Source organism: Hyla sarda, chromosome 2, assembly GCF_029499605.1.
Source record: "Hyla sarda isolate aHylSar1 chromosome 2, aHylSar1.hap1, whole genome shotgun sequence".
NCBI classification, from domain to species: Eukaryota; Metazoa; Chordata; class Amphibia; order Anura; family Hylidae; genus Hyla; species Hyla sarda.
Genome location: NC_079190.1, coordinates 316,156,846 through 316,301,024, shown reverse-complemented (window position 1 = coordinate 316,301,024; position 144,179 = coordinate 316,156,846). Strand labels below are relative to the sequence as shown.

Here is a 144,179-nt window from a genome sequence, read left to right as displayed (position 1 = left end):
GAGGTAGACCGTTCCATAAATTCACAGTCCTCACGGTAAAGAAGGCGTGTCGCCCCTTTAGACTAAACTTTTTCTTCTCCAGACGGAGGGAGTGCCCCCTTGTCCTTTGGGGGGGTTTAACCTGGAACAATGTTTCTCCATATTTTTTGTATGGGCCATTTATATACTTATATACATTTATCATATCCCCTCTTAAACGTCTCTTCTCAAGACTAAACAATTGTAACTCCTTTAATCGCTCCTCATAGCTAAGATGTTCCATGACCCATATTAGTTTAGTCGCGCGTCTCTGCACCCTTTCCAACTCCGCAGTGTCCCTTTTATGGACAGGTGCCCAAAACTGAACAGCATATTCCAGGTGAGGCCGTACCAATGCTTTATAAAGGGGGAGTATTATGTCCCTGTCCCTTGAGTCCATGCCTCTTTTTATACAAGATTGCATAAGTATTGTAATGTATGTACACAGTGACCCCACCAGCAGAATAGTGAGTACAGCTCTGGAGTATAATACAGGATATAACTCAGGATCAGTACAGGATAAGTAATGTAGTGTAAGTACACAGTGACTCCACCAAAAGAATAGTGAGTACAGCTCTGGAGTATAATACAGGATATAACTCAGCATCAGTACAGGATCAGTAATGTAATGTATGTACACAGTGACCTCACCAGCAGAATAGTGAGTACAGCTCTGGAGTGTAATACAGGATATAACTCAGGATCAGTACAGGATAAGTAATGTATGTACACAATGACTCCACCAGCAGAATAGCAAATGCAGCTCTGGAGTATAATACTGGATATAAATAGGGATTTTCCTAGCTACCGTGACGGAAAATCTAAGTTATATGAAGACAGGAGGCGAGTATTTTGCATTTAACCTTTCTTTTTAATGCCCATAGCAGAAAAATTACAGAGAATTTATTTCATTAACATTAGAAAAAATTTCATTAAAACTACAACTCCCAGCAGCCCTTGGAATCCCCTCCCCTGGGACGGAGACCCTATATAAGGGGCTGGCTGGACCTCCTCTTCCTCTTTCTTTCGTGCGAACTTCGGAACAGCGCACGGCATCTTGATACCCCGGATACACTCCGACGGCAAACGAATTCCATCTCCGGAACTAGACGTCAGGGCCAACTGGGCCCCCAGCAACTGTGTTTCAACTGGAACAAAACAGAACAGCTGTCACTCAGGGACTTCTCATACTCTGCTGCGTAGATGCAGGATCCGCTCTTCAATATCCTGAAACGAGAAAACACACCGTAACAGGGTGGGAAGATACTCGCCTCCTGTCTTCATATAACTTAGATTTTCCGTCACGGTAGCTAGGAAAATCCCGATTTATATATCAGACAGGAGGCTCATATCTTGCAAGTTTAAAGCTAAACAAGTTTAATCAGGAAATATGCGAACCTACACGTTCAGAGGACAGACACAGAAACATGTTCCTGTGGCCGAAAATAAAACTGCCTAAATGTCGACTCAGACGACCAATCAGCAGCTAATAAAAGGTCCGAGAGTGAACCCCCTGACGTGACCACCTTAGTGGCCATCGCCCCTCTAGAAGAGTGGGCACCAAAAAGAGAAACGTCAATTCCAGCCAAATCCATGGCTGCCCTCACCCACCTGGCTAAGGTAGCCGAGGTTACCGGGAGATGAGGCTTGACATAGGAAACTAATAATTGATTATGAGCAACAGACCGCAATTGTGCAGTCCGCTCCTCATACCGTTGCAGACATCGCACCACACAAAGGTGCGGATGGTCAGGAAAAAAGGGATAGAAGACTGTTTGAAGTCTCGTCTTAGTTCTGTGAACCACAGAAAACCGTACCCCATTGTCGCCTGGTAACATCCAATGCTTTTACATCCGATACCCTTTTTATGGATACTAAGCATAAAAGGGTTGTAAGTTTAAAAGATAAGTGTTTCAAGGAAAGGACATCATTGTCCTCCCAAGCGGAAAAAAGTTCTAGTACACGGGAGACATCCCAAGTCGACTGGTATCTAGGACGAGGGGGACGTTTAAATTTTACTCCCCGTAAAAGCCTACATACCAGAGGATGTTTACCTACAGGTAACGCGTCTACTGGACAATGATATGCCGATATGGCAGAACGATAGACATTCAGCGAACTATAAGATTTGCCAGACTCAAAAGAGTCCGCTAAATAATTCACTACGACTGAAACAGGTGCTTGAACGGCATCAATTTGCCGTTGATCACACCAACGAACCCACAGGGCCCAGGCAGATCGATATGCCGATCTAGTCCCTGGGGCCCAGGCCAAGGCGAGAAGGTCTCTAGCCAATTGTGAAAGATCGCCACCGGCGTCAGGGATCCCGAAACCAACCACGCTAGGAGTGGAAGATTGCCGTCCAACATGAGAGGGTGACAACCCTTGATCGGGTTCGAGAGAAGTTGAGGTGAGTGGGGAATCTTTTTTTTTTTTTTTTTCTTCTCTGGGGTGACCGCAACTTTCTTGGCTATATATGGCCTGGGACATTCAGCACGCAATTTATTGCGATTCACTCGGTCCAAAGACCGTCTAGTCCAATACTCAATGTATTGCGCTACATGAGGTAATGGCGCCCAATCACCTGAGCGTGGGTGCGTAATTTCATCAGGGTTGAACAATGGTTGGCCCTGAGAGTCTAATATGGCTTCATTTGGCACCTCAGTGCTGGCGACATGCTGGTCCGCCGTGAACCCCGCATCCTCATCATCATCAAAATTGAAGTCTGTGACCTCGGCATTGTCAGACTCGCTGGAAGACTTGTCAGATGTCTCAAATGAGTCCGGCTTAGCCCGCCTGGCAGACTTCTGCCCTTTTTTGTTCTCCTTGGGGCCCAAGGGTCGAGAGAGGTCAGGGAGGTGCGGGGTGCGGCAGGCCGGGTCAGGTCCTGCCTGGGGCACATTATAAACTTCCCCTGCCGGGGAGTCGGATTGCACATTCAAGTGCTTACGTTTGTGAGACACCTTACCCCTAGCGGGGGCATCTGCAGTAGTGGATGGTAGGAGTATATCAGTGCGTGCATTAGCAGCTAAAGCCGCTTGTATGGACTTGTTAATCATGTCCTGGATCTGGACTGTGGACATGAGGTGGGAGGCACCCAGTTCCACAGCCTCACTAGTCAGACCAGTGAGGCCAGACAATGGCATGGCGTTATTATCATTAGCCATAATATGATCTGATAAGACAAGTAAGCTAGTCTATGGAAAATGTCCAGAAAATGACCACTGTACTAAGGGGCTGAAAGCACAGGATTCACACCCTAATTAAGGACAAACAGAATACCGCTATGGAGACCACACTAGACCAAGCTGTTGCTCCTCTCACCGCTCGCTGCAACACTGGCGATGGTGAGAGGAGGAGGGAACAGCAAGCAGAACCCTCAGCCGTAGTATCGCGAGACTACGGCCGAGAGCGCTGTGATAGGACGCGCTGGGTCTCAAAGGCGTGTCGCTGGGAGCGCGTCACTAGGCCGCGCCCCTCCGACGTCAGCAAGCCCGCGAAGCGCGGCGCGCGCGGGAACAAGATAGAAGAAGGCGCTTCTGTGGTAAACTAAAATGGCGCCTGCAAGAACTAAACAATGAGTATAAATACAGCTCGAGATAGGGAAAAGGGAGGAAATCCGAACCCGTTTGAAACGGATAACGGAGGATAGATGTAAGAGCAAGAAAATAAGGAATAGTAAGAATGGTAAGAAAAAATAATAGAAATAATAATAGAAATAAAATAGAAATAATAAGAAAAGATATGTGAAACAAGAAGTTCTCTCAAAGAGACGGGTGAACAGTTGTAAAAACTGCCACCCTAAGAATAAAAATTTGCACAATATGTAAAAACATGAATAAGAAATATAGAAGACAATACTTATCTGCCATGAGCAGAAAGAAAGAGGAGGTCCAGCCAGCCCCTTATATAGGGACTCCGTCCCAGGGGAGGGGATTCCAAGGGCTGCTGGGAGTTGTAGTTTTAATGACATTTTTTCTAATGTTAATGAAATAAATTCTCTGTAATTTTTCTGCTATGGGCATTGAAAAGAAAGGTTTAATGCAAGATATGAGCCTCCTGTCTGATATATAACTCAAGATCAGTACAGGATAAGCAATGTAATGTATGTAAACAGTGATTTCACCCGCAAGATAACAGAGAGGTCTGAAGGAGAACAGAGGGGTCAAGGATGGACAGAGGCGTCTGAAAGAAAACAGAGTGGTCAAGGATGGACAGTGGTGTCTGAAGGAGTACAGAGGGGTCAGGGATGGAAAGAGGGGTCTTGTGATTTACAGAGAGGTCAGGAATGGATAGAGGGGCCTGGAGGAGGACAGAGGGATCAAGGATAGATAGAGGAGTCTGGAGGAGTACAGAGGGGTCAGGGATGGAAAGAGGTGTCTTGTGATTTACAGAGAGGTCAGGAATGGATAGAGGGGCCTGGAGGAGGACAGAGGGATCAAGGATAGATAGAGGAGTCTGGAGGAGTACAGAGGGATCAGGGATGGACAGCGGGATCAGTGATGGACAGGGGGTTATGGTGGAGTACAAAGGGATCAGGGATGGACAAAGGAGCCTGGTGGAGTACAGAGTAGTCATGGATGGATGGAGAACACTGGAGGAGTACAGAAGGGGCAGGGATAGACAGAGGGATTTGAAAGGGAAAGGGGGGGCTTGGGAAAGGGGAACTAAAGGCTCTGGAAGGTACATAGTGTCTGTCATATAAATAGCACTATACGTTTCCTCTATCCCTTCTCTGGCTGCTCCTGTCAAACTATTTAGGGGTTAAACTTGATGGAATAAACAAACCTTACTGATGAGACAGGAGCAGCCAAGGAAGGAATTCTGCTAGGCCCTGATGATGATCTCACCTCACAGCTGAGGTCAGGATGACAAAAGGTAAACTCTTTGAAGGAAGATAATGTAACAGTCATAACTTACAGCCTTGTTGCTTCTTCGGTGGCGGGCTCTGTTGACTCTGTGCTCACTGACAAGAGAGGAGATTAGCCGTCCTCTCTCCCTCACTCACTCTGCTGTACGGTCCACAGCTCTTAAAGGGGTATTCCAGGAAAAAACTTTTTTTTATATATCAACTGGCTCCAGAAAGTTAAACAGATTTGTAAATTACTTCTATTAAATGTCGCATTTAGGAAGCCCCTATGGTGCCAGAACAGCAAAAAAAAAAAAAACACATGGCCTACTATTTTGGAAACTACATCCCTCAAGGAACGTAACAATGGGTATTAACGAGGAGCGCCATTGAGCTTTTGGAGAGAGAATTTGTTTGGAATGGAAGTCAGGGGCCATGTGCATTTACAAAGCCCTCTGTGGTGACAGAACAGTGGACCCCCCACATATGACCCCATTTTGGAAACTACACACCTCACAGAATTTAATAAGGGGTGCCGTGAGCTTCTACACCCCACTGGTGTTTGAAAGATCTTTGGAACATTCCGTGAGGGGTGTAGTTTCCAAAATGGGGTCACATGTTGGGGGGTCCATTGTTCTGGCACTATGGGGGCTTTGTAAACACACGTTGCCTTCAATTCCGGACAAATTTTCTCTCCAAAAACCCAATGACGCTCCTTCTCTTGTGAACATTGTAGTGTAGTGCAGGGTAACACAGCACAGCATTTTAAGGAAAATTTTTTTTTTTTCTTCATTTTCCCATCCAACTTTAATTAAAATTTGACAAAAACATGTGGGGTGTTAAGGCGTAATCTACCCCTTGTTACGTTCCATGAAGGGTGTAGTTTCCAAAATGGGGTCACACGTGGGTATTTATTTTTTTGCCTTTATGTCAGAACCGCTGTCAAATCAGCCACCCCTGTGCAAATCACCAAACTAGGCCTTATGTACATAGTGCGCTCTCATTGCGTTACGAATTTTGGGGGTCTTTTTTTCTTTTACCTCTTGTGAAAATAAAAAGTATAGGGCAACACCAGCATGTTAGTGTAAAATTTTACATTTTTTTACACTAATACGCTGGAGTAGACCCCAACTTTTCCTTTTCTTAAGGGGTAAAAGGAGAAAAAGCCTCCCAAAATTTAAAGTGCAATTTCTTCCGAGTATGGAAATACCCCATATGTGGCCCTAAACTGTTTCCTTGAAATACGACAGGGCTCCAAAGTGAGGACTAAATTATGGATTGCATAGGGGTGGACATAGGGGTATTCTACGACAGTGATTCCCAAACAGGGTGCATCCAGCTGTTGCTAAACTCCGAGCATGCCTGGACAGTCAGTTGCTGTCCGGAAATGTTGGGAGTTGTTGTTTTGCAACAGCTGGAGGCTCCATTTATGGAAACACTGCCGTACGAGACGTTTTCATTTTTATTGGGGGGACCGTGTAAGGGGGTGTATTTTACACTTTATTTTGTATTAGTGTAGTGTAGTGTTTTTAGGGTACATTCGCACTGGCGGTGGTTTACGGTGAGTTTCCCGCTAGGAGTTTGCCGCAGCTCAAACTTGAAGCAGGAAACTCACTCTAAAACCGCCAGTGTACCCTGTACATTCACATGGGGGGCAAACCTTCAGCTGTTGCAAAACTACAACTCCCATCATGCACTGACAGACCATGCATGTTGGGAGTTGTACTTTTGCAACAGCTGGAGGCACACTGGTTGGAAAACCTTGTTAGCTTCTGTTTCCAACCAGTGTGCCTCCAGCTGTTGCAAAACTACAACTCCCAGCAAGTACTGATCGCCGAAGGGCATGCTGGGAGATGTAGTTACAGTGGTCTCTAAACTGTAGCCCTCCAGATGTTGCAAAACTACAAATTCCAGCATGCCCAGACAGCAAACTTCTGTGTGGGCATTCTGAGAGTTGTAGTTTTGCAAGATCTAGAGGGCCACAGTTTAGAGACCACTGCACAGTGATCTTCAAACTGTAGCCATCCAGGTGTTGCAAAACTACAAATCCCAGCATGCCCAAACAGCTGTCTGGGCATGCTGGGAGTTGTAGTTTTGCAACATCTGGAGGGCTACAGTTTAGAGACCACTGTATAGTGGTCTCAAACTGTAGCCCTCCAGATGTTGCTAGGCAACTTACCGGCTTCCGTAGTCTGGACCAGGGAGCCGCATGTCATCGCCGCCCGCTGCCGCTGATCGTCGCCCGCTGCTGCCGGTGTAAGTGATCTCAGGCGCCGGTCACCCACGGTTCCCCTGCTCTGCCCGGATTACCGTGGGTGAGCAGAGCAGGGGAACCGAGCTTTAACCCCACCCCTGATCTGCTATTGGTTGGTCGCTTCTGACCCATCAATAGCAGGGATAGGAGGGGTACGCTCTTCGTCCCCAAGAGGTTAAAGGGGTACTCCGGTGGAAAACTTTTTTTTTTTTTAAATCAACTGATACCAGAAAGTTAAACAGATTTGTAAATTACTTCTATTAAATAAAAAAAAATCTTAATCCTTCCAGTACTTATTATTGGCTGTATACTACAGAGGAAGTTCTTTGTTTTTGGATTTCTTTTCTGTCACGACCACAGTGCTCTCTGCTGACACCTCTGTCCATGTCAGGAACTGTCCAGAGCAGGAGGAAATCCCCATAGCAGACATATGCTGCTCTGGACAGTTCCTAAAATGGACAGAGGTGTCAGCAGAGAGCACTGTGGTCAGATAGAAAAGAAATCCAAAAAGAACTTCCTCTGTAGTATACAGGAAGGGAAAAAAAAAGTTTTCCACCGGAGTGCCCCTTCAAAGTAAGGACAATACAGAGGGAAAAGATAAAACACAACTGCCATTAAAGTTTTTTTTTTTTTCCGTGAATAACCATTTGAGTCCACACGTGCATAATACAGATCCCACTATTATCCTCCTCCTCCACATAATACAGACCCAGAACCACCCCCATATACATAATACAGACTCCATGATTACCCTCCCTTGAATAATAAAGATCCCAGTATTACCCTCCCCCCTCACCCTCCACATAATACAGACCCCAGAATCACCCTCCCTATGCTATGCTTATTACAGACCCCAGTATTACCCCCCTGCATAATACCCATGCCAGAATCATACCCACTGCACCATGTCTTCTCTGATCAGTCGTTCACTTTTTTTTTTCTCCATCTAACCTGGACTTCCATGAAGAGTTCTCCCAGCTATGACTTGTCTCTGCAGAATCTGACAGACACACATTTTAGGCTCCATTCTCCAGCATCATCCCCACCTCAATACAAACTCCCCATCAATACTGCCCACTTCGTGCCCCCCACACATGCGCACAGCCTCCACACCCCCTTAATGACACCGTTTTTTTTATTTTATTTTTGCACTTTCATTTTTTCCAACTCACCTAAAAGCAATAACGCTTTCAATTTTCCACCTACAGACCCATATGAAGGCTTGATTTTTGCTTCACCAATTGTACTTTGAAATTACATCAATCATTTCACCAACAAATCTACGGTGAAACCAAAAAAATATATTTTTTTGGAGCAAAATTAAAAGAAAAATGTGTTGCAAGCAAATGGGAAACTTTTATTAGGTAGAGGGCTTATTAACATTCACTTTTTTATTTTTTTTAACACATTATTAAACAATTTTTTAGGAGACTATTACATGCCATCTCAAGATTGCATATACTGAACAATGATGTGCATAGCATAGCATTAATTTGTGATAATGGCGCTCCATTAGTGCAGGCTGCCATGGCTTACTACACTATTTGAGCATTGTCAAACCAGATGTCAAAAAGCCAGATGGACCCTCCGCCTGTTCGCTGAACAAGATACCGTGATTTCATCAGCTCCCCGCAGCTAACCGGCAACCTATTTTTACACTTATAGACAATTTTGATTGCAGTATCTAAAGGGTTTATGCTTGACATCACTCTAACCGGTGATGCCTTGCATTAGCCATGGGTTCTGGCTTTGCTGAACTACTGGCTATGAAGTGAGCTCAGCTCCTGAGCGCACTTCATAGTTTGGTAGCAGACATAGGGTGTACATTTACGCTGTGTCCCTAAGGTAATACACATACACAGCCTCATATACAGTTACACGCCCCATATACACATACACGACCCCTATACACATACACAGTCCCATATACACATACACAGCTGCATATACACCTACATGGCCCCATATACACATACATGGCCCCATATACACATACATGGCCACATATACACATACACTGCCCCATATACACATACACTGCCCCATATACACATACACAGATCCCTTTACACATACACAGATCCCTTTACACATACACGACCCCTATACACATTCTCGGCCACATACACAGCCCTATACACACAGCCCCATACACGGCCCCATATACACATACACGGCCCCATATACACATACACTGCCCCATATACACATACACGGCCCCATATACACATACACGGCCCCATATACACATACACAGATCCCTTTACACATACACAGATCCCTTTACACATACACGACCCCTATACACATTCACGGCCCCATACACACATACACAGCCCCATACACAGATACACAGCCCCATACACAGATACACAGCCCCATACACACATACACGGCCCCATATACACATACACGGCCCCATATACACATACACGGCCCCATATACACAGCCCCATATACACATACACAGCCCCATATACACAGACCCCTTTACACATACATGGCCCCATACACACATACACGCCCACATACACACAGCCCCATATAAACACATACACAGATCCCATATACACACATACATAGCCCCATATACACATACACGGCCCCTATATACATTCACAGCCCTTATTTAAGTAAATACCTCATTAGTAGAGGGTACAGCATCTGTCAGTAATTAATTAATTTGGCTGCTGCTCCTCTGTTGCGGCACGGGCAGGAGGAGGGAGGGACACGTCGGCCGACGTCACTGGCCAGCGTCTTCTCCTAATGGCTGCTGGTTATTAAAGTGCCGTGCGCAGGCACGTCTCATACCAGCAACCAGTGCTGTAATTGTTTCACTGGCTGCATCCAGCCTCTGGTGGCCGATCCAGGAGACAGACTGGGCAGGGCTGGGACGAGCCTAGCACCAGCCCCAATAACTAATTTAAATGAATCAAAAAAACATGACAGCAGCCGCCCCCCTCTCTGGCCACTTGAATGCCAGCCAGATGGCAGGTCCACAGATAGCCTGGCCCACCGGGCAAATGCCCGGTGTGCCCGATGGCCAGTCTGGCCCTGGACATTACCACCTCTGCCAGGTATAACCTCTTCTCATTACTGACCAGTCACGGTGTATGAAGCAATAACCATATGTATGTCATAATAAACCATATATTGCTACTAGAGATGAGCGAATCGAAGCTGACGAACCCAAATTCATTACGAATTTCATGAAATATTTGATTTGCAATGAATGCGAATATCGCATTGCAGCGATTCTATAGCGCAAAATGCTTAATTAAACTCCATTTACTGCGGTCCAGGCTCCAGGGCATTTAAAATGGTGGATCAACATGTCAGTACATGGGGGAAGGCAAGGTGGGAAGGGAAGAAGGCGGAATGACCCTGAATCACATGCAGGATGCAGCCTATCAGCAGCCAGCCATCCCTGTGTTGTCACAGCCCTATATATTCTGAAGCATTTTGTGGCTCGTCATATCATTCATTACACTGCATACAGATAGGATGGACATCGCTGTGTGTGTGTTTCACAGAAAAGCTAACTCCAGCAGCGTTTCACATCCTAGTCACATCAGCGTTATGGTGGACAGAGAGCAGTGTTTTTTTTTTCACTGAAAAGGATTTTTACTGCAGCCATAAACCTCCCAGTTACTTTCTTCAGTATTGTATTACAGAGAGGGGCAGATAGCTGTGTGTTGCCTCATACATTTCAACAAGCTGCCTCAACTTCATAAACCTTAGCAGAGGAGGCAGGAATAATTTTTCAGTGCAGTTCTGTGTCTTTTTTCCACAACAAATCATCTGCTGGTTATACTAGTCTGTAGATGATATAATACCCAGCAGTCCATTCCTAATAGTCTTTGACAGAGTGAAATTTTGTATTTAGTACACAGCTTTGTTGTGCATTTTTCTGCCCTCATAAGTGCATACCACATACCTATATCTAGGTAGTGTACTATTTTGTACCTGTTAATCTGTCAAGGGCCTACATACTGTGAAAGGACAGCCAAAAGTAATCACCGGCTGGTGTTTTACTCCAATACGTTTATTGTTACGCCGAGCGCTCCGGGTCCCCGCTCCTCCCCGGAGCGCTCGCTTCACTCTCCCCGCTGCAGCGCCCCGGTCACATCCTCTGACCCGGGGCGCTGCGATTCCGCTGCCAGCCGGGATGCGATTCACGATGCGGGTGGCGCCCGTTCGCGATGCGCACCCCGGCCCCCGTACCTGACTCGCTCTCCGTCTGTTCTGTCCCGGCGCGCGCGGCCCCGCTCCCTAGGGCGCGCGCGCGCCGGGTCTCTGCGATTTAAAGGGCCACTGCGCCGCTGATTGGCGCAGTGGTTCCAATTAGTGTGTTCACCTGTGCACTTCCCTATATCACCTCACTTCCCCTGCACTCCCTTGCCGGATCTTGTTGCCATTGTGCCAGTGAAAGCGTTCCTTGTGTGTTCCTAGCCTGTGTTCCAGACCTTCTGCCGTTGCCCCTGACTACGATCCTTGCTGCCTGCCCCGACCTTCTGCTACGTCCGACCTTGCTTCTGCCTACTCCCTTGTACCGCGCCTATCTTCAGCAGCCAGAGAGGTGAGCCGTTGCTAGTGGATACGACCTGGTCACTACCGCCGCAGCAAGACCATCCCGCTTTGCGGCGGGCTCTGGTGAAAACCAGTAGTGGCTTAGAACCGGTCCACTAGCACGGTCCACGCCAATCCCTCTCTGGCACAGAGGATCCACTACCTGCCAGCCGGCATCGTGACAGTAGATCCGGCCATGGATCCCGCTGAAGTTCCTCTGCCAGTTGTCGCTGACCTCACCACGGTGGTCGCCCAGCAGTCACAACAGATAGCGCAACAAGGCCAACAGCTGTCTCAACTGACCGTTATGCTACAACAGTTACTACCACAGCTTCAGCAGTCATCTCCTCCGCCAGCTCCTGCACCTCCTCCGCAGCGAGTGGCCGCTCCTGGGCTACGCCTATCCTTGCCGGATAAATTTGATGGGGACTCTAAGTTTTGCCGTGGCTTTCTTTCCCAATGTTCCCTGCATCTGGAGATGATGTCGGACCTGTTTCCCACTGAAAGGTCTAAGGTGGCTTTCGTAGTCAGCCTTCTGTCCGGAAAAGCCCTGTCATGGGCCACACCGCTCTGGGACCGCAATGACCCCGTCACTGCCTCTGTACACTCCTTCTTCTCGGAAATCCGAAGTGTCTTTGAGGAACCTGCCCGAGCCTCTTCTGCTGAGACTGCCCTGTTGAACCTGGTCCAGGGTAATTCTTCCGTTGGCGAGTATGCCGTACAATTCCGTACTCTTGCTTCAGAATTGTCCTGGAATAATGAGGCCCTCTGCGCGACCTTCAAAAAAGGCCTATCCAGCAACATTAAAGATGTTCTGGCCGCACGAGAAATTCCTGCTAATCTACATGAACTTATTCACCTAGCCACTCGCATTGACATGCGTTTTTCCGAAAGGCGTCAGGAACTCCGCCAAGATATGGACTCTGTTCGCACGAGGCGTTTCTTCTCCTCGGCTCCTCTCTCCTCTGGTCCCCTGCAATCTGTTCCTGTGCCTCCCGCCGCGGAGGCTATGCAGGTCGACCGGTCTCGTCTGACACCTCAAGAGAGGACACGACGCCGTATGGAGAACCTCTGCCTGTACTGTGCTAGTACCGAACACTTCCTGAGGGATTGTCCTATCCGTCCTCCCCGCCTGGAAAGACGTACGCTGACTCCGCACAAGGGTGAGACAGTCCTTGATGTCTACTCTGCTTCTCCACGTCTTACTGTGCCTGTGCGGATGTCTGCCTCTGCCTTCTCCTTCTCTACTGTGGCCTTCTTGGACTCTGGATCTGCAGGAAATTTTATTTTGGCCTCTCTCGTCAACAGGTTCAACATCCCGGTGACCAGTCTCGCCAGACCCCTCTACATCAATTGTGTAAATAATGAAAGATTGGACTGTACCATACGTTTCCGCACGGAGCCCCTTCTTATGAGCATCGGATCTCATCACGAGAGGATTGAACTTTTGGTCCTCCCCAATTGCACCTCGGAAATTCTCCTTGGACTTCCCTGGCTTCAACTTCATTCCCCAACCCTGGATTGGTCCACTGGGGAGATCAAGAGTTGGGGGTCCTCTTGTTCCAAGAACTGTCTAAAACCGGTTCCCAGTAACCCTTGCCGTAACTCTGTGGTTCCTCCAGTAACCGGTCTCCCTAAGGCCTATATGGACTTCGCGGACGTTTTCTGCAAAAAACAAGCTGAGACTCTACCTCCTCACAGGCCTTATGATTGTCCTATCGACCTCCTCCCGGGCACTACTCCACCCCGGGGCAGAATTTATCCTCTCTCTGCCCCAGAGACTCTTGCCATGTCTGAATACGTCCAGGAGAATCTAAAAAAGGGCTTTATCCGTAAATCCTCCTCTCCTGCCGGAGCCGGATTTTTCTTTGTGTCCAAAAAAGATGGCTCCCTACGTCCTTGCATTGACTACCGCGGTCTTAATAAAATCACGGTTAAGAACCGCTACCCCTTACCCCTCATCTCTGAACTCTTTGATCGCCTCCAAGGTGCCCACATCTTTACTAAATTGGACTTAAGAGGCGCCTATAACCTCATCCGCATCAGAGAGGGGGATGAGTGGAAAACGGCATTTAACACCAGAGATGGACACTTTGAGTATCTGGTCATGCCCTTTGGCCTGTGCAACGCCCCTGCCGTCTTCCAAGACTTTGTCAATGAAATTTTTCGTGATCTGTTATACTCCTGTGTTGTTGTATATCTGGACGATATCCTAATTTTTTCTGCCAATCTAGAAGAACACCGCCAGCATGTCCGTATGGTTCTTCAGAGACTTCGTGACAATCAACTCTATGCCAAAATTGAGAAATGTCTGTTTGAATGCCAATCTCTTCCTTTTCTAGGATATTTGGTCTCTGGCCAGGGACTACAGATGGATCCAGACAAACTCTCTGCCGTCTTAGATTGGCCACGCCCCTCCGGACTCCGTGCTATCCAACGCTTTTTGGGGTTCGCCAATTATTACAGGCAATTTATTCCACATTTTTCTACCATTGTGGCTCCTATCGTGGCTTTAACCAAAAAAAATGCTGATCCCAAGTCCTGGCCTCCTCAAGCAGAAGACGCCTTTAAACGACTCAAGTCTGCCTTTTCTTCGGCTCCCGTCCTCTCCAGACCTGACCCTTCCAAACCCTTCCTATTGGAGGTTGATGCCTCCTCAGTGGGAGCTGGAGCTGTTCTTCTACAAAAAAATTCCTCCGGGCATGCTGCCACTTGTGGTTTTTTCTCTAGGACCTTCTCTCCAGCGGAGAGGAACTACTCCATCGGGGATCGAGAGCTTCTAGCCATTAAATTAGCACTTGAGGAATGGAGGCATCTGCTGGAGGGATCAAGTTTTCCTGTTATTATCTACACCGACCACAAGAACCTCTCCTACCTCCAGTCTGCCCAACGGCTGAATCCTCGCCAGGCCCGGTGGTCTCTGTTTTTTGCCCGATTTAATTTTGAGATTCACTTTCGTCCTGCCGATAAGAACATTAGGGCCGATGCTCTCTCTCGTTCCTCGGATGCCTCAGAAGTTGAACTCTCTCCGCAACACATCATTCCACCTGACTGCCTGATCTCCACTTCTCCTGCCTCCATCAGGCAGACTCCTCCAGGAAAGACCTTTGTTTCTCCACGCCAACGCCTCGGAATCCTCAAATGGGGTCACTCCTCCCATCTCGCAGGTCATGCGGGCATCAAGAAATCTGTGCAACTCATCTCCCGCTTCTATTGGTGGCCGACTCTGGAGACGGATGTTGTGGACTTTGTGCGAGCCTGCACTATCTGTGCCAGGGATAAGACTCCTCGCCAGAAGCCCGCTGGTTTTCTTCATCCTCTGCCTGTCCCCGAACAGCCTTGGTCTCTGATTGGTATGGATTTTATTACTGATTTACCCCCTTCCCGTGGCAACACTGTTATTTGGGTGGTCGTTGATCGATTCTCCAAAATGGCACATTTCATCCCTCTTCCTGGTCTTCCTTCTGCGCCTCAGTTGGCTAAACAATTTTTTGTACACATTTTTCGTCTTCACGGGTTGCCTACGCAGATTGTCTCGGATAGAGGCGTCCAATTCGTGTCTAAATTCTGGAGGGCTCTCTGTAAACAACTCAAGATTAAATTAAATTTTTCTTCTGCATATCATCCCCAGTCCAATGGACAAGTAGAAAGAATTAACCAGATCTTGGGTGATTATTTGCGACATTTTGTTTCCTCCCGCCAGGATGACTGGGCAGATCTCCTCCCATGGGCCGAATTCTCGTATAACTTCAGGGTCTCTGAATCTTCCTCCAAATCCCCATTTTTCGTGGTGTACGGCCGTCACCCTCTTCCCCCCCTCCCTACTCCCTTGCCCTCTGGTCTGCCCGCTGTGGATGAAATTTCTCGTGACCTTTCCATCATATGGAGAGAGACCCAAAATTCTCTCTTACAGGCTTCATCACGCATGAAGAAGTTCGCGGATAAGAAAAGAAGAGCTCCTCCCGTTTTTTCCCCTGGAGACAAGGTATGGCTCTCCGCTAAATATGTCCGCTTCCGTGTCCCTAGCTACAAGTTGGGACCACGCTATCTTGGTCCTTTCAAAATTTTGTGTCAAATTAATCCTGTCTCTTATAAACTTCTTCTTCCTCCTTCTCTTCGTATCCCTAATGCCTTTCACGTCTCTCTTCTCAAACCACTCGTCCTCAACCGTTTTTCTCCCAAATCTGTTCCTCCCACTCCTGTTTCCGGCTCCTCGGACATCTTCTCTGTCAAGGAGATCTTGGCTTCCAAGAAGGTCAGAGGGAAAACTTTTTTTTTGGTGGACTGGGAGGGTTGTGGTCCTGAAGAGAGATCCTGGGAACCTGAGGACAACATCCTAGACAAAAGTCTGCTCCTCAGGTTCTCAGGCTCTAAGAAGAGGGGGAGACCCAAGGGGGGGGGTACTGTTACGCCGAGCGCTCCGGGTCCCCGCTCCTCCCCGGAGCGCTCGCTTCACTCTCCCCGCTGCAGCGCCCCGGTCACATCCTCTGACCCGGGGCGCTGCGATTCCGCTGCCAGCCGGGATGCGATTCACGATGCGGGTGGCGCCCGTTCGCGATGCGCACCCCGGCCCCCGTACCTGACTCGCTCTCCGTCTGTTCTGTCCCGGCGCGCGCGGCCCCGCTCCCTAGGGCGCGCGCGCGCCGGGTCTCTGCGATTTAAAGGGCCACTGCGCCGCTGATTGGCGCAGTGGTTCCAATTAGTGTGTTCACCTGTGCACTTCCCTATATCACCTCACTTCCCCTGCACTCCCTTGCCGGATCTTGTTGCCATTGTGCCAGTGAAAGCGTTCCTTGTGTGTTCCTAGCCTGTGTTCCAGACCTTCTGCCGTTGCCCCTGACTACGATCCTTGCTGCCTGCCCCGACCTTCTGCTACGTCCGACCTTGCTTCTGCCTACTCCCTTGTACCGCGCCTATCTTCAGCAGCCAGAGAGGTGAGCCGTTGCTAGTGGATACGACCTGGTCACTACCGCCGCAGCAAGACCATCCCGCTTTGCGGCGGGCTCTGGTGAAAACCAGTAGTGGCTTAGAACCGGTCCACTAGCACGGTCCACGCCAATCCCTCTCTGGCACAGAGGATCCACTACCTGCCAGCCGGCATCGTGACATTTATTAAGCGTACTGTAGTGCACTTTTCTGCCCTCATAAGTGCATACCACATACCTACATCTAAGTAGTGTACTATTTTAAACCTGTTAATCTGTCAAGGTCCTAGATACTGTGAAAGTCCAGGCAAAACTACTCACCGGTTTGTGTTTTTTACTCAGATACTTTTTTAAGTGTACTGTAGCGCATTTTTCTGCCCTCATAAGTGCATACCACATACGTACAGCTAAGTAGTGTACTATTTTGTATCTGTTAATATGTCAAGGGCCTACATATTGTGAAAGGGGAGCCAAAAGTAAGCACCGGCTGGTGTTTTACTCAAATCATTTTTGAAGTGTACAGTAGCGCATTTTTCTGCCCTCAGAAGTGCATACCACATACCTACATCTAAGTAGTGTGCTATTTTGTACCTGTTAATCTGTCATGGGCCTAGATACTGTGAAAGCCCAGGCAAAAGTAATCACCAGCTGGTGTTACTAAAATAAGTTTTTTTAAGCGTACTGTACCGCATTTTTCTGCCATCATAAGTGCATACCACATACCTACATCTAAGTAGTGTACTATTTTGTACCTGTTAATCTGTCAAGGGCCTACATACTGTGAAAGGACAGCCAAAAGTAATCACCGGCTGGTGTTGTACTTGGATACTTTTTTAGGTGTTCTGTAGTGCATTTTTCTGCCTTCATAAGTGCATACCACATATGTACATCTAAGTAGTGTACTATTTTGTACCTGTTAATCTGTCAAGGGACTAGATACTGTGAAAGTCCATGCAAAAGTACACACCTGCTGCTGTTCTAGACAGGCCTGAATTCATCAGGCAGAGGTCGCAGCAGACTAAGGACGAGTGTCAGCAGGAGTCCCAGCGAGAGGCCTGAGCTCCCGGTATCAGCTACCGGTCGTGTCTCGACCAGCAATCCATCTGCCGTCATCGATTGGTTAACGCGGTCATCCACTTCATCACAAGTGACATCTGATACCCCAATCAACAGTCGGTGGGTTCCTCAGACAACCCTCAGTTGGCATGGCCCGGGAGCAGTCCCTGTCCTCCCATTGCCTCTGTCCTATGCAGTTCCCTCCCCCCACAGAAGTATCTTATGCTGTGGGTTCAGCTCCACTATTCACTGAGGACGATCTAATAGAGGACAGTCAGCAGCTACTGCCCAGCCAACAAGTGGAGTAAACATCCACCTTTCCTCTGCTAGGCGGGCAAGAAGTGATGAGGAGAGTGACGTGGAGGCGTTGTTGCCAGGGTTCAGGGTCCTGAAGCAGACACTGTTGAGGAAGCTGAAGAGGACATCAGTGACGTGCAGACACTTGTTGATGACAATGAAGCCGATCGCAATTGGGAGCTGGGTGCAGAAGATGCTTCATCATCATCAACAGGAGAAGAGAGTTGCAGGTTGTCAGTGAGGCAGCAGCTGAGCCAGCAAGGTGGTAGCATGGTTTCCAGTGAGCATGGTGGCAGAAGTGGAAATTCTGGAGCAAGACGTGCCCGGAGGAGACCACCTGCTTTGCGGCAGCCTACCTTTCCGGGAGGTAGTGGAACAGGGGTTCCTGGAGACGGCGGCAGTAGCATCCAAGTAGTGCGGACTGTTGGTGGTAAAATCAGCTACTCGGCGGTGTGGCAGTTTTTAATCAAGCATCCGGAGGAGGTTCACATAGCCACATGCAAGATATGTCGGCAGAAGGTGAAGCGTCACCAGGATCCCAATGTTGGCACCACCGTCCTGCGTCAACATATGGTTCGCCACCATAAAGCGGCCTGGGAGAACCGTGGCTCCGATGTAGCGGTTCAACCTGCTGCATCACCCAGTGGCATGCCGCTCCCTCTTTCAGCCAGCCAAGGCTCCACCACCTCAGCCGAAGGAAGCTGTGTGTCATACCCTTCTTCTGTCGCTCCAGATGCTCCTGCTCCTCCTACTTTTAGTCAGCCATTCCGCCAACAATCCATCGGCGAAGCCATGTCCAAGAGACAACATTGTGCGCCCACTCATCCAATGGTGCAGAAGCCGAATGTGCTCCTGTCCAAGTTACTGGTGCTGCAGTCCCTCCCTTTTCAAGTGGTGGACTCTGCACCTTTCAGAGAACTGATAGCTTGTGCTGAGCCCAGGTGGAGAGTGCCAGTCCTGCACAATTTTGTGGAAGAGAAGGTAGTCCAGTCCTTGAGCCTGTCGGTGTGTACCAAAGTGCATGGCAGCGCCGATGTCTGGAGCTGTAACTATGGTCAGGGACAATATATGTCCTTTTTTTTTGTGTCTCAAATGAGTAGTCAGGGAATGCCACTATCCTGTTGTTATTATACATAACATTACTCTTCTCTCTCAATGCACGTAGGACCCGCTCCCTATCCCTTTCATTCAATAACTTTATCAGCATCGTTCTGGGTTTATCACCTGGTGGGAGCTGCCGCATCAGGGTCTTGTGAACTCTCTCAATACCGAATGTGGGAGATATTTTCCCCTCTCCACACTCCTCAGCTATTCATTTTTGTAAGAAGCCCACAGGGTCCTTCCCCTCCGGGGGGAAGCCTACCAGCCTTAAATTTCCTCTTCTAGATCTATCTTCCATCTCTATTATTTTCTGGGTTAGGAATTTGTTCTCACTTTGACTTACTTCCACTTTTTTTTTTCAGTATTTGCATTTCATCCTGTAAATCCGATACCGTTTCTTCCATTTCCTTACATCTGTCCCTGAGTTTCCTCATGTCTTCCCTTATTAAAGGGGTACTCCGGTGGCCAATGTGTTTTTTCTGTTTCTACTTACCCTTGCAGGTGAGTTTTCTTCTTATCTCTGGTCTCGTGCTTGCTCTTTGTCTTTTTTTTCCTTTCTTTGCACAATTGTGTCCATGTAGTGTAGCATCTAATTCCGTTTTGCCTTTGCTTCAGAAACTACAGCTCCCAGCATGCCTTGTAGCCTGTCTCCTCTTTCAGAGCACTGCCCAACTTGTTTTGTGTTGCCGTCAAGCCCAATTTGTGGGCTTTTTTTCCCCCTTTACCACTCTCTTTCCCCGTCCTGCTCATAAGTATAGTCCTCCCACCCTCACTGTCAGCTTCTTACCCCACAGTCGCCACATCAGGAATGAATGAATTTCCTGCCGCAGCGCGCTATCCCCACAATGTGACACGCGGGCGCTGCTCTGCTTCCTGTTCCTCCAACCCCCCCCAAGCGAAGTCCCAGCAAGGGTTAACTGTGTGCTGCAGCAGCGCTGTACATTCTCCCCACATCAGGGAATGAATGAATTGCCAGCTGCAGCGTTGTCCCCACATCAGGGAACTAGTCTTATGTGACCCTTCTGCACTCCTCTGCTTCCTGATAACCCGGCCGGCTCCTTACAAGACAGTGCGCTCAGCCTATCACCGGCAGAGGCGGGACATCGCTGCGGACGGTGATTCGCTGACGGCTCTGTGACAGCATGAGGATCGCAGCAGAGGACCGCGAAGTAGCAACGGGGGAACGTTATTACAGATCTCCCTTAACTGTGAGAGAGAACAGAAGCTGATCAGAAGCCCTGGGCCCGCGCTCACAATTCATTCATTCCCCGACGTGGGGAGAATGTACAGCGCTGCTGCGGCTCACAGTTAACCCCCTGCCCCCCAAGCGATGTCCCCGCAAGAGTTATCAGGAAGAAGAGCAGCGCCTGCGGGTCACATAAGACTAGTTGCCTGATGTGGGGACAGCGCTGCGGCTGGCAATTCATTCATTCCCTGATGTGGGGACTGCCGCGGGGGGAATCATGATAACGCTGCGGCTGACATGTTACTAATTCCCCCGCCATGGGGATCGTGTGCCCACGGGAGGAATCATCAAAGCAGAATCCCGCCGCGGGCGCACGGTCCCCATGGCGAGGAAGGGGTTACATGTCAGCCACAGCGCTGATACAGGGTATTCAAGCCGGGCGCAGGGCAGGCTGACAGAGGGAGGAGACATCCATCCTCCCTCAACAATTCAATGAATATTCATTACAGGGGTGTGGAAAAGGGGTAAAACCCTTGTATAAGAAAAAAAAACAGCAGCGCCTGCAGCTCTGACGTCTTTTCCACAACATTGAACAAACACCCTTCCTCATCTTCCTCCAGTACATTTTCCCATACATTTTGCTTTCCATGCTTGTTTCTCCATGTCGGAGTTGGTGATGCCATATATTTATTTATTTTCCCCTTATTTTCTTTTAGCGGGATTGTGGACTTCCTTTTTGGGGCCATTTTTACTGTCTACATATACACCATATATATCCTAAAACTCAATTAACAGGCATGGAATTTGCAGTGTCAAATTATCTTGGATATACAATAGTCCTATACAGGAATTTAGGTGCACTACTGTGGTAGATGTATACAATGACACTGATGTTAAAATTGAGACATTCGCCAGTATATCCTTAGATGAAGGACTCCTGCCTCCCTCGTCCCATTGTATGTGTGCCCAGCCACACTGGAGGTTACTGGGAGCAGGCTGTAAGTCGGGCCTAATGCTGCTGTAATTGCCCACTGGCCGCTGGTTTTGCTTATCATGCACAGGTAGGTTAGTGTTAGGTCCCGTGCCACTTGAGAAACCTTGGCGTTGGTGTGCGGGCTCTGGTATGTCCTTCATCTAAGGATATACTGATGAATGTCTCAATTTTAACATCAATGTTGAGGGATAGCCAATGTCATTGTATACATCTACCACAGTAGTGCACCTACATTCCTGTATTATTCTAATTGTTACACATCCACACCGTCTATCTGGTGTAGGATGTCATTGTGGCACTTGTAGTCTGTTGCAGGCATCCCCCATTGTATGCATTTTTATGCTGGGGATCACCCTTAGCAACAGACCACAAGGGCAGGATCTGCTCCCCCAGTATAGATGCACATCCGCATTTGGGGTTGAGCACCTCCAGCCATTTGAGACCACGTCTTTGACGGAGGAATTGTATTGAAATCCAGTTCCTTGTCTTTCCTTGTACTTGAATGAAGCTATGGTTATGTGATCCCACATGGGATTATATAAGGTTTTAACTTTTAATGTTTAGTATGCCATGTTTAATGGTCCGTGAGACTCGAAATGCATTGGCATTTGCTGTCTGTCTGTATGTTGCCCAAGAAACTGCAAGTTCCCGCTTTTATGCTGTATTCCAAGAGCTGGATTTCTTCTTTTGTCCTGAATGGATCTGCTGGGTTGGAGACGCTGCCGGCCTTTCCGTAATCAGGAGTAGAAGCGGCAGGAGGTGGAAGCTGACTATTCACAGTATTTGGACTTCCTGTTCATTTAGTCCACAAATGTTGGAACAGCCATACCATAATATGTTATCTGAAAAAGGATTGGAAACATCAAACAGAAACATCTTCTACTGCCAGGCCCAGGGATGTGGAATTCCTATCCCCCGACACCCGGGACATGCAGTTCCGGGCGCCGGGCAGGTGAACTTTTCCATCCCTTAGCCCTGCTTCGGGCAAGCAGGGCTGGACCTGACCGGTGGCGCTCAGCAGTCTGTATGAAGCGCTCAGCAGTCTGTATGGAGCGCTCAACAGTCTGTATGGAGCGCTCAACAGTCTGTATGGAGCGCTCAGCAGTCTGTATGGAGCAGCACCCGACACGTGCCCGTTCCGTACTCTGCAGCCCCGGGTGATTTCAGTAGCTGGGGGCCGCCGCTAATAGCCAGCATGCGGCGATCACCGTGGTTGGTTATTAACCCTTTAGATCGCCGCTGTTACTGCTGACAGCGGCGTCTAAAGGGACATGTGAATGCTCCCTGGGCTAGTGGGGTGGATTGCCCCCCCGCAGCGCAATCCCTAGGGGGCAATCGCTAGGGGGCGATCCACTATAGAGGTAGCCGGAGGGCTTACCTCTGCTTCCCTGGTGTCCCGGCTCTGTCATTGATAGAGCCTGGCTGGACTAGGCTCTATCAATGGATCACAGAGCACACAGATCAATGGAGTTCAATAGAACTCTATTAATCTGTATGAGGAATCTAAGGATTCCTCCTAAAACCCTAATAGTGAAAAAAAAAAAAAGTTTTAATAAAAGTCTATAACACGGGGCCACGCCGTGGCCCTTCGTCATATCTGGTCAGGCCCGGCCTCTAACAATGGCTGGGGCCCGTGGCTAACAGCGCGAGGCACTGATCACGGTGCCGTGCGCTAATAACCCTTTAGACGCAGCATTCAAAGTTGAACGCCGCGTCTAAAGTGAAAGTAAACAAATGCCGGTTAGCTCAGGGGGCTGTTTGGGATCGCTGTGGCGAAATCGCGGCTTCCCGAACAGATGTAGGACAGCAGGAGGGTTCCTTACCTTCCTCCTCGCTGTCCGATCGCCGAGTGACTGCTCAGTGCTTGAAATCCAGGCATGAGCAGTCAAGCGGCAGAATCATTAATCAATGGTGTCCTATGAGAAATTATATGTTTAGTATCTTTCACATACCCATAAGTGCATCTGACCAAAGGTTGTAAAAATTGTTCCCCCCACTGACACAAAGATTCAATTAACCCTTTCAGGACAGAGCTAAGTTTTATTTTTGAGGTTTAGTTTTTCCCTTCTTGCCTTCTAATTGACATAACTTTTTTATATTTCCATCTATAGACCCATGTGAGGGCTTGTTTTTTGCTTCATCAATTGTACTTTGCAATGACATCACTGCTTTTACTACCAAATTTACAGTGAGACAAACAACAAATTATTTGTGGGGCAAATTGGACCTTATGAATCTTTGATAATAAGTGAAAGATAGGAGGAATAGGCACCAGCACTGTATAAAAAGTCATATTGCTTCTGTGCCAGAATCGATAATGCTAAACCATCCTCCAGATCCTTCTTAACCACTTAAGGACCAAGGGCGTACAGGTACACCTTTGCACCCTGGTACCTAAGGACCAAGGATGTACCTGTACGCCCATGGGAATTTCGGTCCCCCTCGGACCGGGGTGATTGCTAATAGCGATCAGGAGGCACCCCGCGCAAATGCCCATGTCGGCGATGAATTCACACCTGCGATTTGCGGCGAATCCGGTGATGCGGGTCACGTGTGACCCGCTGACCCGGAGATACATGGTGATCGGGGGTGTAGGATACACCCCCAATCACCCACTGTATCTATGGGGAGGTGGCGGTTTCGTCACCCCCCCAGGATCGCTGCTATTGGTCCGACCAATAGCAGCCGGCAGGGGAGGGGTTATCGGCCCCTTCACGCGGCTCTGCTTGCCCACTGAGTTCATTCAGCTGGCATAGCTGCAAGAAGGAGCCAGGGACCCCCCCCCCCCCTGTGAAGACGGAGCCCCTCACAGAAGAAGACCCCTTGTTAGAGCAGGGACAGAATACAGGTTCCGGGCGCTGCATTTGCGATCTGCGGCGGATTCCGGGTCAATCGGGTCTCCAGTGACCCGATGACCCGGAATTACTGGCTGATCGGGGCCGTCAGAGACGGCCCCGAACAGCCAGAGTCTGCAGGGGTGAGGTGGCACTGGTGCCACCTCACGATCGCCCTGATTCGTCGGCCGGATTACCGGCCGACCAATCAGGGCGCCTGCTGCGGGTGTCACTCCCGCAACCCGCTCCGCCCCTCTTTCAGAGGACGTGAGCGGGTGCGGGAAGACGACCCCCGGTGCTGGGGACCCCGATCCCCGGCGTCCCTGTTGGGATCGGGGCCCCGGGAGCAGCGGCGGAGACGACGAGGGACTGACCTGTGCGGCTGGATCGTTGGAGGTGAGTGACAGCCTCCTGCTGTTGCTTAGCAACAGCTCCCAGCATGCAACAAGGGCATGCTGGGAGCTGTAGTTATGCAACAGCAGGAGGCAGACCACCACAACTCCCAGCATGCCCTTATGGGCATGCTGGGACTTGTAGTTTTGCAACAGCTGGAGGCACATTCTTTCTATGGAAAAGTGTACCTTCAGCTGTTGTGTAACTACAACTCCCAGCTTGCACAAACAGCTCAAGTGCATGCTGGGAGTTGAAGTGGTGCATCTGGTGGTTGCATAACTACAACTCCCAGCATGCCCGTTGGCTGTCGGTGACTGCTGAGAGTTGTAGTTTTGCAACAGCTGAAGGCACACTGAGTTAAGTAGTAAACCAGTGTGTCTCCAGCTGTTGCATAACTACAATCCCCAGCATCCCCAGCCAATGTAGTATGCCTCCGGCTGTTGCATAACTACAAGACCCAGCATGCCCTTCCGCTGTCCGTACATGCTGGGGGTTGTAGCTTTTGCAACAGCTGAAGGCACACTGGTTGCAAAACACTGAGTTTGTTACCAAACTCGGTGTTTCACAACCTGTGTGTCTCCAGCTGTTGCAAAACTACAACTCCCAGCATGCACTGATAGACCGTCCATGCTGGGAGTTGTAGTTTTGCACCAGCTGGATGTTCCCCCCCCCCCCCCAATGTGAATGTACAGGGTACACTCACATGGGCGGAGGATTACAGTAAGTATCTGGCTGCAAGTTTGAGCTGCAGCAAATTTTCTGCCGCTGCTCAAACTGCCAGCGAGAAACTACTGTGAACCCCCGCCCGTGCGACTGTACCCTAAAAACACTACACTACACTAACACAAAATAAAATAAAAAGTAAAAAACACTACATATACACATACCCCTACACAGCCCCCCTCCCCTCCCCAATAAAAATGAAAAACGTCTGGTACGCCACGGTTTCCAGAACGGAGACTCCAGCTGTTGCAAAACAACTACTCCCAGTATTGCCAGATAGCCACTGACTGTCCAGGCATGCTGGGAGTTTTACAACAGCTGGAGGCACCCTGTTTGGGAATCACTGGCATAGAATACCCCTATGTCCACCCCTATGCAAGTCCCTAATTTAGGCCTCAAATGCGCATGGCGCTCTCACTTTGGAGCCCTGTCGTATTTCAAGGCAACAGTTTAGGGACACATATGGGGTATCGCCGTACTCGGGAGAAATTGGGCTTCAAATTTTGGCGGATATTTTCTGCTATTACCCTTTTTAAAAATGTAAAATTTTTGAGAAACCAAGCATTTTAGGTTAAAAAAAAATAATTTTTTTTACATATGCAAAAGTCGTGAAACACCTGTGGGGTATTAAGGTTCACTTTACCCCTTGTTACGTTCCCTGAGGGGTCTAGTTTCCAAAATGGTATGCCATGTGTGTATTTTTGCTGTCCTGGCACCATAGGGGCTTCCTAAATGCGGCATGCCCCCAGAGCAAAATTTGCTTTCAAAAAGCCAAATGTGACTCCTTCTCTTCTGAGACCTGTAGTGCGCCAGCAGAGCAATTTTCACCCCCATTTGGGGTGTTTTCTGAATCGGGAGAAATTGGGCTTCAAATTTTGGGGGGTATTTTCTGCTATTACACTTTTTAAAAATGGAAAATTTTTGGGAAATCAAGCATTTTAGGTAAAAAAAAAATATTTTTTTTACATATGCAAAAGTCGTGAAACACCTGTGGGGTATTAAGGTTCACTTTACCCCTTGTTACGTTCCCTGAGGGGTCTAGTTTCCAAAATGGTATGCCATGTGTGTTTTTTTGCTGTCCTGGCACCATAGGGGCTTCCTAAAGGTGACATGCCCCCCAAAAACCATTTGTCGCTCCTTCCCTTCTGAGCCCTCTACTGCGCCCGCCGAACAATTAACATAGACATATGAGGTATGTGCTTACTCGAGAGAAATTGGGTTTCAAATACAAGTAAAAATTTTCTCCTTTTTACCCCTTGCAAAAATTCAAAAATTGGGTCTACAAGAACATGCGAGTGTAAAAAATGAAGATTTTGAATTTTCTCCTTCACTTTGCTGCTATTCCTGTGAAACACCTAAAGGGTTAATACACTTATTGAATGTCATTTTGAATACTTTCGGGGGTGCAGTTTTTATAATGGGGTCATTTGTGGGGTATTTCTAATATGAAGACCCTTCAAATCCACTTCAAACCTGAACTGGTCCATGAAAAATAGCGAGTTTGAAAATTTTGTGAAAAATTTCAAAATTGCTGCTGAACTTTGAAGCCCTCTGGTGTCTTCCAAAAGTAAAAACTCATAAATTTTATGATGCAAACATAAAGTAGACATATTTTATATGTGAACCAAAAAAAAATTTATTTTGAATATCCATTTTCCTTACAAGCAGAGAGCTTCAAAGTTAGAAAAATGCAAAATTTTCATTTTTTTCATCAAATTTTGGGATTTTTCACCAAGAAAGGATGCAAGTTACCATAAAATTTTACCACTAAGTTAAAGTAGAATATGTCACGAAAAAACAATCTCGGAATCAGAATGATAACTAAAAGCATTCCAGAGTTATTAATGTTTAAAGTGACAGTGGTCAGAATTGCAAAAAACGCTCCGGTCATTAAGGTGAAAAAGGGCTCGGTCCTTAAGGGGTTAAAGTTATATGTTTTTGCCTTCCCCGCCTGTCTTTTTTTTCTACATTTTAAGTCAAAAGTAACTATATTGTGGTCGCTATTACCAAGGCTTTCCCGCACAGTTACATTACCAACCAGCTCTGCGTTGTTGGAAATGATCAGATCCAACAAACTGGCCCATAAAATTATCCTGCAATAAATTTAGGAATTGTCGCCCCTTTGTAGTTTTAGCCAAGCCCGGACCCCAATCTATATCTGGATAGTTAAAATCTCCCATTATTAGCACTGTACCTGCCCGGGCGGCCCTCTCTATTTGTTTATGCAGCCGACCTTCTATCTCTTCAGTGATATTAGGGGGTCTGTAGATTACACCAAGTATTATTTTTTCAGTATTTCCCTCTTTTTGTAATTCTACCCACAATGATTCCACATCCTCAGAATCATCACACACTATGGCATCGTTCACACTGACTTTCATACCACTTCTTACATACAGACAGACTCCACCACCTTTTCTGTTCATTCTATCTTTGCGAAACAATGTAAACCCCTGCAGATTGACAGCCCAGTCATGCGAGGAGTCCAGCCATGTCTCAGTGACCCCAACTATATCAATATGTTCCTCCAGTATCAAGGCCTCAAGCTCCCCCATTTTATTTGCTAGACTTCTGGCATTTGTGAACATACACTTTACATTTCCATCCTTTATGTTCTTGGGGTTAATGGGATTCAAGGGTGTAAGTTTTATTTTCCTATGAAGCCTATTCCTATTAACTATTCTAACCCCTCCCTCCGTTCCACCCCCAGGTACATTTATAATTCCCACCTCTCTATCTACACTATCTTTCCCCTCTTTGCTGTAGGTTCCCTCCCCTCAAGTCCCTAGTTTAAACACTCCTCCACCCTTCTAGCCATCTTCTCCCCAAGCACAGCTGCACCCTCCCCATTGGACATAGCCATGATTTCTATAAAAAGGAAATACAATTTTCTTATGAAGTATATTACAAAGGTTAATGTTTTGCCAAGATAACACAAGTTAAACACATAAAAAGTTTTTGTATCTGACAGTGCCTATTTAAGGTAAAGGGTTACACTGCATCTTTTTAAATAAATAAATAAAAAAACCTCTCCTACTCTATAACATGCTTTTGACAGATCAAACAATGTGAAAGGTTCCTTTTGACTGTCCAGGGATGCAATAATACTAGCAAGTGCTTAAGAAATCAGGTCCTCACAGCAAAACTGTACATAAAAGCTATCACTCCTCCTCCCGTAGGCTTGCATTTCGGGGCGGAGCGTGACGTCACGTGCCGGCGTGACGTGACACGCCGCCCACCCTGTAGTCGCCAGTAATCAGACCCGGAGCGAACACACTCCGGGGACTGATTATAAATGGGGTGCCGCGTGCATGATCACAGGCGTCCCCAGCTGCGGGACTCCCGCGATCAGGTATCTTATCCCCTATCCTTTGGATAGGGGATAAGATGTTTAAGCTTCGGAGAACCCCTTTAAGGACTGAGCCCTTTTTCACCTTAAAGGGGTACTCTGCTCCTGGCATCTTATCCCCTATCCAAAGGATAGGGAATAAGATGTTAGATCGCTGCGGTCCCGCTGCTGGGGACCCCAGGGATCGCCGCTGTGGCACCCCGCTATCATTACTGCACAGAGCGAGTTCGCTCTGTGCGTAATGACGGGCGATACAGGGGATGGAGCAGCGTGACGTCATGGCTCCGCCCCTCATGACATCACGGCCCGTCCCCTTAATGCAAGTCTATGGCAGGGGGCGTGACGACCGCCACGCCCCCTTCCCATAGACTTGTATTGACGGGGCGGGCCGTGACGTCACAAGGGGCGGAGCCGTGACGTAACGATGCTCCGGCCCCTGTATTGCCCATCATTACGTGCAGAGCAATCTCTCTCTGCGCAGTAATGATAGCGGGGTGCTGCAGCGGCGATCCCCGGGGTCCCCAGCAGCGGGACCCCGGCGATCTGACATCTTATCCCCTATCCTTTGGATAGGGGATAAGATGTCTAGGGGCGGAATACCCCTTTAAGGACTGAGCCCTTTTTCGCAATTCTGACCACCGTAGCTTTACGAATTAATAACTCAAACGCTTTTACCGAATATTCTGATTCTGAGATAGTTTTTTCGTGACATATTCTACTTTATTTTGGTGGTAAATTTTCGGCGTTACTTGCATCCTTTTTTGGTGAAAAATCCAAAATTTCATGAAAATTTAGAAAATTAGCATTTTTCTATCTTTGAAGCTCTCTGCTTGTAAGAAAAATGGATATTCCAAATACATTTTATATTGAGGACTTCAAAGTAGAGCAGCAATTTTCTAAAAAGTCATGAAAATTGCTAAATCTGAAGGGACAGATGTTACAGAACTACAACTCCCAGCATGCCTGGGCAGTCTAGGCACACTGAGAGTTGTAGGCACACTGAGAGCTGTAGTTTGGCAACATCTGGAGGGCTACCATTTGGGCACCACTGTAACAGTGGTCTCCAAACTGTGACCCTTGAGATGTTGCAAAACTACAACTCCCAGCATTCCCAGACAGCCTTTGGCTGTCTGGGCATGCTGGGAGTTGCAGTTTGGCCTTCCTAGTGGTTGCCACAGTAAAGATCACTTTACTTTCACTTTCATTCCCCCCCCCCCCCCCCCTACCTGTGCCTGTCTCCAGCGACGATAGGGGGTCCCCACGCATCTTCTCCTCCAGGTACAGGCCTCCATCTTCTCCCCACGTTCCTGACAGCTCCGATCATCCCTATTTTCCGGGTGATCGGGTCACCAGAGACCCGATCAGCCTGGAATAGCAGAAAAAAAAAAAAAAAAAGCATTCCCGGCAGCTCAGTCGGGCTGATTGGTATCAGCTTAGAGGACGGCGGGAGGGCCCTTACCTGCCTCCTCACTGTCCGATGTCTTCTGTGATGCTCCAGCCTTGCTCAGCAGACTGGAGCAATTGAGAGCAGATAAGGCTAGGATACCACTTGGTTTTTTTTCCTACGTTTTTTTCACAGAAAAAAACGCCAGTGCTATTTCCTGCGTCTGACTTTTTTTTGGGGGGTGTTTTTTTCTGGCATTTTTGCATTTGAGTTGAAATTGCATTTTTGGCCCCTTTTTTCAAAATGTTTTAAAGGGGTTATCCACCATAAGGTGATTTTAGTACTTTCCTGGCAGGCAGTAATGGACATGCTTAGGAAGGATCTGCACTTGTCCTGAGGCTAAATTGTGAGATTTGCATAACACTGTGGCTAGCTTTTTGTGAACTTGTATTTCATTTCCTTTGTTTGACTTTTCTTTTTTTTACTACAAATCCCACAATGCCATCTTCCTCCATCCCACACATCAGCCACCCCTCCCATTGAAACATAAATGAGCTGCATCCATTCAAATCAGTGTGGTTTTCAATCAGGGTGCCTCTAGCTGTTGCATTAGTTGCAGACCCATTGAAGCAGACAGGCTCCCTGTCATCAGGTGACTAGTGAGTCAGGTCTCGGCCGCATTGCAAGCTGGGAAAGATCCGAGACAACAGTCATTTTGTATGCATGTAAAAATAAATAGTGAGGTGAAAATCACAGAAGAATTGTCAGAAAACTGTCACACACAGGTACAGACACTATATTATGAACTACACTAACTTTACAGCCCCTGTAGCAGAGTCAAATAAAAAAAAATCCTGGAATACCCCTTTAAGTACCAAAAAAAAAAAAGTGATGCAGTAGGGATGGGAATTTTTTTTTATTTAAGAACATTTTTATTTTTTATAATGAACTTTAAATACATTTTTAATAAAGTGTGTATGTGTGTCACTTATTTTCTCTATTTTTTTTTAGGTAGTACTACTACTCCCAGCATGGAACACACTGCTCCATGATGGGAGTAGTAGTCACCCATAATATAGCAGAGATGCGGAGAGGCTCTATACAGCGCTTACATCTCTGCTCTGTACTCCGGCCAGTGATGTGAATAGAAATTCACATCACTCATTCATATTTTCCACCCAGAGTGGGGATTGGCCGGATGGTGGCAGCCAATCACCGCTCTCTGAGGGAAATATGAATGAGCGATGTTCTATCCATATCACTGGCTGGCCGGAGTACAGAGCAGAGATGCAGAGTGACACAGGCTGTGATCTTTCCTTAACTGCAGGTACTACTACTCCCATCATGGAGCACACTCTGCTCCATGTTGGGAGCTGTAGTACCTGCAGTTAAGGAAAGCGGATGTCACTCCTGACACCCACTGTGATTCTCCTGTATAATGTATAGATGCGGCCGGACGCTCTTCTATGGTCCCCTGCAATGACGTGTTTTATATATATATATATATATATATATATATATATATATATACATCTATTCATATTTCCTGCAGAGAGCTGTGATTGGCTGGAACCATCTGGCCAACCATAGCTCTCTGCGGGAAATATGATAGGTGTATCTATATGGCAGTGCAGGGGACCATAGAAGAGCGGCTGCCGCATATATAAATTGTACAGAAGGATCGCAACGGACCCTGGGTGATCTGTCAATAAGTACAGGTACTACTACTCCCATCATGAAAGTGTGTTCCATGCCGGGAGTAGTAGTACCACCTAAAAAATAAAGAAAAAAAAAGTTAAAAACACACACACACACTACATTTTTATTATTGTCGCTATATTTTTAGTGCCCTGCCGACACACACATATTGATCCTGTTTAAAAATGTATAAAAATTAATTTAGTTAAATACTATTTTTTCCATCAGTAGTGTATCTTTTTTTTTTTTTTTTTTTTAATGGTGCCCTACGAAATTTTATTAAAAACGGTATCTCCATCACTTTTTTGGATCACTAAAGTCCAAAAGAGAATAAAAACCGCCTACAAAAACGCCAAAGTTAAAACCCACATGGCGTTTTTCTTGGCATTTTTTTACTCAAATAGATTTCCCTGTGAGAAAAACGCCATGATTTCAGGGCAAAAAACACCATAGGCTTAACATGCTGCGATTTAGCAAAACCGCGAAGGAGCTGAAAAACTCCAAAAAAGAGTGAAAAAAAGCAAAAAGGATAAAAAAAACGCCAAACTGAAAAACCCCAAGTGGAAAAATAATTTTGCGGCTAAAATTTGGCCACAGCGTTTTTTGGCAGAAAAAACGCCATGCGGCAGAATTGGCGTTTTTCTTGGCGTCTTTCCCAATAAAAAACAAGTGGAATTCCAGCCTAACACAGATTAATGCTATGATATGGCATAGCATTGAACAGTGTATGGGGTCTAAAAAATGGTGTAAAAAAAAGTTAATAAATGTGAATTAACCCCTTCCATACTGAATGTTTAAATCACCTAATCACATACTGTGGCACCTAAAATGTAAAAAGTCAAATCAGGGGGTCCCAATCAGCTGAGAGGACAGGCAGAGGGTCCCTCCCTGCCTCTGTCCTGTCCAGTTGGCGCTCCAGTACTGCAAGAAGCCATGGCAGCCTGGAGCAATGATGCACCGATAACACTAATCTATGCTAGCTTATGGTACAACATTGTTTAGTGGAAGCAGTTAAAAGAAAGCTTGTGAAAGTCCTGTATGAGGACAAAAAAAATAATAAAATAAAAGGTTAATAAATGTGAATTAAGCCTTTCTCTAATAAAAGGTATGAATGACCCCCTTTTTCCATTTAAATATAAATGTATTTGTCCAAACTATTAAAATATAAAATTAATTAAACAGCCCCGATAATGGCGCATACATAAAAAAAATACCCCAAAAAACTGTCAAAAAGTCAAATCAAAACAAAAGTGGTACCGATAAAAACTAAGATCATGGTGCCCAAAAATTAGTCCTCATAATACATATATAAAAATACACGTTATAGGAATCAGAAGAGAACAATTTTAAGCATACTACTTTTCGTACAAAAAGTTATAATTTTTTAATTTTACAAGTAGTAAAACAAGATAAAACCTATATGATTGGAAAACTGAAGCCCCCAAAGGTTACAAAATAGTGTTTGTTTTTTCTATTTCATTAGTTTTTTGTTTCCCCGTAGATTTGGTGATAAAATGATTGATGTCATTATAAAGTACAATTGGTGTTGCAAAAAACTAACCCTTATATGGGTCTGTAAGTGAAAAATTGAAAGTGTTATGGCTATTAGAAGGCAAGGAGAAAAAAATGAAAGTGCACTGAACAAGGATATTTAGAGGTTACAGAAGGTGGCAGGCTACATTCAGGGGCTACAGTGTGTGGCAGGGCTACATTCAGAGGCTACAGTGTGTGGCAGGCTACATTCAGGGGCTACAGTGTGTGGCAGGGCTACATTCAGAGGCTACAGTGTGTGGCAGGCTACATTCAGGGGCTACAGTGTGTGGCAGGCTACATTCAGGGGCTACAGTGTGTGGCAGGGCTACATTCAGAGGCTACAGTGTGTGGCAGGCTACATTCAGGGGCTACAGTGTGTGGCAGGCTACATTCAGGGGCTACAGTGTGTGGCAGGCTACATTCAGGGGCTACAGTGTGTGGCAGGGCTACATTCAGAGGCTACAGTGTGTGGCAGGCTACATTCAGGGGCTACAGTGTGTGGCAGGGCTACATTCAGAGGCTACAGTGTGTGGCAGGGTAATATTCAGATGATTCAGTGTTGGTATTGTTTTTTCAGGGCACAGTGTGTGGCAGGGCTATATTCAGAGGGTACAGTGTGTGGCAGGGCTATATTCAGAGGCTACATTGTGAGGCAGGGTAATATTCAGATGATTCAGTATTGGTATTGTTTTTTCAGGGCACAGTGTGTGGCAGGGCTATATTCAGAGGGTACAGTGTGAGGCATTGTTATATATAGGGTAGGACAAAGTATCTAGCAGGGTTATATTCAAAGGGAATAGTGTTTGGCAGAGTTTTATTCAGGGGGCACAGTATCGGGCAAGGTAAAATAATTTTTTGTCTGAGGATGAGGATCTAATGACAGAAGTGAGGAACCAATGATGTCTGGGTGTCAAACTCTGCAGATGTGAGATGTAGCTGGAAGAAGTCATGGCGGTCTGGAGCAAATTAGGAAAAAAGTATATTTACAGAGAAGACGTCACCTATAAGTCCCATCAGAGCTGTAGTCAGTTGTAAGATCTGCAGTGACGATGAATGACACAACTCCCAGCATACCCATACCAATGATTCCATGATACTGGAAAGCGTAGTTTCACATGGTAAAACCTTCTTTAGCACTTCCCCTTACTTGCCAATTGGTTTGATAAGTGTAGACAAAACAGTTTTCTGTGACGCTACACCATGGGCCAAGTGGGGAGCCTGTTTTGAATCCCACCCCTGGAGAGAGCCTGTAAATATCAATTCTCAGACCACCCCAGCCATGTATAATCATGGGGGCCTCTGGGAAAGTAGGTAAAAACCCTAGGGGGGCTATGAACGTGTATTTTAGAGTTGTTGAGGGCCTAGTTTCCATGAACATTAAGGAATATACAGGGAAAAGAACATCTCCACAGCCCTCCACCGTCATAACAGACAGTAGGGTAAAGTTGGGGAACAAGTTTGTATTGTGTCTGATGTTCAAGGTGTGGTTCAGTTACTGTGTATGTCAGAGGGGTTGTGCGTACATTGGATTTGGGTGTGTAGTACACAGCAGGCATAACAAGCTATGTGACACAATGTGTGAGTATCTCTTCTGTGTAATAGTCGCTTCCACCCACATGTTGCATAACAACCTGCCCCATATTGAGCCCGGGCACATCTGGTGAGGCCATTTGCTTGCCTTGCAGACACTAGGTAAGGAGAATGCACTTGTCCTTCCCACAGGACCTTGTGAAGCTGCTCGGGGCCCCTGTGTCTTCTTCTCCACGTGCACAGGTGACTTTCCGGCGTCTTCCCGAACGTCTATGACTAAACCGATTGGTCATAAACTGATTTTAAGACACAACTAAGGAGCGGCTCGAAATATCCAGGCGTGTCACCCGAACGCCGGCACGCCCTTCACTGCTAGACCTGGACACATTTCTCACTGTCAGAGAGACGCATCTGTACAACCCTAAGAGACTTTGGCGCTCGTCTGTTCCCAGGGATTTCCATAGCCCTGTATACAATCCTCCTGTGCACACCTGCCATGTTGTCCTCACCTTCCCCTCTGAAGACTGCCCTGGCCTCTGAAGTCTTCCTGTGGCAGAATGAGTCTTCCTTAGCCGTCCCTTCGGATAATCGCCTGAGGAGCGGGGCTAGCGGGGACCAGCGTGTGAAGGAGCAAGTCATGATGACAGTAAGGAGGCAGAAGCCCAAGAGCTCGCAGTCTTCCACCCTGAGCCATGGCGCTAGAGGTAAATGCACCCAGGTCTAGGGTAGTGCTCCCCTAACTATGGACCTCCAGATGTTGCAAAACTACAACTCCCTGGCTGCCCGGGCTTGCTGGGCGTTCTAGTTTCGCAACATCTGGAGGTCCACAGTTTGGAGACCACTGTTCTAGGAATTGTAAAAAGTACTGCGTTTTTTGTATGTTACAGCAACAAACTAGGCTGGGTTCACACACAGGGAAAAAAACTGACCAAGGGTATGCTCACACGTACAGTATCTGTAGCTTTTTTTTTTTTTCTATAAAAAATGAAGACGGGATTGTTGATGTGTGTGTTTTAATTTTTTCTAAATAAATTTTATACCCTGTCATTGATAAATAGGTTGGGTTTTGTTTTAAATGTTGGTGAAATTTGGCACAGCTCAAACTGCTCAAAAAATAAACACAAAAAACCCTTGCAACTTTTTTTTTTTTTTTTTAAATATAAGCAATGTGCACGATTCATGCAGTCAGGCTAAGCTTTTTATCAGGGCCTGTATTAGGTTAAAAATGAATTTATTATTGTAAAGCTTCTTTTCAAGTTTTCACATTATGATGCCATGAAATAAATGAGATGTTCAACTAATAATAAATTACACACTGTAAAAAAAATAAAAATAAAAACATTCTACCAATAGCTTCGCAACATTAAAAAAAACGGTATTTAGATGTACACCAACTGTACTTTTGCCGTACGTCTATGGAAACAATACAGTATATTTCACGAGATCATCTTAATGTATACACTGAATCTTTTGGTTTGACAATTGCAATATAAATGCCACATTAAAAGGCTTAAGCAAATGAGGTAGAATTTCCCTGGTTGAACTTGATGGACATATGTCTTTTTTCCACCGTACTAACTATGTAACTATGAGTGTCTGGGTGGAAATGAGGTAGAATAGAGCGTCTGGGTTGAAATGAGGTAGGATAGAGCGTCTGGGTTGAAATGAGGTAGAATAGAGCGTCTGGGTTGAAATGAGGTAGAATAGAGCGTCTGGGTTGAAATGAGGTAGAATAGAGCGTCTGGGTTGAAATGAGGTAGAATAGAGTGTCTGGGTTGAAATGAGGTAGAATAGAGCGTCTGGGTTGAAATGAGGAAGAATAGAGTGTCTGGGTTGAAATGAGGTAGAATAGAGCATCTGCTGAGAATAGGTTGAGGTTTTGTGACCACTCTGATTCGCACCATCATTTTAGTGTACTGATGGGCAGAAATGGGGATCTGAAGTAGCTGCTGTTGTATAGGCAGAAAAACATTGCCATTTTCATTGCAAATAATACTGTTGGTGCATACTATCAAGTTTTTTTGTCCAGCGTTTTTTGGTTGGAAAAAAAACGCCAGTGCAATTTCCTGCATCTGGTGTTTTTTCAGGCTTTTTTCATTTGCGTGGAAATTGCATTTTTGGCCCCTTTGGCGTTTATTTGTTTTGGTACCCAAAATGTTTTGGGTACCAAAAAAAATGCAGTAGTGATGGAAAGAAAATGTATTTAACAAAATTTTTATTTTTTTATAACAAAATGTTAATACATTTTTAATAAAGTGTGTGCTTCACTTTTTTTCCCCTCTCTTTTTAGACATTTTTTAGGTAGTACTACTACTCCCAGCATGGAACACACTGTTCCATGATGGGAGTAGTAGTACATGTACTAATAGACATATCTCCCGATGCGATTGTCCATAATATAGCAGAGACGTGGAGCGGCTCTATACAGCGCTCGCATCTCTGCTCTGTACTCCAGCCAGTGATGTGAATAGAAATTCACATCACTCATTCATATTTTCTGCCCAGAGTGGTGATTGGCTGTATGGTTGCAGCCAATCACTGCTCTGGGAGGGAAATATGAATGATTGATGTTCTATTCATATCGCTGTCCGGAGTATAGTGCAGAGATGCGAGCACAGGAGAAAGCCGCTCCGCATCTCTGCAATATATGGGCTGATCCCAGCAGATGTCAGGAGTGATACCCGCTGTTATCTTTCCTTAACTGCAGGTACTACTACTCCCATCATGGAGCACATGAAGCTGCATGTTGGGAGCAGTAGTACCTGCAGTTAAGTAAAGATCACAGCGAATGTCACTCCTGACTCCAGCTGTGATCCTCCTGTATAATACAGCCAGACGCTCCTCTAGGGTCCCCTGCACTGACATATATATACACCTGTTCATATTTCCTGCAGAGAGCTGTGATTGGCTGGAACCATCTGGCCAATCATAGGTCTCTGCAGGAAATATGAATAGATCACCCGCATCTATACATTATACAGGAGGATTGCAACGGAACACGGGGCGATCTATCAATTAGTACAGGACTACTACTCCCATAATTGAACAGTGTGTTCCATGCTGGGAGTAGTAGTACCACCTAAAAAATTAAGAATAAAAAGTTAAAAACACACACACTACATTTTTATTATTGTCGGCTATATTTTTAGTGCCCTGCCCGCAAACATAAATTGATCCCTGTTTAAAAATTAATTAAAATTTTTATTATAAAAAAGATAAATTTCGTTTAATTTTTTTTCCATCACTACTGTATCTTTTTTATTATTTATTTTTAATGGTACCCTACGAAATTTTATTACATTTGACATCTGGCCGCAGCGTTTTTTGGCCAAAAAAATGCCATGCGGCAGAATTAGCGTTTTTCTTGGCATTTTTCAAAAAAAATAAATGTTTCCATGAAAAACATGTACTGAACCAATAAAAAAAAAAACAAAAAAAAAAAAACATATATGCGGGAAGCTGGTTGTTTGAAGCAGGATATAAAGGAGTTGGCTTCCGCTAACTAACTTTTTGGGAACATACATATTGCACTTTGGCACTACTTTTGAATCTTAAAATTATTCTCATAATATTTATTGATTATGATTTTTTTTTCTTTATTTCTGCTTTCTTAACACTTTAACAAAATCAAACGTAAATGTATATCCTGGTACTTAACGCACCAGGATGTACATTTACATTCAGACTGCTTGCTTCATAGACTGCAGGTCCTGCCTACTTTTAGATGCCATAAACAATACTGATCACGATATCTAAAGCAGTTGCAGCGCTGTATTAAAGGAGAAATACTGTGCTATACTTTTAACTCCTCCTGTGCCCAGGCTGCAAAAATAAAAAACTTTAACTCAACTGCCTACATTCCCCAGTTGCCCCGTTCTTCTGGTGCTGCTCGACTCCCTGCTTCTTAGGCTCGTAACGTCACACTCTGGTCAGCGTATCGCTGGCCGCAGCAATTTATCGCCTTGGCTAGTGATAGGCTGAGTGCACGTAAGGAGCTCGAGCCCCACCATCTACCTATTGCCCGGGCTCCTTACATGGCAGTGCGCTCAGCCTATCACCGGTCGAGGCGGGACATCGCTGCGGCCAGCGATACGCTGACCGCAGTGTGACGTTCCGAGCCTAGGAAGCAGGGAGCCAAGCAGCGCCGGAGGAATGGGACACCGATATCGGTACAACGGGGGGAACATAGGAAGGTGAATTCAAAATTGTTTTGTTTTTTTGCCGCCCGGGCACAGGAGGAGTTAAAAGTTTTGTGCCACGTTTCTCCTTTAACCTTTCGGATCATCTTCGGCACAATTGCGGGGGACTGATTAGTGGAACATGTTTTTTTTAGGCTACATACCATATAGATCAAAAACCAAAGTCTTTTATTTCAGTTGATATAGGCAGGAAAGGGAAAAATGCAGTGGTAACAAATTTACTATATGCAACTTTTCAAAAAGGCGCAAATTTTGAGTGCAAAAATCTTTCAAAAGTCACAAACCGAAGTAACCCTCGATCATACATGGCCTTGCCCAAACCCTGAGATGGAGCTCCACACCATTCCAGTAGTTACTGCTCTGTGCACTTAAATCCATCAGACTGCCTGTCCATGCAGTGCCCCATTCAATGAATGAGCTGACTGGAATGAGCTAGTGGCTCTGGTTGAGTCATTTTCCGATCATATTGGATTTTTTGGCCCATACTAAAAATCACAGCAGACCCATTTTTTTTATTTGTGGGGGTTTGGCATGTGTCTGGCAGGCATATGGCAGCAGGTGGTTTTGAAATTCACCCACCCGATCTGGTTGCCAGAAATTATGGTCTGAATGCATCCTTATAGTCTATTCACACAGCAGAATTTCCGCACCAATTCCGCTTCTGCTTCCTTGGGTGGTTTCTGGCTTGTGCGGATTTTATGCAAAATTGGTATGGAATCCGTGTGGAAATTCAGAAGTGTGAAAGGGAGTGCAGATTCCCCAAAAAGTCTATTGGGCATTCATATGAGTGGAAATTCTGCCATGTGAATAGACCCTTAAGCAATGTTCATACATCGGAATGTCCACAGAAAATATTTGTGCAGACATTCCCCAAACTGCCAGCGCTAGGACCGCACAGGAATTTGTTGTCTCATAGACAGCTATGGATTCCATGCGGAGTCCGCAAAGAGAATGGATGTTTATTATTTCTGCGGATACGGATATGAAATCAGAATTTCAGTGTCAAAAACCTCTGGCATGGAAATTCCGCTGTGTGCACAATGCAGCAGTATCCCGTTTAATTCAACAGGACTCCGCTGCAGTGGAATCTCCGTGCCAAATGACAATGCGGAACCCGGCACGAAAATTCCGACATGTGACCATGGCCTTAGACTTGTTTGCAGCTATTCCACCTTGGAAACCCTGTTCGTGTACCACAGGATGCACAATGCTAGTCCTGATATCACTTTCAAAGTCATTCTGGCTGGGTTTGTGTTTTCCTGTCATAACGTTTTATAATCTTAAAAAAAATCATGGTTAAACATTAACGGTTGCTAACAATGTAATTATGTATATCATTTAGCAGAATTTATCTACTATTGAGATCAAGGGGTACTCCGGTGGAAATTATAATTTTTTTTAAATCATTTGGTGCCAGAAAGTTAAACAGATTTGTAAATTACTTCTATTAAAAAATATTTACCCTTCCAGTACTTTTTAGCAGCTGTATGCTACAGAGGAAATTCTTTTCTTTTTTGTCTTGTCCACAGTGCTCTCTGCTGACACCTCTGTCCATGTCAGGAACTGTCCAGAGCAGGAGAAATTCCCCATAACAACAGCATAGTGGAAAAGGTGGTGGAACAGGGGTGGGGTGAGGGTCGAGTGGAAGGGTTGGTGGTTAATTAATGGGGACCTAGTGGGGGCATTTTGATATTTGCTAGTGGGCCCTTTGAATTCTAGTTACACTGATAAAAGAAAGAGAGATGTCCATTAAGTTCAAAGGAGGGGAAGGGAAGGGGTGTAGGTGGAAGAAGAAACCAAACAAACCTTAGTGTGGCCCAGATAGTTAATTGTATCATTAGCACCTAATGGACACTTAGAATATGTTCATGCCTAGTATTTTTGATTAAAATCAGACTTCCCAGTGTTCCTTTCCAACTTTATGAGCTGGTGTCAATTTCAGCTAAAACATGTGCCCGGGTGCAGGCAAAAGTTCTAGTAAGTCTGGCAGGCTGCAAGGCACTGTCTACTGTGTGGCACAGGCAGCGTAAAAAAACCTCATAAGTTGCGCATGTTTGTGCAGACTGCGATATAAATGTGTATAATATTTTCCTCTTTTCCATTATACTTTTTCCATGTGCCCTTCTGCTCTTAAAATGATAATTTAAAAAGGTGCCCAAAATAAGGTTTGTAATACTGTGTGTGCAGATATCCTTATCGTGTATGATTTCATGGCAAACATAGTGGCTTCCACTGGAAAACTTTTTTTTTTTTTTTTAATAAAATGGTACCAGAAAGTTTAAACGGATACAGTGATCCCTCAACTTACAATGGCCTCAACATACAATAGTTTCAACATACAGTGGTCTTTTCTGGACCATTGTAACTTGAAACCAGACTCAACATACAATGCTATGGAATCTGCGAAACGTGTCAATGGCTGGAAGAACCGACCAATCAGAATGGATATTTCACTGGTAAAACCGGTGTAATCCTAAAGTGCATGCACTGACTGGTGTCTGGTAGCACCCCCTACAGTACAGGGAGGTATTACATGTTCTGTACTCTTTACCTGTGCCAGGGTTAGCTGCTCCTTTGGGCATCAGGTGAGGGCGGCTCCATTTTCCTTTTTTTAGGATACTGCGTGTTCTGTACAGGACCCTGAAGAAGCTTCTTTCCTCTACATAGACCAGTGTTTCCCAAAGAGGGTGCCTCCAGCTGTTGCAAAACTACAACTCCCAGCATGCCGGCATGCTGGGAGTTGTAGTTTTGCAACAGCTGGAGGCACTCTGGTTGGGAAACAATGACATACACAGTGATTTACAGCTCCCAGCAGATCTTTATTACTTTTATGTGTAAGGATTTGCTTTATCTCTATTAGTTATCTACTTAGTTATCTTTAATCCTCACTTTTTCCTACTTTTGGATGACATTTTGTGGCTTGAGAACCAATTACCAGGTTTCTATAGAGTTCTGGTCTCAACATACGATGGTTTCAACATACAATGGTCATCTTGGAACCAATTAATATTGTAACTTGAGGGACCACTGTATGTAAATTACTTCTATTAAAAAATCTTAATCCTTCCAGTACTTATCAGCTGCTGTTATGATCCACGGGAAGTTCTTTCCTTTTTGAATTTCCTTTCTGCCTGACCACAGTGTTCTCTGCTGACACCTCTGTCCATCAGTTGGCATCTGGCATCATTTGATAAAAAAAAAAAAAAATGTGTTCCAGTGGAGTACCCCTTTAAAGAAGGTTTCCAGCCTTGACAACAGATCAGACCCCCAGACCAATGATCCACTATATTACTGTGTTGATGCTACAAACTCTTTCGATTGGGCTATCTATACAGTTAAATTGCCAGCATCTTGATGGATCTTCAATGCTAATCAATAACCGGCTATAGCACCTGCTGTGTGTGTATTAATTCCCAAGCCCACCCATACTTCCCCACGCCATCAGTGATGTAACTGTATGTCATGGGTCGGGACGGGTTTAATGAAAAGAGCACATTAAACCACAGCTTTGTATACAGAGACAGGCAGAAAGATTCATGTCCTTGAGTGTTTAAATCCATGTGACATCAGTAGTGGCATATTAGGATTTCCTAGCAGCATATGAGTACACAGCAGGACCATACCCTTAGTTTGTTTACCTAGGGTTAGGAGGAAGGGGTTGGGAGGAAGGGGTTAGGTTTCTATCTACTATGTATTTCCTAATAATCTGTAATGGGTGGCGGAATAAAAAACATGCTCACATCTGCATTAGTGGCTCTGAACCTGACTCTACCTTGGTAGGAATATAGAACCTAATGGGAATAAAAATGAGAACTCTAAAATGGGAATCACACTGTATGTTGCAGATATGAACAGAGCTTTATCTTTTTCTCTTATTATTGACCATGAAAACGTGAAATCATTTTGTTTTTTTTTCTTTAACAGTTGGTTCAATGTACGAGACCCTGGAAGATTCTTACAACATGAATCGCAACAGTTCAGGCAATCATTATGCAAAATACCAGAGCGGTGGCACATGGGGATATCAGGTATATTAGTGTGAAAGTTATACATTTTGTATAAAAGGTTTTTAAAGAAGCACTCCCACCAACACTGGCCAAATAGTAGAACATATTATGTGAATAGATTTCCTTTGTTTTTTTGTTTGTTTGTTTGTCTACAATTGCCTTTATTGCAATGGACCTCGACTAAATCTCTAGTTTGCAATGAAACCCGCTGAATTTTACATCTAAGTGTATGTGCACATCAAACCTCTTTGCAATTATCTATTACAATAAATAAAAGGTTAACAGCTCCTCTAGGTAAACCCTATTGATATAGATGTTTTTGTTGTAATAGTGGATAGATCTAACTAAATAAAATAACGATAAGAGTAGTGATTTTATATAAACCAGTTCTATGTAGCAGTAATGATGATATATGGTCAAATATAGATAACTTTTCCCATACAACTGTACTTTTTAACTGTTTTACATTTATGTATATTCTACTCTTGAACAACATACATACCACAAGGGTCATATATAGGATGTAATTGTCATCCATACAAATAAATATAACTTTTATAGCTGAAAGCACCTTTATTCATCTTTAATTTATTATTGCATATGGGACATGTACAATCATTAGCCCTGTTTTATTTTATTTATCTATTAAGGCTATCTACCATTATGGCATACATTATTTATATCAGTGGGATTGACCTACCATACAATATCTATATCAGTAGTGTTCTCCTAGAAGGGCTGTAAACCTTTTATTTATTGTGATTTATTCTTTCTTCTCTACACAACCCTTTTACAGCTATTATAAATGTAAGCTACACAAACCCTTTTTATCAATCATGTGGTACAGGCAAGGATCGGAACATAGCTTTCTTAATAAAACATGATATAATGTTAAACATTATATCTCATGCAAAGTCTCATGGATAAAAACTTATCACAGCGCTGGGCTGTGATTGTTTGCTATCTAAGACAGAAATTAGACAATAAGAGAGGCATTATTACCATCTGGTGCACAAAGGTGGGCACCAAACTCTGCAGAGACAAGTCGTGGGTTGGAGAAGATATCATGGCAGTTTGGGCCAAATGGAGAAGTAAAAGAAATATGAACAACTTAGATCAGAGGACATGTCAGTGGAGTTAACTGTACCTTTATAGGAAATATCATGTGTACAGTGAAATTATATCTTGCAGGCAGAGATTGTGAACTCTATATGGGCACTGCATGCTGGTAATATTAGTTATACTTATCTATAGGACAATTCAAAAAATCCCACAGCACTCCAATAGCAGGGTGAAGAAAAAATGCAACATTTCGACTGTCACTACAGTCTTTGTCAAGCTTTTGGTTGCATTTGGTATGAGGAAACAAACACACACTTTTTTCTTCACCCTGATATTGGAGTGCTGTGGGATTTCTGCATTGTCCTAGCTGCTTGCTGCCGCCTGCAACCTGGGCTGCAGATGAGCCCACATATCTTCTATGCGGTTGTGCTGCTTCTAATGCTCCTGCATCTCATATCAGTAAAAGTGTAATAAAAAGTCACATCTACCCAAAAATGGTACTAGCGCAAAATATGAGCCCTCAAGTAGCTCTGTAGCTCCCCATTGTACCAGTCTACTGTAAAATAAAGCCTGCTACCAATTCCAAAATGGTGCATTCCCTGTAGTCATCTCTTCCTCTTTTTTCTGTCCCAATAAATGAAATGCCCCCTCAGCCACTGAATGGACAGACATTTCTTACTTATTGGGTCAAAAAAGAAGAGGCACTGACAGCAGGTAACACAGGTGCCCAGATGTATTCATCTGACTGAGGACAAAAAGAGAGCAACCAATCAATGTTCAGGTTTCATATTTCCAGAGCTTGTTAACATATGAAAGCTGAGCTGTGATTAGTTGCTCTGGGAAAACCAGACAGTATCTGTCCTCATACAGTTTGATAACAGGCTTTTATGTTAGACTGGCACCCATGACATTTAAAATGTTTTTTTTTTTTTGCAATACCCCTTTAACCTGTTGGGGACAGAAGGTGTACAGGTACGCCCTTGCGTCCCGGTACATAAGGACAGAGGGGGTACCTGTATGCCCTCTGTATTTCCAATCACCACTGATCAGCGACAGTTACAGTGCGGCTGTGGTGGCGATCAGATGAGTGCCTGTGGAGGGTCACAGTTTACAGATCATTATACACTGATCTCCAAGCTGGGCACCCCTTGCTGGGATTTGAAGTTTTGCAAGTTCTGGAGGTCCACAGTTTGAGATTAATGTGCAGCGGTCTCAAAACTGTGGTCCTCCAGATCTTGCAAAACTACAACTCCTAGCATGCATGAACAGCCAAACGGCATGCTGGGAGTTATCATTGTGTGCCTCCAGTTGTGGCAGAACTACAACCCCCAGCATGCCCTTCGGCTGTCAGTGCATGCTGGGAGTTGTAGTTTTACAACAGCTGGAGGTTTACACGGGGGTGTACAGTGAGATTTTTAATGCAAGTTTGAGCTGCAGCAAATTTTCCGCCCGTGTGGATGTACCCTAAAAACACTACACCACACAATATAAAGGGTAAAACACTACATATACACACTTAAACAATTACACCCCCACCCCAATAAAAATGAAAAACTTACCATACGGCACTAGGTTTAGCAACAGCTGGAGGCACCCTGTTTGGGAAACACTGCTGTAGGGTATATTTGGTGGCAGAGGCAAGTTTAATGCTTGCATCCGGGTCTACCCCTATGCAAATCCCTAATTTAGGCCTCAAATGCACATGGCACTCTCTCACTCCTGAGCGTATTTCAAGGCAACAGTTTAGTGCCACATATGGGGTATTTCTGTACTTGGGAGAAATTGCGTTAGAAATTTTGGGAGGCTTTTTCTCCTTTTACCCCTTATGAAAAGGAAAAGTTGGGGTCTACACCAGCATGTTATTGTAAAAAAAAAAAAAATGTTTACATTAACATGCTAGTGTTGCCCCTTACTTTTTATTTTCCTTAAAATTTGTAACACAATTTCTCCTGAGTACGGAAATACCCCATATGTGGACGTAAAGTACTCTGCGGGTGCTCAACAGGGCTCAGGAGTGAGAGTGCACCATGTACATTTGAGGCCTAAATTGGTGGTTTGCCCAGGGGTGACAGTTCTGACATAAACACACAAAAAAAACATGTGACCCAATTTTGAAAACTACACTCCTCAAGGAACATAATAAGGGGTGCAGTAAACCTTAACACCCCACAGGTGATGATTTCACTAAAATGCTGGTGTTGCCCCAAATTTTTCATTTTCACCCAGGCTAATTGGAGAAAAAGCCGCCCCAAAATTTTTAACTCTTCTTCTGAGTATGGAAATACCCCATATGTGTACGTAAAGTGCTCTGCGGGCACACTACAATGCTCAGAAGAAAAGCAAAAAAAATTTTGGGAGAGAGAATTTAGTTGGAATTGAAGGCCATGTGCATTTACAAAGCCCCAATGCTGCCAGAACAGTTGACCCAGATAGATTTTGGAAACTACACTGCTCGTGGAATGTAACAAGGGGTGCAGTGAGCATTTACACCCCACAGGTGTTTTAAAAGATTTTTTGAACAGTGGTCCGTGAAAATGAAAAATGTAATATTTCATTTGCACATCCCACTGTTCCAAAGATCTGTCAAATGCCAGTAGGGTGTAAATGCTCACCCCTTATTACCTTCCGTGAGGGGTGTAGTTTCCGAATTGGGGTCACATGTGGGGGGGTCCACTGTTCTAGCAGCATCGGGGCTCTGTAAACTCACATGACCCCCGACTTCCATTCCTGCCAAATTCTCTCTCCAAAAGCCCAATGGCGTTCCGTTGCTTCTGAGCTCTGTAGTGCGCCCACAGGGCACTTTATGTCCACATATGGGGTATTTCCATACTCGGAAGACATGGGGTTACAAATGTGGTGGGGGGCTTTTTCTCCTATTACCCCTTATGTCCCACTTTAACAAAAGTTCGTCCATCACCTGTGGGTTGGTAAGGGTCACTGTACCCCTTGTTAACTTCCTTGAGGGGTGAGTTTCCCTTGAGTTTCCCATGTGCCATTTGTTGTTGTTTTTTTTTTGTTTTGTTTAGTTTTTTTGCTGTTCTGGCACCATGGGGGGCTTCCTAAATGCAACATGCCCCTCCCCCCAAAAAAAACTATGCCAACAAAATCCGCTCTCCAAAAGCCCATTGTCGCTCCTACCCTTCTGTGCCCTCTATTGCACCCACAGAGTACATCCACATATGAATGAGGTATTTCCTTGGGTTTTTTTTTTCTCCTTTTACCCCTTGTAAAAATGAGGGGAAAAAATGGGACTACGAGAATATGTTAGAGTAAAAAATTTAGATTTTGAATTTTCTCCTCCATATTGCAGCTATTCCTGTGAAACATCTAAAGAGTTAAACTTTCGGAATGTCATTTTTAATTCTTTGAGGGGTGCAGTCTTCATAATGATGTCCATTATGTGGGATTTCTAACATAAAGACCCACAAATTCACTTCACTTCAAAACTGAACTGGTCCCAGAAAAATTCCGATTGTGAATTTTTCTTTGGAAAATTGCTGCTAAACTTTGAAGCCCTCTAATGTCTTCAAAAAGTAAAAACATGATTTTATGATGCAAATATAAAGTAGACATATTGTATATGTGAATCAATATATAATTTATTTGGCATATCCATTTTCCTTACAAGCAGAGAGTTTCAAAGTAAAAAAAATGCAAAATGTAAAAATTTTTCATGAAATTTTGGATTTTTTCTCAAGAAAGCATGCAAGTATCAGCAAAAATTTAACACTAACATAAAGTAGAATAAGTCACGAAAAAAAACATTCTCTGAATCAAATTCATAAGTAAAAGCATCCCAGAAATATTAATACATAGGTCAGATTTGCAAAAAATGCTGTCGTCCTTAGGGTCAAAATGGGCTTCATCCCCAAGGGGTTAACCACATGTTTTTTTGTTTTATTTTTCCTTTTTGTCTTCTAAAGACCATAACGCTTTAAATGTTCCACTTACAGACCTATTTAAGGGCATGATTTTTGCACCAACTGTACTTTGTAATGAAATCACCAAATCTACGGCGAAATGAAAAAAAAAATATTTGTGGGAAGAATGGGGTCTTTCGTTTATACGCAGTGCACTTTTCGGTACAAATGACATGTCATGTTATAAAACAAATAATATGCATAAATGGGGACGTATGAGGACTCAAGTGTTTTAGTTATACCATTTTTGTTTTGATGGCTTTTTATAAAAAAAAAATTCTGGTATAAGAAGCGACCAGAAATATACAATTCTTTGCTTTTGGGAATTTTTTTTTTTACGTTTACGCCATTGACCATGTGTTAAATTAACTTAAATCAACTTAAATGTAATAGTTCGGACATTTACGCATGCCCCACTACCACATATTGGGGGGTGATTCAAACTTTTATTAGGGAAGGGGTTAAATCATTTTTATTAACTTTTTTTAAACAATTTGTTCAACATTTTGTAGTCCCGATAGAAGACTATTACCTTCAATCTTCAGAATGCATACTCTGACCAATGCTGCTTCATAGGAGAGCATTGATCAGTTTATCTGTGCTCGTTTGCTACAGCCTGCAGTGGCTGACTGTAGCATAGCAACACTGATCAGGCAGCAGGGAAGGGAGGAGGTAAGAGACTTCCTTCCGTCCTTACAGCTGATCGGGACATCACGATTTCCCCGTGATGGTCCTGATCAGCTCCGCTGAGCTACCATGAACAGATTCCAGCACTTTTAGAAGCCTTTGATCAACTTTGATTGCAGCATCTAAAGGGTTAATTCCGGAAACAGTCATGATCGGCAATGTCTGGGATTAGCCACAGGTCCTGGTTGCTGATAGAAGCTGGGACCATGCGGGTATGATGCAAGCTCAGCTCCTGAGCCCACTTCATACCCCTGCCACTCCGCTGCACCGTTTATAAACGGCATTTTGTGGCAATGGGTAAATACTGCTTTTAAGGTTATGGCTGATAACTGTATGTACAAGTTCAATCTGCTAAGCAATTATATATTTAAGTATTACTGTATATATGGCTATATATATATAGCTATGTACACACATCTCTAGCACAAGACGTGGGTGTGATTTTAAGAGGGTTCATCTATTTTCACTCAATCAATCTTGCACTCACCTTACACTCAGGTTGCAAACTGAGCATAAATCATACTCTATCACAGTCCACCACTTATAGAATATGGGTGATAAGACCAGAGGCACCTAGCGCGGAATGTCCACACTGAAGATACATGCCGTCATTTCACACATATGAATAATCCTTAGGGCGCTAGTACCACTCGTTAATGTGCCGCCTCATAGATGGCAATGCATTTCTGAGCAAAATCCGCAAAAAGAATAGACATGTTGATGCTGGATTTGGGATTTCCCCCATGTGAACAGTGCAGAAGAATCTCATTAATATCAAAGGGGCTCTTCTGCAGCGGAATATTCCTTCAGATTTCCGTGGAGACATTCCTTTGTGTGAACATACCCTTAGGGTCTATTCACAAGGGCAGAATTTCCGCTTGCGGAATTCCGCTTCAAACATAAGCCCAATAGACTTATATGGGATTCCACACTTCAGAATTTTCGCATGCGGAATTTCCACACCAATTCCATACAAAATCCACACAAGCCAGAAACCACCCAAGGAAGCGGAAGCGGAATTGGTGTGGAAATTCTGACCGTGGGAATAGACCCTAACTCTGCTCTTCAGCAATGAAAAAGTTAAACATACTGTAGAAGGAATTACTGAGGAACAAGTCATTCAATCTGAACCCACACCCTGTACAATTTCCTATAGATGCTTCATTGAATCAAGTTTCCATATCTCTGTTTGTCCAGTAAATAACTTTGAACTGGCATAAGGAACTCTTGGGTGATATGAGGGAAGGGGTTACCACAAATATTTTGTTGTCTTAACCACTTAAAAAACCCAGCCCATTTTGGTTGTGAGGACACAACCAATGTACATTTTTGTGTTTCTGTTTTTTTTCTCAAACCTTTTAAGACCCACAAGGGTACATTTACATGGGCCAGTTAACTGCAATTTTCCTTCTAGAGGTTTGAGTTTTCCATAGTGGAATCTCCGCAGCCCAAAATCCGCAGCAGATTACATTGCCCTCAATGGGGTCTTCTGCAGAAATTCCACAGTGGGTAACCCACCCAAGTGAATGTACCCCAGTTCTTTTATTTTACCATCCACAGAGCCGTATAAGGGCTTGTTTTTTGCACAACCAGTTACACTTGTAACGTCTTTCAATTTACTAAAAAGTGTGTGGCGCAACCCAAAAAATATTTTTAGGAAATTTTAAATAAAGTATCAAATTTTTTAAATTTGAGGTGGAGTTCCTTTTTATGAAGTGCACTTTATGGTAAAACTGTCATGTTATCTTTAGTCTGTGGGTCAGTACGATTAAAATGATACCCATGTTTACATGCTTTTCTAATATTGTACTGCTTAAAAACTGTAAACAACATTTAAACTAAATAAGTATTCTTAAAATTTGGGTGTGAATGAGGGTTTTTTTTTTTTTTTTTTTTGAGCCATGATTTATAATTTTTACCTGTACCACTTTTGTGTATATGTGATCACTTTTTATTCCATTTTTTCTGGGATATGATGTGACCAAAATTCTGAAGTTTTTTTGTTTTATACAATTATGCCATTCACCTACCAGATCACTAATGTTATATGCTGTGATCAGTATTGGTTAATGGTGGGCATCTGCATTGGTTAATGGCAGGCATCTGCATGATCGCTGATGTCAGCCATTAGCAGTAAGGTCCTGCGGTTTATGGGTTTATGAAGCAATCGCAGCTCCTGCTGGAGCGCTGTACAGGTGATCGTGGGAGGATTCCATCGGTTGGACCCCCCCCCCATGCAATCAGACTCTTATCACTTATCCTTTGAATATGGGATATATTTTCCTAAACGGTACCTCTTTGATGTATCCCAAAATTGTGCATTTAAAAAAAGAAAACCTTTCCCTGTAAAAACAAGCCCTCCATATGTGACAATTGGACAGAAAAAATAATAAACACCTCAAAAGCAAACGTGTAGTATAATAATAGATAGTCCCGATCGTGTCATCTGTACAGCAGCTCATAGGTTAACATGGGCCAAGGATCTGCCCTGTCGATATGAAGGAACAGAGCTATGCCCCCCTCCCCCCCCCCCCCCGTTGCATCTGAAGGGGGGTTCGTGACGCTCTCCCTGACTCCGCCCAGCATGTCCGGAAACGGATATGACTGCAGACGCCGCTCTCAGTCCCCATGTGCTTTGGCAGCCGGCGGCATTGCACAGTTCCCCTCCACTGCGGGTGCACATACGGAGGACTGGTTGCTTCAACAGTGAGTACCATCCCGCTTCCTAGTGTGTAGGTTTTTCTCTCCTCACTTTCTAGGGCTAATGCGACTTTATCTATTGTTTGCCTTGTTTCTAGGACCTTGTTGTCTTTGCTGGATGGTGCCAGCACGACTGACCTGTACTCCACTAAAGATGCATGATATTGTATATGACTGATACACATGCATGTATAGGTCCAATTTATATATTGGTACTACTGTTTATGAGAATTTTGCTGTGACAGAATTTGGCGGCACTTGTTCTCCATTCTGTATCTCTATACCTGCTTATATATATATATATATATATATATATATATATATGTATATATATATACACCCTTCATCTGCCCCTGAGGAGGCCAAATTAACTAGTGGACCGAGACTGAACTGGTGGTGTGTGTGAGATACTGAACTTTTAGTTATTTATTCATTCTATGGTACCCTACGATCTTTTAACAGTTGGTGTAGGGCAAGACTTTGATTAACATTCGATAAATGCAGTCCTTGTAGTGGACTGTCTATCATTATACCACTTTTTTTAAGGTGTTTACTTTTGAGGTGTTTATTGCTTTTTAAGAAGTACTATTAAAAGTTTTATGCACTCCCCCTCCCCCCACATTAGTTTTGAATATTTTGCTGGGAGATTGCTTGAAACCAGGTGGGTGGATACCTATAAACATATCCATGATCATTTATACAGAAAAACATATCTTTGTCCCTAAGTCCCAAAAGTGGACTTTGCATGGGATTTTCCCACAGTGAACATTTATCACCTATTCCTGGTAATAACTGTATAATTGCTTAGGGCTGAATTGTTGGGTCCCTCGTTATTACAAGAATGGGGGTCCTTAGTTCCACATTCCTCATTATTGCATGACAGTGGTAAAGAGGAGTTTGATTACAGTAGCTTTCAAGCATGCACACTGTCAGTTGTTTTTTTTTTTGTCTATGGAGCTGATAGGAACATCCGGTGGGGCCCATCAGGGATCATACATTTCCTACTTATCCTGTTTATAGGTGATAAATGTTGATAATGTGATAAATGTGTAGATTGTTAAAAAAAAATCCACTGAAGGAGTTTAAAGGTTAGACAGGAAAAAAAACTACTTTTTACACCTGATTTTATATCTTCCTTTGTTTCTTGTCTGTTTTCACAGTTGGTTTCCACAGGAACAGACAGATTGAAAATGTATACCTCCTGCACCTTAGGCAATTTTGTCCACACCCTCATTGGTATTTGATGATAGTTTTTAGAATAGTGAAACATGAAAACTATGATTCAACTGAGCTAAAGTGTAATATATATTTTTTTTCTTTGTTTTTAATACAATACAATAGTTTATAACTACGGTATATACTTGTAAGGCTAGGGGCTATTGAGTTTACACTATAAGTAAACTTAATAGCCCCTAGCCTTACAAGACGATTCATTGTCAAAAAAAAAAAGAGCACACACAGTGTATACAGATTTGCAACCTGACCCAAGCCAGCTCATTTCCAGTGCTATATTGCACTCTTAATCATGCCATGATTAAGGAAGGCTGCAGTACAGCACAGGAAACGCATCCACTTGGGCTGGGGTTTAAAGAGGCACTGTCATTATGAAAAACTTTTTATACTTTCTAGTACTACTGATAAGATGACTTTTTTAAATATACATTTTTTTTGTATTGATTTTCAAATTAAATTAACAACATACAACTAATTAAACAGTCCTAGGGGGACCCTCCCCTCCCGCTCCAAATTGACACTCTCTGGTCATAAGATAAGATATAGAAAGAATCTAAAGAAATAGACCAGGAACTAGAAGTAGACCTCTAGAAGTACGAGAGTAAGGAGTATCCCCACAGAGAACATCAACACCGTAAAACACCACACTGATAGACAAACTCGTTCATTCACACACACTCCAGGAAAGATCCTGGGAGCTCACCATTTAGCCACAAAACTACCCTAAGGCTGGGAGACCCCACGAACTGGAGGATCAGTAGAAACGTGCAGCAACATCCATGGCACCCAGACTTTGTCAAATTTTTGTGGGCATTTCCGACTTTCATACAAGGCATGGTATAAGGGAACATATTTATTCACTAAGGCTATCCACCGGGACAGTGGAGGTGCGGACACATCCTTCCAGGCAATCACGATAACTTTGCGTGCACAAAACAAGAGAACACTAATCAAAATGCACCTATAGCAAACCATTAATAACTCCCAACAAACAGACTTCTGGGATAAAAATAAAGGGGAGCTCCAGATGGTCAGATAAGAATGTCATCATCTCTCTCCTAAAGGGCACTACACAAGAGAAAGTCCACACTGCATGAAAAAAAGTGCCCCTCTCACTCCCACACCTGAAACAAGCCTCTGACCCCGATACCCCCATGCAGCATAATCTAACGGGAGTATAGTACAAACGGAGGATAACCCTGGATTAAATGAGCATATCTCGGGCACTAACCACCGTAGGATAATAAGTTTTAACCACTTCTTTCCACATGTCTACAGAAAGACTAGGAACATCCTCTACCCACTTCAGCCGTGCAAGAGCAAACGGATCCAGACCCACCGACTGCAGCAAAGCATAATTCTGAGTGAGAGGTTTTGCCAGGTCGGTAGTTCCCAGGAGCAGTTTCAAATCATTAAACACGGGGGTAACTTCCAGTGAACCAAACTGTGCAGAGACCGCATGTCGCAGCTGAAGATACCTGAAGTGGGCATCCTGGGGGGCATGAAACCGTTCTCTAAAGTTAGCAAATGAAGGAAGACACAATCATCTCCAAACAAGTGCATGGCGAATTTGAGTCCCTGGGATCTTCAAAATCCATCCGCCTCCAAATCCCGCAGGTGTTCCAAATGAGGGTTACCCCATAGGGGTGCTCTAGGAGACACCACCGGCCGAGGGAAGCGCCCCCGCTAGCGCTGTGAAGGTATTAGAGAGGTCCAGGTCAATCCACCAGGCTGCAGACACCCGTCCGTCCGTCCGTCCCGCTGTTTTCGCGCCTGGAGCAGTGCCTGCCCCAGTCTCGGAAGTTTATTCTGCCAATAGAAGTATCTCAGAGCCCTGTTAAGCTTAACAAAAAAAAAACAAAAACCTGGGAGGGACAATAGGTGACAAATGAAATAGAGGAACTTAGGGAGGAAAATAATTTTGGAAATATTGACCCTACCTGCTAAGGATAAGGATAAAGAATCCCACTCTTGTAAGCACGTAAGCGTATTAACTAGAAGGGGGTCCAAATTTAGGACCATAAACTCAGAGTTATTAGGTGACACCTCCACTCCCAAATACCTAAAGCGCGACACCGCCTGTAGCCCATTAGGCAATGTAGAAGGTAAAACTCCTTCCCGGGACAAGGACATAATAGAGGATTTCGCCCAATTTACTCTCAGACCTGATACCTTCCCGAACCTCTCCAAAAGACTAAACAGAATATCCAGGGAGCCCTCAACATCAGCCAAATAAACCAAAGTGTCGTCTGCATGCAGGGATATCTTTTCAGTCAAGGAGCCTCTAGGGATCCCCTAATAGAGTCAGAGGCATGAACAGCCACCACCAGAGGTTCCATAGCCAAAGCAAGCAGGGAGATAAAGGGCACCCTTGCCTAGTGCCCCTGCCCAGAGGCAAGGAGCATGAAATCTCCAAATTGGTACGTATTCGGGCCCTAGGCTTTTCCTATAGCAAACAAACCCACGCCCTAAAAACAGGTCCAAAGTGGAGGACACGCATGAAGCACCAAATATAGTGCCACTCAACCGAATCAAAGGCCTTATAGACATAAAGGCTAACTACGTAACTAGGGGAAACGTCCTCCTCCACTGCGGAAATGTTAAGCTAAGTCTTTTGACATTGATATCCGTAGCCCTCCCTGGCATAAACCCAGTCTGATCAGGGTGAACTATTGAAGAAATGACCCCCTTAAGCCTGTTTGCCAGCACCTTTGCCAACATTTTTATATCAACATTGAGAAGGGAAATGTAACGATAAGAGTCTGGCAAAATCTGATCCTTTCCAGGCTTGGGGAGAACTATGATTAGAGCCTCTCTCATAGAGTCAGGCAAAGTCCCAGACTCCAGGGCCGTAGCATACAGTTTAAGCAGGATAGGAATAATTTTTCTACATTCACCCTGTACCAGTCCCCCACCGACCCATCAAGCCCCGTAGTCTTCCCAGAGGGCAAATCTTTTATAACCCTTGACACCTCCTCAGCTGTTAAATGGGTCTCAAGACCAGAAGACTGAAGTTAAGTCAATGGGGTAAGGGGCAGCTCCCTAAGGAAGGATTGTATAATATCTGGGGCCACTCCAGAGGAGGAGGAGTATAGGGAACTATAAAAAAGAGTGAAATACCCCATTAATGACCATCGGGCCTGAGCTAAGGGTCCCATCCTGAGTATGTATACAAGGTATGGAAGCTACAGGACAACTCTCCCTTGACAAGTAAGCCAACAGATTACCATTTTTGTCCCCAAATTCAAATATGGCCACCTCCCTTGCCGATCCCTCACCACCACTGCCTCAAGGACTCCTATCTCTAATCGGAGTGCGTGTTCCCGGGCTCCCAATTCCTCCCTCCTGCCCACTACCCTCGCCACATCTGCTCCCTGAACAGTCGCTTTGTAAGCATCCCACTGGATAAGAACATCCAGATGAGAGGCATTATGGGCCCAGTAGTCAGAATGAGTGACCTCCAAGGCAGAGGAAACTGCCTCCGCCTGAAGCCACCCAGGATGGCACCCAGGACTTGAAGCGCCAAACGGATGGCACTGAGGCAGGTAGATTATCCAAGTTGATCTGTACCCCGAGATTGCACTGCAGAGGTCCCGACTGGCAGATGTATTTTGCCAGTTTTAGTTACCGCAATCAACTTTGATCGAGAGATTTAAAGGCTTAATGCTGGTCAATAGCAGGGAGTCCTGGCTGCTGACTGCAGCCATTACTTAACTCTTTGGAGCAATCTACACCCTGCATCCTAAAGGGTAAGCTAGCTACAGGTAACTGTCGCTTTTTTTTTTTTTCAGCGTGACCACAGGTCATCTTTAAAGCAGGAAATTAATTCCATTTAGTGAGAGCTTAAAAGAAAACTGTCACATGTTTTTTCCCACACTATCCACAGGTACTGATGGATAGTGCGGGAGACGCTGATTCCAATGAGCCCTACCTTGCCCGGATCCGCCCGGCCATTCACCTGCAATTTTAGTTTTATTATATGTGGAAATCTTGCTGTAACTGGCACAGGCTGGGCTTCTGCAGCATAACTGGCACTGACGTCAGCTCCGCTTATGAATATTCATCCCCCCCTCCCTCCAGTTCTCCCTCTCTTCGCCACTCCTAACTGGAGGGAGAGGGGATGAATATTCATAAGCGGTGCTGACGTCAGTGCCAGTTAAGCTGCAGAAGCCCCGCCAGTGCCAGTTACAGACAGATTTCCACATATAATAAAACTACAATTGCGGGCGAATCAGCGTCTCCCGCACTATTCATCAGTACCTGGGGATAGTGCGGGAGAAAACATGTGACAGTTTTCCTTTAACCATTTAATTCTGAAAACCTGTTTAATTTTATCAATTACTTTTTATTTGTTACCATTAGAGCTGGGCGGTATGACCAAAAATGTGTATCACGGTATTTTTGTAACTTATGGCGGTTCCACGGTATATAACGGTATTCCTCCCCCCCTCCCCCAAATCATGTGACCCGCAAGCGCTGTTCTGCTCCCCCCCCACCACCACCAAATCATGTTACCCGCCAGCGCTGTTCTGCTCCCCCCCCCCCCCAATTAATTATCAGCCCAGCGGGGTACTACTCACAAATGTCAGGCACTGCCCTCCTCCTATTTGTTGCGGGCCGACACTGGCACTGGAACTCTATACTGTACGCCAGTGGTCTCACGGGCATGCTGGGAGTTGTAGTTTTGCAACAGCTGGAGGTCCGCAGATTTGAGACCACTGGCGTACAGTATAGAGTTCCAGGGCCGGAGTCAGCCCGCAACAACTAGGAGGAGGGCAGTGCTTGACATATGTGAGTAGTACCCCGCTGGGATGATAATTAATTGGGGGGGAGCAGGCGGGTCACGTATGTTTAGTTCCCCGATGTGGGGACAGCGCTGCGCTGGGCTGATAATTCATTCCCAAAGGGGAGGGGCCCAACCGGTATTGCGGTATGGGAAAAATTCATATCGTGCAGCCCAAAAATTTCAGTATTCGGTATGAACCGGTATACCGCCCAGCCCTAGTTACCATTCCTTACTATATTAAATGTATAGTGTACGGTCAAAACAGCCTAAAGTAGGGCAATTTATTAACCCCTTAAGCATGCAGGGCATACCTGTATGCCCTGCGCCCATCCCTTTCTGTGACACAGCCTCAGCTTCTGAGCCCGCGTCATCACCAATCACGGTGATGCCCCGCATTTACCCACTTATACGCCGCAATCAAAATTGATTGCGGTGTCTAATATAACTTTACAAAAAAAAAAAAACAGTCGCGACAGCTCAGTCGAGCTGAACTGGACCACCACAGAAAAACTGCAGTGTCCAAATTAGCTGAGGGGACAGCAGGGGAGCCCTTAAGTGCCTCCGATCAGTAGCTCGATGCTCCAGGAAGCCTCAGCAGCCTGTAGCAATCATAGCACCGATAATACTGATCAATGCTATGCTATGGCATAGCATTGAACAGTGTATGCAATCCAAGGATTGCATGTAATAGTCCCCTGTGGGAACTTAACCCCTTAAGGACGCAGGACATAAATGTACGTCCTGGTGAGGTGGTACTTAACGCACCAGGACGTACATTTACGTCCTAAGCATAACCGCGGGCATCGGAGCGATGCCCGTGTCATGCGCGGCTGATCCCGGCTGCTGATCGCAGCCAGGGACCCGCCGGCAATGGCCGACGCCCGCAATCTCGCGGGCGTCCGCCATTAACCCCTCAGGTGCCGGGATCAATACAGATCCCGGCATCTGCGGCAGTTCGCGATTTAAATGAACGATCGGATCGCCCGCAGCGCTGCTGCGGGGATCCGATCATTCATAACGCCGCACGGAGGTCCCCTCTCCTTCCTCCGTACGGCTCCCGGCATCTCCTGCTCTGGTCTGTGATCGAGCAGACCAGAGCAGGAGATGACCGATAATACTGATCTGTTCTATGTCCTATACATAGAACAGATCAGTATTAGCAATCATGGTATTGCTATGAATAGTCCCCTATGGGGACTATTCAAGTGTAAAAAAAAATGTAAAAAAATGTAAAAGTAAAAGTAAAAAAAAAGTGAAAAATCCCCTCCCCCAATAAAAAAGTAAAACGTCAGTTTTTTCCTATTTTACCCCCAAAAAGCGTAAAAAACATTTTTTATAGACATATTTGGTATCGCCGCGTGTGTAAATGTCCGAACTATTAAAATAAAATGTTAATGATCCCGTACGGTGAACGGCGTGAACGAAAAAAAATTTAAAAAGTCCAAAATTCCTACTTTTTTAATACATTTTATTAAAAAAAAAATTATAAAAAATTTATTAAGTTTTTTATAAGCAAATATGGTATCAAAAAAAAGTACAGATCATGGCGCAAAAAATGAGCCCCCATATCGCCACTTATACGGAAAAATAAAAAAGTTAGAGGTCATCAAAATAAAGGGATTATAAACGTACTAATTTGGTTAAAAAGTTTGTGATTTTTTTTAAGCGCAACAATAATATAAAAGTATATAATAATGGGTATCATTTTAATTGTATTGACCCTCAGAATAAAGAACACACGTCACTTTTACCATAAATTGTACGGCGTGAAAACAAAACCTTCCAAAATTAGCAAAATTGCGTTTTTCGTTTTAATTTCCCCACAAAAATAGTGTTTTTTGGTTGCGCCATACATTTTATGATATAATGAGTGATGTCATTACAAAGGACAACTGGTCGCGCAAAAAACAAGCCCTCATACTAGTCTGTGGATGAAAATATAAAAGAGTTATGATTTTTAGAAGGCGAGGAGGAAAAAATGAAAACGTAAAAATTAAATTGTCTGAGTCCTTAAGGCCAAAATGGGCTGAGTCCTTAAGGGGTTAAAGGGGTATTCCAGGCAAAACCTTTTTTTTTATATATATCAACTGGCTCCGGAAAGTTAAACAGATTTGTAAATTATTTCTATTAAAAAATCTTAATCCTTCCAATAGTTATTAGCTTCTGAAGTTTCTGTCTAACTGCTCGATGATGATGTCACATCCCGAGAGCTGTGCATAATGGGAGAATATCCCCATAGGAACTGCACAGCTCCCGGGACGTGAGTCATCAGAGAGCAGTTAGGCAGAAACTCAACTTCAGAAGCTAATAACTATTGGAAGGATTAAGATTTTTTTAATAGAAGTAATTTACAAATCTGTTTAACTTTCCGGAGCCAGTTGATATATATAAAAAAAAGTTTTGGCCTGGAATACCCCTTTAAAAGTAGAATTATAAAAGTAAAAAAATAAATAAATAAAATAACAGTGAATTAACCCCTTTCCTCATAAGTTTGAATCACCTCCCTTTTCCCATAAAAAAAAATATATATATATATGTGTGTGTGTGTGTGTGTGTGTATATATATATATATATATATATATATATATATATATATGTGTGTGTGTGTAAACAAAAATAAACATAAACATGTGGTATCTCCACGTGTGTAAATGTCTAAACTATAAAAATATAATGTAAGCTAAACAGCACGGTCAATAGCGTATACATAAATACCATATTGCATACTTTGTCTAACCTAAAAAATGTATAAAAAAAATCAAAAAGTCCCATGAAAACAAAAATGATACCGATAAACACTAGAGATCGCAAAAAATGAACCATCCCACATCACTGAATATGGAAAAATAAAAAAGGGATAGGGGTCAAAAGACGACTATTTTAAAGGTACTAAGTTTGGTGCAAAAAATAATTATAAAAATAATTTTTTAACAAAAGTAAAACAAAATTGAACCTATATAAGTTGGGACTGTATCCACCTTTTCCAGCCCACCGGAGCACTTGAAAGCTGTACTTATTTATGCAGGCTAAAGTCAGCAACTGCCGAGCCGAGAAGTTTGTGACGAATCGAATCACTGTATGATCGCTCATCTCTTATTTGGACCTACAGAATAAAGAGAATGTATCATTTTTACAGAAAAAAATTCACTGCGTAGAAACAAAAGCCAGCAACATTTTCAAAATGGCATGTTTTTTTTTATTGTCCCACAGATAATTTTTTTTTTTATTTCACCGTAGATTTTGTGGTGAAATTATTGAGGTCATTACAAAGTAAAATTGATAGCCCAAAACAAACACACTCTCATATAGGTCATAGAAGGTGAGGAGAAAAGAATCCTTAAAGCATTCCTATCATCTCCCCCAAATAATAAAAAAAACTGTTGTGTTTAGTCCCTATATTTCTAATAAAATCCGCTTACATCAATTGCAGTCTGGATTCTCATCTTCTCTCATGCAGGGGGCGTGTCCCTCTTCTGCCCTCACTCTACATGACTAAACTTACGCCCTCACTGTGTCAGCCAATCACTGCAGGCTGCTCTGTAATCCTTTCATCTCTATCTCCTCATCCTCTGATCCTCTTACATATTGTGTGACTGGCTGGTATTTGTGGTCCCCTACACACAATATCTTATGCAATATGAAAGAGGAGCAGAGGATAATGTATATAATCCTCTTCTCCTCTTACATATTGCATAATGGGACTACAGTTCACAGCCAGTCGTGTACTCTGACTGGGAAAGAGCTATAGCCCCAGACACTACCTGTGACAGACGAGCAGCTGCAGCACAGCGCCCGGTGTGAGGTGGAAATTTGCGCCCCGTGCAGACTTGCGCCCGCTCCTCCCCTCTGCTCTCTGAAGATTTCCAAAGCTAGAGCTGGGTAGAGGACAGAGCGAAGGCAGAGCAGGGGGAGAGAGGAGGTAAACATCCCACTCATCTCCCCTCCTCCAGCTCTGCCTTCGGAGGATGCAGGTCTGCATGGGATAAAGGACGTACACAGCTCCCTCATCTATCTCCTCCCTGAGCTCTGTCTGTGTTCACTGAACGGGAGGATGACAAGGTGCACGGGCTGGGGATTTATAGACTGCAGAGGCTGGGGAATAAATCTCGGACAGGGGATGATTTCTATGTGTAAAGGGGGGGGGGCACTCATGAATGACACATGCTGGGAGTTGTAGTCCCTGTTGTGTGTGTGTGTGTGTGTATGCTAGTGTTTCCCACTTGGAGGCACCCTGGTTGGGAAACACTGATGTATTCCCTGTAGAGGTGTGGTTAACTACAACCCCCAGGAGACTTCTGAGAGACAATAGAGGTGTTGGTGAACTACAACATTTAGAAATATATTTATTTTATAGCGATCTATTGAATTGAACAAAAAAAATGTTTGTGATTATTTAAAGGGGTACTCCAGTTGAAAATTTTTTTTTCTAATCACCTGATGCCAGAAAGTTAAATAGATATGTAAATTACTTCTATTTAAAAAATCTTAGGCTAGTTCACATCACGATTTAACCATCCGATTATCGGACCGTAAAATCGTATGAAATCAGATTGCAAAATATCTGTCACGATGCCGGCTGGCAGGTAGTGGATCCTCTGTGCCAGAGAGGGATTGGCGTGGACCGTGCTAGTGGACCGGTTCTAAGCCACTACTGGTTTTCACCAGAGCCCGCCGCAAAGCGGAATGGTCTTGCTGCGGCGGTAGTGACCAGGTCGTATCCACTAGCAACGGCTCACCTCTCTGGCTGCTGAAGATAGGCGCGGTACAAGGGAGTAGGCAGAAGCAAGGTCGGACGTAGCAGAAGGTCGGGGCAGGCAGCAAGGATCGTAGTCAGGGGCAACGGCAGAAGGTCTGGAACACAGGCTAGGAACACACAAGGAACGCTTTCACTGGCACAATGGCAACAAGATCCGGCAAGGGAGTGCAGGGGAAGTGAGGTGATATAGGGAAGTGCACAGGTGAACACACTAATTGGAACCACTGCGCCAATCAGCGGCGCAGTGGCCCTTTAAATCGCAGAGACCCGGCGCGCGCGCGCCCTAGGGAGCGGGGCCGCGCGCGCCGGGACAGAACAGACGGAGAGCGAGTAAGGTACGGGAGCCGGGGTGCGCATCGCGAGCGGGCGCTACCCGCATCGCGAATCGCATCCCGGCTGGCAGCGGAATCGCAGCGCCCCGGGTCAGAGGATGTGACCGGAGCGCTGCAGCGGGGAGAGTGAAGCGAGCGCTCCGGGGAGGAGCGGGGACCCGGAGCGCTCGGCGTAACAGTACCCCCCCCCTTGGGTCTCCCCCTCTTCTTAGAGCCTGAGAACCTGAGGAGCAGACTTTTGTCAAGGATGTTGTCCTCAGGTTCCCAGGATCTCTCTTCAGGACCACAACCCTCCCAGTCCACTAAAAAAAAAGTTTTCCCTCTGACCTTTTTGGAAGCTAAGATCTCTTTGACAGAGAAGATGTCCGAGGAGCCGGAAACAGGAGTGGGAGGAACAGATTTGGGAGAAAAACGGTTGAGGATGAGTGGTTTGAGAAGAGAGACGTGAAAGGCATTAGGGATACGAAGAGAAGGAGGAAGAAGAAGTTTATAAGAGACAGGATTAATTTGACACAAAATTTTGAAAGGACCAAGATAGCGTGGTCCCAACTTGTAGCTAGGGACACGGAAGCGGACATATTTAGCGGAGAGCCATACCTTGTCTCCAGGGGAAAAAACGGGAGGAGCTCTTCTTTTCTTATCCGCGAATTTCTTCATGCGTGATGAAGCCTGTAAGAGAGAATTTTGGGTCTCTCTCCATATGATGGAAAGGTCACGAGAAATTTCATCCACAGCGGGCAGACCAGAGGGCAAGGGAGTAGGGAGGGGGGGAAGAGGGTGACGGCCGTACACCACGAAAAATGGGGATTTGGAGGAAGATTCAGAGACCCTGAAGTTATACGAGAATTCGGCCCATGGGAGGAGATCTGCCCAGTCATCCTGGCGGGAGGAAACAAAATGTCGCAAATAATCACCCAAGATCTGGTTAATTCTTTCTACTTGTCCATTGGACTGGGGATGATATGCAGAAGAAAAATTTAATTTAATCTTGAGTTGTTTACAGAGAGCCCTCCAGAATTTAGACACGAATTGGACACCTCTATCCGAGACAATCTGCGTAGGCAACCCGTGAAGACGAAAAATGTGTACAAAAAATTGTTTAGCCAACTGAGGCGCAGAAGGAAGACCAGGAAGAGGGATGAAATGTGCCATTTTGGAGAATCGATCAACGACCACCCAAATAACAGTGTTGCCACGGGAAGGGGGTAAATCAGTAATAAAATCCATACCAATCAGAGACCAAGGCTGTTCGGGGACAGGCAGAGGATGAAGAAAACCAGCGGGCTTCTGGCGAGGAGTCTTATCCCGGGCACAGATAGTGCAGGCTCGCACAAAGTCCACAACATCCGTCTCCAGAGTCGGCCACCAATAGAAGCGGGAGATGAGTTGCACAGATTTCTTGATGCCCGCATGACCTGCGAGATGGGAGGAGTGACCCCATTTGAGGATTCCGAGGCGTTGGCGTGGAGAAACAAAGGTCTTTCCTGGAGGAGTCTGCCTGATGGAGGCAGGAGAAGTGGAGATCAGGCAGTCAGGTGGAATGATGTGTTGCGGAGAGAGTTCAACTTCTGAGGCATCCGAGGAACGAGAGAGAGCATCGGCCCTAATGTTCTTATCGGCAGGACGAAAGTGAATCTCAAAATTAAATCGGGCAAAGAACAGAGACCACCGAGCCTGGCGAGGATTCAGCCGTTGGGCAGACTGGAGGTAGGAGAGGTTCTTGTGGTCGGTGTAGATAATAACAGGAAAACTTGATCCCTCCAGCAGATGCCTCCATTCCTCAAGTGCTAATTTAATGGCTAGAAGCTCTCGATCCCCGATGGAGTAGTTCCTCTCCGCTGGAGAGAAGGTCCTAGAGAAAAAACCACAAGTGACAGCATGCCCGGAGGAATTTTTTTGTAGAAGAACAGCTCCAGCTCCCACTGAGGAGGCATCAACCTCCAATAGGAAGGGTTTGGAAGGGTCAGGTCTGGAGAGGACGGGAGCCGAAGAAAAGGCAGACTTGAGTCGTTTAAAGGCGTCTTCTGCTTGAGGAGGCCAGGACTTGGGATCAGCATTTTTTTTGGTTAAAGCCACGATAGGAGCCACAATGGTAGAAAAATGTGGAATAAATTGCCTGTAATAATTGGCGAACCCCAAAAAGCGTTGGATAGCACGGAGTCCGGAGGGGCGTGGCCAATCTAAGACGGCAGAGAGTTTGTCTGGATCCATCTGTAGTCCCTGGCCAGAGACCAAATATCCTAGAAAAGGAAGAGATTGGCATTCAAACAGACATTTCTCAATTTTGGCATAGAGTTGATTGTCACGAAGTCTCTGAAGAACCATACGGACATGCTGGCGGTGTTCTTCCAGATTGGCAGAAAAAATCAGGATATCGTCCAGATATACAACAACACAGGAGTATAACAGATCACGAAAAATTTCATTGACAAAGTCTTGGAAGACGGCAGGGGCGTTGCACAGGCCAAAGGGCATGACCAGATACTCAAAGTGTCCATCTCTGGTGTTAAATGCCGTTTTCCACTCATCCCCCTCTCTGATGCGGATGAGGTTATAGGCGCCTCTTAAGTCCAATTTAGTAAAGATGTGGGCACCTTGGAGGCGATCAAAGAGTTCAGAGATGAGGGGTAAGGGGTAGCGGTTCTTAACCGTGATCTTATTAAGACCGCGGTAGTCAATGCAAGGACGTAGGGAGCCATCTTTTTTGGACACAAAGAAAAATCCGGCTCCGGCAGGAGAGGAGGATTTACGGATAAAGCCCTTTTTTAGATTCTCCTGGACGTATTCAGACATGGCAAGAGTCTCTGGGGCAGAGAGAGGATAAATTCTGCCCCGGGGTGGAGTAGTGCCCGGGAGGAGGTCGATAGGACAATCATAAGGCCTGTGAGGAGGTAGAGTCTCAGCTTGTTTTTTGCAGAAAACATCCGCGAAGTCCATATAGGCCTTAGGGAGACCGGTTACTGGAGGAACCACAGAGTTATGGCAAGGGTTACTGGGAACCGGTTTTAGACAGTTCTTGGAACAAGAGGACCCCCAACTCTTGATCTCCCCAGTGGACCAATCCAAGGTTGGGGAATGAAGTTGAAGCCAGGGAAGTCCAAGGAGAATTTCCGAGGTGCAATTGGGGAGGACCAAAAGTTCAATCCTCTCGTGATGAGATCCGATGCTCATAAGAAGGGGCTCCGTGCGGAAACGTATGGTACAGTCCAATCTTTCATTATTTACACAATTGATGTAGAGGGGTCTGGCGAGACTGGTCACCGGGATGTTGAACCTGTTGACGAGAGAGGCCAAAATAAAATTTCCTGCAGATCCAGAGTCCAAGAAGGCCACAGTAGAGAAGGAGAAGGCAGAGGCAGACATCCGCACAGGCACAGTAAGACGTGGAGAAGCAGAGTAGACATCAAGGACTGTCTCACTTTTGTGCGGAGTCAGCGTACGTCTTTCCAGGCGGGGAGGACGGATAGGACAATCCCTCAGGAAGTGTTCGGTACTAGCACAGTACAGGCAGAGGTTCTCCATACGGCGTCGTGTCCTCTCTTGAGGTGTCAGACGAGACCGGTCGACCTGCATAGCCTCCACGGCGGGAGGCACAGGAACAGATTGCAGGGGACCAGAGGAGAGAGGAGCCGAGGAGAAGAAACGCCTCGTGCGAACAGAGTCCATATCTTGGCGGAGTTCCTGACGCCTTTCGGAAAAACGCATGTCAATGCGAGTGGCTAGGTGAATAAGTTCATGTAGATTAGCAGGAATTTCTCGTGCGGCCAGAACATCTTTAATGTTGCTGGATAGGCCTTTTTTGAAGGTCGCGCAGAGGGCCTCATTATTCCAGGACAATTCTGAAGCAAGAGTACGGAATTGTACGGCATACTCGCCAACGGAAGAATTACCCTGGACCAGATTCAACAGGGCAGTCTCAGCAGAAGAGGCTCGGGCAGGTTCCTCAAAGACACTTCGGATTTCCGAGAAGAAGGAGTGTACAGAGGCAGTGACGGGGTCATTGCGGTCCCAGAGCGGTGTGGCCCATGACAGGGCTTTTCCGGACAGAAGGCTGACTACGAAAGCCACCTTAGACCTTTCAGTGGGAAACAGGTCCGACATCATCTCCAGATGCAGGGAACATTGGGAAAGAAAGCCACGGCAAAACTTAGAGTCCCCATCAAATTTATCCGGCAAGGATAGGCGTAGCCCAGGAGCGGCCACTCGCTGCGGAGGAGGTGCAGGAGCTGGCGGAGGAGATGACTGCTGAAGCTGTGGTAGTAACTGTTGTAGCATAACGGTCAGTTGAGACAGCTGTTGGCCTTGTTGCGCTATCTGTTGTGACTGCTGGGCGACCACCGTGGTGAGGTCAGCGACAACTGGCAGAGGAACTTCAGCGGGATCCATGGCCGGATCTACTGTCACGATGCCGGCTGGCAGGTAGTGGATCCTCTGTGCCAGAGAGGGATTGGCGTGGACCGTGCTAGTGGACCGGTTCTAAGCCACTACTGGTTTTCACCAGAGCCCGCCGCAAAGCGGGATGGTCTTGCTGCGGCGGTAGTGACCAGGTCGTATCCACTAGCAACGGCTCACCTCTCTGGCTGCTGAAGATAGGCGCGGTACAAGGGAGTAGGCAGAAGCAAGGTCGGACGTAGCAGAAGGTCGGGGCAGGCAGCAAGGATCGTAGTCAGGGGCAACGGCAGAAGGTCTGGAACACAGGCTAGGAACACACAAGGAACGCTTTCACTGGCACAATGGCAACAAGATCCGGCAAGGGAGTGCAGGGGAAGTGAGGTGATATAGGGAAGTGCACAGGTGAACACACTAATTGGAACCACTGCGCCAATCAGCGGCGCAGTGGCCCTTTAAATCGCAGAGACCCGGCGCGCGCGCGCCCTAGGGAGCGGGGCCGCGCGCGCCGGGACAGAACAGACGGAGAGCGAGTAAGGTACGGGAGCCGGGGTGCGCATCGCGAGCGGGCGCTACCCGCATCGCGAATCGCATCCCGGCTGGCAGCGGAATCGCAGCGCCCCGGGTCAGAGGATGTGACCGGAGCGCTGCAGCGGGGAGAGTGAAGCGAGCGCTCCGGGGAGGAGCGGGGACCCGGAGCGCTCGGCGTAACAATATCGTATATAATCGTATGTAAAGATTTCTTTGCTATCCGATTTTAAAATCGTATCCAAAAATTGTACAGATGAAAACTCCATCCGATTTTCAATAAAAATCTGATCCTGTTTTTAAAATTAATATGTATGCCAATGGCAATAAAGTTTTATATATATTTGAAGTGTATGTGTTTTGAAGTCTACTGCGCATGCGTACAAAAAAAATTGTGTGCAATTAATCTGATAGAATCGCACAGTCACACGATTCCATGCGATATACATAGACATCAATAATGAAAAAAAAAACAGACACTATTTTAATCCGATTTTTAATCTCGTGGAAAAATCGTGCTCAACCACGATTTTACCTCCAATCTTAAATGAATTGATGTCAATGGATACAACTTGGCATGCAGATTTGTACGATTTCAAAGTTAAAAATCATGAGAAGTAGGATGGTAAAATCTTGATGTGAATGCACCCTTAATCCTTCCAGTACTTATCAGCTGTTGTATACTACAGAGGAAGTTGTATAGTGCTTTTAGGTCTGACCACAGTGCTCTCTGTTGTAACCTCTATCCACATCAGGAACTGTCCAGAGCAGGAGAGGTTTGCTATTGGGATTTGATTGTACTCTATACAGTTCCTAAAATGGACAGAGGTGTCATCAGAGAGCACTGTGGTCAGACAGAAAAGCACTATACAACATCCTCTGTAGCATACAGCAGCTGATAAGTACTGGAAGGATTAATATTTTTAAATAGAAGTAATTTTACAAACGTTTTGGCACCAGTTGATTTAAAAAAATGTGTTTTCTTTTTCCAGGGTTAAAGAGGACCAGTGGCCAACCCCAAAAAATGAGGTAGCTTAGAGTACCCTGATCACACACCTTTCTACAGTTTCCTAATGCGCCCTCCTGTTATCAAGATATGTGGGTTTATAGTTTGTCTGACAATACAAGGGAATGTCAGAGGGTCTTGAAATTAATTTTAATAATGGGCGTGATTATCAGGGAATGGGTGGGATTATACTTTCAAAGGGTGTGTATTAGGCATACACGCCCCTTTATGTAAAACATTCAGACTCCCTGACTGTATAACCCCTCCCATCAACTGGTCAATCTCATTACTAAACTCAAGTCCATGCCCATCTGCTGATTCTCTGGGTTGTCAGACACACTAGAACCCTCATATCTCAGGAATGGAAGGGTGTATCAAAAAACTCTAAAAAGCTGTTTAATCAGGGTTCCCGAAGTAATTTAATAACAGTAAAATCAGGAGAGGACCTTGCGCTCATTCCTCCTTTGTCTGTTTTAGTAAATGCTTCCTATGAAATAACCGTTCTGGAACATCTTTTCTTTTAGCTCTGACTGATAGCTCAGTTATTCTATAAATGTGTGATCAACCAATGAAATCTGGTAAGAATGAATAGAAGTATTTTCTAAAACAAGCATGTCAGGAGGGGCCACAGGTCCTTAAATTTAGCAATATATGTTTTTATCAAACTTCTCAAAATCTGCGTTTTTTTTTTTTTTTTTATTTAAATTTTTTTGCTAAAAAAAACTCTGCCTGGAAAAGTAAAAAATACAGCTATTATTATTAATGATATCAGAAGAAGAGAAAAACTTTCATCTTTGCTTTTTCTTCCCTTACTTTTTTGAAGCCTCAGTACAATGGGACTCTGAAGAAGGAGAACAAGCGCTTTAGCTCACAAAGTCAATTTGACAATTGGGGCCGACAACAGTACATATCTTTGGGAAGTCCAGTTAGTCCAGGAAATGATTATGGCCACATACAAACCCTGAAGAGCAGTAGAAGTGAACCTGACCTTACAGGTCCAAATATGAAAGCCACATTGAGACGGCAGAACCTCTATAATGCACAGAACCAGTATGCTCAGCAGCAACGACCTGGAAGGGGAGGTGTCCAGAACTCAAGCTTCTACAGTCATCAAAGTGCACAGCAATGGAAGCAAGCAAGTGTTCCCCCAACGCGTACACCATCTTCCATTTCTGCTACACAACGGCAGCATTTTCACAGCACAATGCAGAGAAATGATGCATGTTATAATCCGAAGCAGGAACACTATGGTGGCATACAGGTACCATCCAGGTTAGTAAGTAAGGATTATCCGCTTCATTGTGACCTGCAGTGATATTTGTCATAAGGTTTCTTTTCCCTTTTTCAATATATTCTACGATTAGACTATGTTCACATAGTGGAATGTCCCACGGAAATGTGCCACACACTAGGACCATGCTAGAAAAGCACTGTCTCATAGTCGTAATCCACAAAAACATAGAACATTTTTTTTTTTTTAATTTTCAAACCCCCGAATCAGGATTTCTGCACCAGATCTTGCTGCTGTGGAAATTCTACCATGTGAACAGAGCCGCAGAATCCCATTGAAATTATAGACATTCTGCTGCATTCATTCTGCCGTGTGAACATGGCCTTAAACTTCCTAAACATTATAAAGGCACAATTGTTAATCTCTATTTCAAAATGTAACCCAATTTAGTTAGATCATTAACTTTAACTATTCTGTGTCACAGCACTAGTTACATTTTTACTACTAATTGTTATTGCAGGATGGACTCCAGAGATGACTTTGATGGAGCTACTATGACCATAGAGCGAGCAGTGGAGCTTCTTGGAGGTCCAAATGATAAATACCAGACATCTGGAGCCAACTACATACAACATACTTGCTATCAAGATGAGAATGCTAAAAGTCTGGTATGTCTTGTACTCAGGTTGACATAGCTAAGCATAGACAACAGATGTATTATTATAATATTATTATACTATTATTATACTAGCCTAATAGACATTGTCAGGGGTGCACTAGCAGTACAATCGGTAATTTCAAATCAGTTGTTTTAAATCAATATACATCACAAATAATTTAGCATTTTTTTTCCACAGGTTAACCAGTACAATGGCATCCAGAAACTAATAAACCTTTTCAAGAGTTCCAATCAAAATGTGCAGCTAGCAGCAGCTGGGGCTTTAAGAAATCTTGTTTTTAAAAACAATGCAAATAAAATTGAAACAAGTCGTCATGGAGGCGTGTCTGAGGCAGTCAATCTGTTGAGAAAGACTCCCAACCAAGAGATTCAAAAGCAAATAACAGGTCAGAAGTGTGCTGTAAGATATACATGCTAGCTTGAGAAATGCATGTTTGAGTTCTAAACTAATATCCAAAAGGGCTTAACCATACTTGTGTATTTTGATCAGTACATTCTCTGTATTTGTAAGTCAAAACAAGATATAGAATATGGCAGAGAAAGGGCTTATTGAAAAGATTTACACTTTTTTTTCTCTCCTTTTTGCTTATTTATACTGTACCACATAAAAAGATTGATACATAAAATGAGGATGCTGGGACTAGGGGAGAATACAGTATGTGTAAATGGGGTAGTGACTGGCTCAATGGTAGGAAACAAAGGGTAGTTATTGGTGAAATGTATTCATATTGGGTCACAATTATTGTTATTACTGGAGCTCTACAGGGGTTAGTATTGTTCCTCTTCTTTTTAAAGCTTATTAATGACATTGTAGATGGCTTACAGAGTAGAATTTCAATATTTGCAGATGATACTATGCTCTGGAAGTAAATCAACACACGAAAAGGCTAAAATATTATGATTATGTGCATGGGCCATGGCAACAAAATGTACACCTATGTGCTTAAAAAAACACTTCGTAAAACTGCCACTGAAAAGGACTTAGGGGTATGGTAGGACCATAAACTCAACTTTAGCAACCCTGCCAGTCAGTTGCTGTCAAGGCAATTAGTCATTGGATGCATCAAAAGAGGCCTAGATGCTCATGACAAGAACATATTTTTGCCTCTGTACAAATTAATACAGACCACACATGGAATATTCTGTTCAATTTTAGGTACCAGTATATGAAGGACGTGGCTGAACTAGAGCAAGTTTTAATTCTGATGATGCTGATGCCTTGCTAATGACCATTAGTAACAACCTGCATATTGAGAAAATAGTCCAATAGACAAAACGTTTGGGGGCCTCAGCGCAAAGAAAAGATGTGTTTTTCTAAAATAATTAATTTTGGATCAAAGAATTATGACCCATAAGTTTCAAAGTACTTCTATACCCTTTGAAGACTTATAAAGCAGAGGGGCTACTTAATGAAAGATCTTGGCAAATGTTGTTTAATCTAACATAGTGGCCACTTCACTCCCTAGTTCAATGTTTACTTGATTAAACTAAATAGTCTTGCCTTCTCCAGGATGCTTTCATGGAAACAATTCTGGAACCAATGCCATTATTAAAAATGACCACAAAGTTTTCTAGTGAGCGCCTCAGCTGTAGATTTGGCAATTCGGTTAGATTTGGCAATTTGTCATCTTAAATTTGGCACTAAATCAGTTTGTCTAATTCATTTTAACGAGCACTATGGCTTAAGCTTGGCTGGGCTATTTCCTGGCCGAAAATAAACTGTGTCCTATTCCTTTTAAGGGGTTTCATGTGTTTGAACAAGAATTGGCTAAAATATTACAAAGTGCTGCTGACAAAAAGAAGGATGTGATGTATGAGGTGGGGAGCAGTGCAGCCCTAACGCAAGCCCAAACCACTGTCCCTACCTACGTCCACCCTAAACAGCGCCACCCAACTGAGCAAAGGTCGCTATACAAGACAAAGTGCAAGCAGGTCAAGAATGGTCAAAAAGTCACGCAAAATGGGGTAGTCAGGTCACAGGCAGAGGTCAGTTAACAGAAACATTTGCAGAAGGGAATGCTAGTGCAGGAAGAAATAACACTTAACACGGGCAGTGTCTTGAGAAACATTGAGGACTTAAATAGCCCTTCTCTAGGAGGTGTGGGCACTGGAGCTGCAGCAAGTTTTCAAGACTTTTAAAGTAGATACATTTATGACATATATGTCATACTATGCACAGATCACTCATGAGGCACCCACTCTGGGGTTTTCTGAACCTGATTCTGAAAATGAAGAATATTGTGGATTGAACACATGTCACCTTGCTATTGCAATTATATCGGTGAAAGAACTATCCCATTTATCAAGAGCAAATTCTGCAAGCTGAAGGAACAATACCCTGTCACCTTACTTGTCTGAGACATAACATCTTACAAGATATTAACAAACAAGATATTGTACCACTGAGTTATTAAGGCCCCTTTCACACTGCCGTTGCTCCCCATTGAGAACAGCCGTTAAAGTGTTTTTTTTTTGTGTGACTTTAATGGCCATTCTTGTGACTGGGAGCAATGGGCAACAAGGGGTCTCAGCAGCCCCCATTTACTATTATGGGGGCCGCCGGGCTTCATTGTTTTTTTTTACGGGAATAGTGGGAGAAAAAGATGGCTCTTGCAGTAATTTTTCTCCCGCTATTCTCCCTGGCTCCCCTGATGCCCGTCACACTGCCGTGTTATAACTGCAGTGTAAAAGTAGCCTTACTCTCTGTTTGTCCATTAGACTTTGGATGGAAAGCTAAAAAAAAAAAAAATGACACAGAAACCCCCAATTTCCATTCTTCAAAATCTAGAGATAAATTAAACTCCTTGATCAGAGAACACAACAACATGAACACCATGCAGAGTACAATATGCATAATGAACAGTGTGGAAAATTCCTCAGCAGAAGGTAACTGAGAGACCGGAGGGCACCTTTTACTAAAATGGTTGACTACAACACAGAAAACAGTGTTACCCAGGGACGAAGGAAGATCAGTCATGAAATTCATTAATACTTGTGTCCAAGGTCAGTTCACTACTGGATACGAATAAAGTTCACCCATGAGACGTGCTCTAGAATAAATGCTGTAATATCCTGATCCAACACTGGCCACCAAAATTCTCAAGCTTAGTATCTTGTTGCTAGCAATTCCTGGATGGCCAGACAAATTTGAACTAGAACATTCTTCTAACAAACAAATTTGAAGTTTACTAGCCACAAAGGAATCTTATGGATTTTAAATTTCACTAGTCAAAACAGAAAAAGATGGTATATCTTAGGTAAGATGGGTTCAGGTTTAGAGTAGGGGAATGGCTGGTGGAGAAACTGCGGGACAAGGCATCAGCCTCAATGTTCTTAGAGCCAGGATGGTAGGTTATTGTAAAGTCAAATTGGGTGAAAAACAAAGCCAAGTGAGCTTGTCAGGGATTGACACACTAAGCTGATTCTAAAAAGGATCAGTGAGTATAAGTGACCTGATGTTGGGTCCCTTCCAGGAAATAATGCCACTCCTCGAAAGCCCGTTTGATCGCTAATATCTTTTTCTTGGAAACTGAGAACTTCCTAGAGAATAAGGCGCAGATCCGTATGGGAGAGGGTTCCTTGAGACCAAACAGTTTCCCCATCCACCTCAGAAGCAGCCTCCACAACAGTAAGGCTAGGTTCACACTACAGAATTTCCGACTGCAATTCCGCTTTGAAATTACAGGCAGAAATTCCGCTTACTAAAATGTATAGTGTAGTGAATGGGTTTCCGTTCACAAATTCACACTTCGGAATTTGTGAAGCGGAATTTGTGAACGGAAAATCCGCTTGAAAATTTCCGCCTGAAGAATGGCGTTGCTCATTCTTCAGGCGGAAATACTCGTGGAACATATTACAGTCTATTTGAGACTGCAGTGTCCACATGGTCCTAGCGCTGACTGATTCAGTCGGCGCTGGCCGCACTCGGAATCTCCGGGCGGAAATTTTCTGCCCGGAGATTCCGCAGTTTGACCCTAGCCTAAAAAGTTGGGTCTGATCAGGTTGTATTAACACTGGATCTTAAGTAAAACATTTCTTTTAAAGCCTCCACAGCTTCAAGTTGCAAATTTAAATAGTCCGTCCCTTTCCTGATCATATGTCAATGGTTTAGCTATTACCAAAAATGTTTTAATGAATCTACAAATATAGTTTGTGAATCCCAGGAAACACTGCACTGTTTTAAGAGAAGAAAGACTGATGAACTACAACCTGGATCTTGGCAGGATTTATACAAAACGCATTTGGAGTCATAATGTACCCTAACAAAGGCATACCCTGTACTCAAAACATTAAAAGTTTTGCAAACAACTGATTCTGGAACTGAAACTTTTCATACACGTACATTAATATGTTGTCTAAGTATCCATGAATCTCCATACAAAAACAAGAAACAGATCGTTTTACAAAGTTTTGGAAAACAGCTGGGGCATTACTGAGGCTGAAGGGCATTACAAGGTGCTTGAAATGCACCACAGGTGTGTTTAATGCCGGTCTCCATTCGTCACCCTCTTGGATGTGAACTAGTTTGTAAACCCTACGCAAATCTATTTCTGTATAAGCCGGAGATCTGGTGTGTTCCATGAGCCAGTGCGGGCTTCTGTGTCTTTTGTGCTTGCTTACACAAATCTAGTTTGGTAAACTAACATTTAACTAGACAAATCAGGGATGAGAGGCAGTGGTTACTGAATTTTACGGTCTGGCTTTGGCTCTTCACTGCCTTTGGCCAGACCACACGTCCTGAGTTTGGTCTCCTGCCTGTCCAGCAGAAGACCAAAGTCTGTGCTTTTGACGGAATGCGGTCTGGACCAGAAGGGAGACCCCTAACGGCCAGATTTATAAGGTTGCTCATCACACCCCCTCCTATAGACATGAATGGAGGGGGCGTGGTGTGACATCATGACCAAGGTCGCCTGAACCTGGTGTTCTGATCGCGGTGGGTCTGGCCACTGGACCCTCCCTGGAGATCAGACATCTTATACTTTGCTTAGGGGATAAGATGTCTAGGGGCGGAGTACCCCCTTAACCCCTTAAGGACTCAGCCCATTTGGGCCTTAAGGACAATTTTATTTTTACGTTTTCGTTTTTTCCTCCTTGCCTTCAAAAAATCATAACTCTTTTATATTTTCACCTACAGACTAGTATGAGGGCTTATTTTTTGCATGACCAGTTGTCCTTTGTAATGCCATCACTCACTTTACCATAAAAGGTATGATGCAACCAAAAAAATACTATTTGTGTGGGTAAATGAAAAAGAAAACCGCAATTTAGCAAATTTTGGAAGGTTTCATTTTCACGCCATACAATCAAAAAAAATCATAACTCTTTAAAATTTTAACCTAAAATTCTATATGATGGCTTATTTTTTGCATCACTAATTCTTATTTGTAATGACATTAGTCATTTTACCCAAAAATCTACAGTGCATCGGGAAAAAATATCAATGTGCGACAAAATTGATGAAAGAACTCTATTTTGTAAGTTTTGGGGGCTTCCGTTTTTACGCAGTACAGTACGCAGTACAAAAATGACACCTTATCTTTACTCTGTAGGTCCATACGGTTAAAATGATACCCTACTTATATACGTTTGATTTTGTATCACTTCAGAAAAAAATCATGAATACATGCAGGAAAATTTATACGTTTAAAATGGTCATCTTCTGACCCCTATAACTTTTTATTTTTCTGTGTTCAGGGCGCTATATGGGCTAATTTTTTGCGCCGTGATCTGAAGTTTTTAGCGGTACCATTTTTGTTTTGATCACTTTTTATTCCATTTTTGTGGTATAAAAAGTGATCAAAAATGCGCTATTTTGGAATTTGGAATTTTTTTGCGCGTACGCCATTGAACGTGCGGTTTAAAAAGCAGTATATTTTTATAATTCGGACATTTCCGCACGCGGCGATACCACATATGTTTATTTTTATTTACACTGTTTTTTTTATTCTTGGAAATGCCGGGTGATTCAAACTTTTATTAGGGGAAGGGATAATTGAAAGGGTTAATGATTTTTTTACACTTTTCTTATGCAATATTATAGCTCCTATAGGGGGCTATAACATTGCATTAACTGATCCTTTACACTGATTGATGCATCTCCATAGGAATGGATCAATCAGTGTTTTCGGCGATTGAATGCTCAAGCCTGGATCTCAGGCTTGAAGCATTCATTCGGCGATCGGACAGCACAGGACAACGTAAGAAGACCTCCTCCTGTGCTACAGCTGTTCGGGATGCCGCGATTATACCGCGGCGATCCCGAACAGCTTCCTGAGCTAGCCGGGCACTTTTACTTTCGGCTCAACTTTGAGCGCGCGGCTAAAGGGTTAATAGCGCGCGGCACCGCGATCAGTGCCGCGCGCTATTAGCGGCGTGTCCCGACTTCAATATGACGCCAGGCCCGCCGCGATATGCTATCGCAGGACCGGGACCCAGGACGTACCCATACGTCCTGGGTCCTTAAGGGGTTAAAATGATACCCATGATAACATACATTCCTATTACTGTTGCGCTTAAAAAAAAATCGCTAACTTTTTAACCAAATTAGTACGTTTAAAATCCCCCTATTTTGAAGACCTATAACTTTTTTTTCTTTTTCCGTGTAAGCGGCGGTATGAGGGCTCATTTTTTGCAACGTGACCTGTACTTTATTGATACCATATTTGCTTATATAAAACTTTGAATACATTTTTTATCAATTTTTTGGGGAATAAAATGTTATAAAAAAAAATCAGCTATTTTGAACTTTTTTAAATTTATTTATTACGTTCACTTTTTCACCATACGGTATCATTAACATTTTATTTTAATAGTTTGGATATTTACGCATGCGGTGATACCAAATATGTATATAACATATATATATATATTTTTTTTTACACTTTTTGGGGGTGAAATAGGGAAAATGGGACAATTTACGTTTTTATTGGGGGAGGGGTTTTTTCACATTTTTTTTACTTTTATTTTTACACTTTAATAGTCCCCATAGGGGACTATTAATAGCAATCATTTGATTGCCAATACTGTTCAGTGCTATGCATAGGACATAGCACTGATCAGTATTATCGGTCATCTTTTGCTCTGGTCTGCTCGATCGCAGACCAGAGCAAAAGACCCGTGGAAGGCAGCAGAGGCAGGTGAGGGGACCTCCGTCTGCCGTTCTGGATGATCGGATCGCTGCTGCAGCGCTGCCGGCGATCCGATCATCCATTTTAGTGACCGCGATGCTACAGACGGCGGACATCCGTGCAATCGCATTGGAATGATTGATGCAGAATCCGTTTTTACGAACTTCTGCTGCAGAATTCCATTAAAGTCAATGGGGCTTGATATCTGCATGCAGATAATAATGTATACAGATTCCGCACAAATTTTGACTGTTCAGTTAAAGTCTATCTTTTTAGACCTGGTTCACACAGCAGTTTCTGCACTGAATTCTGCATGGAATTCTGCATGAAAATTAGGCATGAATTTATAGCCAGTACACTTTCATGGAATTCCACTGTCCCATCCACACAGCAGAATTTCTGTTTCAGATTTTTTACTGCAGGAATTTAATTGAAGTGAATGGGAGACCGCGATGGCAGACCACAATTTTCAGTCAGTGTCAAAAATCTGACGTTCTGAGAAAATGACCAGGTTGTAGTCGCTAGCTGACTACGATTGGGTCTGCACCCCCATAAAGGTTAATGGGTCCGTACATGTACTTGCACAGATACGATTTCAGCCAATTTGAACTTCTGAAATCGTATCTGTGAAGTGGACACTCGTGATGTGAACCCAGCCTAAATATACAGTCTCTGCTTATCCCCCATTCCCACCCCCTAGTTTGTTTGATTTTTTTCTTCTTGGCCTCCAGAGATGACATGTTGATCCATGTGACCACTGCAGCCTATCATTGTCTGTCAATGATCTTACCAATCAAAGCAAAAAACGTATGAACACAGCCGGACTTGCCTGTGCTACTAGCTCCTCAGCATGTCTTGTCCGCTTTCAGGGGATTACTTCTCTAGCACAGAGCACTAGTAAAATGTGGCTCACATCTGACAATGTGGCTGATCGGGGGGGGGGGGGTTGACCACTGGGACGCCCCTGTGGTTTCCTACCCAGCAACCGGCCCTGTGTACAGAGCCGTGATGACCACCGCACAAAACAGTGGTCTACAAGCCCACTCCATGCATTATTATGAAAGTGTCAGAAATACACCAGCAGTTTTTTTTTTTTTTTTTTTGTTTGTTGAATTTATAAATAGTATACTGTTTCTTATACAGGTTTGCTTTGGAATTTGTCCTCTACTGAGCAGCTGAAGGACGAACTAGTTAAAGAAGCCCTTCCTGTGCTGAATGAATGTGTAGTGATGCCATTTGCTGGTGGGACTGATAACTCTATGTCTGGTCAGAAGAGTTCATTGGATCCTGAAATATTCTTCAATGCAACTGGTTGTTTAAGGTAATACATGTAAAAGCAGATTATTTTTTCGTCCTTCTAAAGTTAAACCTTTTATTGGATTTTTTTTTTTTAAACTTATTTGTTTTTCCAGGGAACTTGTATGGGCAATCATTTGAAGCTGATCAGGAGGCTAAGGTGTAGGCCTCTTCCTGCCATGGCAACAGGTCAACTGACCTGAACCCCTATACCAGCAGTATAATGTGCTTCAAATTGACTTTTTTAGATGTCACTGTCAACTTTGACATCGCCATCTAAAGGGTTAATAGCAGCAATCGCATCAGGATCCCCTCCATACACCCTTACTGGCCCCATGCGGATGTAAATGTTGGAGTATGCCCCATGCTGATGTAAATATAGGGGTATTCCAACTTATAACACTTATTACCTATCCACAGAATATTGGATGTGTATTCCTCTTTAAATATAGAAAGTAGAAGAAAAAAACAGGGATATGCGCCCCTAGTGAAGGATGTTTATAGGTGAGATAAAAACAAGTTAAGTTGTAACACTCACCTATTTTCGTTGTGCTGAGAGCACAACATCTGTGATAGCCTTAGGTGATGTCTCAGGTCTGCAGCCACGGTCCTCTGGAGCAAAGGTGATGTCCCAGCAGTGTAAATAACAAGAAAAAGGCAAAAGTTGGGCCGTTGGTGGCCCAACTTTTGCCTTTTTCTTGTTATTTATTCCTCTTTAAAGGAATGCACATGTCACGCCCCGCCCCCGTGACATCACACCCCGTCCTCTCAATGAAAGTCTATGGGAAGGGGGCGTGATGGCTGTCACACCCCCTCCCATAGACTTGCATTGAGGGGCGGGGCGTGACATCACTGATGCGGAGTGTCCCAAGGGGGCAAGTGCGAACACGGAAGCCCGCTCCCAGCATTCGGAACATTTAGTTCCGGAAGGTGGGGAGCAGACTAACCCTTTTAAATTCTTTTTTAGTGTCTTTTTATACAAAACTTTTGACATGTCACAGAGACATCCAAAAAGAATGACAGCATTAAAAGTAGTGCAAAAACCTTGTTTATTCAGTACAAAAGTGCTTCCTAATAATGTACAAAGTGCTTTGTATCGGCCTTAGGATAGGCCTTTATTGCATCAGTGGCCAATTACAACACCATTATGGCCTATGATGAGGCCAAAATGTAACACTTTGCTCTTTATTAGGACTTACTTAGTATGTTTGGAGTGAACAAATGTATTTTTGTGCACTATTTTTTATGCTGTTGGTCTTTCTTTTGGGTGTCGATGCTGGGATATGGGACTATTGGCTGACAGGCTTTGCATCCTTTTCCTTATCCTAGAATGATAGATAGCCATTTTATGCTTTTGGATTGTTTTGATCTTTTTGATTTTTGTTGCAGGGTCAGGTCAAAAGTTTTGATCAGATACAATTCTGTATGCCATAGGCAACTGATGAGCACTTGTTCATTTGCACATGCTATCTGAGTTTATATGTGATATTGATGTACAGTCAGGTCCATAAATATTGGGAAATAAACACAATTCTAACATTTTTGGCTCTATACACCACCACAATGGATTTGAAATGAAACAAACAAGATGTGCTTTAACTACAGATTGTCAGCTTTAATTTGAGGTTATTTACATCCATATCCGGTGAACAGTGTAGTAATTACAACAGTTTGCAAATGTGCCTCCCACTTGTTAAGGGACCAAAAGTAATGCGACAGAATAATAATCAAACTTTTACTTTTTAATACTTGGTTGAAAATCCTTTGCAGTCAATTACAGCCTGAAGTCTGGAACGCATAGACATCACCAGGTGCTGGGTTTCATCCCTGGTGATGCTCTGCCAGGCCTCTACTGCAACTGTCTTCAGTTCCTGCTTCTTCTTGGGGCATTGTCCCTTCAGTTTTGTCTTCAGCAAGTGAAATGCATGCTCAATCGGATTCTGGTCTGGTGATTGACTTGGCCATAGCATAACATTCCACTTCTTTCTCTTAAAAACCTCTTTGGTTGCTTTTGCAGTATGCTTTGGGTCATTATATAAAAAAAAAAAACTAAAAATAGACAATGACGGCTCACTCACACTTGTCACCGATTGCTAAATCCCAGTACCACCTTAAAATACCAATATTTATGCATAAACAGAAAAAGGTGGGGTTAGCCCCTCTAGGCTACACAGTCAGACTTGTCTAGAGATGTTTGGTTATATCTATAGTGGTATATACTACTATTGTATGCGTTTGTGTGCAATATGTTTATGGCGTTACCAAATTATGTAGTAAAATAATAAAATGCAGCAGTATATAATATTTGCCCCTATTGCAATAGTGTTATATCCCCTTTATGGTGCGTATTTATATTCGGAATCGACCGATTATCGGATTGGATGATACTATCGGCCGATATTCACGAATTTGTTAGTTATCGGTATCGGCATCTAACCTTACCGATAATGCGTCTTGCCCGCGACACCTGGGCCCAGAAAACGGTGCTGCTGGCTGCTTTTTTGCATCTCCCACACAGCCACGGCAGTCCTGTAAGAGAACCGCAGTGGCTGCCTGGGAGAGGCGCTTTGAACTCCGGCGTGGAACCCTGCTTGTCCTCAGTGTACAGAGCCCTGCTTGTTCTCAGTGTACAGAGCCCTGCTTGTTCTCAGTGTACAGAGCCCTGCTTGTCCTCAGGTACAGAACCCTGCTTGTCCTCAGTGTACAGAACCCTGCTTGTCCTCAGTGAACAGAACCCTGCTTGTCCTCAGTGTACAGAGCCCTGCTTGTCCTCAGTGCACAGAGCCCTGCTTGTCCTCAGTGCACAGAGCCCTGCATGTCCTCAGTGTACAGAGCCCTGCTTGTCCTCAGTGTACAGGGCCCTGCTTGTCCTCGGTGTACAGGGCCCTGCTTGTCCTCGGTGTACAGAGCCCTGCTTGTCCTCAGTGTACAGAGCCCTGCTTGTCCTCGGTGTACAGAGCCCTGCTTGTCCTCGGTGTACAGGGCCCTGCTTGTCCTCGGTGTACAGAGCCCTGCTTGTCCTCGGTGTACAGAGCCCTTCTTGTCCTCAGTGTACAGAGCCCTGCTTGTCCTCAGTGTACAGAGCCCTGCTTGTCCTCAGTGTACAGAGCCCTGCTTGTCCTCAGTGTACAGAGCCCTGCTTGTCCTCCGTGTACATGGCCCTGCTTTAAAATGCCCCAAAATTAAAATGCATGGAATATTGATATAAGTTATTTGCTATCGGCCTGAAAGTTAACAGGTTATCGGTATCGGCTCTAAAAAATCAATATCGGACTATCCCTAATTTATATATTTCACATACACTTGTGTATGTTTATTTATTACTTATTAAAAATTATAATACAATCCCCTTAGGAAGCCAGGGACCACCTTATAATACAATTTACCAAAACCCAGGGCACTAGGACCGGGGCACAAGATCCCTTATGGGAGGAGCTCCCTTAAAATTTTACTTTTATTGAGTAAATTATAAAACATATAAAGTTACAAAAGGTTAAAAACTTGGTGTCACAGGACCAGAGGTAACCATAAACTGGGCATAAACCCCTTGTGAGCAGTGTTTAGGGAACTGCAGTTTTCCTTATTGCTGGACCACTGTGGCACAATATAAAACCACTAATTTGCCGAAACTAGTAGGGGGGGGGGGGCAAATTAATGGTTTTATATTGGTCTCAACTGTCCATAGGATGTTGTTACAGAACTGTGAAGGCTCTAATGTGGTCTTCCTATTTTTGAGGCTCATCAATGGTTTACACCTTGTGGTGAACCCTCTATATTCACTCTGATGAAATCTTCTCTTGATTGTTGACACGCATACATCAACTCAGTAGGGACTCATTAGGGTTATAGGTTCAACTTGATGGACTCTGGTCTTTTTTTCAACCTTATGAACTATGTAACTAGGATGCCAGTCAGCAGACTTCGTCTGCCGGGTCTCCGGCACCGCCAGCTCGCCCGTTAGCTCGGCCACACTCCGATACCCCACTTTCTGTGGAAGGGTTCGAAGGAGTGATCCTGTGCGCTCAGGAATTCTTTACCAGTCAGCCAGCCTGTTGTCTGCATGATTTGCTGCTACGTCAAGTCAACTACCATACATTTTCCGCTCAGAGAACAGACGTTCAGGTAACCCACTGCCGAGGTGTAGTTCCGAGTGAGTCACCCCATGTTGCTCCATGGGCCTTATACAATGCACCCCATACTGGTCCGCAGGCTTCCCTCCTTTACCAGTTCCCTCTCTACATGTTATACCAATCAGACTGTGTCTGCTTGTTTCCTGTCCCACATACCTCCTTCATCTCTTGCATCTGCGGCAGCAGTTCTGGTGTGTGGCACCATTGGGAGATGGGATGTGGACGTTTCCTACAGGTTCCATGGCCTTTCACAGCAACAGCAGCACTCTCTGTTCCCCTTTCTACATTCAACGTTCAACATTGGCTGCTAGGGGCATGGTTGTGACTCACTGTTGGGTGCTGAGCCTGTCTTCCATGCTTGTTTTCCCCAAAATTTTACATTTTTAAAAAGGGTAATAGCAGAAAATACCCCTAAAAATTTGAAGCCCAATTTCTCCTGATTCAGAAAACACCCCATATGGGGGTGAAAAGTGCTCTGCTGGTGCACTACAGGTCTCGGAAGAGAAGGAGTCACATTTGGCTTTTTGAAAGCAAATTTTGCTCTGGGGGCATGCTGCATTTAGGAAGCCCCTATGGTGCCAGGACAGCAAAAAAAAACCACATGGCATACCATTTTGGAAACTAGACCCCTCGGGGAACGTAACAAGGGGTTAAGTGAACCTTTATACCCCACAGGTGTTTCACGACTTTTGCATATGTAAAAACAAAACATTTTTGCTTGTTTTCCCAAAAATGTAACATTTTTAAAAAGGGTAAAAGCAGAAAATACCCCCCAAAATTTGTAACACAATGTCTCCCGAGTACGGCGATACCTCATATGTGACCCTAAACTGTTGCCTTGAAATACGACAGGGCTCCAAAGTGAGAGCGCCATGCGCATTTGAGGCCTAGATTAGGGACTTGCATAGGGGTGAACATAGGGGAATTCTACGCCAGTGATTCCCAAACAGGGTGCCTCCAGCTGTTGCAAAACTCCCAGCATGCCTGGACAGTCAACGGCTGTCCGACAATACTGGGAGTTGTTGTTTTGCAACAGCTGGAGGCTCCGTTTTGGAAACAGTGGCGTACCAGACGCTTTCATTTTTATTGGGTAGAGGAGGGGGGCTGTGTAGGGGTATGTGTATATGTAGTGTTTTTTACTTTTTATTTTATTTTTTGTGGTAGTGTAGTGTAGTGTTTTTAGGGTACAGTCGCACGGACGGGGATTCACAGTAGTTTCTCGCTGGCAGTTTGAGCTGCGTCAGAAAATTTGCGGCAGCTCAAACTTGCAGCCAGATACTTACTGTAATCCTCCGCCCATGTGAGTGTACCCTGTACATTCACATTGGGGGAGGGACATCCAGCTGTTGCAAAACTACAACTCCCAGCATGCGCTGACAGACTGTACATGCTGAGAGTTTTAGTTTTGCAACAGCTGTAGGCACACTGGTTATGTATCACTGAGTTTGTGACCTAACTCAGTGTTTCACAACCAGTGTGCCTCCAGGTGTTGCAAAACTAAAACTCTCAGCAGTCAATGTACACCATGCACCGTACATGCTGGGAGTTGTAGTTTTGCAACAGCTGGAGGCACACCGGTCGTGAAACACTGAGTTAGGTAAAAAAAAAAACTCTTAAGTTTCACAACCAGTGTGCCTTCAGCTGTTGCAAAACTAAAACTCTCAGCAGTCACCGACAGCCAACGGGCATGCTGGGAGTTGTAGTTATGCAACCAGCAGATGCACCACTACAACTCCCAGCATGCACTTTAGCTGTTTGTGCAAGCTGGGAGTTGTAGTTATACAACAGCTGAAGGTACACTTTTCATAGAAAAAATGTGCCTCCAGCTGTTGCAAAACCATAAGTCCCAGCATGCCCATAAGGGAATGCTGGGAGTTGTGGTGGGCTGCCTCCTGCTGTTGCATAACAACAGCTCCCAGCATGCCCTTTTTGCATGCTGGGAGCTGTTGCTAAGCAACAGCAGGAGGCTGTCACTCACCTCCAATGATCCACACTGCAGGTCAGTCCCTTGTCGTCGTCGCCGCCGCCGCTGCTCCTGGGGCCCCGATCCCAACATTGACGCCGGGGATCGGGGTCCCCAGCACCCGGGGTGCACGTCCCGCACTCGCTCACGTCCTCCGGAAGAGGGGCGGAGCAGGTGCGGGAGTGACACCCGCAGCAGGCGCCCTGATTGGTCGGCCGGTAATCAGGGCGATCGTGAGGTGGCAACAGTGCCACCTCACCCCTGCAGGCTCTGGCTGTCCGGGGCCGTCAGAGATGGCCCCGAACAGCCAGTAATTCCGGGTCACCGGGTCACTGGAGACCCGATTGACCCGGAATCGCCGCAAATCGCTGGACTGAATTGTGCAGCGATCTGCGGCGATCGCCGACATGGGGGGGCATAATGACCCCCCTGGGTGATATGCCGGGATGCCTGCTGAACGATTTCAGCAGGCATCCGGCCACGGTCCCCAACCGGCTAGCGGTGGGGACCGGAATTCCCACGGGCGTATGGATACGCCCTCGGTCCTTAAGGACTCGGGAATGCAGGGCGCCCTATGTCCTGAAGAGGTTAAGCTGGTGTCCGTCTTTCTTTTTTCCAGTGGTTTTCTTGTCTCCACCTTCTGTGTTCGCCTTCTGTCCAGGCGTCCACTGCTCTCCCTAGCATTTTTCTGCCATGTTCTCTTGAATCGGTTGACTCAGGATGGGGTTCTCATGTTGTGCCTGTCTCCATTTTTTTTTTCAACCGGGCTGGCCCCCTGTCTGGTTCTGTGTTCCTTGGAGTTGTTTTCCTACTTCCTTTCAGGAGGGTTCATCTGCCTTCCTAGTCGACCTTTTTCTTGCCTCTCTATGTGACGTAGGTTTAGAGACTCTGCGAAGCACGGTCCCTTCATTTGGTGTCCGAGTCCATCTCCATCTCCATGGACTGCAGCCCTTACAGATGAGTGGGTTCAGTCTCGGGACTGATCCCCTTTCTCTAGTGGTTGTTCTTCCCACCCTAGGGGACTGCTTTGGTATGTCCCATCAGTATAGGTGTCCTCCAATGAAGAGCTACCGAGAAAAGGAGATTGTTTGTACTCACCTTAAAATCTCTTTCTCGTAGCCTTCATTGGGGGACACCGCACCCACCCATTTCTTCATTTTTTGTCCAGATATTCCTTTCAGGTTATTGTTGTTTTTTTTTTTATCCGGGATTCTTTTCTAGGGTCCCTTAGGAAGGCAAAGTTTTATCAACTCAGAGAAGCCCTTATCAATATAAAATGAGATAATGTCCTCAAAAACAAGAATACTGACTCTAAATGGGAGACTTTTAAGAATATTTTAAATTCTCACTGTAAAAGGTACATACCTTTATGGGAATAAAAGGGTCAGGAATAAAAGAAAGCCAATATGGATGAATAAAAATGTTAAGGAGGAAAAAATGACTAAAATAAAGCAGTTAAACTACTAAAACAGAACGGCAGTGAAGAAGCATTAAAAAGCTATAGAGAAAAATTAAAAAAACATAAAAGCTTAAAAAATGGAGACAGAAAGACTCATTGCCAAAGAGAGTAAAACTAACCCCAAATTGTTCTTTAACTACATAAATAACAAAAAGGTTCAAAATTAAAGTGTAAGCCCTTTAAAAAAAATGATGAGGAAGAAATTATAGACTGGGATCAGGAAAAAGCTAATATATTAAACAAATTCTTCTCCACTGTATTCAACCTAGGACCCAGGAAGAAGTACAGTGCCGCCTACAAAAAATCAAAATAGACAAATCACCAGGCCCAGATGGCATTCACCCCTGTGTTGTAAAGGAATTAAGTAATGTAATAGACAGACCCCTATTTTTAAAATTAAGGGACTCTATAGTAACAGGGACTGTTCCCCTGGACTGGCGCATGGCAAATGTGGTACTGATATTTAAAAAGGGGTCAAAAGGTGACCCCGGGAATTATAGACCTGTTAGTTTAACCTCTGTTGTATGTAAATGGTTTGAGGGTTTTCTAAAGGGATGCTATTTTGGAGTATCCTGATAAAAATAAATGTATGACTCCATATCAGCATGGCTTTATGAGGGATCAGTCCTGTCAAACTAACCTGATCAGCTTTTATGAGGAGGTGAGCTCCAGACTGGACCAGGGGGATCCACTGAATGTATTATATCTGGATTTTTCCAAAGCATTTTATTCAGTATCACATAAAAGATTGGTGCATAAAATGAGAAGGATCGGGCTGGGGCAGAATGTGTGTAAGTGGGTACGTAACTGGTTCAGTGATGGGAAACAGAGGGTGGTTATAAATGGTACTTATTCTGATTGGGTGACTGTTACTAGGGGGGTACCACAGTCTTGGGTCCTGTTCTATTTAATATATTTATTAATGACCTTGTAGAGGGGTTGAATAGTAAAGTAGCAATATTTGCAGATGATACTTAAAGGTGTATTCCAGGAAAAAGCTTTTTTTTTTATATCAACTGGCTCCAGAATGTTAAACAGATTTGTAAATTACTTCTATTAAAAAATCTTAATCCTTTCAGTACTTAAGAAGCAAATCCCCATAGCAAACCTCTTCTAAACTGGGCGTTTCCCGAGACAGGTGTCATCAGAGAGGATTTAGACAGAAAAGAAGAACCTTAACTTCAGAAGCTCACAAGTACTGAAAGGATTAAGATTTTTTAATAGAAGTAATTTACAAATCTGTTTAACTTTCTGGAGCCAGTTGATATATATAAAAAAGTTTTTTCCTGGAATACCCCTTTAACTCTGTAAAGCGATAAACACTATAGAGGACAGTACACTGTTACAAATGGATCTGGATAAGTTGCCGGTTTGGGCTTGGAAGTGGCAGATGAGGTTCAACACTGATAAAAGTAGGGTTATGCACATGGGGAAGAATAATCCGGGCTAGGATTATGTCTTAAATGGGAGCACACTTTGGACGGGTGACGTGGAAAAGGACTTAGGAGTCTTAGTTAACAGTAAATTTTGCTTTAGTAACCAGTGTCGGGCAGCTGCTACCAAGGCAAATAAAATCATGGGGTGCATTAATACGGACATAGATGCTCATGACAAGGAAATAATTCTACCGCTGTACAAATCACTAGTCAGACCACACATGGAATATTGTGTAAAGTACTGGGCACCAGTGTACAAGAAAGATATAGTGGAGCTGGAGAGGGTTCAAAGACCGGCAACCAGGGTAATACGAGGAATTGGGAGGAGTACAGTACCCAGAAAGAATTAGGGCTATTTAGTTTAGAAAAAAGAAGGCTTAGGGGCGAACTAATAACTGTGTATAAATATATCAGGGGACCGTACAGAGATCTCTCCCATGATCTATTTATACCCAGGACTGTATCCATAACAAGGGGGCAATCTCTACGTTTAGAGGAATGAAGGTTTCTACACCAGCACAGACGGGGGTTCTTTACTGTAAGAGCAGCAAGACTATGGAACTCTCTGCTAGAGGAGGTGGTCATAGTGAACTCTGTAAAAGAGTTCAAAAGGGGTCTGGATGCATTTTTGGAGAGTAATAACATTGCTGGTTATGTATACTAGATTTATAGGGACAGAACATTGATCCAGGGATTTATTCTGACTGCCATATTTGGAGTCGGGAAGGAATTTTTACCTCTAGTATGAGGAGTTTTTGCCTTCCTCTGGATCAACTCAGTAGGGACTCATTAGGGTTATAGGTCGAACTTGGTGGACTCTGGTCTTTTTTCAACCTTATGAACTATGTTACTATATCTCCTTCGGTCATATTCCTTTGTTGGCTACTACTTTGTGACAAAACTGATTACCTCACTTCCAGTGGGAGGGTATATCCTGCCAGGGAGGAGCCGACTTTTTTTTTTTCTAGTGTCAGCGCATCCTAGTGGCAAGAGCATATACCCATCAGTATAGGTGTCCCCCAATGAAGGTTATGAGAGAGAGATTTTACGGTGAGTACAAAAAAATCTCCTCTTGTCACTCTTTTTCATGTGACCTATTAGGACATAAAGATGGAAACTCATTTATTAGTCAAAGTAAAGAGCTGCTGGAGTCAGTGCAAGATTACATAGTTGTTCATCTATTTGAATGAGCATAATGTAAAACATTTCCTGAAGGTGAAAAAAATGACTGCTCTCCTTTGGCATTATCAACTATTCTGAGAAGATAATATGATCTTGTCTGTATATGGGGTTGTCATGTTGGAAATGCATAATTAGTGTTTAAGGGGGTATATTGCCTTCATCTGCCTTCATTTGACATTGTGACGCTTGTCCACAGCACTTGCCGTCTTATGCATATTCATGCCCTCCCTCCCCATCTCCCTCTCCTCCCCGCTCTGTATGTGACTCCACTGCGCGTATGTCGGCTTACTGCACCTTTACTTACTACACCCTTACTGCAGCTCTGCTCCGCTGGAATGAAGCTGAGCTGAAGCCGCTTCCAGGTGTACACAGGAAGCTGGCACATGCGCAGTGGAGTCACATACAGAGCGGGGAGGAGAGGGAAATGTGGAGGGAGGGCATGAATATGCATAAGCCGGGCAGTGCTGCGGATAAGCGGCGCTGAAGTCACAGTGACAGATGAAGGCAGTAACCCTGCCCGTGCCAGTTAGAAGATGATTTGCATATATTGAAAAATGAAGATAACGGGCGAATGGCTGGGCAGATCCGGGCATGGTAGGCATAGTTACATAGTTACATAGTTAGTACGGTCGAAAAAAGACATATGTCCATCAAGTTCAACCAGGGAATTAAGGGGTAGGGGTGTGGCGCGATATTGGGGAAGGGATGAGATTTTATATTTCTTCATAAGCATTAATCTTATTTTGTTCCAGGAATGTATCTAATCCTGTTTTAAAGCTGTTAATTGTTCCTGCTGTGACCAGTTCCTGAGGTAGACTGTTCCATAAGTTCACAGTTCTCATGGTAAAGAAGGCGTGTCGCCCCTTGAGACTAAACTTTTTCTTCTCCAGACGGAGGGAGTGCCCCCTCGTCCTTTGGGGGGGTTTAACCTGGAACAGTTTTTCTCCATATTTTTTGTATGGGCCATTAATATACTTATATACGTTTATCATATCCCCCCTTAAACGTCTCTTCTCAAGACTAAACAATTGTAACTCCTTTAATCGCTCCTCATAGCTAAGATGTTCCATTCCCCATATTAGTTTAGTCGCGCGTCTCTGCACCCTTTCCAACTCCGCAGTGTCCCTTTTATGGACAGGTGCCCAAAACTGAACAGCATATTCCAGGTAAGGCCGTACCAATGATTTATAAAGGGGGAGTATTATGTCCCTGTCCCTTGAGTCCATGCCTCTTTTGATACATGACAATATCCTGCCGGCTTTGGAAGCAGCAGCCTGACATTGCATGCTATTCTGTAGTCTGTGATCTACAAGTACACCCAGATCCTTCTCTACCAGTGACTCTGCCAGTTTAATCCCCCCTAAGACATACGATGCATGCAGGTTATTAGTACCCAGATGCATAACTTTACATTTATCCACATTGAACCTCATTTGCCAAGTGGATGCCCAGACACTTAGTCTATCCAAGTCATCTTGTAACTTATGCACATCCTCTATAGACTGTACTGTGCTACAAAGCTTGGTGTCATCTGCAAAGATAGAAACAGAGCTGTTAATACCATCCTCTATATCATTAATAAATAAATTAAACAACAGCGGGCCCAGTACAGAACCTTGGGGTACACCACTAATAACCGGGGACCAATCAGAGTACGAATCATTGACCACCACTCTCTGAGTACGATCCATGAGCCAGTGTTCAATCCAGTTACAAACTAAAATTTCCAAACCCAAAGACCTTAACTTACCTGTCAGACGTCTATGAGGGACAGTATCAAATGCTTTAGCAAAATCCAGAAACACTATATCCACAGCCATTCCTCTGTCAAGGCTTCTACTCACCTCTTCATAAAAGCAAATTAGATTGGTTTGACAACTTCTATCCTTAGTAAACCCATGCTGGCTATCACTTATAATACAATTATCCCCTATGTATTCCTGTATGTAATCCCTTATAAGTCCTTCAAACAATTTACCCACAATGCACGTTAAACTTACCGGTCTATAGTTTCCTGGGGAAGACCTAGAGCCCTTTTTGAAGATTGGCACCACATTCGCCTTGCGCCAGTCCCTTTGCACAATACCAGACACCAGAGAATCTCTAAATATCATGAACAGGGGTACAGATATTACTGAACTTACCTCTCTAAGAACTCTTGGGTGTAGTCCATCCGGTCCTGGGGATTTGCTTACATTTATATCACTTAACTTACCTTGTACCATCTCTACATTAAGCCAGTTCAGTACATTACATGATGTGTTACCAGCACTGACCTGGCCAATGTCAGCTCCTTCTTCCATAGTGTATACAGAACTAAAGAACCCATTCAGTAGCTCCGCCTTCTCTTGATCGCCTGTGACAACCTCCCCATTATCATTATTAAGGGGTCCTACATGCTCTGTCCTTGGTTTTTTTGCATTTATATGTCTAAAAAAATATTTAGGATTAGTTTTGCTTTCTTTGGCCACCTGTCTCTCATTTTGAATTTTTGCTGTTTTTATTACATTTTTGCAGATTTTATTAAGCTCTTTGTACTGTTTAAATGTTATAGCTGACCCATCAGATTTGTATTTTTTGAAGGCTATTTTTTTGTTGTTTATTGCTCTTTTAACATCATGTGTCAGCCATGTAGGATTTAGTTTTAATCGTTTATATTTGTTCCCCTTTGGTATATATTTAGCTGTATAGTTATTTAGAGTTGATTTAAAGATGTCCCATTTACCTACTGTATCAGTATTTGACAACACCTCCCCCCAGTCTATGTCCTGTAGTGCAGATCTCAGCCCAGGGAAATTTGCCTTTTTAAAGTTATATGTTTTTGCCTTCCCCGCCTGTCTTTGTTTTCTACATTTTAAGTCAAAAGTAACTATATTGTGGTCGCTATTCCCAAGGTTTTCCCGCACAGTTACATTACCAACCAGCTCTGCGTTGTTGGAAATGATCAGATCCAACAAGGCATCACTTCTTGTTGGGTCCTCCACAAACTGGCCCATAAAATTATCCTGCAATAAATTTAGGAATTGTCGCCCCTTTGTAGTTTTAGCCAACCCCGGACCCCAATCTATATCTGGATAGTTAAAATCTCCCATTATTACCACTGTACCTGCCCGGGCGGCCCTCTCTATTTGTTTATGAAGCTGAACTTCTATCTCTTCAGTGATATTAGGGGGTCTGTAGATTACCCCAAATATTATTTTTTCAGTATTTCCCTCCTTTTGTAATTCTACCCACAGTGATTCCACATCCTCAGAATCATCACACACTATGGCATCGTTCACACTGACTTTCATACCACTTCTTACATACAGACAGACTCCACCACCTTTTCTGTTCATTCTATCCTTGCGAAACAATGTAAACCCCTGCAGATTGACAGCCAAGTCATGCGAGGAGTCCAGCCATGTCTCAGTGACCCCAACTATATCAATATGTTCCTCCAGTATCAAGGCCTCAAGCTCCCCCATTTTATTTGCTAGGCTTCTGGCATTTGTGAACATACACTTTACATTTCCATCCTTTATGTTATTGGGGTTAATGGGATTCAAGGGTGTAAGTTTTATTTTCCTATGAAGCTTATTCCTATTAACTATTCTAACCCCTCCCTCCGCTCCACCCCCAGGTACATTTATAATTCCCACCTCTCTATCTACACTATCTTCCCCCTCTTTGCTGTAGGTTCCCTCCCCCCAAGTCCCTAGTTTAAACACTCCTCCACCCTTCTAGCCATCTTCTCCCCAAGCAAAGCTGCACCCTCCCCATTGAGGTGCAGCCCGTCCCTACGGTAGAGCCGGTAACCGACAGCGAAGTCAGCCCAGTTCTCCATGAACCCAAACCCTTCCTTCCTACACCAGCTTCTGAGCCACTTGTTTACCTCCCTGATCTCCCGCTGCCTCTCTGGTGCGGCTCGTGGTACTGGTAGTATTTCAGAAAAGACTACCTTGGAGGTCCTTGGTGCCAATATGTACCATGACTGCTGGGTCCTCTCCAGCCCCGCCCAACAACCTGTCAACCCGATCCGCGATGTGCCGAACTCGTGCGCCAGGCAGACAACACACTGTTCGGCGATCCCGGTCTTTGTGACAGATTGCCCTGTCTGTCCCCCTAATAATTGAGTCCCCCACCACTAGCATCATATTGATCAGTGTCCCTAGGCATCATCCTAATCAGAGATACTGGCTGGAAGTGCGGGGGGGGGGGGGGGGGGATTAGTGACAGTTTTCCTTTAAGGACACAGTGATTTTTTATTTTTCCACTTTTTTTTTTCTCATCGTCTTCTAATAGCCATAATGCTTTAGATTTTCGGCAGCAATTCTGGACTCCTTTTTTTTTTTTTTTTTTTTTTATGTTTAACCCCTTAATGCAAATAGACGTACATTCACATCCATTTGCGACTCCCGAGGTATGGCGCGTGCTCAGCAGCTGAGCGTGCATAATACCCGGTGGCTGCCCTATGTGCGATGCTTTCTCCCACCTCTTCCAGCGATAACTCCACCCTACTGCAGATAACCTCGCCTCTTCACAGTTGTTCCGAGGAAGAAGAGATACATATCTATAGCAGGCCGAGTTATCAGCCAAAAGCTCTGCTCCCTTCGGCCAATAACTTTGGGGGGTCAGAGTTATCAGCCAGAGCATTGGTGCATTGGTGAAAAAGCACTGCACATATAGTAGCTGTCTCCCTCCATTGCCTCCCTCCGCTTAAGAAGAAATTACCATATTGGCTATAAAATTAATACCTTCGGAATGGCTGCACCGATTTTCTCCCAGTGAGAAAAGTTAGAAACAGGGTCATCTGCACTTTTTCCTTTATATCCAGGTAAGTGTGAGTTACCCTGCTGTCAGTTTCTCTTTAAAGGTCTCTTCTGAAAACTAAACTATTTTAATTCGGCCCTTTTTCCCATATTACCTAAACAAAAACATAATTTTTTTTTTTTTTTTACATGTTGGGGTATCACTGCATGCGTAACAGGCTGAATTATCAAAATGTAATGTTAATGATCCCACGAGGTGAACAGAGTAAATGTACAAAAAAAAATTCAAAGATTGCTTTTTAGTCACATCTAATTCCAAAAAAGTTACAAAAAGCGTATGAAAAGTCACATATATACAATTTTAAACATACTTATATTGTTTAACCCCATAGGGACTCAGCCCATTTTCACCTTAAGGACTCAGCCCTTTTTTGCAATTCTGACCACTGTCACTTTATGCATTAATAACTCTGAGATGCTTTTACTCTGATTCCGAGATAGTTTTTTCGTGACATATTCTACTTTAACGTAGTGGTAAATTTTCCTCATTACTTGCATCCTTTACTGGAGAAAAATGTCATGAAAATTAAGCATTTTTCCAACTTTGAAACTTTCTGCTTGTAAGGAAAATGGACAATTCCAAATTCCAAATAAAGTATATATTGATTCACACATGCAATTTGTCTACTTTATGTTGGCATCATAAAGTGGACATGTTTTTACTTTTTGAAGACATTAGAGGGCTTCAAATTATAGCAGCAATTTTCACAATTTTTGCAAAAAATTCAAAATCTGAATTTTTCAGGGACCAGTTAAGTTTGAAGTGGATTTGAGGGGCCTTTCTGTGGGAAATACCCCATAAATGACCCCATTATAAAAACTGCACCCCTCAAAGTATTCAAAATGACATTCAGAAAGTTTTTTAACCCTTTAGGTGTTTCACAGGAATAGCAGCAAAGTGAAGGAGAAAATTCAAAATCTTCACTTTTTACACTCTGTCCCTGTAGAGCCATTTTTTTTAAAGGAGAGAAATCCACCCTAAAATTTGTAACCCAATTTCTCTCGAGTAAGGAAATACCTCATATGTGAATGTAAAGTGCTCTGTGAGTGCACTAGAGGGCTCAGAAGGGAAGGAGCGACAATGGGATTTTGGATAGTGAATTTTTCTGAAATGGTTTTTGGGGGGCTGTCGCATTTAGGAAGCCCCTATGGTGCCAGACCAGCAAAAAAAAAAAAAACATACTAAGCCTTAACCCCCCACAGGTGTTTGATGAGTATGAAATGAAAAGTATGGGGCAACACCAGCATGTTAGTGTAAAAAATATTTTTTTTTTACACTAACATTCTGGTGTAGACCCCAACTTTACCTTTTCATAAGGGGTAAAAGGAGAAAAAGCCCACCAAAATGTTAGGCAATTTCTCCCGAGTACGGAAATACCCCATATGTGGGGTTGCCTTGAAATACGACAGGGCTCCGAAGTGCGAGAGCGCCATGTGCATTTAAGGCCTAAATTAGGGATTTGCATAGGGAGGGACCCAGATGCAAGAATTACACTTGCCTCCGATACCAAAATTACCCTACGGCAAGTGTTTCCCAAACAGGGTGCCTACAGCTGTTGCAAAACTAACAGCATGCCTGGACAGTCAATGACTGTCCAGCAATACTGTGAGTTGTTGTTTTGCAACAGCTCGAGGCTCCGTTTTGGAAACGGTGCCGTGCCAGACATTTTTCATTTTTATTGGGGGCGGGGGGGGGGGGGGGGGGGGGTGGCGTGTTTTGTGACTGTGTAGGGGTGTATGTATATGTAGTATTTAACTTTTTATTTTGTGTAGTGTAGTGTTTTTAGGTTACATTAACACGGCGCGGGTTTACAGCGAGTTTCCCGCTGGGAGTTTGAGCTGCAGCAGAAAATTTGCTACATCTCAAACTTGCAGCGAGAAACTTACTGCAAGCCGCCGCCCGTGTGAATGTACTCTGTACATTCACATGGGAGGGCAAACCTCCAGCTGTTGCAAAACTACAACTTGCAGCATGCCCTTTGGCTGTCCGTGCATGCTGGGGTTGTAGTTATGCAACAGCTGGAGGAACACTGGTTGCAAAACACTGAGAGTTTGTCACTTAACTTATCGTTTCACAGCCAGTGTGCCTCAAGCTGTTGCAAAACTGCAGCTGCCAGCATGTGTGGTCTGAGTGCATGCTGGGAGTTGTAGTTTGCAACAGCTGGAGGGACACTGGTTGTGAAACACTGATTAAGGTAGCAAACTCAGTGTTTTGCAACCAGTGTGCCTTCAGCTGTTGCGAAAGCTACAACAGGAGGGAGGGAGGAGTGTAGGGCAGGCCAGACAGGTACTTGTAGTGGGGGACTCAATTATTAGGGGGACAGACAGGGTGATCTATCACAAAGACCGGGATCGCCGAACAGTGTGTTGTCTTCCTGGCGCTCGAGTTCTGCACATGGCGGATTGGGTTGACAGGTTGCTGGGCGGGGCTGGAGAGGACCCAGCAGTCATGGTACATATTGGCACCAATGACAAAGTAAGAGGTAGGGGGAGTGTCCTTAAAAATGATTTCAGGGACTTAGGCAAGGACCTCCAAGGTAATATTTTCTGAAATATTACCTGTACCAGGAGCCACACCAGAGAGGCAGTGGGAGATTGGGAAGGTAAACAAGTGGCTCAGAAGCTGGTGTAGGAAGGAGGGGTTTGGGTTCATGGAAAACTTTGCCAACTTCGCTGTCGGATACCGGCTCTACCGTAGGGACGGGCTGCACCTCAATAGTGAGGGTGCATTTGACTTATTTTTTGCGCCTCCAATTCTACTTTGCAGTGACATTAGTAATTTTACCCAAAATTCCACGTCGAAACGGGAAAAAAATCATTGTGCGACAAAATTGAAGAAAAAACACAATTTTTTGTTTCTACGCAGTGCATTTTTCAGTGAAAATGACACCTTATCTTTATTCTGTAGGTCCATATGGTTAAAATAATACCTTAGGTTTGATTTTGTCATACTTCTGGAAAAAATCATAACTACATGCAGAAAAATGTATCTGTTTAAAACCCCTGTACGTTTTTTTTATTTTTCCATGTACGATGGCTTGAGGGCTCCTTTTTTGCGCCGTTATCTGAAGTTTTTATCGGTACCATTTTTGTTTTGATCGGACTTTTTGATCTCTTTTTATAAATTTTTTTAATGGTATAAAAAGTGACCAAAAGTAAGCTATTTTGGACTTTGGAGGTTTTTTTACGTGTACGCCATTTACCGTGCGGTTTAATTAACAATATATTTTTATAGTTATATTTTTATTTACACAGTTTTTTTATGGGAAAAGAGGGGTGATTCAAACTTCTATTAGGGAAGGGGTTAAATCACATATATTAACACTTTTTTTTCACTTTTTTTTTGCAGAGTTATAGTCCCCTATGGGGGCTATAACACTGCACACACTGATCTTTTACACTGATCACTGGCATGCATTAACATGCCATTGATCAGCGTTATCGGCGCTTGACTGCTCCTGCCTGGATCTCAGGCACAGAGCAGTTATTCGCGGAACGGACACCGAGGAGGCAGGTAGTGATCCTCCCGGTGTCCTGTAAGCTGTAAGGGATGCCACAATTTCATCGCGGAGGTCCCGAACAGCCAGACTGAGCTGCCGGGATACTCTGTTTCCCTTCAGACACGGCGGTCAACTTTGATCGCTGCGTCTGAAGGGATAATACAGGGCATCACTGCGATCGGTGATGTCCTGCATTAGCCGCGGGTCCCAGCCGTTGATGGCCGCCGGGACCGACCCGATATGACGCGGGGTCACCGCGTGACCCTGCGTTATAGCGCGGGAGCTGGCACAGGACGTAAATATATGTCCTGCGTCGTTAAGGAGTTAAAGGGGTACTCAGGTGGAAAACCTTTTTTTTTTTTTTTTTTTTTTTTTTTATCAACTGGTGCCAGAAAGTTAAACAGATTTGTAAATTACTTCTATTAAAGGGGTACTCCGCCCCTAGACATCTTATCCCCTATCCAAAGGATAAGGGATAAGATGTCAGATCGCCGCAATGCTGCTGCTGGGGAGCTCCGGGATCCCCGCTGCGGCACCCCGCTATCATTACTGCACAGAGCGAGTTCGCTCTGTGCGTAATGACAGCCGATACAGGGGACGGAGCCGCGTGACGTCATGGATCCGCCCCTCGTGACATCACGGCCCGTCCCCTTAATGCAAGTCTATGGCAGGGGGCGTGACGACCGCCGTGCCCCCTCCCATAGACTTGTATTGAAAGGGGCGGGCCGTGACATCACGAGGGGCGGAGCCGTGACGTAACGATGCTCCGGCCCCTGTATTGCTCGTCATTACGTGCAGAGCGAACTAGCTCTGTGCTGTAATGATAGCACGGTGCTGAAGCTTGGATCCCGGGGCTCCCCAGCAGCGGCACCGCGGCGATCTGACATCTTATCCCCTATCCTTTGGATAGGGGATAAGATGTCTAGGGGCGGAGTACCCCTTTAAAAAATCTTAATCCTTCCAGTACTTATTAGCTGCTGAATACTACAGAGGAAATTATTTTCTTTTTGGAAAACAGTGCTCTCTGCTGGCATCACGACCAGTTTGCTGTCTGGGCATGCTGGGAGTTGTAGTTTTGCAACATCTGGAGGTCCACAGTTTGGAGACCACTGTGCAGTGGTCTCTAAACTATAGCTCTCCAAATGTTGCAAAACTGCAACTCCCAGCAAGCCTAAACAGCAAACAGCTGTCTCTGCATGCTGGGAGTTGTAGTTGCGATCCCTCCAGCTGTTGCATAACTACATCTCCCAGCATGCCTTTCGGCGATCAGTACATGCTGGGAGTTGAAGTTTTGCAACAGCTGGAGGCACACTGGTTGGAAAATACTGAGTTAGGTAACAGAAAACTGAAGGAACCTAACTGAAGGTTTTCCAACCAGTGTACCTCCAGCTGTTGCAAAAGTACAACTCCCAGCATGCACGGTCTGTCAGTACATGCTGGGAGTTGTAGTTTTGAAACAGCTGGAGGTTTGCCCCCCCCATGTGAACGTACAGGGTACATTCACACTGGCGGGTTTACAGTAAGTTTTCTGCTTCAAGTATGAGCTGTGGCAAATTTCGCACCGCAGCGCAAACTCCTAGCGGTAAGTTCACTGTAAACCCGCCAGTGTGAACGTACCCTAAAAACACTACACTACACTAATATAGGGTACACTACACTACACTACACATAATAAAGGGTAAAACACTACATATACACCCCCTTACACTGTCCCCCTAATAAAAAATAAAAAACGTATTGTACGGCAGTGTTTCCAAAAGAGAGCCTCCAGCTGTTGCAAAACAACAACTCCCAGCATTTCCTGACAGCCACTAACTGTCCAGGCATGCTGGGAGTTTAGCAACAGCTGGAGGCACCCTGTTTGGGAATCACTGGAGTAGAAGGCCCCTATGTCCACCCCTGTGCAATCCCTAATTTAGTCTTCAAATGCGCATGGCGCTCTCTCACTTCAGAGCCCTGTCGTATTTCAAGGAAACAGTTTAGTGCCACATATGGGGTATCTCTGTACTCGGGAGAAATTGCACTACTAATTTTGGGGGCTTTTTTTCCTTTTACCCCTTATGAAAAAGAAAAGTTGTGGTCTACACCAGCCTGTTAGTGTAAAAAAAAAATTTTTTTACACTAACATACTGGTGTTGTCCTTTACTTTTTATTTTCACGGGAGGTAAAAGGAAAAAAAGACCCCCAAAATTTGTAACGCAATTTCTCCTGAGTACGGAGATACCCCATATGTGGGCGTAAAATGCTCTGCAGACGCACAACAAGGCTCAGGAGTGAGAGCGCACCATGTACATTTGAGGCCTAAATTGGTGATTTGCACAGGGGTGGCTGATTTTACAGCGGTTCTGACATAAACCCCAAAAAATAAATACCCACATGTGACCCCATTTTGGAAACGACACCCCTCACGGAACGTAACAAGGGGTATAGTGAGCCTGAACACCCCACAGGTGTTTGACAAATTTTCATTAAAGTTGGATGGGAAAATGAGAAAAAAATATTTTTTTCACTAAAATGCTGGTGTCACCCTAAATTTTTCATTTTCACAAGGGAAAAATAAAAAAAGCCCCCCAAAATTTGTAACCCAATTTCTTCTGAGTAAGAGCATACCCCATATGTGGATGTAAAGTGCTCTATGGGTGCACTACAATGCTCAGAAGAGAAGGAGCGCCATTGGGATTTTGAAGAGAAAATTTGTCCGGAATTGAAGGCCACTTGTGTTTACAAAGCCCCCATGGTACCAGAACATTGGACCCCGCCCCCATATGTGACCCCATTTTGGAAACTACACCCCTCATGTAATTTAATAAGCGTTTACGCCCCACAGGTGTCTGACAGATTTTTGGAACAGTGATCCATGAAAATGAAAAATAAAATTTTCCATTTGCACAGCCCACTGTTCCAAAGATCTGCAAATGCTCACTGCACCACTTATTAAATTCTGTGAGCGGTGTAGTTTCCAAAATGGGGTCACATGTGGGGGGGGTCCACTGTTCTGGCACCACGGGGGGCTTTGTAAATGCACATGGCCCCTGACTACCATTCCAAACGAATTCTCTTTCCAAAAGCTCAATGGTGCTCCTCCTCTTCTGAGCATTGTAGTTCGCCCGTAGTGCACTTCAGGTCCACTTATGGGGTACCTCCATACTCAGAAGAGATGGGGTTACAAATTTTGGGGGGTATTTTCTGCTATTAACCATGCAAAAATGTGAAATTTGGGGGGAAACACACATTTTAGTGAAAAAAATATGTATTTTTTTTTACATATGCAAAAGTCGTGAAACACCTGTGAGGTATTAAGGCTCACTTTATTCCTTGTTACGTTCCCCAAGGGGTCTAATTTCCAAAATGGTATGCCATGTGGGTTATTTTTGCTGTTCTGGCACCATAGGGGCTTCCTAAATGCAACATGCCCCCCAAAAACCATTTCTGAAAAACGTACTCTCCAAAATCCCCTTGTCGCTCCTTCGCTTCTGAGCCCTCTACTGCGCCCGCCGAACACTTTACATAGACATATGAGGTATGTGCTTACTCGAGAGAAATTGGGCTAAAAATATAAGTATACATTTTCTCCTTTTACCCCTTGTAAAAATTCAAAAATTGGGTTTACAAGAACATGCGAGTGTAAAAAATAAAGATTGTGAATTTTCTCCTTCACTTTGCTGCTATTCCTGTGAAACACCTAAAGGGTTAAAACACTTACTGATTGTCATTTTGAATACTTTGGGGGGTGTAGTTTTTATAATGGGGTCATTTGTGGGGTATTTCTAATGGGAAGACCCTTAAAATCCACTTCAAACCTGAACTGGTTTCTGAAAAAAAGCGAGGTTCAAAATTTTGTGAAAAATTGGAAAATTGCTGCTGAACTTTGAAGCCCTCTGGTGTCTTCCAAAAGTAAAAACTCATCAATTTTATGATGAAAACATAAAGTAGACATATTGGAAATGTGAATAAACAAAATATATATTTTGAATATCCATTTTCCTTACAAGCAGAAAGCTTCAAAGTTAGAAAAATGCAAAATTTTCAAATTTTTCATCAAATTTTGGGATTTTTCACCAAGAAAGGATGCAAGTTACCACTAAATTTTACCACTATGTTAAAGTAGAATATGTCACGAAAAAACAATCTCGGAATCAGATTGATAACTAAAAGCATTCCAGAGTTATTAATGTTTAAAGTGACAGTGGTCAGATGTGCAAAAAAAACGCTCTGGTCCTAAGGTGTAAAATGGCCTGGTCCTTAAGGGGTTAAGGACCCAGCCCAAATATACCTTAAGGACCTGGCCATTTTTTTAACATCTGACCACTGTCACTTCAAGCATTAATAACTCTGGGATGCTTTTACCTTTCATTCTGATTCCGAGATTGTTTTTTCGTGACATATTCTACTTTTTTGTTAGCGGTAACATTTTGTCGATACTTGTATAATTTCTTGGTGAAAAATTCCAAAATTTGATGAAAAAATTGAAAATTTAGCTTTTTTTTTTTTTACTTTGAAGCTCTCTGCTTATAAGGAAAATGAATATTCCAAATAAATGATATATTGATTCACATATACAATATGTCTACTTTATGTTTGCATCATAAAGTTGACATGTTTTTACTTTTGAAAGACATCAGAGGGCTTCAAAGTTCAGCAGCAATTTTCCAATTTTTCAAAAAATTTTCAAAATCGGATTTTTTCAGGGAACAGTTCTGTTTTGAAGTGGATTTGAGGGGCCTTCTTATTAAAAATACCCCATAAATGACACCATTATAAAAACTGCACCCCTCAAAGTATTCAAAATTACATTCAAAAGGTTTGTTAACCCTTTTGGTGTTTCACAGGAATAGCAGCAAGTTGAAGGAGAAAATTCAAAATCTTCATTTTTTACACTCGCATGTTCTTGTAAACCCAGTTTTTGCATTTTTACAAGGGGTAAAAAGAGAGAAATTTTCTTAAAATGTGTAACCCAATTTCTCTCGAGTAAGGAAATATCTCATATGTGTATGTCAAGTGTTCGGCGGGCGCAGTAGAGGGCTCATAAGGGAAGGAGCGACAGTGGGATTTTGGAGAGTGAGTTTTTCTGAAATGGTTTTTGGGGGGCATGTCACATTTAGGAAGCCCCTATGGTGCCAGAACAGCAAAAAAAACACATGGCATACCATTTTGGAAACTTGAGGAACGTAACAAGGAATAAAGTGAGCCTTAATACCCCACAGGGGTTTTACGACTTTTGCATATGTAAAAAAATATATATATTTTTTTCACTAAAATTTGTGTTTCCCCCCAAATTTCACATTTTTGCAGGGGTTAATAGCAGAAAATACCCCCAAAATTTGTAACCCCATCTCTTCTGAGTATCGAGGTACCCCATTAGTTGACCTGAAGTGCACTATGGGCAAACTACAATGCTCAGAAGAGAAGGAGTCATATTTGGCTTTTTGAGAGCAAATTTTGCTCGGGGAGCATGTTGCATTTAGGAAGCCCCTATGGTGCCAGAACAAGGGTTAATAGCAGAAAATACCCCCCAGAATTTGTAACCCCATCTCTTCTGAGTATGGAGATACCCCATAAGTGGACGTCAAATGCACTGCAGGAGCGCTACAATGCTCAGAAGAGAAGGAGTCACATTTGCTAATTTTGCTGAAATGGGGGGGGGGGGGGGGGCGCATGTCGCATTTACTGCCATAAAAGCAAAAAAAAAATTAAATTTGTAAATACATTTCTTTGGAGAAAGGACATATCTCATATCTGGCCGTAAAATGGATCTCCGGGTGCGCACTGGTCACGGAGGAACAAAAGGGCAGTCAGGGGCCTTGAGCTTCTGCCTATGGAGCCAGAACAGTGGGATATATGGGGTACACTAATAACTAACAAGGGGTACAGTGGGACATAAAAGGATAAAACAGGTTATGTTCCCAGAATGATGACCCAGAGCATAGCCAAAACTAAAAAATATGCCCACCCCAAACCCTATGCTCTGAATCATCATTCTGGGAGCGGGCAGCGCGCATGTTATACGCAGCGGCGTGCATGTAAGAAAAAATGAACGGCGCATGCGCTGGGACCTGTGTGTCAATAACACAGAGTCCCAGCGCTGAATTACAGTCAGTGGGCGTGGCTGGTGGCAGGGGAATCGCGGACCTCGCGCCACGCCTACCCGACTGTCCGTGGCTTTCATAAAAAGCCTTTTTTAGGGTAATAAAAGCCGGGAACTATTAGGTAGAAAGGTTGTTATACAAACCACCTGCACACAGTACACATGCTGTGTGCAGGTTATTGCAGTAAGGCTAGGTTCAGACTACGGAATCTCCTTGCAGAAAATTTCCGCCCGGAGATTCTGAGTGCGGCCAGCGCTGACTGAATCAGTCGGCGCTAGGACCGTGCGGACACTGCAGTCTCCAATAGACTTCAATGTGTTCCGCGCCGATTTCCGCCTGAAGAAAGAGTACCGCCATTCTTCAGGCGGAAATTTCCAAGCGGATTTTCTGTTCACAAATTCCGCTTCACAAAGTGGAAATTTGTGAACGGAAACCCATTCACTACATTATGCATTTTAGCAAGCGGAATTTCCACCTGCAATTTCAAAGCGGAATTGCAGACGGAAATTCCGTAGTATGAACCTAGCCTAAAAGTTCATGACAGTTGCGCTTTAAGTAATTCCCGAGTATAAGTTATAGAAAAATGAAAGGTGTCATTATAAACTAAAATTGATCCCTCAAAAAACAAGCCCTCATATGGGTGTGTAGATAAAAAATAAGTTATGACTATTAAAGGGGCGAGCAGGAAAAAAAACTATAACACTATTTTTATAGTCCCCTTAGGGGACTATTACATGCAATCTTCAGATTACATACACTGTTCAATTCTATGCCATAGCATTGATCAGTGTTATCAGTGCTCCATTGCTCCAGCCTGCCATGGCTGACTGGAGCTTTGGGTTACCGATCGGACGGCGAGGAGGCAGGTCAGAGACCTCCCATCTTCCGCTTAGCTGATCAGGGCACTTTGGTGGTCCCGTTCAGCATCGCTGAGCAGCCGAGAAGTGTTTTTCTTTTATTTTAGATGCTACAATCAACTTTGATATCCAGCATTAGCCACGGGACCACCCCGCTATGACCCGTGCTCAGCTCCTGAGCGTGCGTCATAGAAGGGGAGCGGGACAATGGTGTACAGGTGTAGAAAAGTCAGAGAAACACAAAATTTTTGCAACTTTTTACTAAAAGAATTTTGACTAAAATGACTTTGGTATACACTTTTGGTTTCTCACTTTTCAAGTGGTTGCTGATTGATGAAGTATTTATATGGAAGAAAACTAAAAAATAGGTCTTGAATGAGCGTTGCTGTCTATTTCACACAAAATATTCTTTAGCCACCACTGTAGCAATGGACATTTTGGTTTATTTGGTACATATGTGTCCCCTTATATGTACAAAATTAAGCAAAATGTGGTGGCTAAATAATCTTTTATGTGAAATAGAGAGCAGTGCTTAAGACCCATTTGTTTTCTTCCATATACCTATATTTTATTCCGCACCCTATGCAATGTGGACAGGGTCTTTGAGCAGCACACTGGGGGACATTTATCAAAACCTGTGCAGTTGCTCATAACAGCCAATCAGATTGCTTCTTTTTTTAAAAGGCCTCTGAAAAATAAAACAATTGGTTGCTATGGGAGACTGGTCAACATTTCCTCTACACAGGTTTTAATAAATCTTCTACTGTGTGTATAAATTATAGGCACAACTCTATGAAGAGCTTATCATATAGAACAACCCAATAAGGTTAGTACAGCACAATAGGTGTGGTGACAGGTTAACTTCTTCCTGACATACTACACCAGGGAGCACCCTTGTGTTTGTGTCCCTTTAGTCTGATTTATGAACTGCGACTTGTCTTTAAAAAAAAAAAAAAATCATGGGCGACATTGATCATTGTTTGCTTTGGTAAGCGAGTTCTGTAAGCATTTTTTTTCTTTTGTTTTGCTTATGTGCTACATATTTATCATATTAACACAGGGTTTGATAAATTTTGAGCACATTAGCAAAGCACAAAAGTCTTAGTTGAGACTTTTTTTGCAACTTTGAAAAATTTTGCTTAAGTAAGGGAGTTTTGTACTCCAGGTCAGACCTGGACATGACTTGGGACTTTTTTAAAGTGGTTTGCAACTTTTTTTTTTTTCTACGTGCGACATTTGTGCATCATAAATAATACATGACCACTGCAAAGTGAAAACTGAAAATTTCTTAGGTAAGGCTGTTTGCTAATTTTGCTTACCCACAAAAGTTGCACAAAAAAGTGCTTAGTTGCAACTTTTGTGTGCCTGGAGTAGGCAAAAATATGCTCTAAATACCTTTATTAATGTCCGTCCCCCCATAAGTTTGTCGCAAAAGCCCTCAATTTTTCATGGATCTACCCCAGCCTAATCCTGGCTTGCAAAACTGGCTGTGGAAAGCATTTTTTTAAAAAGTTTAAAAAATTTTGCGCAATGGGGTAAAACTTTGCGGTAATGTTGCAGAGGAGAGGAGGAATCCTACAAAATGGTGTTCTAAAGTGATTTATTGTTGTGTTTGTGTTGTGTATTGTTGTCTACGTGTGCCAAAATTATCAACCGCATGCGATATTATGATAAATATGCCAGACGTAAGCAAAAATCAATGACTCCAAAAAACACTTTCTAAAGGCACAATGATGAATGTCCCTCATCAGTTTTGAAATCATCTTCTGGTAAATTTTTACGTATGCTAGACTGATGTTTTATTGTCTCATTCAGGAATCTTAGCTCTGCAGATGTTGGACGTAAGGCCATGCGCGATATTCCAGGACTAGTGGACTCACTTATACATTATATCCAGCAGTGTGTGGCTGCTAATCGTCCAGATGACAAGGTAGTAATTGCTTCTGTATCACTTAATTCATTCATGAATAATAAGGCCTTTTCCTTAGATCCTTCAATAATTCTGTATACTTGCTTCATTTTAGTCAGTTGAAAACTGTGCCTGCATTTTGCATAATCTGTCTTACCATTTGGACTCAGAAGTGCCCAATAAATATTCCCTATTGAATGAGCAAATGTTGCGTAACCATCAAACAGAAAAGACCTCTACAGGCTGCTTCAGCAACAAGAGTGACAAGATTCAGGTAATTGCAGTTTAATCTGCTTAATGCTATGGATATCTTGTGCCTTAAGAACACATTTCACATGAAAGCACAACATAGAATGAGGTTAGAGCATTGCCCTCTGTCACTGATGTCCCTTTGACACATACACTTCATAGGGTTATTCCAGTATCAGAAACCTGTATTTAAAGATAAAATTAACTCACTAAGGGTGCATTCACACCACGATTCTTCAATACAGTGACTAGATCCGGCTGGGAGATGTGACAACCGGGCACTCCCGTATCCCAGCCGGAGCCGACCGGAGTCAGATAGATACTCCAGTCAGCTCATTTTAGCCTTTTAACCGGTTTTGGGACCGGACTGAAAACCGTGGTTGGGTAGGTGGGAAGATACGTTTTGGGATTTTTTTTCTATATTATAGGAGCCTGACCCAGGTTTATTAAAAACAACATTATCTGGAATACTCTTTAACTTTATTGAAGTTCATCATTTTTTATATCTTTTTTTTCTTTTCTTTCAGAATAATAATTTTGAGTTGCCACTTCCAGAAGAGGATGCAAACCCCAAAGGGTCAGCAGTGTTGTCTCACTCTAATGCTATTAGGACTTACCTGTCTCTGCTAGGACAAAGCAAGAAGGACTCCACGTTGGAGGCTTGTGCCGGAGCTCTACAAAACCTTACTGCTAGTAAAGGACCAGTGAGTATACCAAAGTTAGAACCATTATAAATGTTTTTGGATAATTGTTAAAAAGATGTAAAGTTATAACTTGTATTGTAACAAAAAACATATTTTCTTAACCTCTTGGATAGAGAAGCAGGTGCTGCATGCTATACTACCTGATGTGTATGGTACACTGTCCTAAAGAAAAAATCTTACTGTTTAACCCCTTAAGGACCCAGCCCAAATATACCTTAAGGACCCTGCCATTTTTTGAAAATCTGACCACTGTCACTTCAAGCATTAATAACTCTGGGATGCTTTAACCTTTCATTCTGATTCTGAGATTGTTTTTTCGTGACATATTACTTTATGTTAGTGGTAAAATGTTGTCGATACTTGTATAATTTCTTGGTGAAAAATTCCAAAATTTAGCATTTTTTTTTACTTTGAAGCTCTCTGCTTATAAGGAAAATGGATATTCCAAATAAATTATACATTGATTCACATACACATAATGTCTACTTTATGTTTGCATCATAAAGTTGACATGTTTTTACTTTTGGAAAACATTAGAGGGCTTCAAAGTTCAGCAGCAATTTTCCAATTTTTAACAACATTTTCAAAATCTGAATTTTTCAGGGACCAGTTCAGTTTTGAAGTGGATTTGCAGGGCCTACATATTAGAAATACCCCACAAATGACCCAATTATAAAATCTGCACCCCTCAAAGTATCCAAAATGACATTCAGAAAGTTTGTTAACCCTCTAGGAGAAAAAGCCCCCCAAAATTTGTAACCCAATTTCTCTCAAGTAAGGAAATACCTCATGTTCGGTGGGCGCAGTAGAGGGCTCAGAAGGGAAGGAGCAACAATAAGATTTTGGAGAGTGAATTTTGCTGAAATGGTTTTTGGGGGGCATGTCACATTTAGAAAGCCCCTATGGTGCCAGAACAGCAGAAAACCCCACATGGCATACCATTTTGGAAACTACACCCCCCAAGGCACGTAACAAGGGGTCCAGTTAGCCTTAACACCCCACAGGTGTTTGACAACTTTTCGTTAAAATCGGATGTGTAAATGAAAAAAAAATGTTTTCACTAAAGTGCAGTTTTTCCCCCAAATTTACCATTTTTACAAAGGGTAATGGGAGAATTGCCCCCCAAAATTTGTAATCCCATCTCTTCCGAGTATGGAAATACCCCATGTTAGGAAGTAAAATGCTCTGCGGGCAAACTACAATGCTCAGAAGAGAGGGAGTCACATTTGGCTTTTTGAAAGCAAATTTTGCTGAAATGGTTTTTGGGGGGCATGTCGCATTTAGGAAGCCCCTGTGGTGCCAGAACAGCAAAAAAAAAAACACATGGCATACCATTTTGGAAACTACACCCCTTAAGGAAGGTAACAAGGGGTACAGTGAGCCTTAACTACCCACAGGTGTTTGACGACTTTTTGTTAAAGTTGGATGTCTAAATGAAAAAAAATTTTTTTTTTACTAAAATGCAGTTTTTTCCCAAAATTTAGCATTTTTACAAGGGGTAATAGGAGAAAATGACCCCCAAAATTTGTAACCCCATTTCTTCTGAGTATGGAAATACCCCACGTGTTGACCTCAAGTGCTCTGCTGGCAAACTACAATGCTCAGAAGAGGAGGAGCGCCATTGAGCTTTTGGGAAGAGAATTTGTTTGGAATGATAGTCAGGGGCCATGTGCGTTTACAAAGCCCTTCAGTGGTGCCAGAACAGTGGACCCCCCCACATGTGACCCCATTTTGGAAGCTTCACCCCTCACAGAATTTAATAAGGGGTGCAGTGAGTATTTACACCCCACTGGCGTTTGACAGATCTTTAGAACAGTGGGCTGTGCAAATGAAAAATATAATTTTTCATTTTCACGGACCACTGTTCCAAAAATCTGTCAGACACCTGTGGGGCGTAAATGCTCACTGTACCCCTTATTACGTTACATGAGGGGTGTAGTTTCCAAAATAGGGTCACATGTGGGGGGGGGGGGTCCATTGTTCTGGCACTATGGGGGCTTTGTAAACACACGTGGCCTTCAATTCCGGACAAATTTTCTCTTCAAAATGCCTATGGCGCTCCTTCTGAGCATTATAGTGCGCCATCAGAGCACTTTACATCCACATATGGGGTATGTTCTTACTCAGAAGAAATGGGGTTACAAATTTTTGGGGGATTTTTTCCTATTTACACGTGGCCTTCAATTCCGGACAAATTTTCTCTTCAAAATGCCTATGGCGCTCCTTCTGAGCATTATAGTGCGCCATCAGAGCACTTTACATCCACATATGGGGTATGTTCTTACTCAGAAGAAATGGGGTTACAAATTTTTGGGGGATTTTTTCCTATTTTCCCTAGTGAAAATGAAAAATTTAGAGTAACACCAGCATTTTAGTGAAAAAAAATGTTTTTTTCATTTTCCCATCCAACTTTAATGAAAATTCGTCAAACACCTGCGGGGTCTTAAGGCTCACTATACCCCTTGTCACGTTCCGTGAGGGGTGTAGTTTCCAAAATGGGGTCACATGTGGGTATTTATTTTTTTGCGTTTATGTCTGAACCGCTATAAAATCAGCCACTCCTGTGCAAATCACCAATTTAGGCCTCAAATGTACATAGTGCGCTCTGACTCCTGAGCCATGTTGTGCGCCCACAGAGCATTTTACACCCACATATGGGGTATTTCCGTACTCAGGAGAAATTGTGTTACAATTTTTTTTTCCTTTTACCGCTTGTGAAAATAAAAAGTATGGGGCAACACCAGCATGTTAGTGTAAAAATGTTTATTTTTTTACACTAACAGGCTGGTGTAGCCCCCAACTTTTTCTTTTTAAAAGGGGTAAAAGGAGAAAAAGCCCCCCCAAAATTCTCCCGAGTACAGAAATACCCCATATGTGGCCCTATGTGGGTCCTTGAAATACGACAGGGCTCCGAAGTGAGAGAGCGCCATGCGCATTTGAGGTCTAAATTAGGGATTGCATAGGGGTGGACATAGTGGTATTCTACGCCAGTGATTGCCAAACAGGGTGCCTCCAGCTGTTGCAAAACTCCCAGCATGCCTGGACAGTCAATGGCTGTCCAGAAATGCTGGGAGTTGTTGTTTTGCAACAGCTGGAGGCTCCGTTTTGGAAACACTGCCGTACAAGACGTTTTTCATTTTTATTGGGGGGGGGGGGGCAGTGTAAGGGGGTGTATATGTAGTGTTTTACCCTTTATTATGTGTTAGTGTAGTGTAGTGTAGTGTTTTTATGGTACATTCGCACTGGTTGGTTACAGCGAGATTCCTGCTAGGAGTTTGCGCTGTACCCTGTACGTTCACAATGGGGGGCAAACCTCCAGCTGTTTCAAAACTACAACTCCCAGCATTACTGACAGACCGTGCATGCTGGGAGTTTTCCTTTTGCAACAGCTGGAGGCACACTGGTTGGAAAACCTTCAGTTAGGTTCTGTTACCTAACTCAGTATTTTCCAACCAGTGTGCCTCCAGCTATTGCAAAACTACAACTCCCAGCATGTACTGATCACCGAAGGGCATGCTGGGAGATGTAGTTATGCAACAGCTGGGGTACGCAACTACAACTCCCAGCATGCTGAGACAGCTGTTTGGTGTCTGGGCATGCTGGGATTTGCAGTTTTGCAACATCTGGAGGGCTACAGTTTATAGACCACTGCACAGTGATCGCTAAACTGTGGACCTCCAGATGTTGCAAAACTACAAATCCCAGCATGCCCAGACAGCAAAGAGCTGTTTGGGCATGCTAGGAGTTGTAGTTTTGCAAGATCTGGAGGGATATAGTTTATAGACCATTGTATAATGGTCTCAAACTGTAGCCCTCCAGCTTTTGCAAAACTACATCTTCCAGCATGGCCAAACAGCTGTCTGGGCATGCTGGAAGTTGTAGTTTTGCAACATCTGGAGGGCTAGAGTTTAGAGACCACTTTACAGTGGTCTCAGACTATAGCCCTCCAGATCAACTTGTCAGGTACTTAGGGTCCAGGGAGCAGTCCTCTTTTGCCGCACGACATCCTGCCCGCGCCGACCGTCACCCGCTGCCTCCGGACGGGTAAGTGGACTTCGGCGTTCGGTCCCCTTCGTTTCCCCATTCTGCCCTGCCTATTGTGGGTGGGCAGGACAGGGAGAACGAAAGTTAACCCCCCCCCACCCCCGATCTGCTATTGCCGTCTAGACCACCAATAGCAGGGATAGGAGGGGTGGCACCTCTGCCACCTCACTCCTATCCCTTCAGAAAGATCGTAGGTGTCTTAGACAACCGCGATCCCCCCTTATATTTCGGGTCACCATAGACCCCTTTGACCCGGAATCGGCGCCAATCGCAAGTGTTAATTCACTTGCGATTTGTGCCGATCGCCGACAAGGGGGGGTCTTATGACCCCCTGGGCATTTGCGCTGGGTGCCTGCTGATCGAAAATCCTTAAGTATCAGGATGTCAACGCGTATCCATACGCCCTAGGTCCTTAAGTGGTTAAAGGGGTACTCCGGTGCTTAGACATCTTATCCCCTATCTCATAGGCTTGCATAGAGGGGGGTGGAGCGTGACGTCACATGGGGGAGGAGCCTTGACGTCACATGCTCCGGCCCCGTGATCGACAGTAATCAGACCCGGAGCGACGGGAACTGATTTTAAACGGAGTGCGGCGTGCAAGATCTTGGGGGTCCCTAGCGGCAGGAACCCCGCGATCGGGCATCTTATCCCCTATCCTTTGGATAGGGGATAAGATGTCTAAGCGCCGGAGTACCCCTTTAAACTCAACTTGGATATGTGCTAGCTATAAAATATATAAAAACCTAAACATGAGTTAAAAAAGGGAGTACAATGCATCAGAACAGTGAAATTATATTTGACACTGTTGTTTTAGTCATTTGGAGCATACAGTGGGGATCAAAAGTTTGGGCACCCCAGGTAAAAATTTGTATTAATGTGCATAAGGAAAGATGGAAAAATCTCCAAAAGGCATCAAATTACAGATTAGACATTCTTATAATATGTCAACAAAAGTTAGATTTTATTCCATCATTTACACTTTCAAAATAACAGAAAACAAAAACATGGCATCTGCAAAAGTTTGGGCACCCTGCAGCGTTAATATCTTGTTCTGCCCCATTTGGCAAGTATCACAGCTTTTAAACGCTTTTTGTAGCCAGCCAAGAGTCTTTCAATTCTTGTTTGAGATATCTTTGCCCATTCTTCCTTACAAAAGGCTGTCTGTCACGCACTGCTTTTTTAAGGTCTATCCATAGATTTTCAATTATGTTGAGGTCAAGAGCTTGTGAAGGCCATGGTAAAGCCTTCAGTTTACGCCCCTTGATGTAATCCCCCGTGGATTTCGAGGTGTGTTTAGGATCATTATCCATTTGTAGAAGCCATCCTCTCTTTAACTTCAGGTTTTTCACAGATGGCATCAAGTTAGCATCCAAAATTTGCCAAAATTTTATTAAATCAATTTTTCCTTCTACTCGTGAGATGTTCCCTGTGCCACTGGCTGCAATACAACCTCAAAGCATGATTGATCCACCCCCATACTTAACAGTTGGACAGAGGTTCTTTTTATTAAATTCTCTTCCCCTTCTTCTCCAAATGTACCTTTGCTCATGCCGGCCAAAAAGTTCAATTTTAACCTCATCGGTCCACAGAACTTGTTTCCAAAATGCATCAGGCTTGTCTGTATGTCCATTTGCAAAGTTCAAATGCTGATTATTGTGGTGAGGACGTAGAAGAGGTTTTCTTCTGATGACTCTTCCATGAAGACCATCTTTGTACAAGTATCTCTTTATAGTGGAATAGTGTACCACAACTCCAGTGTCTGCCAGATCTTTCTGGAGGGATTGTGCAGTCAAACGTGGGTTTTGAATTGTTTTTCTCACAATCCTGCAAGCTGTTCTGTCTGATACTTTTCTTGGTCTTCCAGATCTTGCTTTAACTTCCACTGTTCCTGATGACTGCCATTTCTTAATTACATTCCGAACAGAGGATATTGACATCTGAAAACATTTTGCTATCTTCTTATAGCCTTCTCCAGCTTTGTGAGCGTCAACTATTTTCAGTTTCAGATGTCTAGACAACTGCTTAGAAGAACCCATGGTGCTGATTGTTTTGGTAAGGTCAGATGAGTCTGGGAATTTAAAACCTTTGAGATTGACATCACCTGATCTTCCCAGATGATGATTGAGAACAATTTTATAGGATGATTGAGGAAATTTAATAAAAAACTACTTGTCCACGGGACTAAAATGGAGCAAAATCTACTTGTCCCTTATGACGATCCACTTGTCCGGCCAATTTTCGCTTTTACGCTCTCATTTTTTCCTCCTCGCCCTATGATAGCCATAACTACCTACTATAATGATACCTTTTAATTTTTCAATAACATATTCTCTGAACCAAAAAATATATATATATTTGGGGAAGTGAAATTGAAATAGTAAAAGATAATTTTGCAGATTTGGTGGTTTTCTTTTCTGCGCCATTTACCTTGTGGTTGAGATAACATGTTAGTTTTATACTTTAGGCGCCTGATTACAGCGATACCAGATTTGCATGTTTTACTAATTCTGAACGTTTTCTAATTTTTTTAATTGCCATTTTTTAACCCCTGTAGCTTTATTTTTTTTCCGCATACCAGGCTGTATGAGGGCTCATTTTTTGCGCCATAATCTGTTTTTTTGTATCGGTACCATTTTGGTGTTGATCTGACTTTTTAATCGCTTTTTAACTTTTTTTTATGGGATATTATAAAAATTGCAAATCTGTGGTTTGGTATTTTTTTACATTTACCGTACGGGATATATAATGTTATATTTTAATAGGTTGTACAATTACGCACGAAGCGATACCAAATATGTTTATTTTTATTATGTTTGCATGTTTTTGTATAGGAAAAGGGGGTGATATGAACTTTTAACATGGAAGGGGTTAATGCAGCGGTCTTCAAACTGTGGCCCTCCAGATGTTGCAAAACTACAACTCCCAGCATGCCCGGACAGCCAACGGCTGTCTTGGCATGCTGGGAATTGTAGTTTTGTAACATCTGGAGGGGCACAGTTTGAAGACCACTAGGTTAATGTGTCTTTCAAACTTTTATTAAAACTTTTTTATTTTTTTTTACACTTTATTACACTTATGAGGAATCATTAGATTCCTCAGACAGATGAATAGAGTTCTATTGAACTCTATTAATCTGTGTGCTCTGTGATCCATTGATAGAGCCTAGTCCAGCCAGGATCTATCAATGACAGAGCCGGGACAGGAGTAAGCAGAGGTAAGTCCTCCGGCTACCTCCATAGTGGATCGCCCCCCTGCGATCGCGCTGCGGGGGGGCAATCCACCCCACTAGCCCACCAGGGAGCATTCACATGTCCCTTTAGACACCGCTGTCAGCTTTGACAGCGACGATCTAAAGGGTTAATAGCCAGCCGCGGCGATCGCCGCATGCTGGCTATTAGCGGCGGCCCCCGGCTACTGAGAACAGAAGCAGGAATCCCAAGCCCGCTCCATACTCCCCTGTGAGTGCCGCATGCATCTCCCCGTGCAGACGCGCCTCCTCCCCTCAGCTCTCCGAAGCTACAGCTGGGGGAGTGAAGGCAGAGGACACAGGTCTGCACGGGGAGCAAGAAGCCAAGCCCCCTCATCTCCCCCCCGCACGTCTGCAGAGCAGGGGAGAGAAGACAAATACACAGCTTCTTATCTCCCCTGCTCTGCTTCCGAGGATACAGTTTTTTATTGTCGGAGGCGGCAGAGTATGGAGCGGGCAGGAGTCGGGAGTCCGCTCCATACAGACTGCAGATCGCCACCGCACTTGTCAGGTCCGGCCCTGCTTGCCCGAAGGGCAAGGGCTGGACAAATTCACCTGCCCGGCGCCCAAAACTGCTAGTCCCGGGCGTCGGGTGATAGGAATTCCACATCCCTGTAGACTGTTCTTTAAACTCAGTCTATATTGTATAGAAGGCTTGACACCTCTGGAAAATAAACCTTTGTTTTCTCCTGACAGAGAGAGTACCCCTTATCTTTTGAAGTGGTTGTATTTGGAAAAAAATGTCCCCATTTTTTCTGTACGTGCTATTTTTATACTTGAACATCTCTTCTCAAGACTAAACAAATAAAATTTTTGCTCCATGCCCACAAACCATTAGTTTAGTTGCATGTCTCTATACCCTTTCCAACTCTATGATCCAGTGCCCAAAACTTAGCAACCTATTTCAGGTTTTACAGCAGTACATGACAATATCCTGCTAGCCTTAGGAGCAGCTGCTTGACATTGCATGCTGTTCTGTAGTTTATGATCTACAGAAAATCTACAGAAAGAAAACAAATCTTTAATTACCAGTAACATAGTAACAAGAGCTTGGCGGTATGACCAAAAATGTGTATCAAGGTATTTTTGTAAATTATAGCGGTTCCACTGTATCCCCCCCCCCCCCCCCCATCATGTGACCTGTGGGCGCTGCTTCTCTCCTAACCCCACCCCCCCCTTCCACTCCCCGGTTTATCAGCCTAGCGCTGCGCTGTCCCCCACATCGGGGAACCAATCATATGTGACCCACGAGCTCTGCACTGTACTGTACTATCCTGTGCCCGGGCTGCAAAAGGAAAGAAAATAAACTTTAACTCACCTTCCTACATTCACCCATTGCTCCGGTACTGGCCTCACGGTCCAGCAATGCAAGCCTCATGCTGCTTCCTGGGGATGGGAACGTCACAGAGCCGTCAGCCTATTACCGGCCGAAGCGATGTCCCGCCTCGGCCGGCTCCTTACATGACAGTGTGCTCAGCCTATCACTGGCCGAGGCGGGACATCGCTGCGTCCGATGATAGGCTAACGGCTCTGTGACGTTCCCATCCCCAGGAAGCAGCAAGACCAGCGGAGGGACCGTGTGGCTGGTACCGGAGCAACGGGGGGAACGTAGGAAGGTGAGTTAAAGTTTATTTTGGTTATTTTTGAAGCCCGGCTCAGGATAGTACAGTACAGCGCAGCGGGGCTGATAATTATTGGGGGGGGGGGGGATAAGCAGCGCTCGCTGGTCACACATGATTAGATCCCTGATATGGGGGACAGCGCAGCACTGGGCTGATAATTCATTGGGGGGGGGGGGGGAGAAGCGGTATACAGGGGGGTCCAGTTCACTCTTTCCCAACCAGGGTGCCTCTAGCTGTTGCAAAACTACAAATTCCTGCATGCCCAGACAGCCTCTGGCCGAACATGCTGGGAGTTGGTGTTTTGAAAATTCTGGATTCACCCTGGTTGGAAAACAGGTATGTGGTTAGGTAGCCAAGGGTGTAGGTAGCCAGGGGTTTAGGCAGCCAGGTCCCCCCCCCCCCCCCCCCCCCAAAAAAAAAATACCACACACACACACACACATCCTAGCTGCATTCATCCCCCTTCACAGTGCAGGCGCCGAAGAGTGACTTCATCGTGCCTGCTTACACTAACAGGAAGCTTTTAGCTTTATGCGCACGTGCGCATGCAGGTGAAAACTGCGCATTCTCGCCTGGGGATGCAGGACAAGTGTTTTACTGCATTGGAGTACTCCTTTCAAGCGTCACTTCAGGCAAAAATATTTTATTCTATCAGGGGCATTAACAGGATGGGGATAAACAGCCATCCTGCTCCCTGTCTCACCGTTTCTTTATGTACATTTTTAAGATGCTCATAGACTTACACAAAAATTTACTTTTGCCTACTCCCTTAACCCTGTGTGAAATGGCTGGTCACGATGCAGTGCGCGGGGACCGAAGTTGAGTGAACAGCAGAGGAACGGAGTCACATGGTGAGACTGGGCGAAGGATGGCTATTTTGATGCCGCAGTCAACTTTGATTGCGGTGTCTAAAGGGTTAACGCTGGACATCAGCCCGATCCACAGTGTCTGGCATTAGCCCTGGGTCCCGGTTGATAGCAGCTGGGACCCACCGGTTAAGATGCGCGCTCACCTGCTGAGTGTGCGTCATACAGCAGGAGCCCATGGACGTACATATACATCCATTTGCGGGAAAGGGTTAAAGTAGTACCATAATAGAAAAACTATATAAATTACTTATCTTTTATTTATATGCTTATCGCATTGACCTACAGAATAAAGATAATGTATAATTTTTTATCATAAATTGCACTGTGTAAAAACCAAACCACCCCAAAATTTGCAAAATTACAGTTTTCTTATACATTTCCACCCACAAATATACATTTTTTTGTTTCATGGTGCATCTTATGGTAAAATGAAAGATTTCATAGCAAAGTACAATTGGTCGCGCAAAAAACAAGCCCTCATATGAGTCCGTAGATAAAACATAAGAGTTATGGATTTTAAAAGAAGAGGAAAGAACAAAAACACAAAAATGAAAATTGGCTTGGTCCTTAAAGGGGTTATCCAGGAAAAAACTTTTTTTTTTATATCAACTGGCTCCAGAAAGTTAAACAGATTTGTAAATTACTTCTATTAAAAAATCTTAATCCTTTCAGTACTTTTGAGCTTCTGAAGTTAAGGTTGTTCTTTTTTAAGTTCTCTCTGATGACACGTGTCTCGGGAACCGCCCAGTTTAGAAGCAAATTCCGATAGGAAACCTCTTCTAAACTGGGCGGTTCCCGAGACAGGTGTCATGAGAGAGCACTTAGACAGAAAACAACAACCTTAATTTTAGAAGCTCATACCGTATATACTCGAGTATAAGCCGAGTTTTTCAGCACGATTTTTCGTGCTGAAAACACCCCCCTCGGCTTATACTCGAGTGAACTCCCCCACCCGCAGTGGTCTTCAACCTGCGGACCTCCAGAGGTTTCAAAACTACAACTCCCAGCAAGCCCGGGCAGCCATCGGCTGTCCGGGCTTGCTGGGAGTTGTAGTTTTGAAACCTCCGGAGGTCCGCAGGTTGAAGACCACTGCGGCCTTCAACATCATCCAGCCCCCCTCTCACCCCCTTTAGTTCTGACTACTCACCTCCGCTCGGCGCTGGTCCGGTCCTGCAGGGCTGTCCGGTAAGGAGGTGGTCCGGTGAGGAGGTGGTCCGGGCTGCTATCTTCACCGGGGAGGCCTCTTCTAAGCGCTTCGGGCCCGGCCTCAGAATAGTCACGTTGCCTTGACAATGACGCAGATACGTCGTTGTCAAGGCAACGGCTCTATTCCGGGCCAGAAGCGCGGAGAAGAGGCGCCCCCGGTGAAGATAGCAGCCCGGACCACCTCCTCACCGGACCACCTCCTTACCGGACAGCCCTGCAGGACCGGACCAGCGCCGAGCGGAGGTGAGTACTCAGAACTAAAGGGGGTGAGAGGGGGCTGGATGATGTTGAAGGCCGCAGTGGTCTTCAACCTGCGGACCTCCGGAGGTTTCAAAACTACAACTCCCAGCAAGCCCGGACAGCCGATGGCTGCCCGGGCTTGCTGGGAGTTGTAGTTTTGAAACCTCTGGAGGTCCGCATGTTGAAGGCCGCAGTGGTCTTCAACCTGCGGACCTCCGGAGGTTTCAAAACTACAACTCCCAGCAAGCCCGGACAGCCGATGGCTGCCCGGGCTTGCTGGGAGTTGTAGTTTTGAAACCTCTGGAGGTCCGCATGTTGAAGGCCGCAGTGGTCTTCAACCTGCGGACCTCCGGAGGTTTCAAAACTACAACTCCCAGCAAGTCCGGACAGCCGATGGCTGCCCGGGCTTGCTGGGAGTTGTAGTTTTGAAACCTCTGGAGGTCCGCAGGTTGAAGACCACTGAGGGCGAATGATGAGAAGAGGATGATGAAGGGGGGGGGGGTGTGGGGATGATGAAGGGAGGTGGGGATGATGAAGGGGGGGGGGGGGTGTGGGATGATTACAAGGGGATGATGAAGGGGGGATGTGTGGGATGATAAGGGGATGTGTGGGATGATGACAAGGGGATGATGAAGGGGGGATGTGTGGGATAAGGGGATGTGTGGGATGATGACAAGGGGATGATGAAGGGGGGATGTGTGGGATAAGGGGATGTGTGGGATGATGACAAGGGGATGATGAAGGGGGGATGTGTGGGATAAGGGGATGTGTGGGATGATGACAAGGGGATGATGAAGGGGGGATGTGTGGGATAAGGGGATGTGTGGGATGATGACAAGGGGATGATGAAGGGGGGATGTGTGGGATGATAAGGGGATGTGTGGGATGATGACAAGGGGATGATGAAGGGGGGATGTGTGGGATGATGACAAGGGGATGATGAGGATGTTAATGACGGGTCTGGATGATGACAGGGGGGGATGAGGTATTTCCCACCCTAGGCTTATACTCGAGTCAATAACTTTTCCTGGGATTTTGGGTTGAAATTAGGGGTCTCGGCTTATACTCGGGTCGGCTTATACTCGAGTATATACGGTAAGTACTGAAAGGATTAAGATTTTTTAATAGAAGTAATTTACAAATCTGTTTAACTTTCTGGAGCCAGTTGATATATAAAAAAAAGTTTTTTCCTGGATAACCCCTTTAAGGCCAAAATAGAAACAAGCTAAACACTGCTTCAAATATGCAGCTTTAAATACAGGTTACTGTACATGTGAATAGATGGTAAAACTATATTCAGCCTTCAAAGTCCACAGATTCACAATCAACACAAACAATTCCTCCTTTTAAATTCCACTTACCGTATATACTCGAGTATAAGCCGAGTTTTTCAGCACGATTTTTCGTGCTGAAAACACCCCCCTCGGCTTATACTCGAGTGAACTCCCCCACCCGCAGTGGTCTTCAACCTGCGGACTTCCAGAGGTTTCAAAACTACATCTCCCAGCAAGCTCGGGCAGCCATCGGCTGTCCGGGCTTGCTGGGAGTTGTAGTTTTGAAACCTCCGGAGGCCCGCAGGTTGGAGACCACTGCGGCCTTCAACATCATCCAGCCCCCTCTCACCCCCTTTAGTTCTGAGTACTCACCTCCGCTCGGCGCTGGTCCGGTCCTGCAGGGCTGTCCGGTGAGGAGGTGGTCCGGTGGGATAGTGGTTCCGGGCTGCTATCTTCACCGGGGAGGCCTCTTCTAAGCGCTTCGGGCCCGGCCTCAGAATAGTCACGTTGCCGTGACAACGACGCAGAGGTGCGTTCATTGCCAACGTACTTCTGCGTCATTGTCAAGGCAACGCCTCTATTCCGGGCCGGAAGCGCGGAGAAGAGGCGCCCCCGGTGAAGATAGCAGCCCGGACCACCTCCTCACCGGACCACCTCCTCTCCGGACAGCCCTGCAGGACCGGACCAGCGCCGAGCGGAGGTGAGTACTCAGAACTAAAGGGGGTGAGAGGGGGCTGGATGATGTTGAAGGTCGCAGTGGTCTTCAACCTGCGGACCTCCGGAGGTTTCAAAACTACAACTCCCAGCAAGCCCGGACAGCCGATGGCTGCCCGGGCTTGCTGGGAGTTGTAGTTTTGAAACCTCTGGAGGTCCGCAGGTTGAAGACCACTGAGGGCGAATGATGAGAAGAGGATGATGAAGGGGGGGGTGTGGGGATGATGAAGGGGTGTGGGGATGATGAAGGGGGGGTGTGGGATGATTACAAGGGGATGATGAAGGGGGGATGTGTGGGATGATAAGGGGATGATGAAGGGGGGATGTGTGGGATGATGACAAGGGGATGATGAAGGGGGGGATGTGTGGGATGATAAGGGGATGATGCAGGGGGGATGTGTGGGATGATAAGGGGATGATGAAGGGGGGATGTGTGGGATGATGACAAGGGGATGATGATGAGGATGTTAATGACGGGTCTGGATGATTACATGGGGGGATGAGGTATTTCCCACCCTAGGCTTATACTCGAGTCAATAACTTTTCCTGGGATTTTGGGTTGAAATTAGGGGTCTCGGCTTATACTCGGGTCGGCTTATACTCGAGTATATACGGTATACATAGCCACATAGCAGCAATCCCAGAGTGAGCAAGCAGTCATTTTGCTTCTTTCAAACTTCATCCCATTAGAATAATGAATAAGCGATATGTGGGCGTAAAATGTTCTGCTAACGCACAACAACGCTCAGTAGTGAGAGCGCACTATGTACATTTGAGGTCTAAATTGGTGATTTGCTGATTTTACAGCAGTTCTGACATAAACGCAAAACAATAAATACCCAGATGTGATCCCATTTTGGAAACTACACGCCTCACAGAATGTAACAAGGGGTATAGTGAGCCTTAACACCCCACAGGTTTTTGACAAATTTTCGTTAAAGTTGGATGTGAAAAAGAAAAAATATATATTTTTTCACTAAAATGCTAGTGTTACCCTACATTTTTCATTTTCACAAGGGAGAATAGGAAAAAAGCCGCCTAAAATTTGTAACCCCATTTCTTCTGAGTAAGAACATACCCCATATGTGGATGATGTAAATTGCTCTGCTGGCGCACTACAATGCGCCATTGGGATTTTGGAGAGAGAATGTGTCCAAAATTGAAGGCCACGTGTGTTTACAAAGCCCCCACAGTGCCAGAACAATGGAACCCCCCCCCCCACATGTGACCCCATTTTGGAAACTACCCCACTCACGTAACGTAATAAGGGGTACAATGAGCATTTACACCCCACAGGTGTCTGACAGATTTTTGGAACAGTGGTCCGTGAAAATGAAAAATTTTACTTTTCATTTGCACAGCTCACTGTTCCAAAGGTCTATCAAACGCAAGTGGGTGTAAATGTTCACTGCACCCCTTATTAAATTCTGTAAGGGGTGTAGTTTCCAAAATGGGGTCACATGGGGGGGGTCCATTGTTCTGGCACCACTGGGGGCTTTATTAACGCTAATGGCCCCCAACTTCGATTCCAGCCAAATTCTCTCACCAAACGCTCAATGGCGCTCCTTCTCTTCTGAGCATTGTAGTTCGCCTGCAGAGCACTTTGCATCCACATATGGGACGCTTTTTCTCCAATTACCCCTTGTGAAAATGAAAAATGTGGGGTTAAATCAGCATTTTTGTGAAAAAAATCTAATTTTTCATTTTCCTGTCCAACTTTAGCCGAAATTTGTCAAACACCTGTGGGGTGTTAAGGCTCATTGTAGGCCTTGTTACATTCCTTGAGGGGTTTAGTTTCCAAAATAGTATGCCATGTGTTTTTTTTTTTTTTTTTTGCGGTTCTGGCACCATAGGGGCTTCCTAAATGCGACATGCCCCCCAAAAACCATTTCATCAAAATTTGCTTTTCAAAAGCCAAATGTGACTTCTTCTCTTCTGAGCATTGTAGTGCACCAGCATTGCATTTAAAGTCCACACATGGGTTATTTCCATACTCAGAGATGGGGTTACAAATTTTGGGTGGCATTTTCTCCTATAACCCCTGGCAAAAATGTTACATTTGGGGGGAAAAAAATGCATTTTAGTGAAAAAAAAAAACAAAAATTAATTTACACATCCGACTTTAACGAAAAGTCGTCAAACACCTGTGGGGTGTTAAGGCTCACTGGACCCTTTGTTATGTTCCTTGAGGGGTGTATTTTCCAAAATAGTATGCCATGTTGTTTTTTTTTTTTTTTTTTTTTTTTTGCTGTTCTGGCACCATGGGGGCTTCCTTTATGTGACATGCCCCCCAAAAACCATTTCAGAAAAACTTACTCTCCAAAATCCCATTGTCGCTCCTTCCCTTCTCTTCTGAGCCTTGTAGTGCACCCACAGAGCACTTGACATCCACCTATGAGGTATTTCCTTACTTGATAGAAATTGGGTTACAAATTTTGGAGGTCTTTTTCTCCTTTTTACCCCTTATAAAATTTCAAAAACTGGGTATACAAGAACACGAGTGTAAAAAATGAAGATTTTGAATTTTCTCCTTCATTTTGCTGATATTCCTATGAAACACCTAAAGGCACTTTCTGAATGTCATTTTGAATACTTTATGGGGTGCAGTTTATATAATGGGGTCATTTATGGGGTATTTCTAATATGATGAACCCTCAAATCCACTTCAAAACTGAACTGGTCACTGAAAAATGGTGCAGGTAATGTCCCTGCTTAGGGTATGTTCACACTGAGGAATTGGGGCGGAAATCAAGCAGAAATTTTCTGCCTCAAAATATTGTTACTTTTCCACAAGAACTCACAGAGATTTTGCGCGGAATTTCGCGCGGAAATGCAGGTTTCATGTGGAGTAGGAGTATCAAGTATTTCTATTCATAAAATTAATTTTTTTTTCATGTGGAAATTCCGCGCCAATTCTGCACCAATTCCGCGCGAATTCAGCGCGAATTCCGTGTGGAAATGCTTTTGACTGAAAAAAAAAAATAACATTGATCTCTATGGGAGAACGACGGTGATTCCGCCTGAAAGAAAGAACATGTTCTTTCTTCAAGCGGAACAGACTTCCTCGTCAGAATTCTGCTTGAGGAAATTCCTCAGTGTGAACCGAGGGGCAGAAATTCTGTACAACTCTATGGGGGTTTTCACTGCTGAATGATTTGGAGAGGAAAAAGCAAGCAGAATTACTTGTGAAAATTCCTCTCCAATTCCTCAGTGTGAACATACCCTTATTGTCAAATGCAATCAGCAAAATGTAACTGTGTAGAGGACTATAGTAGTAGTTTGTGTTTTCTTTCTAGATGTCCAGTGGAATGAGTCAAATCATTGGATTGAAAGAAAATGGACTTCCCCAAATTTCTCGCTTGCTTCAGTCTGGAAACTCTGATGTGGTGAAAACAGGAACTTCACTTCTTAGCAATATGTCTCGTCATCCTTCTCTACACAGGAGCATGGGTAGGATGGATGGATAGATGGATAGATAGATGGGTTTAGAAGAATTGCTGCATCACTCCCATTCAAGATGAAAAAAATGGTGTAGCTTTATTCCAAAAATGGTGTAGCTTTGTTTCAGATGTCCATGCAGCCTTTAGTAAGCAACTTTACAAATGACCATGGGGTAGTATTTATATCCCACAGTGCAACACAAATCAATTAGTGAGAATTAGTGAAAAATGCAGAAAATATTATGAATCCTAATACATATCATATTATATTGTGAAAGGTATCATCATATTATATAATACAGTGCATCATTCATAATCCAGACTTATAAAGTGAAGTGGTAAATATAAATGTGAAACCAGAAGTAATTATAAAGGTGCAGTAAATTATAAAAGATGCAAGGAGGCAGGATTTGGGACGGGCCCCATGTATTGAAAAACATGAACACTGTATGGTGCCATTATGCCAGAAATCCTTACACTGAGGATGGGGATGGAGGTGCGTCATGTATGGGCGGAAGTGTGTTGTGTATGGGCTGAGAGTAGTGTGGCAGGCTAGAGAGTAGAGCGCATGCGCTGAGAGGTGATGCAAGCAGAGCAGGGAATGCCAGTATTTCTGTGCTAGGTATAGTTAAAAGAATGCTACTGCTAGCCACAAGAAATAAAATTATAATAGGACCATATGAAAAAATTGGGACAGTTCACTACAGACATATCTAGCCCATACGTACCAGCACCAATAGAAACTGCATTCCTCGCCGGGTGACCAATCCCGAAGGAATGCAGTTATGCATCCCTATATAGAAAACCAGGGTGCTATTACTCCACATAGTAGCGTTTACAGCATCTACTGGGGGCACCAGTCTGGAAGAGGTTGGCAGAATATGTTTAAGGTGCAATCAAACAGCCGCAATCGAACATTAAACATTGTCCCATGAAAAAATTGGGATTAAGCATTACATGTGCAATATGGTCAGGGTGGAATTTTGCATTACATGTACAATATGATCCAAGTTAAATAAAATATTTAAAAAATTGTACTGCCAACTGCACTTATTATCCCAACATGAGTGCACAACCTACCCACAAATAATGTACAGTACATGAAATTATTGAAATATATGAGCCAATTCCATTTCTGGAAGAAAAAGATGAAATGGGAAGATAAGAATCTCATACTAATAGGTCAAAACCATATAGAGGAAAATGTCACAACGGTATTGTATTGGTAAGATTCAAATACAGAAGGTGCTTTATCTGGTATAATATACATTGTGTGGAACAGAAAAGTCAGCGTTAAAGGGGTATTCCAGGAAAAAACGTTTTTATATATATCAACTGGCTCCAGAAAGTTAAACAGATTTGTAAATTACTTCTATTAAAAAATCTTAATCCTTTCATTACTTATGAGCTTCTGAAGTTAAGGTTGTTCTTTTCTGTCTAAGTCCTCTCTGATGACACCTGTCTCGGGAAACGCCCAGTTTAGAAGAGGTTTGCTATGGGGATTTGCTTCTAAACTGAGCGGTTCCTGAGACACGTGTCATCAGAGAGGACTTAGACAGTAAAGAACAACCTTAACTTCAGAAGCTCATAAGTACTGAAAGGATTAAGATTTTTTTTATAGAAGTAATTTACAAATCTGTTTAACTTTCTGGAGCCATTTGATATATATATAAAAAAAAAAGTTTTTCCCTAGATAACCCCTTTAAGGCCGTGTGGAGGGAGGGATCATAATTCATGGCTACACTTCAGTTCACATTTTTTAATGATGCTACACAATCGCCTCCTTTTTATGTAGGGGGGTATGGGGTCTAGATAGATAGATATTTATCAGTATATATAGATAAATTTAACAGTATCTAAATTTACAATGTTTGATTTTTTTCGATTCATTTATTGTATTATTTATATTCAATTGCAGGTACACAGATCCTTCCTGATGTGTCTCGACTTTTGTCACAAACTTCTGGCAATACACCAAATTCAGAAGATATTCTGTCTTCTGCATGCTATACCATGCGAAATCTCGTAATGGCTCAGCCACAACTGGCAAAACAGAGCCTTTCTGGTAACTTACTTGGAAATTTGGTCAACATGTGCAAAAATGGGTAAATTTTTCTATTTTAATGTTTCATTCTTGGTTTACCTTTACTTGATATTTGTGCATTTAAAGTTGACCTTGAAATGGAGCAGCTCACTTAAATGTGCCTGTTGTTTCAGGTGATTTTTCAGGATGTGTGTACATGAGATACAGCACGGTTTCTGGCTATTATATAACTTGTATATGGCATTTTTCAGCAGATTTCTGGTCTGCAGTCTTGATCTAAAATTTTCTGCTCTCCCAGGGCTGGTGGGCAGAGCCTAACCTCTGTGGTGTCTGCCATACACGTCACGCACAGAGGAGGAGATCCTATACTTTTATGTCTCTGTGCACAGCCTAAAGTGCATCAGCAGCAGAAGGCATGATAAAGCAGTAGTGAGCCTTATAACCTGTGTATAAATCCCTAAGTTGAGATCTCTTAGAGTTGTCACTTGTCACAGCCTGTGTGTGTTCCCAGACACTCCTCCTCCCCATCCATAGACTTGTATTGAGTGAGCTGCAGGACAAACACAGGATAAAACTGAGCTGAGAATGGAAGTTTATGGGGGTGTGTGTGGAGGGGGGAGGCATACACTTGATAACAGGAGAAAGAAGCATTTGTCTTATAAGATATAAAACAGAGTTTATTTTTTTTGCTTCTACTGTTAATCTATGCAAAGTTTGTAAAAATGACAGCACCTAGATGTATGGTTATACATATATCGTCAAGATCGTCAGACAGGGTGAAAACACAAGCGTTGGTAGCTTTACTAGTTTTTCAAATATTAACAGTCACTATTAATCCCTTAAGGACCAAGCCCATTTTCACCTTAAGGACCCGGCCATTTTTTGCACATCTGACCACTGTCACTTTAAGCATTAATAACTCTGGGATGCTTTTACTTCATTCTGATTCAGAAAGAGTTTTTTCGTGACATATTCTACTTTGTTAGTGGTAAAATTGTGTCGATACTTGCATCATTTCTTGGTGAAAAATGCAAAAATTTGATGAAAATTTTGAAAATGTAGCATTTTCTGCTTATAAGGAAAATGGACATTCCAAATAAATGATATATTGATTCACATATACAATATGTCTACTTTATGATTGCATCATAAAGTTGACATGTTTTTACTTTTGGAAGACAGGGCTTCATAGTTCAGCAGCAATTTTCCAATTTTTCACAAAATTTACAAAATCTGAATTTTTCATTGACCAGTTCAGTTTTGAAGTGGATTTGAGGGGCCTTCATATTAGAAATACCCCATAAATGACCCCATTATAAAAACTGCACCCCTGAAAATATTCAAAATTACATTCAGAAAGTGTGTTAACCCTTTAGGTGTTTCACAGGAATAGCAGCAATGTGAAGGAGAAAATTCTAAATCAAAATTTTTTACACTCGCATATTTCTTGTAGACCCAGTTTTTGAATTTTTACAAGGGGTAAAAGGATAGAAATCACCCAAAAATTTGTAACCCAATTTCTCTCGAGTAAGAAAATACCTCATATGTGTATGTCAATTGCTCTGTAGGTGCACTACAAGGCTCAGAAGAAAAGGAGCGACAGTGGGATTTTGGAGAATGAGTTTTTCTGAAATTGTTTTCTGGGGGCATGTCACATTTAAGAAGCCCCTATGGCGCCAGAACAGCAAAAAAAAACAAACAAATGGTCTAATATTTTGGAAACCACACCCCTCAGGGAACGTAACAAGGGGTCCAGTGAGCCTTAACACGACTTTTTGTTAAAGTTGGATGTGTTATTTTTGTATTTTTTTTTTCATTAAAATGCAGTTTTTTCCCTAAAAAATGGGTGATAGGAGAAAATGTCCTCCCAAATTTGTAACCCCATCCCTTCTGAGTATGGAAATACCCAATGTGTGGACGTCAAGTGCTCTGCTGGCGCACCACAATGCTCAGAAGAGAAGGAGTCAAATTTTGCTGAAATGGTTTTTGGGGGCATATCACATTTAGGAAGCTCCTATGGTGCCAGAACAGCAAAAAATAAAAAAATTAAAAAAACATGTACTATTTTGGAAACTACACCCCTCAAGGAATGTAACAAGAGGTACAGTGAGCCCCACAGGTGTTTGACAACTTTTCATTAAAGTTGGATGTGTAAATAAAAATAAAAAAATGTCACTAAACTGCAGGTTTTTCCCAAATTTTACATTTTTAAAAGGGGTAATAGGAGAAAATGCCCCCCCCCCCCCCCCCCCAAAAAAAAAATTTGTAACCCCATTTCTTCTGAGTATGGAAATACATCATGTGTGGACATCAAGTGCTCTGCGGGCGCACTACAATGCTCAGAAGGGAAGGAGCGCCATTGTTCTTTTGGAGAGAAAATTTGGTTGGAATAGAAGTCGAGGGCCTTGCGCATTTACAAAGTCCCCCGTGGTGCCAAAACAATGGACCCCCCACATGTGACCCCATTTTGTAAACTTCACCCCTCACAGAATTTATTAAGGGGTGCAGTGAGCATTTACACCCCTAGCGTTTGGCAATTCTTTGGAACAGTGGGCTGAGCAAATGAAAAATAAAATTTTTCATTTTCACAGACCACTGTTCCAAAAATCTGTCAGACACCTGTGGGGCATAAATGCTCACTGTACCCCTTATAACGTTCCGTGAGGGGGGGTGTAGTGTCCAAAATGGGGTCACATGTTGGGGGGGGGGTCCATTGTTCTGGTACTATGGGGGCTTTGTAAACACATGTGGCCTTCAATTCCGGACAAATTTTCTTGCCAAAAGCCCAATGGCGCTCCCTCTCTTCTGAGCATTGTTGCTCACCCGCAGAGCACTTTACATCCCCATATGGGGTATGTTCTTACTCAGGAGAAATGTGGTTACAAATTTTGTGAGGCTTTTTTTTCCTATTTTCCCTTGTGAAAATGAAAAATTTAGGGTAACATCAGCATTTTAGTTAAATTTTTTTTTTTCGTTTTCCCATCAAACTTTAACGAAAATTTGTCAAACACCTGTGGGGTGTTAAGGCTCACTATACCCCTTGTCACGTTCCGTGAGGGGTGTAGTTTCCAAAATGTGGTCACATGTGGGTATTTATTTTTTTGCGTTTGTCAGAACCGCTGTAAAATCAGCCACCCCTGTGCAAATCAGCAATTTAGGCCTCAAACGTACATAGTGCGCTCTCACTCTTGAGCTTGTTGTGCGTCCGCAGAGCATTTTACGCCCACATATGGGGTATTTCCTTACTCAGGAGAAATTGCGCTACAAATTTTGGGGGTCTTTTTTTCCTTTGACCTCTTGAGAAAATAAAAAGTATGGGGCAACACCAGCATGTTAGAGTAAAAAAATGTTTTTGTTTATACTAACAGGCTGGTGTAGACCCCAAATTTTCCTTTTCATAAGGAGAAAAAGCCCCCCAAAATTTGTAACACAAATTTGTAAATGTGTAAATACCCCATATGTGGCCCTAAACTGTTTCCTTCAAATACGACAGGGCTCCAAAGTGAGAGAGCACCATGCACATTTGAGGACTAAATTATGAATTGCATAGGGGTGGACATAGGGGTATGCTATGCCAGTGATTCCCAAACTGGATGCCTCAAGCTGTTGTTCAACTCCAAGCATGCCTGGACAGTCAGTGGCTGGGAGTTGCTGGGAGTGCTGTTTTCAACAGCTGGAGGCTCCGTTTTGGAAACACTGCCATACGATACGTTTTACATTTTTATTGGGGGGGGACTGTGTAATGGGGAGTATATGTAGTGTTTTACCCTTTATTATGTGATAGTGTAGTGTTTTTAGGGTACATTCACACGGGCGAGGGTTTACGGTGAGTTTCCCGCTAGGAGTTTGCGTGCATGCTGTGAGTTGTACTTTTGCAACAGCTGGAGGCACACTGGTTGGAAAACCTTCAGTTAAGTTCTGTTATCTAACTCAGTATTTTCCAACCAGTGTGCCTCCAGCTGTTGCAAAACTACAACACCCAGCATGTACTGGTTACCAAAGGGCATGCTGGGAGATGTAGTTATGCAACAGTTGGAGGTACCCAACTACAACTCCCAGCATGGCGAGAAAGCAGTTTGCTGTTCGTGCATGCTGGAGGTTGTTGTTTTGCAAGATTTAGAGGGCCACGGTTTAGAAACCACCGCACAGTGATCTCCAAACTGTGGCCCGCCAGATGTTGCAAAACTACAAATCCCAGCATGCACAGACAGCAAATTGCTGTGTGGGCATGCTGGGAATTGTACTTCTGAAAGATCTAGAGGGCCACAGTTTAGATTTCACTGCACAGTGGTCTCAAAATTGTAGCCCTCCAGATGTTGCTAGGCAACTCACCGGCTTCCGTAGTCTGCAGCACACCGCACCAGGGAGCCAGCCGCACGTCATCGCCGCCCGCCGATCACCGCCCCCGATCGTTGCTTCCGCCAGTAAGTGGACCTCCAGCGTCGTTCACAGTTCCCCCGTTCTGCCCACACTACTGTGGGTGGGCAGAACGGGGGAACCAAACTTTACCCCCCCGCCCCCGATCTGCTATTGACCGACCAATAGCAGGGATAGGAGGGGTGGCACCCCTGCCACCTCACTCCTATCCCATCAAGGGGATCGTGGGTGTCTTGGACACTCCCGATCCCCCTTATTTTCCGGGTCACCGGAGACCCTTATGACCCAGAATCGCCAAATATCGCCAGTCTGAATTGACCGAAATTCCTACGGGCGTACAGGTACCGCCCTGGGTCCTTAAGGGGTTAAAGAGGATATGAATACTTTATTGTTCACAATACTAATAAAAGCATACAAAATGCATACAAAATGGAGAAAATGTCACTAGGAATACAAAAATGCAGGAAAAAGGAGATGCTGGCAGAAGTACATACAAAATGGCATTTCAGAAAAGGATCATGCAGTCTATGGGATGGAAGAATCTGTAGTTATATGAACCAAAGCAACATGGGAATGTATCATTCACACCTATAGGCTAGGTCAGAAATAGTGCATAAACATGAGAGAGGAAAAAGACAGACACTAAACATACAGATAACACCAACCAAACATGTATGTCATCCGGAGCTCAGCACCACCTTCCCCTACGTACGTTTCGCAAAATGGCTTCCTCGGGGGGCATTTTGTATGTACTATTTCTGACATCTCTTTTCTGCATCTCTGTATTCCTAGTGCCATTTTCTCAATTTTTTATGTATTTTGTTTGCCTTTATTAGAATGGTGAACAATAAAGTACACTGCTACTGGGCTTCAGCCCTGTGTGTCTGCTCATAGCGTAATCCACAGCGTATTTCCCACTGTGCAGCGGATTTCTTGCAGCGTGGAATAAGCTGTGGATGAGCTTCGCGTGACCCTACCCTAAAAGTGTATTAAAGATAAAATAAATTACAATCAGAAAATAGAAATATAGCATCTTATGATTGTCAATATGATAACAACATGAAAAGGCAGTCAAACAAAATTCAACTGTGATGGATGTTTGGTTCTGAGACACACATTTTGCCAGCATTGACTTTAATACAAGTTCTACATTTATCCTGTTCAGGACATCGGGCGTACAGGTATACCCTTCTGTCCTTGTACTTAAGGACCAAGGGCATACCTGTACACCCTGATGCCTTGAGCAGGTTTGAAGCAAGGGCAGGAACTGGGTTGGCTTCAGAGCATTGAGTCTACTCTATCAGTAACCAGACACTCACTGCTAATGCGTTTAACCCTTTAGATGCCGTAACCAATGCCGTTCACAGACTAAAGTGCAAATTAAAGTTGCCAATAGCTCCGTGGATTCAGTGAGGTAAAATGGCTGAGGAGGGTCCCCTAACCTGCCACCGAACCAGTGATGTAGCCTGGCTTAGCCTGAATATACATCCGCTCGTAGTGGCGGATTTCCCGTTGTAGAAATCCACCGCTATGAGCAGACACACAGAGCTACCTGGCCAAAGCCAGGAGCTCGCTCTGCATTCACTCCTTGTCTGCTGTTGGTGCATCCGCAGCATTAAATATGAGTTTTCCTATATAACTACAGTAGAGAAGAAGGCATTTAATAGACTGGCCTTTTCCTTATTATCCTTCATCAATACATCCAGATTACTTTTGGGGGAAACAATTAAGCTTTGTTTCTTATTATGTGTGTCTTTGTGGCAATTATTCTTTCTGGTGCAGTTTTTGCTACTTTTATTTTTTTTCTTACACCCTTTATTTTTTATTTTTTTTATTCCTGAACAACCCCTCATGAGAAAAATGTAATTAATATGTGATTTGGGGGGGTATTGACCAAATTCAAAAAACTGGGTTATAATGCTGATAAACAGCTTTAAGAAGAGTGCTTACTTACAATAATTTGTGGAATAGTTGCAATATTATCTTTACTAGCCTGTCTTGGGGGAGCGTAGGCGCCGCTGCCTCGCTACACCCGAGAGCACCCAGCAGGCTCCTATGTCCTGGTACAGATTATTGTAACCCTTTTTTTTTTTTAAAGCTGTTCACCTGTACTGTAACCCAATATATTGAGTTTAGTGCAAGTAAACAGCCAGTCAGTTGCTCTTTAACCTTTTAAGGACGCAGAGTTTTCCAGTTTTAGCATTTTCGTTTTTTCCTCATCACCTTCTAAAAATAACACTTTAAATTTTTCACCTAAAAATCCATATGATGGTTTATTGTTTGCGCCACCAATTCTACTTTGTAATGACATCAGTCATTTTACCCAAAAAATCTACGGCAAAATGGAGAAAAAAAATAATTGTGTGACAAAATGGGGGCCTTTTGGGGGCTTCTGTTTCTATGCCGTAAATTTTTCGGTAAAAATGACACTTTTTTCTTTAGGTCCATATGGTTAAAATGATACCCTACTTATATAGGTTTGATTTTGTATTACTTGTGAAAAAGATCATAACTACATGCAGGAAAATTTATACTTTAAAATTGTCCTCTTCTGACCCCTATAATTTTTTTATTTTTCCATGTACGGGGCGGTATGAGGGCTAATTTTTTCGCCGTGATCTGAAGATTTTATCGGTACCACTTTTGTTTTGATCGGACTTTTTAATCGCTTTTTATTCATTTTTTATGGTATAAAAAGTTACCAAAAATACGCTATTTTGGACTTTGGAATTTCTTTGCGCGTACGCCATTGACCGTGTGGTTTAATTAACTATATATTTTTTTTAGTGCGGACATTTACGCATGCGGCGATACCACGTATGTCTATTTTTATTTACACATGTTTTTTTTTTTTTATTGGGAAAAGGGGGGTGATTCAAATTTTTATTAGGGAAGGGGTTAAACAAACTTTTTTTTTTTTGCAATGTTATAGCCCCCATAGGGGACTGTAACATGCAGTACATTGATTCAATACACTGATCACTGCCATTGTATTGTGTTATCGGCGGTTGATTGCTCAATCCGGGATTTCAGGCTTGGAGCAATCAATCGCCGATCGGACACGCAGGAGGCAGGTAAGGGACCCTCCTGTTGCGTTTTAGCTGATCAGGACATCGCGATTTTACCGCGATGATCCCGACTGAACTGCTGGGAAGCTTTTACTTTCACTTTAGATCAGCCCGATCGGCGATGTCCAGCATTAGCTGTGGGTCCTGGTTGCTTATAGCAATCGGGACCCACCGGGTATGATGCGCACTCACCTGCTGAGCATGCGTCGGCAAGGAGTTAAAAATAAAAAAAAGTCCTCACCCCTTCATCCTTCTTCTTGATGATGTGTTGTCTCAGCAAGAGGCGCCCGCTGTGGGGACCAAGAGAGAGGAGTATAGATTTATTTCTAACCCACCCCCAGCCATATATATATATATATATATATATATATATATATATATATATACTAGCAGAGTACCTGGCATTGCCCGGTTTTTCCTTCCTAATCCTTGTTGGGGAGGAAAATCAACAAAGGAGGAAGCTTTTGACTTCATATCCCATCCTCATATATTGTCATATCCCAACCCCATATCCTGTCTTCATATCTCAACTTCATATCCCAACCCCATATCCCATCCTCCTATCCCGTCCTCCTATCTCGACCTCCTATCTCGACCTCCTATCCCGACCCGTAATATGTGTACTAGGTATTGAAATATCTCCAGACGTACGGAAGTTATGTAGGAACATACATTTCCCATTGATTTGCATGGGACTTTACACAAAAACCCTGACCCTCACAAATGGGTGTAGTTGAGGTTTAAATTAACTATCCTCTATTTTAATTGGACATATTAGTAACATATGACCAAGTATTATCGAAATATCTCCAGCCGTTTGGAAGTTATGCTGTAACATATATTTCCCATAGACTTGTATGGGACTTTAAACAAAAACCCTGACCCTGGCAAATTGGGGTGAGTAAGGGTTAAATCACCTATCCTATGTTTGTTATTGACATATAAGTAACATGTGTGCCAAGTTTCATGTTAATATCTTTAGCCGTTTGGACACACACACACACACACACACATTGAGTTTTATATATATATATATATATATATATATATATATATATATATACATATATATTTTTATTTATTTTATTCCCAACCCCTTTAATGCCAAAGCACTATCTTTTATAGTAGTTTAAATGCTCTCGATGCTATAAATCCTTTGAAATGAGGAAAGTTCAGAAACATTGAACATAAAAAAAAAATAACATCACATCAAAAACAACATCACAACATCCGAGCACATGCACTTCCCTGCACTTAGAAACCTTGATATCAGTAAGAATATTGGAAAAATGCATGTAAAGAACAATGTATGTAACACAGCGTTCTGATCAATGTTTCTGTCACTAGGTTATGCTGACTTCAGAGTCTTATAAAGGCTAAAAGTCTGCACTTCAATCTCACCTTACAGGTCTTGAAATCAGTTGTTGTATGTAGGAGACCAGATTATGAACTGTGGCACTGTCCAAGTACTGTCCAAGTACTTCTAGACCCAACAGTATTTAAAGGGGTATTCTAGTGAAAAACTTTTTTTTAAAGTCAACTGGTGCCAGAAAGTTAAACAGATTTGTAAATTACTTCTATAAAAAAATCTTAATCCTTCCTGTACTTATTAGCTGCTGAATACTACAGTGGAAATTATTTTCCGTTTGAAACACAGAGCTGTCTGCTGACATCATGAGCACAGTGCTCTCTGCTGACATCTCTGTCAATTTTAGGAACTGCCAGCGTAAAAGGAAATCCCCATAGCAAACATATGCTGTTCTGGACAGTTCCTAATATGGACAGAGATGTCAGCAGAGAGCACTGTGCTCATGATGTCAGCAGACAGCTCTGTGTTTCAAAAAGAAAAGAATTTCCGCTGTAGTATTCAGCAGCTAATAAGTACAGGAAGGATTAAGACTTTTTAATAGAAGTAATTTACAAATCTGTTTAACTTTCTGGCACCAGTTGATTAAAAAATAATAATAATAAAGTTTTTCACCGGAGTACCCCTTTAAATTCTTGATGAGATTTTTCTTTACAATGTGAAAAAAAAGTAAAGTAAAACTGTTCCTGTCATTTCTAACATTGTGTACTTTCACAGAGGTTCACCTAAAGCTGCAGAAGCAGCTCGTCTTTTCCTGACAGACATGTGGTCTCAGAAGGAGTTACAAGGAATATTAAAACAGGTACATTGACACTTATTTTCTATTAAAGAGCTTGAATTTGCAGCAAGTTGTTTAAATGACATCTTAGTTCTGTTGTAGCATTTCCCAGCACTGAAATATTTAACCTTATACCATAAAACATTTGCTCTGAACAATAGTGTTGAAATTATTTTCACTGGCAACATTATATCGTTGTTATCATCATATTAGATTTGTAGAGCCCAACAAACACTTGTAAACCTGTTGTTTAAGCATTAAAGGGGTACTCCGGTGAAAACCTTTTTTCTTTTAAATCAACTGGTGGCAGAAAGTTAAACATATTTGTAAATTAGTTGAAAGAACTCCGTCCGGCACCAAGGTATGAGGTAAAAAAGGCTTGTCTTTATTTATTCCACAGCAGGATACATACAGATAAAGATGTCTGATGCGTTTCGCCCTTTGCAGGGCTTAATCGTAGACTAATACATCTTATAACAAACACGATTAAAATACTGAGCGGTCCGGTCACATGACCTACCGCATCATCACATTAAAATTGCATGGAAAAACTGGATACCTGGATAATACATGGATCACACCCTATTTTAGGAAAACCTGAGGTGGCTCTCTACGAGCTAATTCACACCATCCTATTTGGCCATTACTCCTGTGTGCGAATTTTATCCTAAATTTATAACGATATGGCTGTAAGCCTGACTAATTTGATAATCCCAAATATTAAATACAATTGGTATGAAACAGAAGGGCCATCTATAAAAATTGTATCGCTTATAGGAATGGTGGAAACGACAAAATGACTAATACTATCTGAGATTTGGTTTAAGACTATACGGTATTTCTGAGATAGTGCCAAACTCACTCTTATTTTTATTTATTATTTTTTACTTTTATTTTATTTTATTTAAATTTTCTGTTATTCTAGATATTAAAGCCTGTAAAGATTTTACTGATAGAAATGAATTCTACATATATTCATCACACAGGATAAAGATGTGGATGAATTTAGGTAGTGCTTAATACATATTATTTTATTCTTGTATATAAAAGTATTTATCAATCAAGGGAAACTAGATAATAACGTTGGCTATAACGATATATACCTATAATTTTATAGTTGCTAATGTAAATTCTTCCTGATTTCATGATTATATGTATACTTTACTATATTCATATTTTATTTATATTTTTATTTTTAATATTATTATTACATTGTAACTTAAGTTTTTATTTATTATATTTTTGTTAATGTTTTTATTATGATTTTAGTTTTGTTACTATTTATTAATACATCACTCTAGTGATGTATGACCAATATGAATGGGACGATATATTTCACGGACAGGTATTTATCAAATCTAGTCTCTTATTCAGGCCTTGCGGATGTCTAGTTGCTAATAGAAACATCCAAAATGTTTCCCGATTATATAGCAGTCTCCTTAAATCACCTCCCCTAGCTCCTAGTTGTATTTTTTCCACTCCTGTGACCCTCAAAAAGCTGTCGTCCCCTGCGTGTACTTCTCTAAAGTGTTTAGAAAGCATGGACACACTGGATACATTGTTTTTAATGTCGGCCACATGTTTACGAAACCTTGTTTTTAGGGTGTTGCCTGTACAACCTGTATATTGGATCCTACAGGCAATACAAGTGGCCACATATACGATCGATTTTGAATTACAATTAATGTAATCTTTAATTTTATATTCTTTACCTGTGCAACATGATATTATTTTGTTTGTTTGTTCTATAAAGTTGCAGGTAATGCATCTAGTGTGTCCACACTTCCAACACCCTGTTGTTTCCAGCCATGTTCCCCTATTTTTCTTGGGGTTGGATTGGCTTGTAAACAAACTAGGTGACAATGAGGATCCCAACGTAGGGCCTCTACGGGGTACTGATGTAATACCTTCTTGTACTATATTTTTCAAGATGGGGTCTATTTCTAGTACCGGGACATATTTATTAATTATACTTCTTATTTGATTGAATTGTACACTATAGGGCGTAACAAAATAAGGTTTTCTTGTACCATCACTTCTATTTTTGGATGAAATTCTACTACCTTCTCTATTTGAATATGTTGTTAACACATCTCGATCCAATTTGTCAATTCTATCCATTGAGTATAGGAGCACTTTATCATTATAACCCCTCTCCTTAAATCTATCAACTGTTTCCTTTTTTACTTGTTCGAACCTCATCTTGTCCGAACAGTTCCTTTTGGTACGACAGAGTTCCCCAAATGGAATATTGTTAATCACATGTCTTGGGTGGCATGATGATGCCAATAATACCGAGTTCGTTGCAGTGTCCTTTCTAAAAGGGTATACTTCTATTTTACTTTCCTTACTGGTTAATGTTATATCTAAGAAATTCACAGACGACTTGCTGAAATGTGAGGTGAATCTGAGGTTTAGATTGTTATCACTAATGTACTGCACAAATTCGCAAAACCGCTCCTCAGTGCCTTTCCAAATAATCAGCAAGTCGTCGATGAATCTTCCTATCCAGTGGATTTCTCCAAAAAAGGGGCTATCCGAATTAAATATAAATTTCTGGGAACAAGTAAAAAAGGAAACAGTTGATAGATTTAAGGAGAGGGGTTATAATGATAAAGTGCTCCTAGACTCAATGGATAGAATTGACAAATTGGATCGAGATGTGTTAACAACATATGCAAATAGAGAAGGTAGTAGAATTTCATCCAAAAATAGAAGTGATGGTACAAGAAAACCTTATTTTGTTACGCCCTATAGTGTACAATTCAATCAAATAAGAAGTATAATTAATAAATATGTCCCGGTACTAGAAATAGACCCCATCTTGAAAAATATAGTACAAGAAGGTATTACATCAGTACCCCGTAGAGGCCCTACGTTGGGATCCTCATTGTCACCTAGTTTGTTTACAAGCCAATCCAACCCCAAGAAAAATAGGGGAACATGGCTGGAAACAACAGGGTGTTGGAAGTGTGGACACACTAGATGCATTACCTGCAACTTTATAGAACAAACAAACAAAATAATATCATGTTGCACAGGTAAAGAATATAAAATTAAATATTACATTAATTGTAATTCAAAATCGATCGTATATGTGGCCACTTGTATTGCCTGTAGGATCCAATATACAGGTTGTACAGGCAACACCCTAAAATCAAGGTTTCGTAAACATGTGGCCGACATTAAAAACAATGTATCCAGTAAGTCCATGCTTTCTAAACACTTTAGAGAAGTACACGCAGGGGACGACAGCTTTTTGAGGGTCACAGGAGTGGAAAAAATACAACTAGGAGCTAGGGGAGGTGATTTAAGGAGACTGCTATATAATCGGGAAACATTTTGGATGTTTCTATTAGCAACTAGACATCCGCAAGGCCTGAATAAGAGACTAGATTTGATAAATACCTGTCCGTGAAATATATCGTCCCATTCATATTGGTCATACATGTAAAAAATCGGTCTGCATCTGTTAGAGTATTGCCGCTTACAAATAAATATAATGAAATAAATTAATAATATATAACGAAATAATACCTATTAACTATGCTATTCATCACAAAAAATTGGTCTGCATCTGTTAAAGTATTGCCGTTTACAAATAAATATAATGAAATCAATTAATAATATATAACGAAATAATACCTATTAACTATGCCATTCACCAATATAAAAAGAAGAGTCTTGCTATAATTATATTAAAAAAGGTAATAATAATAACAAAAGTAAAATTAAAATAAAATAATAGGTAATAAAAGATAACCATTATAGCGCATAATATTTGGTGAAACACTAACAACTAGAGTGATGTATTAATAAATAGTAACAAAACTAAAATCATAATAAAAACATTAACAAAAATATAATAAATAAAAACTTAAGTTACAATGTAATAATAATATTAAAAATAAAAATATAAATAAAATATGAATATAGTAAAGTATACATATAATCATGAAATCAGGAAGAATTTACATTAGCAACTATAAAATTATAGGTATATATCGTTATAGCCAACGTTATTATCTAGTTTCCCTTGATTGATAAATACTTTTATATACAAGAATAAAATAATATGTATTAAGCACTACCTAAATTCATCCACATCTTTATCCTGTGTGATGAATATATGTAGAATTCATTTCTATCAGTAAAATCTTTACAGGCTTTAATATCTAGAATAACAGAAAATTTAAATAAAATAAAATAAAAGTAAAAAATAATAAATAAAAATAAGAGTGAGTTTGGCACTATCTCAGAAATACCGTATAGTCTTAAACCAAATCTCAGATAGTATTAGTCATTTTGTCGTTTCCACCATTCCTATAAGCGATACAATTTTTATAGATGGCCCTTCTGTTTCATACCAATTGTATTTAATATTTGGGATTATCAAATTAGTCAGGCTTACAGCCATATCGTTATAAATTTTGGATAAAATTTGCACACAGGAGTAATGGCCAAATAGGATGGTGTGAATTAGCTCGTAGAGAGCCACCTCATGTTTTCCTAAAATAGGGTGTGATCCATGTATTATCCAGGTATCCAGTTTTTCCATGCAATTTTAATGTGATGATGCGGTAGGTCATGTGACCGGACTGCTCAGTATTTTAATCGTGTTTGTTATAAGATGTATTAGTCTACGATTAAGCCCTGCAAAGGGCGAAACGCGTCAGACATGTTTATCTGTATGTATCCTGCTGTGGAATAAATAAAGACAAGCCTTTTTTACCTCATACCTTGGTGCCGGACGGAGTTCTTTCAAGTATAAGGAGTTGCCGGAGGCAGTGCCGGCAGTCCGCAGCACAGGTGCAGGAGGTGTCCGGAGCTGGTGAGAGCGGTATCCATATCCCTTTGCCATATTTGTAAATTACTTCTATTAAAAAATCTTAATCCTTCCTGTACTTATTAGCTGCTGAATACTACAGAGGAAATTCTTTTCTTTTTGGAATGCTCTCTGATGACATCACGAGCACAATTCTCTCTGCTGACGTTATTATAATAATAATAACGCTTTATTTATTGTTGTCCTTAGTGGGATTTGAACCCAAGTCCCCAGCACTGCAAGGCAGCAGTGCTAACCACTTAGCCACCATGCTGCCCTTAGCATACATCTGCTATGCATGGTTGCTAAAATGGACAGAGATGTCAGCAGAGAGCACTGTGCTCGTGATGTCATCAGTTTTCCAAAAAGAACGGAATTTCCTCTGCAGCATTCAGCAGCTAATAAGTACTGGAAGGATTAAGATTTTTTAATAGAAGGAATTTACAAATATGTTTAACTTTCTGCCACCAGTTGATTTAAAAGAAAAAAGGTTTTCACCGGAGTACTCCTTTAAGATGATATAGTCGAAAGTTTTAACTGGCCCATTAATATGTTGCTTGTGGAAAACTTTGTGGGCCTTACCAGTCAGTATTATAACTAGTAGAAATTTTGCATGTGTTTGTAACAGGCTTTATCTGTAATTTAAACAAATAAAGTGACATACAGCAATCAGACAGTAATAATTTAACCATAACAGTAGAAATAGCCATAGAATAGGACTCATATGTTTGGTTTATAGTGTATTTATTCTAACCTGAGGTAAATAAGAAAGATGTACCCCACACGCTCCTACATGTAGATGCACTTTGCCCCACCACCAGGAGGCACATTATGAATCTAGTTTGTAGAAGTAAAACATTTTAATATATATCTATTTTCAATTCCCCCAAATGTGCCATTATATGATTCAAATAGGGGTGTGAATGCTAGGAGGCTGAGAGGGTGTTATTTAGTCTAGCTGCTATTATTTATTTGTCTGATGCTCACAATTCTTTTCTAAAACAGCAAGGTCTAGACAAGAGCCTTATGGGATCCCTTGCAAGTTCTGCCCTTCGAAGTACAGTGACCCGAATGTTCTAACATCGCTTGCAATGTAAAGTATTTTTTAGGTAAACACATTTTTTAAAATCTTTTCTAATTGATTCTGCTACTTTTACCCTATTACTTTTCAATTTCAAAATGAAATTTAAAAACTTCTTTCTTTGCAGATTCCCTGCACTTATTTACAAGCTTGTCATCGTTCTGGAATTTCCAAGGACTTGAAACAATCCAACAGATTTTTAATTTTTTTTCTTAAATAAACCAAAAAAAAATTAACACATTCAAAAGGTTTTTCTCAAAGTTCTAAAAGTTAGACTCTGTATGGTTACATAGTTACTTGTGCTTTCAAAACTGAACATTTTGATCAAGGTCATCCTTTGTAACCCTACTGGGCTTAATATAATTAAAATTATAAACATTTTTTTTAATATACTCACTTTATTGATTTTGCATTGTTCTGCTCATCACTTTGTGATCTTTTTCACAATCCTACATGATCAAGCATAGTGATCAGTTTTTCTGACTGATGAATTCTCAGTGTGGAATAGTCAGATTGTTAACTTAAATGGGTATTCCAGCCTTAGACATCTCATCCCTATCCCAAGGATAGGGGATAAGATGTCTGAACGCAGAGGTCCCAACTGTTGGGACCCCTGCGATCTCCGTGCTGCCCCCGTCATTCTGTGACGGTCACTGCTCCAGAGACGTGACTTCATGGCCACGCCCCCCTTGTGACACACCACCTCTATTCATGTCTATGGGAGGGAGTGTGGACGTGGTATCACATCTCTGTCTTGGAACCAACGTCCTACACAGAATGCCCGGGGCTGCACGGAGATCGCTGAGGTCCCAGTGGCGGGACCCCTGTGATGAGACATCTTATCCCTATCCTTTGGATAGGGGATAAGCTGTCTAAGGCCAGAATACTCATTTTCAGAACAGTGTAGAGTTGGTGAAGGTATATTCAAAAGTCTTATCTTATTGACATACACTAAAAAGTTTACAACTTGTAAAACCACTTTCAATTATATTTTACCTGTTTTAGCAACTGACTTGCATTTAGATGCTGGCTTTATCATTGTATTACAAAAAAAAAATTTTACCAACTGGTCATACTCATTAACAGTATTTTATTTCTTAGCTTTTCAGTATAATACAGCAACAGCTTTTTAATGGTGTTAGAAAATATGTAAACACAAGCTTTTTTTCTTAGGAATTTGTTTAAATTCATCCTTTATATGGGTTTGGGAAGGAGAAATAGGACACTTCAAAAGAGAAATGGAGTGTGCAACTAGTTCTTAAAGATCAGTATTCATTTTATTATTATTTTTTTTATAAATGTTTCATTGTATATGCTAACATTCTTGAGCTGAATGACTTACTTTATGCATTAAGGAGATTGTCTGTTGACTTAAATTATGTTTAAAAACAAATGGCTCTGTCACATCTCCATATCAAGACGGACAAGGAATAAAAACTGTTTTTTATGTGGCCAGACAGTTCCTCTATGCAAAATATATGTACAATGCCTTTTGTCAATAAAAATTAAGAAAATAAGTGTTTCATGTAAGCTAATTAATTAATGTCACAGTAATGTGTAAAAAAAACATGCAGCGGCACATACCTCAGAACTTCTTCCAACAAGAAATTGGATTCCTCCGACTAACCCACAGAAGACACAGGATGTTCCTGTACACCAGTGGTTCCCAACCTTTTTCGGCTCGGGGCACCCCTTGGCTAAAAAAAAAAAAAGCAATGCACAATACGTATATATCTTTTGACTATGTAGATTACAGTGCTGCTATATGCAATAGCTCACAAATGACATGTTCTCTGTTCAGCGTCATTCCCTTCTCTTCTTCCTCTGGTCCGGGCCATCATGAAGATTTTTTCCAGCCACAACTCTTCACCGTAAAACCTGAAAAACAAACTTATTAGGCTCCGCACTTTTCCGCCACACATAATGTATCCTACTTCCTAACACACATAACAAAATGCCACACCCACACACAATGCCTTCAGCCTGTAGGTAGGTAGCTTGGCTTCAGTCTTGCCACTTTTACAAGTGAAGAGGAATACAGGGGTGTAAAGGGGTAACAGAGGTGTAGAAAGGTGTACATGGGTGACAGGTGTGTAGAGGAGTAGACATGGGTAACAGGGGTGTTGGGGGTGTAGAGGAGTGTACATGGGTGACATAGGGGTGTAGCTGGTGACAGATTTTATTATAAGTGGTAGCCAGCATGGGTTTACTAACAATAGAAGTTGTCAAACCAATCTAATTTGCTTTTATGAAGATGTGAGTAGAAGCCTTGACAGAGGAATGGCTGTGGATATAGTGTTTCTGGATTTTGCTAAAGCGTTTGATACTGTCCCTCATAGACGTCTGACAGGTAAGTTAAGGTCTTTGGGTTTGGAAACTTTAGTTTGTAACTGGATTGAACACTGGCTCGTACCCAGAGAGTGGTGGTCAATGATTCGTACTCTGATTGGTCCCCGGTTATTAGTGGTGTACCCCAAGGTTCAGTACTGGGCCCGCTGTTGTTTAATTTATTTATCAATGACATAGAGGATGGCATTAACAGCTCTGTTTCTATCTTTGCAGATGACACCAAGTTTTGTAGCACGGTACTGTCTATAGAGGATGTGTATAGGTAACAAGATGACTTGGATAGACTAAGTGTCTGGGCATCCACTTGGCAAATGAGGTTCAATGTGGATAAATGTAAAGTTATGCATCTGGGTACTAATAACATGCATGCGTCATATGTCTTAGGGGGGATTAAACTGTCAGAGTCACTGGTAGAGAAGGATCTGGGTGTACTTGTAGATCACAGACTACAGAATAGCATGCAATGTCAGGCTGCTGCTTCCAAGGCCGGCAGGATATTGTCATGTATAAAAAGAGGCATGGACTCGAAAGACAGGGACATAATACTCCCCCTTTATAAAGCATTGGTATGGCCTCATCTGGAATATGCTGTTCAGTTTTGGGCACCAGTCCATAAAAGGGACACTGTGGAGCTGCATAGGGTGCAGTGACGTGCGACTAAACTAATATGGGGCATGGAACATCTTAGTTATGAGGAGCCATTAAAGGAGTTACAATT

The 144,179-nt window shown here is 43.4% G+C and overlaps 1 protein-coding gene across 3 annotated transcripts; it reads left to right on the top strand.

The window, feature by feature from the left end:
* The first annotated feature begins 29,779 nt into the window (after positions 1 to 29,779).
* PKP1 (plakophilin 1) lies at positions 29,780 to 142,616 on the top strand. Of its 3 annotated transcripts, none has more exons than XM_056557744.1 (15): positions 29,780 to 29,826; positions 42,817 to 42,920; positions 53,780 to 53,882; positions 69,122 to 69,570; positions 70,050 to 70,197; positions 70,387 to 70,594; positions 78,479 to 78,656; positions 105,871 to 105,985; positions 106,080 to 106,238; positions 106,741 to 106,917; positions 123,430 to 123,583; positions 125,492 to 125,678; positions 135,146 to 135,230; positions 141,037 to 141,140; positions 141,240 to 142,616. In XM_056557744.1, the coding sequence occupies exons 2-14, from the start codon at positions 42,883 to 42,885 to the stop codon at positions 141,109 to 141,111; spliced, it is 2,076 nt and encodes a 691-aa protein (XP_056413719.1). In that variant the 5' UTR covers positions 29,780 to 29,826; positions 42,817 to 42,882; the 3' UTR covers positions 141,112 to 141,140; positions 141,240 to 142,616. The 3 variants fall into 3 exon arrangements, with proteins under 3 accessions (XP_056413719.1, XP_056413717.1, XP_056413718.1); XM_056557743.1 differs by lacking the exon at positions 29,780 to 29,826 and adding an exon at positions 35,258 to 35,397; XM_056557742.1 differs by lacking the exons at positions 29,780 to 29,826; positions 53,780 to 53,882 and adding an exon at positions 34,849 to 35,397.
* The last annotated feature ends 1,563 nt before the right edge of the window (positions 142,617 to 144,179 follow it).

Excerpts from the sequence above, each read along its gene's own strand:
- PKP1 (XM_056557742.1), top strand. The coding sequence starts at position 35,190 with ATGTTGTCCTCACCTTCCCCTCTGAAGACTGCCCTGGCCTCTGAAGTC. Across the intron at positions 42,921-69,121 it reads GTGGCACATGGGGATATCAG|CCTCAGTACAATGGGACTCT; the intron begins GTATATTAGTGT and ends ACTTTTTTGAAG. Across the intron at positions 78,657-105,870 it reads AATGCAACTGGTTGTTTAAG|GAATCTTAGCTCTGCAGATG; the intron begins GTAATACATGTA and ends TGTCTCATTCAG.